Here is a 139,448-nt window from a genome sequence, read left to right as displayed (position 1 = left end):
GTGTCTCTGCCTCTCTCTTTCTCTCTCTATGTCTATCATGAATAAATAAATAAATAAATAAATCTTTAAAAAAAAGAAAAAAGAAGACTGATTTCTGAATTATTTAAGGGAGAGGTTTATGATTTCATTTAAAAATAAAATCCAGGAGGCTCACTTTGAGAACTCAGACTCTGAACCTCTGCTAAGTGTGTGGTGTCCATGTGACACACTCCCAGATGCATCCATATCCATGTCTGTTCTGCAGCTCTTACGTCAGATGAAGAGGACAATGAACTTCAGGAACCTTTGAAATCAGTCATTTACAAAAATGCAAAGTACACATTTTGTATAAAAAACTGTATAATACCTAATTCAGAATTTGTGTTTTATTATAATTGTCATGTTTTAATGAATTTTACCCCTTTTCCTATAAAAGCAGAATGTTCACGATACTTCAAACAGGCATCAAGCTTAAAACTTAGCCCTTAGGATAAAAACAATTTCCCCATCTGTCTCCAACATTATTTATTTCACACACCAGCTTGTTTGCACAATGCAATATAATTGTTCATTTATTTATTTAAGAGAGAGTGAGAGCAGGGGCAGAAGGGAGGAGGGACAAGCAGACTCCATGCTGAGCATGGAGCCAAACGTGGGGCTTGATCTCCAGATCCTGAACTCATGCCCTGAGCCGATATCATGAGTCAGACCTTGACCAACTGACCTGCCCAGGCAGCTCTACAATACAATATAATTTTATATTTAAGTCTGTTCACCTCATTTTGCTTTCAGTGATTTTATCCTACTCTTCTCTTTTGGCTTTACCTGTCCTTAATCCAACTCCAAATTACAAAATTAGAAGGGAGAATTTACTCTGGCCTTGTCCTGGTACACAGCTAATGTCAAAAATAACAAATATGAACAGATACTGTCCACCCCCCATCAGGTCCGGGTTTGTACCACGACTCTTGGACATTCAGGGATGTCCTTGCTTGCCCACCGGCCACTCATGGGGGTGAGGAGCCAGCTGTTTCTTGAGGGTGTGACTGTGAGGAGCAGACAATGGTTAAGAATGCATTGCTAATGATGTCACATGATGCGGTCGCTGAATGCACAGGCTGTGCCAGACCAAATCTACACCACAGAAGACCTGGGCTTGCTTTCTCCCTGCCACTAAGCAAACAGTGTCAGCTTAAAAAACTTGAAGAAATGGGTAGGAAATATCAGAAAGGGAGACAGAAAGTGGAAGACTCCTAACTCTGGGAAACGAACTAGGGGTGGTGGAAGGGAAGGAGGGCGGGGGGGGGGGGTGAATGGGTGACGGGCACTGAGGGGGGCACTTGACGGGATGAGCACTGGGTGTTATTCTGTATGTTGGCAAGTTGAACACCAATAAAAAATTTATTATTAAAAAAAAACAAAACTCGAGAGCCTTGTTCCGTAGTGTTGTGAGAGAGGAATTTGTCCTGGATGTTAATTCTGCACACTCGGAAGATGCCGCAGGGTTCCAGGGGATGCGCGGCTGGGAGGATCGCACCTGCTTGCTCTTGTCAGACACTCCCTTCTGTCTGCTCTTTGGGCACTCAGGGCACCCACACTCCATTGCTTTGTCCCACCCTCACAACTCCACCCTACAAGTGAGTCCAAAAAGGCTGAGTGTGCTGGGCTGCCAACTGTCACAGAGCCATCCTGCTGTCAAGGGAAATGTGGGAAGAGTGGTGGACAGAGCACACACAGTGCTCAGCTGGGGGGAAGGCCATGGCCTCTGTGCTAATGGGGACCCTTGCATATTCCCCAACATACTCTATCCCCTCTGATGACAGAAGCCCCAGGGGCAGGGAGGGGGTGAGGGCCCACCTGTTCCTCAGGCATAAGGAGCAATACCCACCCTGTGGAAACACAGTATGTTGACATGACCCCTGGGGCCCACATCCTCCTCTAGGATTGCTTTTGCTGGCTAGACCCCTCAGCTCCCTGGCAGGTGGACTCTACCCCAGGCCTTGCTCTGAGTATCCACGGGGCGTAGACCAGGGCCACACACACTGGCCTAGGCCTCACTGCAGGCAAATGTGCATCATTCCAGTGCTGAAAGTCACTCCCAGCTGAGCCCCTGACAGGAGTCCTGGATGTATATGAACCAAAATTAAGGGGAAATGCAAGTACATAATGTCTAGAAACCACGCATCAGGAAAATCTCACCTCACCAACAAAAGAGAAAATCTGGGTCCTCAAGAAAAACTACCAAAAATCTATGAAAAGCCAAATGTTCCCGTTTTTTCTAAGAGATCTATTCCAAATATAAATTGGAACATTTCAAAAGTAATAGTTTGTGTCAGGACCAGGGTCTCAGGGTCATGAGATCAGACCCGCTTCAGGCTTCACACTCAGTGCAGAGTCCACGTAAGACTCTGTCCCTTGCCTCTCCCCACACTTACTCGCTCTATCTTTTTTTAAAAAATATTTTATTTATTTATTTCAGAGAGAGAGAGAGAGAACAAGCATAAGCAAGGGGAGGGGCAGAGGAAAAGAAAGTTCCCCGCTGAGCAGGGAACCCGACATGGGGCTCGACCCCAGGACCCTGGGATCAACCTGAGCTGAAGGCATGCACCTGTTGATTTGTCTCTTTGAAGGTACCGAGTATACACACTGATTTTCACGTTTTATTGGAAAAGTTCATCTTCACAAAGAGCTATTTACTCACGCAGGGACTAGGCAGATGCCTTAAGGGCAGATTCCCGCCTGTCGGGCGGGGTCACGGGGATGGCATCTGTGACTCCAGCAGGTGGGCAGGCTGCCGGTCCCACAGACGCCCACCCGCATGCCACCCAGCCCCTCGGCGTGGAGGAGCACAGCAAGCAGGAAAGGTGCTGTCACACATTTTACTTATTTATTTATTTATTTATTTATTTATTTATTTATTTATTTATTTAAAGATTTTATTTATTTATTAATGAAACACACAGATGGAGAGAGGCAGAGACGCAGGCATAGGGAGAAGCAGGCTCCATGCAGGGAGCCCAACTTGGGACTCGATCATCTGGGGTCTCCAGGATCAGGCCCTGAGCTGAGGCGCTAAACCGCTGAGCCACCGGGGCCGCCCACTTTTTTATTTAAAATCAGCTAATAGGGCACCTGGGTGGCTCAGCGGTTGAGCCTCTGCCTTTGGCTCAGAGCGTGCCCCTGGGTCCTGGGATCAAGTCTGGATGCGGCTCCCTGCATGGAGCCTACTTCTCCCTCTGCCTGTGTCTATGCCTCTCTCTGTGTGTTTCATGAATAAATAAATAAAATCTTTTAAAAAATAAAATCAATTAATAACATACAATGTCTCATTGGTTTCAGAGATAGGGATCAGTGATTCCTCAGTCTTAAATCACACCCAGTGCTCATCCCATCCTGTCTCCTTCATACCGGTCACCCCGTGACCCATCCCCCACCCTTTCCCCTCCAACGACCCTGTTTGTTTCCTATAGGGCCAGCCCCACAGGCTCCAGGGAGCTTCCGACCTGGACCAGGGCAGGGGGTCAGGAAACCCCCACAAACATAGTGACCACTTGGAGGCGGGGGAAGTGCCAGGTTGGTGCGGAGGAGGCCTCGACCCTGTGACCTCCGCCTGGCCTGTCCGGGCTAGTGAGCGTGCAAACTGATAGCATGGTGGATTCTCTTGAATGGCATGTTGTGATGGGGGAAAACATTGTAAATATTTGACTTTTAGTTAAATGAATACAGATTTAATTTAAAAACGACTCCCAAGGGGATCCCTGGGTCGCTCAGCGGTTTAGCGCCTGCCTTTGGCCCAGGGCGTGACCCTGGGCTCCCCGCCTGGAGCCTGCTTCTCCCTCTGCCTGTGTGTCTGTCTCTCTCTCTCTCTCTCTCTCTCTCATGTCTCTCATGAATAAATACATAAAATCTTAAACAAACACAAAAACAAAAACCTCCCAAGACAAGCACCACCGCTCCGCTGATTTCTAACCCCTCCCATGGGGTTATCTTTTACGTGATAAAGACGTACTTCTTTAAAGAATCCAGATCATCCCCAGCGCCGCCTCGCCTCGGGAGCCTCAGAGCCTGGGGCCTCCTGGGGCCCCCCTCGCCCCGCCCTGCGGGACCTGCTCGCCCTCCGGAGCCGGTCCGCGCACCCACCCCCGCTCTCCTCGCGGGCCGACACCCCCACCTCGTGAGCCAGCCGACTTCAGAGCCGACTTCAAGTAATCTCCAAGAGAAGTAAAGAGAAACTACCTTCGTCATTGGGGGTGACGCTAACTGCTGACTTTCAGAGCCGGCTCCCGAGCAAAATCCAGGCGGACCAACAGACGGAGCTTGAAGGCGCCAGGTGTGCGCAAGGCGGGGGGCTGCTCCCGGTCCGGGGTGGGCCTGGCCGCGTCCCCCACCAGCCCTGCGTTCGGGACCCCGCGGGCTGCAGACCCCCCCCCCCCGACCCCCTGCTCCCGCCCCGCACCCTCCGCACACCCTGCAGGGCTCGACCTCGGCCTCGGCCTCGGCCGGGAAGCCTGGTCACCCCCTCCGTGTTCGCGGGGCGCCCGCCGCCTGGGCCGCTCCACCCACCCACACTCCTGCCAGGCGGACCGCGTGGAGGGCAGGACCCGGGTGGGTGCGAAGCCCGTCCTTCCCGTCCAGCCCACTGCCCCGCCCGGGGTCCATGCTTCTACACTTTCTTGTTTCGGAAATAACGGAGGGTCATCGTAGAAAACAGAAAAATGAGAGAAAAACATCGGCCAACGCTTCCTCCCATCCCCGCGGGACTGGGCTCGCCAGCGGCCCGTGCACTCGAACCCGAGGCTTCCCTCCGAGTAGACCCGCGCCTGAGCCCAGGACTGCGGCCACCTGCACCTGCCCGCCTGGCCCCAGGGCCGCGCTCAAAGCCTCCCTCAGCCCCGCGCGTCCCTAAGTCGAGCTCACACGCTTGTCACGGGTCCCTGTCGTGCATCAGGACCTCCGATTCTTAATTCTCGAAGCTGCGAACCTTCGTGGATTCACTAAGAAGCTGACCCTGTGTGGCTGCCCCCAGCTCTCCCGGCAAACGGTGCCACAACCCTCCTGTGTTGGGTCTCATGGGCCCTCACCATTTCTGCTGCATTTTATTTTACTTTTTTATTTTTAAAAAAGATTTTATTTATTCATGAGAGACACAGAGGCACATGAGAAAATGCTCTGCATCACTTGCCATCAGGGAAATACAAATCAAAACCACAATGAGATACCACCTCACACCAGTGAGAATGGGGAAAATTAATAAGGCAGGAAACAACAAATGTTGGAGAGGATGCGGAGAAAAGGGAACCCTCTTACACTGTTGGTGGGAATGTGAACTGGTGCAGCCACTCTGGAAAACTGTGTGGAGGTTCCTCAAAGAATTAAAAATAGACCTGCCCTACGACCCAGCAATTGCACTGTTAGGGATTTACCCCGAAGATTCAGATGCAATGAAACGCCGGGACACCTGCACCCCGATGTTTCTAGCAGCCATGTCCACAATAGCCAAACTGTGGAAGGAGCCTCGGTGCCCATCGAAAGATGAATGGATAAAGAAGATGTGGTTTATGTATACAATGGAATATTACTCAGCCATTAGAAACAACAAATACCCACCATTTGCTTCAACGTGGATGGAACTGGAGGGTATTATGCTGAGTGAAGTAAGTCAATCGGAGAAGGACAAACAGTGTATGTTCTCACTCATTTGGGGAATATGAATAATAGTGAAGGGGAATATAAGGGAAGGGAGAAGAAATGTGTGGGAGATATCAGAAAGGGAGACAGAACATAAAGACTTCTAACTCTGGGAAATGAACTAGGGGTGGTGGAAGGGGAGGAGGGCGGGGGGTGGGGGTGAATGGGTGACGGGCACGGAGGGGGACACTTGACGGGATGAGCACTGGGTGTTATTCTGTATGTTGGTAAATTGAACACCAATAAAAATTAATTTATAAAAAAAAAAAAAAAAAAGAGAGAGACACAGAGGCAGAGACACAGGCAGAAGGAGAAGCAGGCTCCCTACGGGGGGCCTGATGCGGGACTCCATCCCAGGAAGCCCTGAGCCCAAGGCAGACCTCAACCACTGGGCCCCCCAGGTGCCCTTTGCTGCATTTCAAAATCCAAATCTATAATCAGAGTGATCCAGATGCGCGCACCCTACAGAAGTCGCCAACCCGGCAGCCACCACCGCAGAGGGGCCGCCAACAGCCCTACGCTCCTCAGAGTGGAAGGAGGCCTTGGGTGAGGCCAAGCTGAGCAAGGGGAGCTGAGCAGACTGTTCTCAGGCCGGCAGCCACTCACAGTCTGGGAACACGAACAACTGCCAACAACTGTGGCCTTCTCTGAGTCACGGGGGCCAGACGGAGAGGGGGTGACCCGCAGACAGGCCTCCAAAGTCTCCAGTTACAAGAACGATGCTCATTCAGGATCATCAGGTGCATGGTCACTTGGGGTGGGACAGGGAAGGGGATGGAAGCGGGTGGGCTGGAGTAACCCAGGAGCGCCGCCACACACAATCCCCTGGAAACACAGTCCCCGGGGGGCCAGAGTCAGTCAGCCATCCAACTCTGGATTTCAGCTCAGGTCACGACCTCAGGGTCGTGAGATCAATCTCTACCCTGGGCCGGGGTAGGTAGCTTTCCGTCCGCCGGCTTGGCCAGGACAGCCAAGGAGGCTGTGCCCACAGAAGCTGAGGGTCTTGACAACACCGAGGCTGAGGCTTCAGGGCAGCCTGTCCCTCACCAGCCACCACCTCCCCCCCACCGGGCCCATGAATCAGGCATCAGGCACCAAGAAGAGAACCCAGGGCACCCAACCCGGGTCCTCAGGAGCAACACAGACACCCCCACACAGGGCAGCCCTCAGCGTAGCCCCGCCCACATCCCACCTCTAAACACCCCACTGAAGATGTGGATAATTTTAGAAGCATCTCTTCCTAGAAGCATCATCCTGCATAAAGGCCAAATGCAGAACCTCTCTCCCTCAGCCACAGCAATGACCCCAAACCCCAGGGTCCCCCTGAGAGGACTCCTGATGACTGCAGCTCACGTCGGAAGCTCACCTTCCACTCTGGTGCTCGGGATTAGGTCCATCGGAATCATGGCTGCCCTGCTGCCCGGGCCTCGGGTGGACATGGGCTCACAGGTCCAAGGCTGCCCTGATGGCTGAATGTATGCAAACTGGGGCAGAAGTGGACTCCTGCCCACCTCAGGCAGCCCTGACTCAGCCTGGGGCCATCAGGACCCCCTGTGAGCACTCAGTCCCCTCTGCACCCTCAGGGATCCTGCCAGCCCCACCTGCAGATATACCCGGGATCCAGGTACCTCTCACCACCTGCACATCCCGGCCACGCTCCCTGTTGGTCTCCTGGTTTGGCGCCTCCTAACCTGTTCTCCACTGAGCAGCCCCACTGAGCCCTGCCATGCGGGTCAAGGTCCTGACCCAGCCACAAGACCCCTCCCTGGTACGTCACCTCACTCCACTGCATGGTGACCCTACCTCTGGGCCTTGGTGGTCACTCCTCCCTCTGCCTGGAATGTCCCCCACAGGCCTTCACCCCATTAGTCACAGAGCCCACCCCTACCCTCCCGGGCATTCCATGACCATCCTGACCCCACCTGCACGTCACCATGGATACACACAGTGCCCACCCTGCTAGGTTGTTCTGGCTTCTTCCGTGCAGCGAGCACCCCTCAGGCAGGTCCCCCACAGCAGGTGGCAGGGGCAGCTGGTCCAGTCATGGCCCGAGCTCACTATGAGGGGGTGGCGAGTCACAGGGTCTCACAAACCCCTTCAGGCGGGGACCCCTGCCCTGCAGCCTCCTGGGCAGAGCTGCTCTGCATGCGGGCCGGCCCCACAACACAGGAAGCACAGCCCCACTTAGTCAGGCAGCTGGGCGGCCACGGGAGGGTGGCAGGAGCCCAAGGGGCGCAGGCCAGAAGCAGAGTCCAGGGTCGGCGTGGTGTGGGCTGGCCAGATGTAGGGACACGCAGCTTCAAGAAGACAATTCCCTCGCAGCCCCCAGCCCTACTCCTGCCGGGCTTGTGTCCCTGCAGCCCCCGCATGGCCCACTGGGCTTGAGCCCAGGCTGGGTCCGGCCCCATGGGAGCAAGCCCCCAAAGCCTGGGTGTTTACAGGTATTTTTGGAGAAGAGACCCAGACTCACACGGTCCCCAGGGCCTTGACCCAAGATACACTCAGAGCTCTGTGCTCGACTCAGCCTGGCTCTGGCAGATGCCATGGTCAGGGCCCAGGTCCGGAGGGGCTCCGTTTCTTCAACCTCCATACAGTGGACCCCGCCTGGCCCAGTGCAGAGCCTGGGCGTCTGGACGGCGCAGGTCACCAGAGCAGCCAGGAGAAGCCCGGAGTCCCCGTCCTCCCCACAGGGGAGGGGCTGGAGATGGAGGCAATGACCCATCTGCTCAGAATCCCAAAAGTACGGGGCTCGGGGAGCTTCCAGGTTGATCACATCCACCTACGACTGGCAGGGCAGCCCACCCCCACTCCACGGGGACAGCAGCTTCTGCGCTCGGAAGCCCATGGACCTCACCCTGGGCGGCTTTTCATCTACTTGGTGTCCTGTTCTTTATGACTTAATAAGCCACCAGATGCGAGTGAGTCCTGACGTTGGGGAGCTGCCCTAGCAAGTGATGGAGCCCCCTCGGGGTTGTGGGAACCCTGATCCCAGCTGACTGATAGGAGGGGTGATACCCTGTGACCGGGGGCCACTGTGTGGGGTCTGTGCTGCTCAACAGGCAGTGTCAGAGCTGGAGCCATGGTGGCTCAGCACCGCAGGATTGGTGCTTGGGGTAAATCTCAGACGTCCGCAGCCAGACGAGCACGGAGAGGAGGCAACAGGGGCTTTTTCTTTAAGTGCTGGACCCTGCACTCCACCCCGCACACTGCCATCTGTGCCGCACAGACCCCCAGCTACACGCCCCCATGGGGCCCTGAAGGCCAGGCGCCTGCCTCCCTCCAGTGACCCTAGCGACTGCATCACGTACGGCCAACGGTGGCCAGTCTGCAGGGGGCTCCAGGGACCCCCCACCCCAGGATCAGAACTCGGAGCCTTGGCCCCCAGGGCCTTTCCACCCTCTGGGCAGTGGACACCTGCTCTGTCATCCTTCCCTCATGCCCACGCCCACTCAGACCTGCTGCAGAATCAGGAGTAAGCCCAGAACTCTGCGGCCTGGTGAGGCAGCCTGCTCATCTGTGCTGCCCAAGTCGAATTACAGGATAAAAGTTAAAATTCAGTTCCCCAGGCGCAGGAGCCATATTCCAAGTGCTTGGGGACAACATGTGCCTGGCTGACGGCAAAGACACAGAACACTCCTACCAGCAAGAGCCACCTCTCCAGCTGTGGCAAGATAAATTTCAATTTAAAAAATAGGGAACCTAGAAATTTAGAGACTTAAGAAGCATCAGCCAACTGCAACCCCTGTACCGTTTTTGGATCCCAAACCCCTTGAAAACCTCATGGGAGGTTAGCATGTGTGGAGAGTTTGCATTAATTAGCTTCACGGTGGTAATCGTTTCACTATGTCTGGGTAACAAAACTGTCACATTGTACAGCCTAAATATATACGATTTTTCCTTAAAACATATATAAAAATGTTTAAAATTTGTGGGATGCTCAGAAATGTCAACAGTGGTATTTGTCAAGACAGGCACTTGCACAGTCCAGATTTCAGCAGTGACAGTGTTTTTCTAGAACTTACTTTTAGAGGTACACACTGGAAGAGTCACAGGTGAGATGTTATGATGTCTGGGGTTCACCTCGAAGCAGGTCTGGTGAGGGACACAGGGTAGGGGGGGTGGATGCAGTGACCAAGAGTCGGCCACAGTTAAAGCTGGCTGCTGGGAAGGCGTCCATGCCTCTCTTTACTTATGCAAACGTTACTCGACAAAGAGCAAGAAAAGGTAAAGCACACCCAAAGGTGAGTAAACAGTGCGTCCCTGCGCTCTGCGGCTCTGTGCGGAGGCTCCCCATCACCCATGCGCTGCAGCCTGGCCCTCTCCCAAGCCCCGGCCCAACCACAGGACCCCTCCTGCTCTGTGCAGTGACAGGCTGAAAGGACCTCAGGGGTATACGGGGAGGGAAAGGCTAGTTCCTCTCAGGGTCACCAACCAGATATGCAGCATAGGAAAAGAGGAATTTCTGGTCTGGTCTGATGACACGACAGCTGCTGGAGGCGACCCAGGAAACCTCAGGGTGGGTGTGCAGAGGTGCAACCCTCCAACAGAAAAGCTGCCCTTGGGGAAACTGAGGAAAACACTCCAGAGCCCGACAATCCTTCCATAGCTGGAAAGGGCCCTGGAGGGGAGAGCGTGGGCCCTTGGGGGTCCCCTCCTGGGGCTGGTTCAGATCCGGCGGGAGCAGGGTGCGGGGCCGAGCAGGGTGTTGCAGTCGGGCACCCACACGGTGCAGTGTTAGGTGGGGTGGCAGCAGGCTGAGGAAGGTAGAGCAGGTCCTTGGAGGGTGGCAGCAGGGCCACGAGGAACCCTGGGGGGTGAAAGGGTACATGGGGCAGAAATGGCTCAACTGAGAACTGTGTCTCTTCCCACGTTTTCACTGAACTAGGGAACAGTTTCAGGAGGGCCAGCAGGAAACTCGATGCACTTCGCAGAGCAGCCGTGGCTATGAGGGGAGTCAGCCCCGGGGCCCAGGGGCCAGGCCGCTCCTGCACCTTTGCCCCAGGCTGTTGATCACATGCACGGACCTGGCTGTGGACCTGGCTGCGTATCAGCAGCCGCCAAGCAGCACGGTGTCCCCTCAGGGCAAACAGCCTCTGACCTTCCTTCTCTTGTTCCTGAGAGGAGGCTCGCAAGTCCTATCCCCTCACCCCTTAGAAAAATGCACAAAATGTACACAGACAGCAATCCTGTGATTTTCCCAATCAAGAAAATAAGCATTGAGTTTGGAAGCTTTGGGGTCATCTCTTGTCACGGTGCCAGGTCAGGTGGCACAGGTGCACATAACCCAGATGATACCACCTGCACTGACCAGCAAGGAACAGAAGGGCTGCATCATGCCAGGCACTGCCTACAGAGAGCGGCCAGCTTCCTGCTGCTGCATCGAAGTCCTGTGAGCACCAAGGGACACCCACGACCCAGCCTGCTCCCACGCGGGGTTCCCTCCATCTGGCTCCCCATCCGTCAAGAAAGTCAGAACTGTGCAAAGGTAATGCCAACAGCACGCTAACAGGCACACCTTAAAGACAGGGGCCCTTCCCTTTGGCCAGCGGGCTCTAGGAACTGCGGGTTCTGGTCTGATTCACTGGAACCCCAGGGCCTGGAGGCCCCTGAACAGCAATCAGCATGGGTGACTGGGATCCAGAGCGGCTACACATCAGCGTGAGAAGTTCTGGAACACGGCTGACATCTGTGATCTTGCTAGAGTCAGAAATAGCAAAGTCAGCAGAGGCTCACGTTCAGGACCCACTCGTCTAAAGCAAGTCTGGAAACTAGAAATAAGGGCATTTCAGCAAACACCTGAAGCTCCTCTATTTAAGGGAATGCGTCCCCACGCTTGGGGTCCCTAATCCACAATTCCAACAGCAAAAAGCTCTGGAAGCCCAAAGTTCTTAACTGATAGGACCATGTGTCCTGGTGAGAAACCCCATGTCATTGTCTACATGTTCAAGAACTTTCTCATGCTCTGCTGCAGAAATCCTATCACATTTGGTCAGGGGTCTGCTTGGAGCCTGTCACTATGTCTAGTCCACATGCATGTCACTTTTCTACAGCCTAAAACATGCTAAAGTCTAAAACACACCTGCGTCTGGGGCTCCAGGTGAGAGAGGCTGGGTCTCCACATATGCAGGGGGTGAGAATCCTGTAAACCGCGGATGCATCCTGAGGCCCTGAAAATAACTGGTAAAGTCTCTATGACTCCTCTTTCCCTGATGCCAACAACCACTCACACAGGAACATGGCCTCGGGTAGGAGTCACCTCTAAGACACCCTTGAGGCACTTGTGAGGGGTGAGGATCATGGGGCTGGCCCAGCCTTGAGGGCTCATATAAAATAAGCTGCTCTCATGGCACCTGGGTGGCTCTGTCGATTAAATGTCTGACTCTGGTTTCAGCTCAGGTCAGGAGAGATCGAGCCCACCTTGGGCTCTAGGCTCAGCACAGAGTCTGCTTAGAATTCTCTCACCCTGCTCTCTCTCAAATAAGTAAATAAAATCTTCAAAAAAAAAAAAAAAAAAGCTGTTCTTGCTCTTAAGGAAAATGCTGTTTACTGCAAAAATGGAGCTGTCACTTATTCCAGGGAAGAACTGAGAGATAATCTGGGACATGCTGTTGTTGAGGTCCCTCCTCATACCTTGCAGAGGGTTCCGCCTGGAGCATTAGAGAAGCACGTTTCAACCATCAGCTAAAATTTTAATAAAAGCTATAGGATATCATTTTTTTATAGGATATCATTGTATAATTATAAAAGGCTTTCTTGAATTAGTGATACCACTTATTGTCCTTGGTAGCATTAGCACTTCTGAAGACACAATGTAGAAAGAAATGCCAGGCCATCACTTTTTTTTTTTTTTAAGATTTTAATTTACTTCAGAGATAGGATGAGAGCACACAAGCAGCAGGTGAAGTAGAGAGAGACACAGACTCCCTGTGGGGAGCCTGACGTGGGACACGACCCCAGGACCCGGGATCATGACCCAAGCCGAAGGCAGACCCTCCAAGTCGGAACCACCCAGGCGCCCCTGGCCATCACCTCTTTTTTTTTTTTTTTTTTCCCATCACCTCTTAAGTAAGAGAGCACATGCATCCTGACGCAGGTACTTCTGCCCACACCCCTGGAAGGGAGACACAGGGCCTACTCACACTTACGGTAACTGTATATTGATCCTGCTCCATGCTCAAGAAGCTCAACAAAGATGCAAGAGAAGGCAAATTATTTAACTGTGAAATAAACACATCTTGCACTGACCACCCTTCTCCACCCCCTACGACCAGGGCCTCTGGGTGGCCTAGAGCCACAGAAGCCCCTACGCCCTTCTTTCTGCACATGCTTCATTCAGACCAGAAAGACACAAGAGCTCATCTGGTTGCTGTTTGTCAGGTGGCAGGCATTAAAAACATTCTTTTCTGTGCCCTGACAGGTGACTAAGAACCATGCAAATAGCCTGGGAACAGTTAGCTGAAAGAGAAACAGCATGTGGGAGTGCAGGTTAATGTCTCCCCCTCCCTCCCTCCCCGCGTTAGGTCCTAGAAGACCTGCAAGAGTGCATGGCCCGGCTCTCAGGCACCACAAGCCTCTGGACACACATGCATCTGCGGAGCCGTGAGGAAGCCTGTGCCCACCTTGCCATCTGTTTCCACATGTGGACAGACCCTGAGGCACACAGCTGAGCCTCGGGGACAGGGAGGTGGAGCACATTCCAGAGACACAGGCGACACAGGACAGCAGGCTGCCATCTGGCCAGATACCCAGGACACTAAGACCTGGTTCAGGGCAAGTTCCTAATGGACACCTGGCTTGGTCCTGTAGTATTTTAGGTGCCATCAAGGTTGTGTGGTTTGGGGTAAATGCTATGGAAAAGATGAAGACATTTTCTATAAAAAGTATCTTCTATATAATTTAGAAGATCATTTCTGGAAGTTTCTGTCTCAGTTCCAAACTGTGGATCCTGGGTGTCTATTTTAATCCCCATAAGGGTTGGGGGAGGGGGATGGTACAAGGTGTAGCAGATGAAGGTGGAAAAAGCCTTAATTTTAGGTTCCCTCCCTGGCAGGCCTTACCAGGCGTCCAGGGCTGGGGTTGGAGAGCTGGAAGGTTAGATCCTGCTGGACTGTCATAGGCCTTCTGCAGAATGACCCAGCCGGGCTCTAGGCGCTGGGCCAGGGATTGGGCCATAGACATGCTGACAGAAGTCAGCCATCCAGGCACAGAGGCACAGACAGAGAGACACCTGCCTGATCAGCAACGATGCAGTGCTTCCATGCCCAGCTCCGAGGATCGCCGGTTGATTGCGGAGGTGCACAGGGGGCAACCCAGGTTGCCCTGGCAGGGGGCTGCTGCTGCTGGGGGACCAGACACACCTGTGACCCGACCAGGATCTGGGCTTCCTGACTTGGCAAACCTCCATTTCTGGCCGGTGTTGCAGAGACAACTCCAGGCCAGACTGGGCCACACAGCTGAGGCTGCTGGGTCTCAGAAGCCCCGCACCTGCCTCCCCGCTCATGCTCCTGGGCCCCAGGGAGCCCCGCACCTGGGTCCCTGCCCCTGGCACAGGAGCCGGGGAAGAGCTCACCCCGTGCCCTGGTCTGGCCCCGGGGCCCCTGGCACCCTGCCCGCTGTGCTCACGTGCGGGTCACCTGCAGGCCCGCACCTCCCGCCCTGACGGACACCGTCGATGCCGCGGATCCATACCGAGGCCCTTCCTGCCCAGTCTGCAACCCGGGGCAGGGTCATGCTGGTTCTGGAACCCCAGAGCCACACCTGCCCCGCGGTCAGTGGGAAGGGCCCCTGGGGAGCTCCCAGTGGGGAGCTTCCCGAGCCCGTTGCCGCCGCCCCTCCTCTCGGCAGCTCTGCTACGAACACCCCGAACACCCCAGCCTGTCCCGGGGCACAGGGGACGCACCTTCCACCTGTTTTGAGCCTGGGCAGCCTGGGGTCCCAGAGTCCCCTCAGGCCCCAGAGCGATGGGGGCGGTGGGGGCTCAGTTCGGAATTTCCTGCCCTCGCCACCTGTCTGGCCTCCGAGGCACTAGGAAGGAAGCAGAGGAAGCAGCACGAAATGATCTTCCACAGGTTTGTAAAGCAGAAGACGGAGGTAAGGTACATAGAAAAACATGAATTTCTTGTTCAGAAGAAAAAAAGCTAGAAGTTGTTTTCTCCAGCCTTTGGTAAAAGGCAGCAAAGGGGATGGGGACTGGAACCCGCTTCCAGAAAACCTGTTGGTGTGAAGCCCCTGGAGGGGGTCTCTACCTAGATTCCTGGGCCTCTTGGAAGGGGCTGGAACCACAGGTGAACCTGAACCCAAATCGTCGGTGGGGGTCAACCGCCCTCCCTTTGGCTCTGCTCCTGAATCCTCTGAGATGGGGAGTCCCGGCACCCAGGTACAGACACCACGTGGACCTGAGCTCCCGGCAGAGGCACGTGACCCTGACCTGCTGTCCTCACCGGTTGTGTGGAATCACCCTGGAGACTCCCCGAAGCCAGGGGCACATCCACTGCGTGGGGCTGGGGCTGGGAGGGGTCCATGTGAAGCAGGGAGGTGGGGAAGCTGGTGGAGGCTCCCCACCCCACGAGAAGCAGGGGACGCGATGGCGATGGCCATGAAGATAGTGTTCTCCTACGTGTTGCCAGGCAGATGGAAACCAAACCAGATTCCATGACTCCCAGGACTTGATGATTTCCCCTAATTCCTTGTTTTCCCATAATACTTAGTAGTAAAACCCTTCAGGGAAAGACCCAGGGAGGAGGACGGGAACTTCCTTGGGTTGTCAGTACGTGACCCGGAGGTCCTAGGACCAGGGCTGAGAAACAGGCTCATGGCATTGAGTTCAGTGACAAGCTGGCGTCTGTGGTCCCACAGGGTGGATGCCATTTTACCAGGCTGTGAACAGGGCAAAGGGAGTCAGCTGATGCAAAGTGAACCATCTTTTTAAAAATTTTAAAGAGGGATCCCTGGGTGGTGCAGCGGTTTGGCGCCTGCCTTTGGCCCAGGGTGTGATCCTGGAGACCCCGGATCGAATCCCACGTCGGGCTCCCGGTGCATGGAGCCTGCTTCTCCCTCTGCCTATGTCTCTGCCTCTCTCTCTCTCTCTCTCTGTGACTATCATAAATAAATAAAAAATTAAAAAAAATTTTAAAGAAACACAAGTTTTATGGAGCCTGCTTGAGGACAGTTGGCAGGGACACACGTCTTCATGGAGGAGAGCTCGGGGAAGGAATGTTCTGTGCAGGGTCGTGTGCTCTCTGTAAATGTTCCAGATCATGAGGAAGGACTTCCCAGAAAGTTAGACTTGTTTTTGGTATGTGCAGGGCTGGGGGACTTTAATCTTATGGGAATCAGGGAGGTTTTTTTCCTTTTATCTTTACGTCTGGAATGGATCTTTTGGGTCATTTTTTTAATGAGGCACGTGTACAACGTGTGTGGGGGCAGAGACACAGCTGGCACCTTGAGGTTCTGACCTTGGTACATGTTCAAGTGCCACTTCCCTGGGAACCTGGGAGCAGGGTGCTCACAGAGTGGCATGGGCTGGGGTGGCAGGCTGGTGATGAGGTCACCACGGCCAAGGAGCCGGAGCACCTGTGGGCCTTGTGCACCCCCTTGGCCCCTCCCCTTGCTGGGAGCTCTTTGCATCCCTGTGGCCTGGCCCACTCCCCCCTGGCTGTACGAGGCAGGTACGTGATTCACAGCCCCTCCCGGGAGGGGGCAAACACAGGGGCATGCAGCTGTGGGCTGACTCTGCCTCAGTGTACTCAATGATGAATCCTATAATGGCACCTGCCCCCCAGGATTAAGTAAATTAGTACAAAGTGCCCTGAGTAATGCATGGGCACCAGGGAATGTTACTTTATTGTTACTGTTCCCCTGGCACATGGTTGTCTGACAAACTCGGGGCCCCCAAGGTTGGAAGGCAGACAATGCCTTAGCCTACACCCCTTCCTGCCACCTGCGGATTTCAGTTGGTGATTCTCAGCGATTGTCAGGATGCTTTGGGATGCAATTAGCAGGACTTTGTGAATTAACACAAATACTCCTCATCTCACGACAGAAGGAAAGGGGTGGGAGGGTGAAGTTCCTCTTGGCTCCGACGCAACCAGGGCTTCCCACACTGCCTCACAGCTACCAGCCCGCTCCAAGCCACAGTGTCCAGAGGCAGACACGGGGCTCTCTCCTCCAGCACCATCACTTCTCATGGCCAAGCGCCCATTTCTAACCCTAGTACTGGCAAGGACGGAGCTTCTCTGATGCGTTGGCTTTGAGGAGGGGTCTGGTTGGTAAGGAGGAAGGTGTGGACCCCATCACCCACCCCCACTGTAATGCTCCACCCCAACCACCCCAAGGAACGCATCAGGAACTGTGGGGGACCAGTCAAACTGGTGGAAAACCCACACCAGCCCATGGCCAGCAGAGCCCAGAACCCCAGCAGCCTCATCTGTAACCTGGGGTTGCAGGTCCCCCAAGGCTGCTGCGAGCAATACTGAGGCGGCCCTTGGAAAGCACAACCTGTGTCACCAAGCCTCAGTCTGTGGTGAGTCTTAACTATTGTGACTCTTACCTCTCTTTTCCCCAAAGGCCTTCCTCTAGTTAAGCTAGTTAGTATAAATATTCAGATGCTTAATAAATATTAACACTTTTGTTACCGTGTGCTGCCTTGGACCCTAAGGACTTTCCAACAAGGGATTGCAGACCTATGGATATTTTTCAGAAGTGCTATAAATGTAAATAAGATGAAACTTTATCATCCTTTAATCTTTGTGTGGTGTGAGAGCTATTTGTACATTTTTTTTCCCATTTCTTTTTCTTCAGATTTTTCTATTGTGGTAAAATACACATAACAGAAACTTTACCATCGTAACCATTTTAGCATACGGTTCAGTGGTATTAAGACACATTGCCCTGCAGCTGTCACCACCATCCATCCCCATGATTACTTCCATCGTGGGAAACTACACCTCTATGCCCCATGAACATGAGCTCTGCAATCCCCACTCCCCAGCTCCTGGCACAACCACGTACTGTCTACGTGAAGGGGACTCCTCTAAGCACCTCATGGACATGGATCATACAGGATTTATTTTTGTGACTGGCTTATTTCACTTCACATATCTATATCTTCACCGAATACTTAGATTTTTTTGTAGTTTTTCAAAAATTCTTTAAAATAACTCTACCATGAATATTTAGCAGAAAATATGGTTCCAAATGACCCAACATCACTTCTGAGTTTCATTCTGTGCATGTCTGTGTGTTTAACCTCTACCCTCAACATGGTGCTTCAACTCATAGCGCTAAAGTCAAGAGTCACACGTAAAAAAAAAAAAAAAAAAAAAGTCACACGCTTTCCCAACTGAGCCACCAGGCGCCCCTCTTTGCTTTTTTCGACATAGTAGCCACCTAATGGGTGTGAGGTGGTGTCTCCTTATAGTTTTTGATTTCTATTTCCCTGATGATGAGTGATATTAAGCATCCTTTCATGTGATTACTGTCCCTGTGTATGGACTTTGGAGAGATTTCTGTTCAAGAATGTCCTTTGCCCTTTTTGTAATTGGGTTGTTCATTTGTTGTTGCTGTTGTTGTTGCCACAGAACGCTGTGGGCATTCTTTGTGTGTTTTCAATATTGATTAGTTATCACATATAGGATTTGCAGATATTTTCTCCCATTCTGTGCATTGCTTTTTTACATATAGTGTATTTGTGTGACATTTGAAATTTTTCATGAAGTCTTTTTCTTTTGTTGCCTGTGCCTTTTGTCATATCTGAGAAATTGTCTAATCCGGTTTTAAGAATTTTATAGTGGTTGTCTTACATTTAGGGTTTTGATCCATTTTTAGTTACTTTTTATTATATGGTGTGAGGTAAGGTTCCCATTTCCCCGGCACCGTTTGTTGAGAGGATTCCTTCCCTGTTGAATGATCTTGGCACTTTTGTCAAGCGTCATTCAACCACATGTGCAAGGGTTTACTTCTGGACTCCTGATTCCATTCTGTCTGTCAGACTCCTTTGAAGCCAGAACCACAGTGTTTGATTACTGTAGTTTCCAGGTGAGTTTTGAAATCAGGAAGTGTAACTCTTCCAGTGTTTTCCTTCTTTTTCAAGATTGTTTTTGGCTATTCAAGGTCCCATAAGATTCCATGAGTTTTAGGAAGAACTTTTCTATTTCTGCAAAAAAGATCATTGTGATTTTGATACAGATTACATTGACTCTGTACAACACTGACATTTTAACAACATTAGGTCTTCCAGTCCATGAATGCAGTGTGTGTTTTCATTTATTTATGTTTTAATTTCTTTCAGCAGTGTTTTGTAGGTTTCATTGTACAAGTCTTTACCTTCTTGGTTAATTCCTAAGTATCTTATTTTTTTTAATGCTACTGTAAATGGAGTTATTGTTGTAATGTCCTCCTCAGATTATTCATTGTGTTGACTTTGAATCCTGCTACTTTGCAGAATTCATTAATTAGATCTTACAGTTTTTTGTGGGGTCCTTAGGACTTTCTACATATAAAATCAGATAATCTGCAAACAGATATAATTTTACTTCTTCATTTCCAATTTGAAGGCCTTTTATTTCTTTTTCCAGTCTAATTGCTCTGGTTAGAACTTCCAGGAATGAAAGTGGTAAAAGCAGACATCCTAATTTTGCTCCTGATTTTCCAGGAAAAGCTTTCTTTCAGTGTTAAGTATTGTTGGCTGTGTTTTTTCACATATGGCTTATGTTAAGGTAGCTTCCTTCTATTCCTATTTTGTTGAGGTTTTTTTTTTCTTTTTTTTTTTAATGAAAGGGTGTTGAATTTTGTCAAACACTTGAATTTTGTCAAACACTTTTTCTGCATCAAGGTTATTGTGTTTTTCCCATTTTGTTGATGTATCACATTTATGTTTTTGTGTGTTGAATCATCCTTGCATTCCAGGAAAAAAATGCCATTTGGTCATGGTATATAATCGTTTGTTTTTTGTTTTTTTTTTCTTTTTTTAATTTTTATTTATTTATGATAGTCACAGAGAGAGAGAGAGAGGCAGAGACATAGGCAGAGGGAGAAGCAGGCTCCATGCACCGGGAGCCCGACGTGGGATTCGATCCAGGGTCTCCAAGATCGCGCCCTGGGCCAAAGACAGGCGCTAAACCACTGCGCCACCCAGGGATCCCTAATCGTTTGAATACGCTGAATTGTTGGCTAATATTTTGTTGAAGACTTCTGGATCAATGATCACAAGGGATGTTGGTCGATAATTTTCTTTCCCTGTAGTGTCTTTGTCTGGCTTTGATTTGTGAGGGTTATGCTGATCTCCTAAAATAAGTCAAGAAGTGGTCTCCCTTCCATTTTTTTTTTTTTTTAAGTTTGAGGATTGGTAGGACTTTCCTTAAATGTATAGAAATCACCAGTGAAACCACTGGGCCCAGGGACTTTTCTCTATAGACGTTTTTGGTTACTGATTTGATATTATTAGTTTTCAGTCTGTTCAGATTTTCTGACTTAGAAAATTTCAGATGTAGACTTGGCAGGTTTTGTGTCTCTAGGCATTTGTCCATTTCATCTATGTTATCCAATTTGTTGGAATACAAAGGCTCATAGTACTCTTAGAATCCTTTTTATTTCTGTAGAATTGGTAATTTCTCCATTTTCATTTCTGATTTTAGTAATTTCAATCTTCTTTTGTTCTTCATCTAAAGTCTGTCAATTTTGTTGATCTTTTTAAAGAACATTTACTTTATTGATATTCTCTGATTTTCTGTTCCTGACTTCGTCACTGCTCTAAACTTTATTTCCTTTGTTCTGGTAGTTTTAGGTTAGGGTTAGTTTTTCTGTATTTCCTTAAACTGTAAAGTTAGGTTGTTGATTTGAGATCTTCTTGGTTTTTTAATGTAACCATTTATAACTATAAATGTCCCTTTAGCACTGCTTTTGCTGGATCTCATAAGTTTTGATATGTTGTTTTCATTTTCATTCATCTCTAAGTATTTTCTAATCTCCCTGATTTCTTCTTTGATCTTTGGGTTAAGTGTGTGCTGATTTAATTTCCACAGATTTGTGAATTTTCCAATTTTGTTATTGATTTCTAACTTCATACCATTGTGGTCACAGAAGATTGTAGAACAACTACTTTTAAATTCATTGAGACTTAATTTGTGGCCTGACATATGATCTATCCTGGAAAACGTCCCATGTGCGCTTGAGAGCAATGTGTGTGCTCTTGCTTGGTAGTGTCCTGAATGTGTTAGATCTAGTTAGCTTATTAAGTCCTCTATTTCCCTACTTCTATCTGGGTTTTGTATCTATTATTTCAAGAAGTATATTCTTCAAGTGTTATTTTAAATCCATTTCCCCCTTTGGTTGTGTCAAGTTTTGCTTCATATATTTCAATGGCCTGTCATTAGACATGTAAAAGTTTATAATTATGTATCTTGTTTTATGGAAATATTTATTAATGTACAGTGGCCTCTCTTATCTCTTGTAACTTTTTAAAATTTAAACTCACTTTTTGTCGGATACCAGTGTAGCCACTCCTGCTATCATTGGTTATTATTTGCATGGAACATGTTTATATTCTCTCATTTTTCAATCTATTTATGTCTTTGGATCTAGAGTCTCTTAAAGACAATGTAGCTGGATGATGATTTTTATCTGTTCTGCCAATCTCTGTCTTTCCATTGTAGAGTTTAATCCATTTATATTAAGGTAATTACAGATGAGGAAGGACTTCTGTCATTTTGCTATTCGTTATGTGCCTTGCAGCTTCTTTTTGTCACTCATTTCCTGCATTACTGTCTTCTTTTGTGTTTTGTGGGTTTTTTTTGGTAGTGAAACATTTACATTCCTTATTCATTTCCTTTTGTATATATATTCTATAGCTATTTTCTTTGTAGTTACTGTGGAGATTACATTTAACATCCTGAAACTCTAGCACTATAGTGTGAATGTATACCAATTTCAACAACACACAAAAACTCTGCTCCTCTAATATCTCCATCCCCAGCCCTTTTACTTGCTGTCACAAAAGATAAACTTGCGATTCTTTTAAATGCACTAGTCTCTTAAATTGTGTAGAAAACAAAATGTAGAGTTACAAATTGTTAGAGTACTAGTTTTTATAACTGGCCATGCATTTTTCTTTACTGAGATCTTTATTTCTCCACACAGCTTCAAGTTACTGTCTACTGTCCTTCATTTCACCCTGCAGGGCTCCTTCAAGCATTTCTTGGAAGGGCATGTCTAGCGGTAAAGCCCTCCCTCAGCTCTTATTTAAGAATGTCTTAATTTCTCCCTCACTTTTTTTTTAATTTTTTTTTATTTATGATAGTCACACAGAGAGAGAGAGAGAGAGAGGCAGAGACACAGGCAGAGGGAGAAGCAGGCTCCATGCACCAGGAGCCTGACGTGGGATTCGATCCCGGCTCTCCAGGATCGCGCCCTGGGCCAAAGGCAGGCGCCAAACCGCTGCGCCACCCAGGGATCCCCTCTCCCTCACTTTTGAAGGACATTTTGCAGAATACAGAATTCTTGGTTGAACGTTTTCCTTTTAGCACTTTGCAGATATCAACCCACTGCCTCCTGACCTCCAGTTTCTGATGGAAATCTGTTACCCTTACTTGGGATCCCTGACATGTATTGATTTACTTCTCTCCTGCTGCTTCAAGATTGTGTTTGGCCTTTGTGTTTCTTAGTGTGGGTCTCTGAGTTCATCTTAACTTGGAGTTCATTCAGTTTCCTGGTGCCTCCTCAAACTTGGGAAATGTTCAGTCATTATTTCTTCAAACACTTGCTCTACCTCTTTCTCCTCCTTCTAGGACACCTACAATGCACAGGTTGGCCTGCTTAGTGGAATCCCACAGGCCCCTTAGGTCCCATTAACATTTTTTTCCCTTAGATTTTATTTATTTGAGAGGGAGCACAAGCAGGGATAGGGGCAGAGGGAGAGGGAGTAGCAGACTCCCCACTGAGCAGGGAGCCCAATATGGGCCTTGATCCCAGGACCCTGGGTTCATGACCTGAGCTGAAGGCAGATGCTTAACTGACTGAGGCACCCAGGTGTCCCAGGTCCCATTAACTTTTTTTTTTCTTTCTGTTCCTCAAATTCAACTTTGTCTTAGGTTACAATCTACTGTTTCTTTCCTTGTGCTTAGAACTTGCCTCTGAATTCCTATAAGGAGTATTTCATTTCAATTACTGTACTTTTGAGCTCCAGAATCTCTTCAGTTTCTTTTTGCTTTCTCTTTGTGATAGTTCCATTTTGTTCAAAGGTTGTTTTGTTGATTTGCTCCACTTCTTTCATTAGTTGAGGAGCAAGACAGTTGCTTTAAAGTCTTTGTCTAGTAGAACTGCCATCAGGTCTTTCTCAGGGATGGTATCTTTTTTTTCCTTTAAATGGGCCACACCTTCCTGTTTTTGTGTGCCTTATGACTTTTTTGTTGCAAACTGGACTTTTGAATCTAACCATATGGTAACTCTGGAAATCAGATTCTCCTCTTTCCCAGAGGTAATTGTTTTTTTCTCCTTTTTGCAGGCAGTCTCTATGCCAAGGGTCAGAAAAATTTCTCCCCCAAGCCCTCTCTCGATTCTGACACCCTCATGCCCTCCATTTTATCACATAGGCACAAAGACCAGGGCCCCTGTAAGAGGAGGGGCAAGGGTAGACTCCAGACCCAACTGTTACCACAGATTCCGGGGTGGGGGTGGTGTCTAGACATTGCTGTGCATCAGAACATTTTCAACATTATTTCATTACAGAAAAGGGTCAGAAGTCTCCATTGTGTTTCTACCCAAAAAAGCACAGCTTTGAAACTATATTGGGCCTGATCTTCAAATCCTGCCTCCTCCCTAACCCTGATGGTTGAGACTTCTCAAAATGGAACCAAAACAACAAAAGGGTCAGTGGCAATGCCCAGATGGCCTGGTTATGAATGTTGTGCCTTAAGACATCATAGCCTGGGGAACCCCGAGTGGCTCGGTTAGTTAGGTGTCTTTCTTTGGCTCACGACATGATCCCAGGGTTCTGGGATACAGCCCCATATCAGGCTCCCTGCTCAGCAGAGAGCTTGCTTCTCCCTCTCCCTCTACCCCTCCCCACTGCTCGTGGGTGCTCTAAAATTTTTTTTTATTTTATTTATTCATGAGAGACACAGATAGAGAGGCAGAGACACAGGCAGAAAGATAAGCAGGCTCCCTGTGGGAAGTCTGATGCGGGCCTAGATCCCAGGACCCCGGATCACACCCTGGGCTAAAGGCAGGTGCTCAACCGCTAAACCACCCAGACATCCCTCTAATATTTTTTAAAAAGACCCAATAGTTGAACAGCCCGGGTGGCTCAGTTTAGTGCCACCTTCAGCCCAGGGCATGATCTTGGGAGACCCGGGATCGAGTCCCACATCTGGCTCCCTTCCATGGAGCCTGCTTCTCCCTCTGCCTGTCTCTGCCTCTCTCTCCGTGTCTCTCGTGAATAAATAAAATCTTTAAAAAAAAAAAAAAAGACCTTATAGCCTAATAGCTTGTGAACAGGCACACACACACATGCACTCTCTCTCTCTCTCTCTCTCACACACACACACACACACACACACTTCACATGTGCACTTAGACTTGCACATGTACAAACACAATCGCACACACGGGCATTCACACACATACTTTAATATAGTGCTCTGAGGCTGTATGTAGCACACTTTCAGGCTCTGTTGGTTTGCATCCATAGAATTCAGACAAGAATCTGCCACAGACCTTGTCATTTCTCAATGACATTTCTGGATGGTTCTTCCCTGCTTTTCTCCTGGTAACTAAAATACATGCAATTATTCTTGGCTTTGTGACCAAGATTAATATACTCTAGTAAAACCTGCTTTGAAGACACAGTAGATGAGCATGGGAGTGGGATGGCAGCCACTGACTCCTCACAAACCTTCCTGATTCTAATGATGTGTGGTGCAGTAATGTAGCCATGTGCCAATTTACAAGCCATGGGTCTGAGCAGGGACCAACATCAGGAATTCAAAACAGAATCCCAGCAGAAGGTCCAGCCCACACAATGTGGATGCCACCATCCTGTTGGCCACTCTGACGTGCTGGCTCATGTCTACAGCCTGCACCCAGCACGTCCAGAACCAGTGTACAAGCTGTCTGCCATGCCAGCACATAAGGGAAGTTTATGTTTGGGGCTGAGTCAAGAGGATTTACAGGACATCTGAGAGTTTCTTGTACACATATTCTTCCCAGAATAGCTTACTAAACAAGGCTGTGCCTAACCTCGTGGTTCCTATTGAGCGGTGCTATCCTAAGTGAATTTGAAAATACACAGAAAATGGTGCTACAGGGACATGCATTCTAGAATGCTTGGAAGCTTAATCCAGATCTAGCAACAATGTTTTGTGCCTTCAGTCACTGCAAACTTTGGGTTCTGATCTAGTGGCATCTCTATGACGACTGTGTCACCTCAGCTCTGAGCGGACAGAGGAAGTCGGTTCTCTAACACTGTCTGGCACCCTGTGCACCGCAGAGAGAAGGAAAGGCAAACACTGCAGGCTGTGCACTACACTCTGCCTGTGTGGTCATCCTGGCCAGGTGCTAGGGAAGAAGCTGCTGCTTTTACACTTCCAGTTCCGGGGAGCCTGGCGCACCCATGCCCAAGGGGATGTAGTGGGATCTCCATTTGACCTCTGTGCCCTGCAGACAGAATAGAACTCCTGACATCCTGCTTTGCCAGAATCTTGGACACAGGCCAATCTGCATGGTTCCTGTTCTAGGAGGGAAAAGCAAGACTCCAGCGCTTGTCTTACCCAGATTCAAAGTCTCAGAAACCAAGGCTCAGTGGCAGGGAGGCATGAACCACACAGAACTGGCAGGGTTGGGGAGACTAAAAGGGAAACTACCTGGAGACATAGGAAAGCAGGACTCATTGCAAGTTGGCTGGTCCTGGCTAGTCTGGAGCTGACCCCGACTGCAGCGGAGCAGAGCTCCTCCCAATGCAGGTGGCAAAGGCCCAGCTCCCCTTCAACACGACCACTCTTTGGAGGGCATGTGAGTGTTGGTTTCAGCCCAGCAAGAAGCACACTAGCCAACACCCAGTGAACACCCAGCAAGACAAGGCGTCAATCAGACATGTGCAGGCCTGAGGAATACAGCAAGAACCTGGGAACCTGAGAAGTCAACGGAAAGGTTGTCAGGCCTGACCGCTGCTGTAACAGTTCATGGGCGTGTGGCTCTCCTCCACGGTGCCTCTGCGGGAGGCCTATGCCACCTCCTCCTGGGGGCTTCGGAGCCCTGGAAGCCCGCTGGAGGCTTGCCTACTGTGCTTGCGGCCACTGCTGGGCCATCTGCAGGCACGTTTGCAAGGTCTGCGCCTCACTGTCGTTCTGAGCTTCCCATCTCAGCACAAAATCTGCTCATCCTCGGCTTCCCATCCAGGTGTCCAAATCTAAACCTGTGATCAAATCAACACTGAAAAGCCACACAGGTGTGTGCTCACCTTCTGCGAGGTAAACCTGAGGCTAGGACGCTCAGTGACTGCTCAGGATTCCAGAGGGGTTTTAACTGCAGGCACGCTGGATTCTGACAGGCATGGCTTTCAGGAGGACATGAAACCCCAGCCACGTCAGGGGCTGCGCTGCAGAGGGTCGTCCAGCTCGCACATCCTCAGGAGGTAAGAAATGCAGTCTCCAGTAGACACCGATTCAACTGTTCCCCTTGTCCCCTCACATGTTAGAAGACACAGAACACCTGCCAGGCTCCCTAGGTGTCCACACAGCAGAGCCACACTAGGACCCCCTGAGGTGGACACGCTTCTCTGACAGCTGGATGGCACTGAGCGGAGGACAGATCAGCCTACAGAACCCAGAGCAGGGCAGCCCCGGTGGCGCAGTGGTTCAGCGCCGCCTGCAGCCCAGGGTGTGATCCTGGAGACCCTGGATTGAGTCCCATGTCAGGCTCTCTGCATGGAGCCTGTTTCTTCCTCTGCCGGTCTCTCTCTCTCTCTGCATCTCTATGAATAAATAAATAAAAAATCTTTAAAAAAAAAAAAAGAACCTAGAGCAGTCACAGGGCTGGAAAGCGCTTCCGCGCAGCACAAGGTTGCCGCGTCTGCCCCACTGGGTCAGCACATAGACCATCCTGGGTTCTCTTCAAATACAAGAAACCTGCATCTTGCCTTCTCCCTGTGTCTTTGGTCTTGAAACCCTGATTTTCTGCCACAAGCCCAGGGACAAGCGGCTCTCAGTCTCCTCTCTGGCTCTGTGTCCTGCTTTGCCTCAGATTTCTCAGGCCACAGGGAACACCAACGGGCCCTCACGGTGGTTGGGCCTCACAACCCAGAAGCCACGCCCACTGTGCTGCATTTGGGGTCTGGGCACCTTCTGCAGCGTAAACCCAGACCTGGCAGCCACTGAGCAGGCTGCTTGGTGCAGAGGGTTCCGGATGTTCTGTGTTAACGATGTTTTTACCATCTTGGGGGCCTTGCTGGCCTGCCCCCCTGCCCAGGCTAACTCTTCAACATGGCAAACCATGGCCCTGCATTAATACGCAAGCCCACCGACCAGAGCCCACACCCCACTCGTCAGCATCTCCCCTGCCTGTGTCTCCAGGGCCCATGCTCCTACAGTCCAGAGCCCACAGAAGTCTCAGCATCAGCCTTGCCCACCCACCCCTCTCCTGTTCCTCTGCCTCCTGACCAAGCCTGGTGCTTCCCCAAGCGGCCCTGCCTCCCAGGGACACTGAACACAGGACTGTCCTCTCCAGGTCTGCCATCCTGCCTCACTAGATTCCTGATTAGAACCAACCCAGAGGTATTTTCAGATACGTGCAGCCTTGGTCTGGATGTTCCTCCTCTGGTCAGCACGTGTGCTCCTCGAGAAACACTCCGGTTACCCGCACCTTCCAGGTCTCCGGGTCAGCAAGGACCACACACGTGCCCCCAGACAACAACATGCTTGGAGCTCCTACGGCAGTCTCCCGCATCCTGGAGGTGCCCCTTCCACAGGGGCTACGCTGGCAGGTGCACGGGGGGCATACCAGCACCGCAGAGCTGACTGTTCACACATGTGGAAGCTGTGCTCCCCCAAAGGCCATGTCACAAGCTTCCTTGCTGTGTCTCACTGGTGCACGTGTGATCACGTATACTCCGCTGATGCTGTTTTCAGCATCTTGACACTGATGATATTTGGGAAAGGGAGGAGCCCCATGCCCAGAACGACATTTCTCGAGGTCAGACTTAAAGATTTATTATACTTCCTTCCAACGGTACTCGTCCGACAAGGCACACCACGGCCATCCTGCCCTGGGGAAAAGCAGACTCAGGGCCGTTCTTATGGAGACCCTGAGGACGGCTTTTCGGGCATGAGCTGAAACGTGCAAACATGGCGACACTCTGCCTTCCTAACTGGGAACAATGCAGCAGGCAGCTGTGCATGTTCTAGATGGTGTGCAAGTGCCCCATGAGCCTCTAAGTGGGCCGACTGGTGCCATCCACCTAAAGAATTTCCACAGGCGTCTAACCCAAGCTAGAGCTATGAGTCCACCCGCTGCCAGGCTGTGCAGTACATGTGGAGCCCGTGGTTCTGCTGGCAGAGCCGGAACCTCACCCCCTCCCCGCCACTTGGTCACCTCCACCCTTCCTGCCTTGGTCCCTCACCGCCCCCTGCTCTGTTCCTCGGAGCTGCTGTCCACACCCCAAGCCCCACTGAGGTCAGGGTGGGGCTTAGTGCTCCCCGCCCCCGACAGGTGGTTCCTGGGGGAGAGGTCACCGTCTGCGCAGGGCACAGCCACCACCTTTCCTGCTCTTGTCTGTGATGCCAGACCAGCTGTCAGCTGCGACACCTCAGGGCTCACAGTCCTACAGCCTTGCCCTCTCTGCTTCTTGTACTCCATGATTTGTTTGTTGAGCGCCTCATGATCAATGCCGCACAGACTTGAGCACGTAGTGGAGGCCAGAGTGACTTGCTGTGTAGGAGCGTCCAGGGCCCTGGGACTCCTGGAGGGAGAAAAAGCGTCAGGTGAAGCTCAAGCGAAGCCGCAGGACAGCACTCCCCAGCCCCACCTCCATGTGCCTGTGCGCTGCTCCAAGTCTAGGGGAAGCTGGGAAGACAACACTGGGAAGGGGCTTTGGTACTAGCACCCCCACCCCACCCCAGCCCACAACTGCTACGTGGGGCAGCACAGCCCGACATAGCCCTTCTCATGTTTCCATCTATTTTCCCAAACATGGCCATGTGCTAGGCCAGCCAGTGAAACAGAATTTCGGGGGCCTTTCAGATCTAGCCCTCGGGTTACCTGGGAAACCAAAGGGAAGAGCAAACCTGGTACAACACTTCCAAAACCCAAGTCTGGCCTCTAACCCTTTCCTGCTCAGCTCTGAGGCTCTCACACCCCTGGGCTGGGCTCCCCACTGCCTGGGGCTCCAGCTCCACAGCCCTCGGGCTGGTGACCATGGCCCCACAACTGTACCCACGACATTAATGCACCGGTCTGAGCACCTGCTGGAGCTCCTCCCCACTGGAATGCAGCCCCTCCACAAGTACCCTCGAGGCCCCAATCTCTTTCTCACACAGAGCCTGTCCAACTGGAAACCACAACACCACCCCCACCCATCCGCCTCCCAAACCGCCAACCAGAAAGGGTGTCTATAGTCACCTGTGGCACCCTTTGCTCCCCACTGGCCTCTCCCAGCAAAATGCGAGCTCCAAAGGCTCATCTGTTCTGTTCATGGAAGTACCCTCATGCCAGAACAGGGTATAGTACGCATTCAAGAAAACTGCAGTGCGGATGAAGAGGGTGGGGAGAGACATTTGCCCCCCTTGAGGAGCCATGGGCCCCAGCACTTCTGCGGGGGCCATGGAGGCCCTCCTAACTGCCTTGTGGAGGTGCTAGGAACCGCTGCAGGGCTGGCCGTGGGACCCGCCACAGGCTGCTGCAGGTCTGGGCCCCAGGGCAGGACCCACACAGCCGCAGAGGGTGCAAGACGATGCCACCGCCACAGCAACCAGCAACTCCACATCTGTACATCTGCCCAAAGAATCAAAATCAGGTGGCTCAGGGGTTTAGCGCCGCCTCTAGCCCAAGGCATGATCCTGGAGTCCTGGGATCGAGTCCCACGTCGGGATCCCTGCATGGAGCCTGCTTCTCCCTCTGCCTGTGTCCCTGCCTCTTTCTCTCTCTGTGTCTCTCAAGAATAAATAAATAAAATATTTTTAAAAAAAGAGAATAAAAATCAGGTCCTCATATACCTGACATCGTCTTGCACAGAGTCTTCTTTCTTGTCCGGGGCTCCAAAATCAGCACTGGCCAGTAACCGGTCAACCTGAAGAGCATGGACAGGGTAATTCAGCAAGCCACACCTATCTACCACGGGCATCAGAGCCTGGCTCACGGTGAACCTCACCGTACCAGCTTAAATAGTCCCTCTGCTGACACCATCCAGGAGTGACACTGTCTGCCAGTCTGTGCTTTCAAACCTGCTACTTACAATCACATTTTCTCTGATAACAGATGATTTTTTAAAACTATGCCTGAAACTTGTAAACGTCAGGCAAACTTACGAAAAAACCCAGTAAATGTTAGTTTACATAAGTAAGTCCTAATGATGTGTGTAAAATACTTCAATTTTGCCACAGAATTTTTATTTGGGAAAAGAAAGCCTCCTGGCATAGCGATAAAGTCACGTCGGGTCCAGCACACAAATCCAGCTCCATGTTGGCTGAGGAGCCTAATAACCTAGGCACGAGGGTTCTCCTCTGTGAGGGTCCCACCAGAGCCTCTCTGTGGACACCGAGCACGGCTCACACCTTTACCCACCCACTGGCGGGCCCAGGACATGCTCCTGAGACCCTACCCTGCTGCAGGGCAAGCCCAAGACAGCCCAGGCTGGTGGCCTGCCATCGCACAGCAACACAAAGCATCACCACAAACCAACGGCACGCCAGTAAAAACCACCAGTGTAAAAACAGAAGAACCAGGAGAAAAGTCAGTCCCCAGAAAACAGGACTGATGATGCCACAAAACAAGCACTGAGTGGACATCTCCCGAGTGAGCTCAGAGAACACATCCGCTTGTACCTGCCAAGGGGGCCTGTGCTGGACACATGACCATTCACACACCCCACTCTCAGCAAACCTTGTAAGAATCGGCATAAGACTTGAACAGACTTCACAAGAACGGCCAACACGTGCTTGGGAAGATGCTCAGCAGAATTAGTCACCACAGTGCACCACCAGAACGGCCTCAGCACATGCAGCAGGGCCTCCAGCATCAGGTGGGAGCAGATGGTCACACAGCCTGGTAACTCTGACCAGCAGTTTCCCAAGAACTAGAACACCTACTGGCCACTCCTACATGTTGACCTGCAAGAAATAAAAGGAACACACTCACGCAAAGATGTGTGCACTGCCATTGAGAGCAGCTTTACTCAGAGTAGCCAAAAATCAGAAACAGAAACTAACATCCATGGGAGGATAATCGGGTCATTCAGCAAGAAGGAACCACCTACACATGAAACAAGGTGAACCTCAAAATCTGTGCCAGGCATAAGCAGCCAGGTGTCTGCTTGTATTCATGTGAAACTCCTGAATTCTAACCTGGGGAAACTACTTTGGAGCTGGTGGGAGGAGGGTGAGGACAGAGGGCACTGCCCGCAGCCCAGGCCTCAGAGGCTCATCTGTGAAGCCCTAACCAAGAACGCGATGTAAATGCAACCAAACCCTGACACACATAGAAGGCTGCAAGGTAACTCCCGGCCAACTCTGAGCCCAGAGAACCCACACAGGGATGGCAGCGGCTCTAAGCTGACCTCTGAGTGAGAGGCGGGGCTGCTCGGACCCCACTGTCTGGGAGGACTCAGGCCTGACTATGGAGAGCAAGCAGCCCATGTGCTTAGGTGAACTCGCCTGATGGTCAGCCAGGGGACAGACAAATGTGTAATAAATCACAACACTGGTACCATAGTTGATGTATTTTCTTTGAAAGTTTACATTTTCTCCTTTACAATCATGAAAAAAATCAGTATTTTAAAAACTCTTTGATTGAAATGTAACACACGGGAGATGTGCACAAATCAAGTGTGCAGCTCGGGGACATGTCACAGATGCACTGCACCAACAGCCATCCCGACGTCGAGGTAATGAACCCCAGAAGCCCTTTCACGTCCCTCCCACCCTCTGCCTTCCTCAGAGACAGCTGCCACTGTGACTTCCATCAGCAAAGGTCTGTCACACTGTCTGACTTATAAACAGAGTCACAGGAACATGGCCTTTCCTCAGCTCCATGTCAGCTGAGCGGTGAGGGGCGCATGTCCACTGTTCTCAGCTGACACAGGAAGCCGTGCCGCCAGCACTCCATGCACGTCCCTACTGCACACTCTCGTTTCCACAGCCCCTGCCACGGGAACTTTGGGTGGCAGGACACAGGGTGAAGAGTACGCAGGGGGTGCTGCTCAGCCCCCCGCACAGGAGGTTCCCACAGTGGGATTCTGGCACACTGGCTGTGGCCAGGACTCTAATGGAAACCTCTCAGGGGAGTGTGCACACTGGCATCTCTCTGGTTTCCACGGTTGTTTCCCTGAGCTCCGCTGCGTGTTTACAGGCATGGACACCAACATGGCTAAAAGCTACTGGGGGGGGATCCCTGGGTGGCGCAGCGGTTTAGCGCCTGCCTTTGGCCCAGGGCGCGATCCTGGAGACCCGGGATCGAGTCCCACGTCGGGCTCCCGGTGCATGGAGCCTGCTTCTCCCTCTGTCTGTGTCTCTGCCTCTCTCTCTCTCTCTCATTCTGTGTGACTATCATAAATAAATAAAAATTAAAAAAAAAAAAATTAAAAAAAAAAAAAGCTACTGGGGGTTCAGTTTGGGCAGAGCTCATTACTGCTCTTCTTTCAAATGCTCAGAGTCATGGAGATGATTCTAGGAATGCAAAGCAAGGTGTTGAAAGCACTGCCGGCCGCTATCACTGCTTTTATCAACAATTTTTCAACGTGACACAACCAACACAAGATACAGAAATACAAAAATAAGCTGACAGGCAGAGACTCAGTTTCATCCGTAATCCTCAATTTCACATGCGTGTGTCTGTCCAAACTGCTGTACTACTGGCTGGCTTTAGCCCCTACTTCAAAAAACACTGCCGGGACTTAGGAAGAGCAACAGGTCACAGCCGTGCCCTCCGCGAATCACCTGCCCCAGATCCCCCTCTGGTTCAGCCTCTGCTTGCTCCCAGCTACAGGGACACAGAAACCTAAGAACAAGGAGGCAAGCAGAAGCCCAGGAAGGACGTGGGAGGACACAGGCTGGACAGGCCCAAGTGGCCTCCACAGCAAACACCCAGCAGCAGGATCTCTGCAGACACACCTGCCTGCGATGCTCTGAGCACTGCCTGCACTTCCCTCCTCCAATGACTTCTTCTAAAAAGGGGGCCACAGGCCAGATAGGACCTCCTGCCCCCTAGAGGGACAAGTCATGGTGTAATGTGAGTAGAGGGCTCTCCCACAGTGCAGTGATACATCCTCCTACCAGCTCGACCCACTGTGTGTGGGTGAGTTCCTCCATGCATCTTCCCAGCACACTCCATAGCCTAAATTATACTTGATGCTCTAAATTAAGTGGTGCTGCTCACTCTACCCCTTTGTTTCCCTTTCTAGCCACAAAAATCACGTATCCATCAAGGTTATTATTCATATGTTTTCAGTATTGCTTGAATAACCACCAACAAAAACTGAAAATGTCTATTTAGATTTGTTTTCCTCTGTGGATTACGTACTATCTAGTCCTGGGGTGCCTGAGCATCTGACTCCTGGTATAGCTTGGTCATGACCTCCGGATCATGGGATTGAGCCCTGGGGCAGGGGGTCTGCTGGAGATTCTCTCTCCCTCTGCCCCTCTGCCCCCACCCCCCCACCCCCGCTCACATGCACCTGCACTTTCTCTCAAACAAATAAATAAACATTTAAAATAAATAAAAATGGGGCATCTAGGTGGCTCAGCAGTTGAGCGTTGGCCTTTGGTTCGGGTTGTGATCCTGGGGTCCCAGGATTGAGTCCCACATCGGGCTCCCTGCATGGAGCCTGCTTCTCCCTCTGCCTGTGTCTCTGCCTCTCTCTGTGCCTCTCTCACGAATAAATTAACAAAATCTTAAAAATAAAAGAAAAGAAATAAAGAAGCAAAAGTAAAGAAAAAAATACTATCTAGTCCTGTGGTGACCAACAGCTCCCTAACTATAATAATACCATAAATGCTACCGACTAGGTGTTTTTCTAAACTTTTTAAAGTGTAATATACATGACGAGATGAGCACTGTTATACTATATGTTGACAAACTAAATTTACATAAAATATTAAAAAATAAATAAATAAAACAAAATGTGCAAGTTATACATTGGCATTATCCCTGACCTATGAGGAAGTCAGTTTTTTATCTACCCTTGGTTTTTGAGAACTGAACTGAAACTGACTTAATTAAAAAAGCATAGAGTGAAGAGCCTTCTGTGCACTGAAAACTGAAGCTATAAGCTCACTAAATAAAATTCATTAAACTCACTAATCAAAAGATCCTCTGACCTGAACTTGGACTGCTTACTAGTGCATGAGCAGTGTCTTTGTTCAATAACCTGAAAGAGCACTCTGTATTTTATTTCAAACAATGTTGTTACTAATAATTAAGTCTGCTTTAATAAGCTTTTTCCTTTTTTTTTTTTATTCTATTTATTTACTCATGAGAGACAATGGCAGAGGGCAAAGCAGGCTCCCCGTGGGGACCCAATCCCCAATCTAGGGATTACACCCTGAGCCAAAGGCAGACACCCAATTGCTGAGCCACCCAGCGGTTTATTAGGTGTCGCTAATAAGCTTTTTCCATGGCAGAAAAGCATGCAATGTTTTCAAACAAGATTTAAAATGGCCTTATTTACTTTGTGTCATAGCAAAAGCTAGTTTCCTAATTAATTATTGCATAAATGTTGCATATTTTTCTATCTAGCCAATGAAAGCAAAACCTGTTTCCTAAAAAAAAGAAAAGCATAACACACCTTAATAACCATCAAGTAACTACGACACAGAAAAATATATATAAACTTACAATTTGTAACCTTTATAATTAACTTACAATTAACAGGACGTAACCTTTAGTGTAATGTAACTTAGGTTGAATCCGAAGAGGAAGACAGTTTGTAAGCTGAGAAACCAAGATTTGGTTTCCTAGCTAGAGATTTAATGGTAAACATTTTTTTAAAGAGCCAGAAAAAGTGGTTACCTCTAGGGAATCTGGCTAGGACGGGTGCCTGGGAGCCTCACTTCCCACATGAACTGATCAAAGGATTATTTCTTTTAACTACACACATCAGCATTCGAATATGTGAAGATTACATGTAAGATCTTACCCCTGTAGTAAGCTCCTGTCAGAGAAGTGAGTTATTTAAAGCCGTACCTCCGCCAGAGCCAAACTGCCTCTGTCCTGAATGAACACTATTGGCGGCACGTTCCTTAGGATCTGTTGGGCCATCAGAAGGTGCCTGGAGAGAGACATTGTACGTGACAGTTGCAGAAACAAGAATATACAATCATCTCAAGGAGAGATAAAACATGAGATTTGCTCATCACCTTACACAAACACAAGGATGTCAGTGCAGGAAACTCATCCTTAGCCAACTGCCCATTATCACGACTATTTCTAATTGCCTAAATAAAACTCTTGAGATCCTTATGAATAACCTGGTCTTAGCTCAGAGCCTCCTGGGCATGGTGGTGGCCATGGGCTGCGAGGTCTGGGCACGAAGAGCCTGCCCCGACCCCATTCCTCCACTCAGCAGACATTCACTGGCAGCAAGGCCACAGACGTGCATGGAGGTCCTCAAGCACCCAGAGCCACACATACGTCATCATCTGCAGTGGCTCCAGCATGCACATTGAGGTGAAATCAGCTGCATTAGCCTCCAGGGAAGACACTGCTGGGACAGCCTCTCTGCACAGTGACACACAGGTACAAGAAAGCCTCCACACTAAACCTCAGGTGAGCAGGATGAGCGCAGGAGCTAGGAAAGGGATAGTCTGTTTAGCTGGATTTCCTGATTACCTAAAAATTAATCAGAAAACAATACTGCGGGCAGCCCGGGTGGCTCAGCAGTTTAGCGCCGCCTTCAGCCCAGGGCCTGATCCTGGAGACCAGGGATGGAGTCCCGTGTTGGGCTCCCTACATGGAGCCTGCTTCTTCCTCTGCCTGTGTCTCTGCCTCTCTCTCTGTGTGTGTCTCTCATGAATAAATAAATAAAATCTTTAAAGAAAAACAAAAGGAAAACAATACTGCTATTGCCAACATTTATTGGAAATCTTTTTCTCGTTTCTGTTAACAAGAAAAAAATAGAATAAACTGAACACTCTTTGATACACAATTTAAGAGACTCCTAGGGCCTCCGGGGACGGATGTCAGGAGAACTGAAGCAGACGGTATGGGACATGCAAACATTAGCTCCTCACAGGACTCATCCCCATCTCCAAAACGTGGTGGAGATGGATGAGGGATTGGTGAGAGGGAAGAGGGATTGGTGAGAGTGACAGAGCAGGGAAGGGAGAGAGAGAGGAGAGAACCCCATTCTGAGAGTGCTGGTGGGTTAGGTTTCTGCATTTCCTCGGACTGGGGAGGAAACGGACTAACTTCTCTCTTTTTTTAAGATTTTATTTATTTATTTGAAAGAGAAAGAGAGCATGAGCAGAGGGAGGGGAAGAGGGAGAAGCAGACTCCCCACTGAGCAGGGAGCCCAGGACCGCGGGATGGTGACCTGAGCTGAAGGCAGAGGCTTCACCCACTGAGTTACCCAGGCGCCCCTGGAGTAACTCCTTCACTATCACCCAGCTCCACAGTTCTCAAAATGTTCGGTCCTTATACTGTTAAAAATCACTGAGGATGCAAGGAGCTTTTGTTAACGTGGGTTGTGTCTTGTCCATATCTACCATGCTATAAATTAAAAACAAGAATTTGAAAAATATGTTAATTCATTTCAAATAACAAACCCTCTAAATGCTCACATGGATATTTTTAATGAAATATAACTACTTTCAAAAAAATTAAGAAGGGTGGTGTTGTTTACACAGTTACAAATTTCTTCAGTGCCTAGCTTCCCTGGATTCTCATCTCTCCATCTATACTCAAGTTGTTCTGTTATTTTGGCTGAAATACAAGAAAATCCGGTCTCACAGTGACCCCTAACTGGAAGAGGAGTACTCCACAGGTCAACCAACAATGGCTTAGTTAGCTGCGCCGTGGAACCTGAAAACGGGCACTGTTCTTTCCCTATTCGTGATTCTGTGGCCTCAAGGACAACTCGTTTAGAAAACACGGATTCCCCAGCCTACCCAGATTTTCAGAGGGTGGCACATACTACACAACACTGCACTTATTAGCGTTACCAGAGTCTAAGTGTCGGAACACTATCCAACTCACGGTGGTAGACATAAGTTTTCTAAAGTCAATTTTCATTTGAAAGTTTGAATTTTGGGGCATCTGTGTGGCTCAGTTGGTTAAGGTCCGACTCCTGATTTTGGCTCAGGTCATGATCTCAAGGTTGAGGTCAAGCCACCTTGGGCTCCCTGCTCAGCAGAGTCTGCTTCTTCCTCTGCCCCCCCCCCCCAATAAACAAATAAATCTTTAAAAAAAGAAAGCTTGAATTTTACACTGGCAACAAGTAGAGTTCACTGTTCTCCCTCAGAGTGGCAGGTTCACTTTGCTCATTTTAGAGAAAAATGTCAAACTCCTGAATCTGGAAAACCACACTAGTTGACTGGTTCTCTCCAGTGAGCGACTGCCTCTGCTCACGCTCAACTGCACACCTTCCCGAGACCACCATCCCACACCAGCACAGGTTAGTTTACGCTCACTCCCCACCCCACAGAAGCACTGGATTTAATAAAATTAGCAACTTCCACTTATTCAAGGATAATCCCAAATAAAAGGTTTATTCAAGGATAATCCTAAATAAATCCTAAATAAAATAGCACTGAGTTCTCCTGTAAGCCTGTGGCATGACACTCAAAGAGCACGGGGGCATCTGGGCGTCAGGAGTCCCCAGAAGTCTAGGACCGCACTCTGAGAACCACTGCTCTAGATCAGGTCTTGCAGGAAACCATAAATCACATTTTGAAATTTAAGAATGTGCTTCCAAGATTTTCCTTAAAAGCAAAAATACTTGATGCAGCAAGTGGGAGATTCATGGTACACGCAAAAGCAAGTAGGCAGAGAGCACGGCACTGTCACCTCATGTGGGCAGCACTCCCCCGCAGGACAGCCTCTGTGTGTGCGCTCTGCTTGGCGGAGACTGTGGTCTTCCAGTACACACGGCAGGCTGAGAAGTCTGCAGTCAGAGAGACCTGGGGCCCAGCCCCAGACTCCGGTCAGCATCAGCCTCCGGGGCTTTCTCGCACGCAGACAACACCAGGAGACCAACAAGAGCTCAGGAGCTCTAGCTGGTCAGCAGCCCCCCACCCCCGCCACAGGCCACCATCTCCTGCCACCCTCTCATAGGAGATGGAGCTGGGTTCCAAATCCGAACCCTCAACATCCCTGACCCCAATCCCATGGTGCGTGCCAAAATGCCCAACCTGCCACCTCTAGCCCTCCTCACATCCCCCTGGCTCAACTCACTCTAGGGCAACAGAGATGTAGGTGCATCCATCCCACAAGCCCACTGGGCACCTGCACACCGCATGCCACACACATACCCCATCTTTACTACTTAAATGGTCACGCTTCACGTGGCTTCTGAACCCAGAGGCTTTGTGACAGACGTGGGCCCTTCCCTCACACTGGGCTGCGGTGTCAAAGGACACTGCCTGCCGGCCTCACCCTGTTCTTCCCACTCTGGCCCCGACCCTACCTTGGAGAGCTGCACGTCCAGGTCGCAGATCTCTTGGCTCACTTCAGGGGTGCACAGCAGGTCCATCAGTGCTTTGTAGAGGAGGCCGTTCAGTGCCCGCAGGCGCACATGGTCGTCCCTCCTGGGTTTCTTTGCAGTAGTCTTCGTTAGGAAGTCCAACCGGGACGGCTTGTACGTCTCCATGCAGAAGTACCAAGAAAAAAGCCAATGTGACTGAGCCACTTCAGCTTTCACTAAGACACAACTCACAGACCAAGATCCTTGAGGTTTCACCTATCCTCCCCCCACAACAAGTGTGTTGGTAGATGCTTTTCCATCCAGAAATCTCGTTGAAACAATCCCACGTACCATAAAGTTCTCCCTCTTAAACAATTCAGTGGTTGTTAACAATGTACTTTCTCTAACAAGAACCACTCATGACGTAAAATTTCAGTTTATTCACGTGTATACATGTCTCTCTCTCTCTCTCTCTCTCTCACACACACACACACACGCGCGCGCGCTAAAGACCAGATGGACATTCTGACACTAGTGTTTGATAACACAGACATTCCAGAAACCTTCACAATAATTTATTTTTAAGTCAAGGGGCGCCTGGGGGCTTGGGTGGTGGAGTGTCCAACTCTTGGTTTCAGCTCAGGTCATGGTCTCGGGGTCGTGGGATGGAGCCCCAGTCAGGCTTGTGCTCAGCGGGGAGTCTGCATGGGATTCTCTCTCCCTCTGCCCCTCCCCCTGCTCGCTCACTCACTCTCCCTCTAAAATAAAATCTTTAAGTAGTGACAACTACTTTAACTAGTGACAACTCACACCCCAGTGTGTCCAGTCCTGCCCCTGCAGACCTTGTGTTGCTCGAACGTGGAAATGGAAGGACTGCCATGACTCCTGCCCAGAGGGTAAAGCAGCTCTCGATGCTGCTCTACACTTACCAAGTGAGAACCCAACGAAGGGCCTTCATACCAAAACTTCTTTCTGTGGAGAGAAAATAGATCTATGATGCTGACAGCAAATGAAAGAAAATGAAATCACACAGCAACTCAATAGAGCAATAGCACAATCCTTCCTAGGGAGCCAAACCTGGGCACAGGGATGGTGTTACCAGGGAGTGAAGAAATTTAGAATTCTGATCAACAACACAGGTTGCAGGGGAGATAAAAGACAGTTTTAATTCAACCTCCTAATGTTTCCTTAAGGTCTACTTCCAATCCCGAAGGTGCAGAAAGAGAATCTTAAAAGAATGCCTACCAAACTGCACGCAAGCACCATACCCGGGTCCATGCACGTGCTGGACGGGACCGGGAAACTGGGTGGTGGTGGGGGAGGCAGGCCTCACCGCTTCAGCAGCAGATTACAGATAAGCAAGGAATGCTAGCTGGACGAGCCGTGTGGAGATGGACTGGAGCTGGACATCAGTATGGACTCAAGGATCCCTGCAGTGCTCAAGTACAGAATATGTGCATGCAGGGGTTAACGGAAACCTATTTTCTGCTTTGTCAGCTGAAAGGCCTAAGGGACAGACACCCCGGGTCTCAGGGCATCATCTCTGATGGTGTCCTGCAATAACAGAGCTTCCAGGAGAAGTGGCTGACTCCAGCCTGAGGAAGAAGTGCTAAAACAAAAACAAAAACATGTTTTTTAGGGGCACCTGGGTGGCTCAGTCGGTTAAGTGGCTGCCTTTGGCTCAGGTCATGACCTCAGGGTCCTGGGATGGGAACCTGCTTCTCCCTCTGCCCCTCCTTCTGCTCCTGTTTTCTCTCTCAAATAAATAAAGCTTGAAAAAAGTTCTTAAACTTAAAAGCCACCACAAAATCCCATAACAACAAGTACATCAAAGAGAGATAGGAGCTAAATAAAGAGCTCATGGGAGGGCAGCCCCGGTGGCTCAGCAGTTTGGCATTGCCTTCAGCCCAGGTCGTGATCCTGGAGACCCAGGATTGAGTCCCGCATCGGGATCCTTGCGTGGGGCCTGCTTCTCCCTCTGCCTGTGTCTCTGCCTTTCTCTGTATCTCTCATGAATAAATAAATAAATAAGATCTTTAACAAAAAAAAAAAAAACAAAAACAAAAAAAAAAAAAAGAGCTCACAAGGGTCAAAGCTAAAACAATCTGAGCGAGATAAAGTTATATTAGGTTAACACCTGTAAGACCACACTGATCTTTAGTCAGTGTAGGACGAGGTTATTTGCCTCTCACACAGAACTGCAAACATTCAAGAGCAAGGGAAGTCCCTAAAGAGGATGGGATGGAGTGGGTGTGGGTAACTTGCCAGCGGTAAACCCGACACATGTGACTTCATTCAGTCATCAGGCCAAAGGTGACAAACCACACTGGCAGTGTGCACCGTGTACACAGATGGACATGGCCCTTCCCCAAGCACCCATAATGCCAGCATAACCACGGGAAGAACAAGAGTCCCACACATCCCAGCAGAGGAGCATTAGAAAACATCTAGCCATCAAGACCATCAGAAAGTCTGTGAAACCGCTGGGCAAGAGGAGCCTGAAGAGATGATGAATGTAACGTGGTCCCTGCATGGGATCCAGGGGCAGAAAAAGGATTTTAAATCGAAACGAAGGAAAAAATAGAAAGAAAAACAAACCATGACTCCAGGAAACACACTGTGCTGTGCGTTCCTGGAGGAGAGGGGGAGGGGGGAGGGGGGAGGGAGGATGAGGTACCTGGGGGTGGGGGGATGGGGTGACTGGGGACAGGGTGGTGGAGGAACCAGGGGATGGGGTGATGGGACAGGGGGACCAGGGGACCAGGGGACAGGGGGGCTGGGGGACAGGGTGGTGGGGTGTGGGTGATCAGGGCAAGGGGGCACGGGGTGATGGGGAACCGCGGAATGGGGTGATGGGGGGACTGGGATACCTGGGGGGCAGGGTGGCTGGGGGAGGGCCATGAAGAGGGCACGTGATGGGATGCGCACGAGGTGTGACACCCTATGTGGGCAAACTGAATTCAAATAAAAAAGGAACAACAAAGCTGTGGACGCAGGAACCAGGCACCGAGGCGTGGATACGGATCCCCGCAGGACCTCTGCTCCGCCCCGGCTGCGCGGAGGTCTGGAGCGAGTCCACCCCAGAGCTGGGCCCGTCACAGGAGGACCTTCAGTCAGAGAAGCACCGCATCTCGCTGTCCCCTCTGGGACCAGCGCTGAGGCCGCGAGGACGGCACCGGGACAGGGAGGCTCCCGGATCTGCCCTCGGACGCGCCCACTGCACCCTGGTGAGGGGCCACGATCCTGTGTCCCGGCGCGGGCTGCGGCCACGGACTCCACGCGGTGTCACCGGGGCGCCGAGGAGATGATGCAGGGAAATACACCGAGGAGGGGGAGGGGGAATGGGGGAGGGGATGGGGAGAGGATGGGGGAGGGGAGGGGATGGGGAGGGGGATGGGGATGGGGGAGGGGATGGGGGAGGGGAGAGGATGGGGGAGGGGAGGGGATGGGGAGGGGGAGGGGAGACCCCCCGCAGCGTTCAGCGGGGGGGGGGGGGGGCGAGCCCCGGAAGCGGCGAGCGAGGGCGGCACCGCTCACCAGGCCCCGGCGGGCGGCGGGTCACCGGGAGCGGGTGCCCGAGAGCGGCTGGCCGGGCCCGCAGAGCCCCCGCGCCCCCGCGGACTCACGCCCGACGCGCGGGCCCGCCCCTGGACCCCCTTCCCGGCGCCCCGCGCGGACCGGCTGCGCATCACCTAGTTTTCGAGGCGAATTTCTTGAGCAGGTTCTTGCCGCAGGGGACCGGCGAGCCCCGCAGGCCTCGGGCGCCACCCGGAAGGAGAGCCGCGCGCGGGCCCCAGGGCGGCGCCAGGAGCCCCCGGGGAAGGCCCCACGGACGCGCCGTTGCGGCCCACATGGCGGCGGGGGAGCGGCGGCGGCGCGGGCGGACGGCGCGGGGGGGCGGGGCCTGGCCCGGGCGGAAGCGCGCGAGCAGAGGCGCAGGCGGCGGCGAGCGGCAACCTGGGGCGGGGCGGGGCGGGGCGGGGCGGGGCGGGGCGCGCCCTCGGGCTGCGGACGGCGACAGCCTCGGGCCCCTGCGGTCAGCGCGGCCCTGCGCCCCCGAGGGAGGCCGCCCGGCGCCTGAGGGCCTCCGGCTGGTGGCCTCGCGCCCCTCGCGCCCCTCGCGCCCCTCGCACCCGCACGCCCGGGGCCCCCGCGGGCACTCGGCGCACGGACGCACGGACGCCGTGACGGGCTTGGGCCGCCGTGGACACCGCGACCCTCGAGGCTGGGGCCCTCGGGAGGGGGGAGGGGGGCGGGGGGCGGGGGGCGGGGCCCAGCCCTAGGCAGGCGCCTGCGGGGTTTGCACAGGGCACCAGGGTGTCCAGGCGGCGTCAGCTCCCCCAGGCCGCCCGGAGGGGGTGACGGGGAGGCAGGCATCCAGCGGGCTCGCCGTGGGGGTATCACTACTGCTCTTAAGATTTTTTTCGGGGATCCCTGGGGGGCGCAGCGGTTTGGCGCCTGCCTTTGGCCCAGGGCGCGATCCTGGAGACCCGGGATCGGATCCCACGTCGGGCTCCCGGTGCGTGGAGCCTGCTTCTCCCTCTGCCTCTCTCTCTCTCTCTCTCTCTCTCTCTCTGTGACTATCATAAACAAATAAAAAAAATCTAAAAAAAAAAAGATTTTTTTCAGCCAAAAGAATAGTAAACGGTTTTCAGAGTCTGTTCACGTGATCCCCACCACAACACGGGCTTCACGCAGGACCCCCACATCTGACCCAGCCAACAGGGCGCCCTCCGGCCGAAAGAACATCAAACCAACGTATGGAATGGGCTCTAGTAAGTACACAAAATAAGGATTCTTTCCCCGCTAAATGTGCCCTAGGTCTTGGCACTCAATCGGCCCTCACACGGTCGCTGAAGTAGCGCTCCGGTCGGGGCGGGGAGGCCGGGGAGGCCGTGGGCAGAAGCCCGGACGCGATCCACCGGACCGTCCACCGTCTGCCACCTGGCTCGGTGCATCGCGCTTCCAGCATGAGGTGTGGAACGCGGCGCCCCGGGAGGCAGCTCGGTGCTTGAGAACTATGCAGCTCGGTTCGGTGTCTCTGATTTCACGTCCCGGTCGGACATCCTCACGCTGAGAAGGGGGAGGGTCGCTGGCCTTACGCAGTATCCCCCGATCACGGCTAGGTCTGACCCCCACTCATCTTGACCCCAGGGCGGGGTGGGCGGCAGCATCTTCGGGGGTCACACAAGACTCCTAACCAAACCCAGGCCATTAGCACACGATGGCACGTGGGGATCTGGGTGCTAGTCTAGGCATCGTGGGACAGGCTGAATGTGCCTTTAATGGGTGTGGCATTTAGAAGGGAAAGATTTATTAACTGGAATTAGATTAGGGGGTGTTCTCTTCCCGGAAGAAGGCAGAGGATGGCCGCCAGCCCAGGAAAAGAGGGACGTGGGGCAGGCTCAGTGATAGTAACACTGGGAACCAGCACAGGGAAAGGGCGGTGACCTGACCCAGCAGGGCCCCTGGATTGTTTGAAGACAGAGGCCAAAGTACACTCACAGTGATCGCCCGCCACCCTTTGGGAATCTTAGGGACCCCAAACCTGTGGAAGTCCTCTGGGGCACCTGACCTGGGAGGGATCACAGTGAAGACAGGGATCTACCCGGCAGGGAGCCAGGGTAACGTCGGCTCTGCTACAGCACAGCACACACTGGAAACCATCCTCCCATGAGGCTCTGAGCTGAGACGGGGTGACCTACTTTGTCCCCAATTCAGAACCCAGTAAAAACTGAGTCATGCCCATACTCTCTGGTGAACAGGCAAGGGCAGCTGTGCTGAGAAGGTGGTGCTAGCACCTCTAACATTGGTGTAGTTGATATCTAGTTCCCCTGGGATGCTTGGGTGGATTAGACACCTCCAAGGTTGAGCATCTGCCTTCAGCTCAGGGCATGACCCCGGGGTTCTGGTATCAAGTCTCACATTGGGCTCCCCACAGGGAGCCTGCATCTCCCTCTGCCTGTGTCTTTGCTTCTCTGTCTCTCTCTGTCTCTCATGAATAAATAAATAAAATCTTAAAAAAAAAAAAAAAGAACCTAAAGTGCTGGCAGCAATACTAACAACAAAGTGTCTGGAAATGTACTGTAGGCTGTGAATGAGGGGCATGAAGATGCTTAACCTTGGGGGGATGTACGATGAGATGCGGTGGTTGACAATACACCAGGTTTGTGGAAAAGGAGAATCATAGGCGCTCTGATGCTCCAGGGGGCAAACCAGGGTCACTGTCCAAGACGAGGACTATCCTATGCAGTCTCCACCCGTGGGGGCTGCAGCCCGAGAGCCCGGAGCTCCCTGTCCAGCTGCAGAACTGGACAAACTGGACGCCTGCTCACAAGTCTCTGTGACCAAGACCCTGCAGGTCTGCCAAAGCCAGAGGCGGGGATTGCTGCAGGAGCACCCCCCATGTATCAGGAGAGATGCAGATTCTGTCCCGCTTCCCTACCTGGGCAGGGGCTCCGGGTGCATCACATGCAGTGCTGCCCTTTTGATGACACCATTCTGAAGAGCTTCCATCAGGGCATCCTGATAGACTAATGGACGTGATCAGAGAGAAAAGGCCCCTGCATGAGTACAGTTGGGCGGTCTCCAGGAAGGGCGCTCTACTCTTTTAGCAGCTGCTGTTGCAAACACATCCTGATCTTGCCAAACATCTGACAGAGGCCGCAAGCTTCTTCGTGTCTCTTCGTTGTTGGATGTGAGGCTGACACGTGCCAGGCAGTGCACTAGGCCTGCACACACGCTCTCCCACTAGATCCTCCAAACACTGGGCAGCCAGTCCTCATTTTACTCACGAGGAACTGAGGCCTGACGGCAGGTCACATAGCTCCTAGCAAATCAGCCCAGACCTGTGGCCTGGGCCCATGTTGCGTCACTACCTCCTGGCATGAGCATTTGTTCTTTGGGGTAGGGATGCCACCCTGACAGCTGCGTATGCACGGTGGACACTAAGCCAGAAGCAGAATTCTCAACTGTCCTTTCAGATTCAGAAGAGCCCAGCACATTTGAGCAGAAGCTGAGAAGAAAACCCTTTCCTTCGGCATGGAGCTCTTTTCCTCTGGGCAGCGGGAGCAGCAGGGGAGGCTGCTGGAAAAGCCTAGTCCACGCCCTTTCCCGGCTGTTTTCCCAGAATCTCAAGCACGTCCACCAGCCTCTGATGTTACTGAAACTACTTGCTCCTTCCTGCTCACCTAGAGGGTCTGAATTTTCAGAGAACTCTGGAGCAAGTTAGCCCAGCCCTGTGCATGCCAACATGGGGCAGTGGGCCCTCCTGCAAGACCGAGCAATTCTGGGACACCAGCACCTGTGTCTGAGAATTCAGCCCAATTCTGATGCTGTCTACCTTGGAATTAGCATCCAGTCCCACAGGTGAAGGGCTCAGGCCTCTCACGCTGCCCCCACCCCTGACCTCAGACACTGGTCAGATGTCCCAGGCTGTTACTTGTATTTCTGGCCAAGTAGCCACCAGTTGGAGATTCCAGTGACTTCCTCCTTAGGCTCCGTTAATTTGTGGCAGCGGCTCACAGAACTCAGGGAGACACTCACATTTACCTCTTTGTTAAGGGATCTGAGAGAGGGTGAGAACCCACAGCCCAGTGAAGAGGCGCACAGGGAGAGATCTGGGGACAGGGCATGGAGCCTGCATGCCTTCTGCTGACAGCTGCCACTCTCCCTATTCCCTGGGTCTTCACTGATTCAGAAGCTTCTGAACCCAGGCATTTTGGGTTACTATGGAGGCTTCTTTGCTTGGCCACAATTCATGAAATCATCGGCCACTGGCTGATTGAAACGCCAGGCCCTTTCATCTCCCCAGAGGTCAGGTGTGGACCCCATGGTTGGGCCTCCTGGCAGCAGCCCCTGCCCTTGATCGAGTGGGTTCCAGAAGTCACCTTTTTTAAACAAACGGCACCTTTATCACTCAACGCTTCAGAGATTTTGAGGGTTTGGACAGCAGGAGCCAGAAACTGTGCATGAAGACCACAGCAGAATAACTTACTATGTTTCTTACAAATCACCATCTCAGGTGGCAAGCATGGTCTTCCTTGTTCTACAGAAGAGACAGGAGTGGCTCTTGGGAGCCCTAGGTGTCCCGTGTCCTCTGGCCCCCAGCCCATAGAGGTCACTGGCCTGAATGTCCGACATCAGTGCCGATGCTCTATTCTCTATAAATGCCACACCAACCCACAATATTTGGGACCACCACAGGGTCCACTGCCTCTTGTATGTAAACACAAGGCATGAAATGTCAAATAACCAAACTAACACTAAGCTATTTATTTTTTTAAAGTGAAGGCTCATAAGAATTCATCCCCATAAATTTTACTAAATTGTACCCAGAAAATCAAAGTGTAACGGCTCTACTCCAACATGCCCAGATAGGGGTGTGAAGACTCCATATGGTACTATTCTCATCCTTTTTGTTGTTGATTTGAGTTTCAGAATGATGTGAAAACAAAAATCAGAAATATTTCTACATGGAAAGTAAAGTCCTGGGAACTCAGTACCCCAGCCTTCTACGTGGACTCTCAGAACACCGCGGCTGTGCCGGAGAAAGGTGAGTGAGGGGGGTCAGGACCGCCAGGGGGTTTTCTCCCTCATGACTCCCCAGCCAGGCGGCCCGACACGCACCACGGCCCAGGTACCACTGCCGATGTTGATGAGGATGGCAGTGAGCTTCATCCCACACAGCTCCCTCCACCCAATCAGCCCCTGGGTCTGGGGTGTCAGGTTCATGGCCAACAGCACGAAGTCCAATCGCTGTAGCAGGTTATCTAGACTCTCACAGTAAGTGGCCCCGACAACTTCCTCCTCTATTTTCCTACAGAGGGAATGAGGAAGAAAAACCATGTTCTCTAGTTAGAAATCCGTACCGCAGGCCCGGGAAGGAGTTTCTGAGGACCCCTATCAATGTGAGTCTGGGACCCTGCCGTGCAGCCCCATGGCACCCCTGGGTTCTCAGGGGAGGCCTGGGTCTGAGGGGTCTCCCTTGAGGCTCCTCGAGCAGCAGCTTCTTCCTGGACCTCGGGGGCCTGGACCAAGCCTAGCCATACACCCACATATGCTCAAGGATGACAGAACATTCCTGAAAGGATGTGGGTCCCACTGCAAGCAGGAATACGTGCAGGTCCTTTTGTGACCACAGACAAATGCGGGCAGACACCCTGCAGCCCCCTGGGGATGCTGCTTATCAAACAAAGCAAGGGCCCTGGTCCTGCTCCGGGCACCTCACACAGCTGGTTACTCCTGGAGGTCACAGCCTCCCGGGCAGTGGCCACTGCCATACGGATACTGAATGTGAAATATCACAGGTTGGGGTCTGGCGATGGCCCGGAGAAGAGACTTTGTCCTAGAAGAACCCTGGTCCCCATGTGCACAGTCATCACCAGGAGAGTCATCATTGCACTCCAGTCTCTTCACCGCCCATGGTGCAGACTGAGTTGGGCACGGCCCTCAGGAGGACCTCCGCCAGGTTCTGGCCAGCCGGAAGGTGTTCCATGGCAGTGGGAGGCCGCTGCAAGCTTGTCAAGCATGGCCATCGTTGGCTGGATGCGCACGGGCAGTTGCAAGCACCTCTTAGGTGGATATGAGCCCGTGGCATCCATGAAGTGACTTGGAATCCCAAAGCCGGGTGCTGGGCTGAGGGCAGAATATGCACATTCAGGGAAGCGCCCCCCACTCTCCCCAGGGCCCATATGCACTTCAGTATTAAAGGGACCAGACACATGTCTGATCCCTCTGACACAAGGGCCAGAGTGTGGACAGCTTCTCCCTTGAAACAAATCACTTTAAAAATTAAAAAAATACAATTGTGAGTTAAAATCTCTTCTCCGGTGAATTTTTTCAATAATACAAAGTCGCTGCCACATTCTTAGGTAATCACAATCTCTTTCCTGACCATCAGTCTTGTTTTTTGGAGAGGAAGAGCAGGGGAGGTCTATGGAGAATGGAGGCTACTACATCCAAGCTAAGCTGAAGGCAGTGATGGCCTAAGTCTGCTTGGCTCATGGCAGGCCCGTTTTCTGACGTTTACCTGCAACTCTAGTTGTGATACAGAATCTTCATTTCAAAAGCCTCGGCCCTCTGAGCGATCTTATAGTCAATGCTGCCCATGCCAATGATTCCCAGAGTGGCCCCCGTTACTTCTCGGTCCATCCAGTTTGTAGAGACGCTCTCTGTACCTGGTGCAGTGGTCAGCGCATGACCTGAAACCCACAAGGTGCAGGTGAGCAGTGGGGACTCCACACAGAAACCCCACACACTGCTGCGTCCCCGGACCCAGTGCTGACCTCTGACCTCTGACCGCAAACAAAGGTTTCTGCGAGGACCAAGTGGCAGTTTCCTTGTAACAAAACTAGAGCATCCTGGCAGAAAGCTTCAAGATACCAACTTCTTTTACATTAAGGAAGGACTTTTGGCTAAAATGTGTTGGTGTCAGCATGTGTGTGCGCGTGCGTGCGATGAACCTGCAACCAAAACCACAAAGCCTGGCTCCTGCCTCCTTCCTGGAGCGCCTCCACACCACAGCTCCAGCAGGAGGATGGGGCGTGCAGAACTGCAGCAGCTCTGCCTCTGCTGGGGGCATGCCCATATGTCCAGGGGGTGCGGGGGTCGGATCCCGCCCTTCACTCCAGGGATGCGTGCTCACTGACCTGTGAATGACCCCAAGGGCATGTCTATAGAGATGCTATGGCCTGGGTGGGGACCAGGGGGACTGGGTGGCGGCCGACACGTGCCAGGAGCTGGGCCCCGGCCTCAAACTGTGCACAGTGGCTCCAATCCCCAAGTGCAGCAGAGTCCTGGAGACAGTGTGAAGAAATCAAGCCCAGAAAAGACTTGTAGCTTGAAGATAAAATTATGTTACTGCCTCTGTCATGAGTGCCTGTCATCTGCTCTCTTTGGAAAACCAGCAAGTCCAAGGGCTGCTTAACTTCCACCACCCTGCGAGCCGCCACCAGGAGCAAGGCCATGCCCATGTCTGCCATGGGGCTGGACACAACCTGTGGTGAATTGGCAACCTTCACACTAAAGTTGGCAACGAGCTTCAGGTCCAGGTGATCTAGACCTGCTCCTGGTGAGGCAATTATCTTCAATGATGGCAGGCTCCACAGGAGCTCCTGGTCAATAGCCAGCTTTCCTCCCCAGAGATAAGAACTGAATTGTGTCTTATTTTCCAAAAATCCTTGCATGATAATGAGATTAAAATGTTTCTGCAGATCTCCAACATGATCTTCACATATACCGTAAGGCCCTTCCAATCCAGACACCAAAACACCAGGTAAGTCCCGTTCCCCCATGGCCTGCAGTAAGACAAGCACAGTTCCTGCTGTCAAAAATAGGCTTTAAAAGAACCACCAATATGCTCCTCCGTTGCTCTTTTAGGGTTCTGAGCACCTGGCTTCCAACAAGGGAGGATCCCCCACCCACAACTTGAAGCAATTCCCAGGATTCCAGTAGGGTGTCTGAGAATTCAGCTCAATTCTGATTCTATGTACCCAACAACAGCATCAGATCCCAGAGGGTAGGGGCTCCATCCTACAAGACCACCCCCCCCTTAATTAAGATTAAGCCCCTCTGCTCTTCCCCCAGCTCATGCTCTCTCACTCTATCTAAAATAAATAAATAAAATATTTAGAATACTGAATCCTTTCCAGAAGGTTTTCAATTTCCTTTGCCCACATCCATCAGAAGAATCACTATCTATGGCAGATACAGCCTCACAAAGCATATTTTATTTTATTTTAGTTTTATTTTATTTATTTATTATTTTTTTTTTACAAAGCATATTTTATACTGAAAGTTGAAACTACTCCTTGATCCATGGCCTACAGAATCTGTTAGCATCATGAAAATAACTCCGATCTCATCGCACACATCCATCCAAGCTCTTGGGTGACCGGCATTGTCAATGATCAGCAATATTTTAAAGGGAGTGTTTTGTTTTGTTTTGTTTTGTTTTTGTTTTGTTTGGTTTGGTTTGGTGAGTGGTAGGTTTAAACAGTGGGTTTAAAATACTCAACAAACAATTATGTAAACAGATGTGCTGTCAAACAGGCTTTGTTGTTGCATTTCTAGGGCAGAGGCCCAGTAGATTTAGCCTAATAGTTAAGGGCCCTAGGATTTTCAGAATAGTCAGTGAGCACTGGCTTCAACTTAAAGTCAGCAGGTACTTAATCCCCTCACAAGAGGGTCAGCAGTCAGCCTGTTCTTTGAAGCTTTGACCCAGGCAATAACTTCTCTTCTCTACAAAAGTCCTAGATGGCATCTGCTTCCAAGGGAAGACTGCTTCATGTATATTGAAAATCTGTTGGTCCATAGTCACCTTTGTTAATTATCTTAGCTAGATCTTCTGGATAACTCTCTGTGGCTTCTACACCAGCACTTGCTGCTTCATCTTACCCTTGTATGCTATGGAGAGGACTTCTTTCCTTAAAACTCAGAAACCCACCTCTGCTAGCTTCACAATTTTCTCCTGTGGCTCCCTCACCTCCCGCAGCCTTCAAAGAACTGAAGAGTCAGGGCCTTGGTCTGGATTAGGCTTTGGCCTAAGGGAACATCATTTTCTATCCAGACCAAACTTTCTCCACATCAGCAACAAGGCTGTTTTGCTTTCTTATTATTTGTGTGTTCACTGGAATAGATCTTTTTAATTTCCTTCAAGAACTTTCCTTTGCTTTCACTACTAGGCTGTTTGACACAAGAGGCCTAGCTTTCAGCGTAGCTCAGCTTCCAACATGCCTTCCCTACTAAGCTCAATCATGTCTGTTATTTAAATTAATTTTTTAAAAAGATTTTAGGTATTTATTTGACAGAGAGAGAAAGAGCACAAGTAGCAGCAGAGGGAGGAGAAGCAGACTCCCCACTGAGCAGGGAGCCTGACGTGGGACTCGATCCCAGGACCTGATCCCAGGACCCCAGGATCATGACCTGAGCTGAAGGCAGATGCTGCACTGACAGAGCCCCCCCCCCGGCGCCCCCCTGTCTAACTTTTGATTTAAAGTGAGAGTTGTGACTCTTCCTTTCAGCTGAATGCTTAGAGGCCATTGTGGGTTATTAACTGGCCTAATCTCAATATGGTGGTTCTCAGGGACCAGGGAGGCCCAAGGGGGTGGGGGAGAATGGCCAGTAGGCAAAGCAATCAGAAAACAACACATTTATCAGTTAAGTCCACCATCTTCTATCAGAACTAAACCCAAGGTGATCAGCCTGATGCTCAGCAAACACAGTCACTGAGACATCAAGTACGCAGCAAGGGAAGACTTTGAGAGGCAGCCACACTAGGGGCAGGAGGGAAACCCTCACATCCACCTCCCCAAAGAGGAGAGCCACAGGAAATGAAAAGTCTGGGGAAAGGGTGCAGCTGTGCTCAGTAGCCCACAGTGGACATCGGTCTGGTTAACCCCAGGTTACTGCTTATAGGAGGAGCACAAATCGCAGTGCCCCAAACAACGACACGAGTAACATCAAAGATCACTAGTCACATATCATCACAACAAATAAGTTTTTATAATAATTATATAATTATAATTATAATAATAATGAAAAAAGTTTGGAATATTGCGAGAATTACCAAAATATGAGAGATAAGAAGTGAGTAAATGCTGTTGGAAAAATGGTGCTGGTAGAGTTGCCACAAACCTTCAACTTCTAAAATATGCAGGATCTGTAAAGTGCAATAAAATGAAGTATACCAAGAGATAAAAGAGGCAAAATTAGCCTAAACAATATGTGGTTTGGTTTGGCATATTTCTGCACTTATGTTCATGGAATCAACCCTTATGTACCCTTCATGACCTGCTTTGTTCTAAGCTTATTAGCACATGAGACTCCTCTCTGTTCACCTGTGGATCAAGAGTTGGTCACTTAATTGATTGAGACACCCAGGGCCCCACATGTAAGCATTTCAAATCATTTATTTTCAATATGGGGCCTCTGCTGGAATTTGAAAGCAAAGTCTCACTTTAACATTGTCTTACATCTGACTCAAATAATTTTTTTCTTTTAAAAATGCAAATTCCAGGGCAGCCCGGGTGGCTCGGTGGTTTAGCGCCACTTGTGGGCCACGGCCTGATCCTGGAGATCGGGGATCAAGTCCCACATCAGGCTCCCTGCATGGAGCCTGCTTCTCCCTCTGCCTGTGTCTCTGCCTCTCTCTCTCTGTCTCTCTCTCATGAATAAATAAACGAAATCTTTAAAAATATAAAAAATAAATAAAAATGCAAATTCCGGAGGTAACTGGAGGATTCTTAAGGGTCGGATTCTTGATTTTGGCTCTTGTCATGACCTCTGGCTATGGGATCGAGCCCCACATCAGGTTCTGCACTAGATGAGGAGCCTGCTTAAGGTTCTCTCTCTCCCTCTGCCCCTCCCCCGCTAAAAAATAATTTTAAAAATGCAAATTCCTCTGGAGGCGCTATATGGCTCTCCAGTCATTTTTCTTTCTTACCTTTCTTTTTTTAAAAGTCTCCATTGATTTTTCATTAGTTCAGTCAAATTGCTCTCTTCCTCAACCTAACTCAAGCCAGTGCTCTGAAGGAAGGAACACTGGATACCTGTATCCTTTCATAAGGACACACAGGGACACCTGCTCCCTGACAAATACCCCCCATTTGCTTCAACATGGATGGAACTGGAGGGTATTATGCTGAGTGAAGTAAGTCAATCGGAGAAGGACAAACATTATATGGTCTCATTCATTTGGGGAATATGAATAATAGTGAAAGGGAATATAAGGGAAGGGAGAAGAAATGGGTAGGAAATATCAGAAAGGGCAACAGAACATGAAGACACCTAACTCTGGGAAACGAACTAGGGGTGGTGGAAGGGGAGGAGGGCGGGGGTTGGGGGTGAATGGGTGACGGGCATTGAGGGGGGCACTTGACGGGATGAGCACTGGGTGTTATTCTGTATGTTGGCAAATTGAACACCAATAAAAAATTAATTTATTATTAAAATAAATAAATAAATAAATAAAATCTGAATGCTTTCCCTCTAAGATGAGGAACAAGTCTCTCTTGCCACTTCTATTCAACAGGGCAGGTAGGCAAAAACACAATGAAAAGCATCCAGACTATAAAAGTAGTAAAACTGTCCCTATTTGCAGATGACATGATCTTGTATATAGAAAATCCTAAGTATCCAACTAAAAAACTATTCCAAATAATGAATGATTCAGCAAGATTGCAGAATGCAAGATCAGTATCCAAAGATCAACCGTATTTCTATACACTAGTTATTAATAATCTAAAAATATTTAAAACAACAATTCCATTTATTTATGTTTAAGATTTATTTATTTATTTTAGAGAGACAGAAGAGGAACAGAGGAGGAGGAGAGAATCCTCAAGCACATTCCCTGCTGAGCACAAAGCCCAAGGTGGGGCTCCATCCGAGGATCCTGAGATCATGACCTGAGCCAAAACCAAGAGTCAGAGGCTTAATCTACTGAGCCATCCAGGCACCTCAACAATTCCATTTAAATATCATCAAAAAAGAATAAAATACTGAGGAGTTAATTTAACTTCCCTCCCTAAAAAAAGCACAAGACGTGAACACTGGAAAATATAAAAGTTATAGAAATAAAGACCTAAGCAAATGGAAAGACATCCTTCACCCACTGACGACTCAACATTAAGATGGCAGCACAGTACTCCCTAAATTGGTGAAGAGTCAACACAGTCCCTGTCAAAATCCCAGCTGCCTTTTTTGCAGAAATTGACAAGCTAATCCTAAAGTTCATATGCAAATACAAGGGACCCAGAATAGCCAAACCAATCATGAAAAGGAATAAAGGTGGAGGGCTCATACTTCCTAATTTCAAGACCTACACAAAGCTGCATCAAGAAAGCGTGGTACTGACATTAGGCTAGACATACATGTCAGTGGGATAGAACTGAGAATCCAGAAATAAATCCTTACATTCAAAATCAACTGATTTAGGGGATCCCTGGGTGGCGCAGCGGTTTGGTGCCTGCCTTTGGCCCAGGGCGCGATCCTGGAGACCCGGGATCGAATCCCATGTCGGGCTCCCGGTGCATGGAGCCTGCTTCTCCCTCTGCCTGTGTCTCTGCCTCTCTCTCTCTCTGTGACTATCATAAATAAATAAAAATTAAAAAAAATTAAAAAAAAAACAAAATCAACTGATTTAAAACAAACAAACAAACAAACAACGGAAACAAACCAAACCAACCAACCAAACAAAAAACAAAATCAACTTATTTCCATCAAGGGTGCCAGGACACTCTGATAGGGAAAGAATAATATTCCCAATAAACGGTGTCAGAACAAGTGGATGTCTAAATATACAAAGAATGAAGGTGGACACCTAGCACCCACATACACAGAAGTTCACTCACAGTGATCAAAGACCCAAATGTGAAAGTTAATGGAGGTGCCTGGCTGGCTCAGTCTGTAGAGCATGCAACTCATGAGTTCAAGTCCCACACTGGGCCTAAAGCTTACTTAGGAAAAAAAAAAAAAAAAGTTGTTTAAAAAAAAAGTTAAAAATTCTTAGAAGAAAGCAGGAGTAAATATTCACAACATTGAATGAGGTAATGGTTTCTTAGATATGACACCGAAACATACAACAACACAGCAACAAAAGGAAATGATGAACTGGACATATTGAATATTTAAAACTTTTGGGCTGCAAATGATGCCAATAAGAAGTGTGGTCAACAGAATGGGAAGAAATATTTTAAAATCATATATCTAATGAAACTCTTAAAACTCAATAATAATTTTTTTAAAATGGGCAAAGGATATGTACAGATATTTCTCCAAGTGGAGGATAAGTATATGAGAGGATGCTCTGTATATTGTTAACCATCACGGAAATGCAAGTCAAAATCACAGTATCAGTGCACATCTACCACAAGGCTGTAATAAAAAATACACAAATAACAAGTGTAGGCAAAGATGTGGAGGGATCAAACCTCTCACACTTTGCTGTTGGGAATGTTAGAAGGTGCAGCCACGAGGCATCTGGGTGGCTCAGTAGGTTAACGTCTGCCTTCCGCCTTTCGGCTAAGGCTCAGGTCGTGGTCTCTGGGTCCTGGGGATGGAGTCCCCGCAGTACCTGCTCAGTGGGAAGCCTGCTTCCCCTGCCCCGCCTCCCCCGCCCCCATCCCTCTGCCGCTCCCCATACGACTTGGGGGCATACATGTGCTCTCTTAAATAAAATAAAATAAAGCTGCAGCCATTTTTTAAAATTTTTTTTTATTATTTATTTATGATAGTCATACAGAGAGAGAGAGAGAGAAGAGAGAGAGAGAGAGAGAGAGGCAGAGACACAGGCAGAGGGAGAAGCAGGCTCCACGCACCGGGAGCCCGATGTGGGATTCGATCCCGGGTCTCCAGGATCGCGCCCTGGGCCAAAGGCAGGCGCCAAACCGCTGCACCACCCAGGGATCCCAAGCTGCAGCCATTTTTGAAAACAGTTTGTATTCCATAAAATGTTAAACACAGTTAACGTATGACCCCGGCTTTCCACTCATATACCCTTAGGGAAGCGAAAACTTAAGTCCATACAAAAACAAATTCAGATGTTCACAGCAGCATTATGCATAACGGCCAGAAAGTGGAAACAGCCAAATGTCAGATGATGGATAAATAAAATGCACGTACTGGGTGACGGGCACTGAGGGGGGCACTTGACGGGATGAGCATGGGGTGTTATTCTATATGTTGACAAATTGAACACCAATAAAAAATAAATTTAAAAAAAATAAAAATAAAAATAAATAAAATGCACATATGCGTATGATGAAATAGTAACCAGCAACGAGGACTAAATCCTGACGCCTGCTACAGCGTGGCCCTTGAGAAGGCAGTCACAGGAGACATCATGGTTTGCTTCCACTTATACAAACTGCCTGGAATAGGCAAGTGCAGGGAGGCAGGCAGGAGGTCAGTGGTTGCCAGGGGTCAGGGACGACAGGGAAGTGGGAATGACAGAAGCCGACTGCGTACAGGACTTCTTCCAGCAGGATGGAAACTACCCAAATGGAGACCATAGTGGCGCTTCTACAACCCACCTTCACTGCAGTGAGAGGATCTCACAGGACGTAGGTGATCCTCCACTCAGCTTCTTAAAAAAAAGGATCCGTCTGGAGGTGGATGGGGTGATGGGTGAACAAGGACTATACGTGTTTGGTTTTTTTTAATTTTTTTTAATTTTTTATTTATTTATGATAGTCACACAGAGAGAGAGGCAGAGACACAGGCAGAGGGAGAAGCAGGCTCCATGCACCGGGAGCCCGACGTGGGATTCGATCCCGGGTCTGCAGGATCGCGCCCTGGGCCAAAGGCAGGGGCCAAACCGCTGCGCCACCCAGGGATCCCCCTTCACCTGTTTTATACAGTAACTTACACCTTAGCTTGTCTACTGTTGACAGAGTGATTTGACAAGCCAGCTGAACCTAGTCTGGAAAGCACGACTGCCCTGATTACCTTGGGGCTGGGTGTGGGGTGAACAGGACAGGCCTTCTCCAGCACGGTCATGGTCCCTGGTCCTGTGTCCCGTCCCCCTCCCCCAGGTCCCAGGGGTCTTCTCTGTCCCGCCCCCTCCCCCAGGTCCCAGGGGTGCTCTCCGTCCCGCCCCCTCCCCCAGGTCCCAGGGGTGCTCTCCGTCCCGCCCCCTCCCCCAGGTCCCAGGGGTCTTCTCCGTCCCGCCCCCTCCCCCAGGTCCCAGGGGTGCTCTCCGTCCCGCCCCCTCCCCCAGGTCCCAGGGGTGCTCTCCGTCCCGCCCCCTCCCCCAGGTCCCAGGGGTGCTCTCCGTCCCGCCCCTCCCCCAGGTCCCAGGGGTGCTCTCCGTCCCGCCCCCTCCCCCAGGTCCCAGGGGTGCTCTCCGTCCCGCCCCCTCCCCCAGGTCCCAGGGGTCTTCTCCGTCCCGCCCCCTCCCCCAGGTCCCAGGGGTCTTCTCCGTCCCGCCCCCTCCCCCAGGTCCCAGGGGTGCTCTCCGTCCCGCCCCCTCCCCCAGGTCCCAGGGGTCTTCTCCGTCCCGCCCCCTCCCCCAGGTCCCACGGGTCTTCTCCGTCCCGCCCCCTCCCCCAGGTCCCAGGGGTGCTCTCCGTCCCGCCCCCCTCCCCCAGGTCCCAGGGGTGCTCTCCGTCCCGCCCCCTCCCCCAGGTCCCAGGGGTGCTCTCCGTCCCGCCCCCTCCCCCAGGTCCCAGGGGTGCTCTCCGTCCCGCCCCCTCCCCCAGGTCCCAGGGGTGCTCTCCGTCCCGCCCCCTCCCCCAGGTCCCAGGGGTCTTCTCCGTCCCGCCCCCTCCCCCAGGTCCCAGGGGTCTTCTCTGTCCCGCCCCCTCCCCCAGGTCCCAGGGGTGCTCTCCGTCCCGCCCCCTCCCCCAGGTCCCAGGGGTGCTCTCCGTCCCGCCCCCTCCCCCAGGTCCCAGGGGTCTTCTCCGTCCCGCCCCCTCCCCCAGGTCCCACGGGTCTTCTCCGTCCCGCCCCCTCCCCCAGGTCCCAGGGGTGCTCTCCGTCCCGCCCCCCTCCCCCAGGTCCCAGGGGTCTTCTCCGTCCCGCCCCCTCCCCCAGGTCCCAGGGGTGCTCTCCGTCCCGCCCCCTCCCCCAGGTCCCAGGGGTGCTCTCCGTCCCGCCCCCTCCCCCAGGTCCCAGGGGTCTTCTCCGTCCCGCCCCCTCCCCCAGGTCCCAGGGGTCTTCTCCGTCCCGCCCCCTCCCCCAGGTCCCAGGGGTCTTCTCCGTCCCGCCCCCTCCCCCAGGTCCCAGGGGTCTTCTCCGTCCCGCCCCCTCCCCCAGGTCCCAGGGGTGCTCTCCGTCCCGCCCCCTCCCCCAGGTCCCAGGGGTCTTCTCCGTCCCGCCCCCTCCCCCAGGTCCCAGGGGTCTTCTCCGTCCCGCCCCCTCCCCCAGGTCCCAGGGGTGCTCTCCGTCCCGCCCCCTCCCCCAGGTCCCAGGGGTGCTCTCCGTCCCGCCCCCTCCCCCAGGTCCCAGGGGTGCTCTCTGTCGGGACCCGAACCCCACATCGTAGCTCCGCTCGGCCAGCTGCCCTCTTTACACCCCCAGGTCACGGTGGCGCCGCGGTGAAGCTGGGTCGCTCCGAGGGGCCTGACTGGGGCTGAGAATCAGGCGGCAAAGCCGGGCCCCCCGTGACCGCGGCGACACCTCAGGAAACCGACCCCGCGGGGTCCGGGGGCCACCAGCCGCTCCGCCTGGGCGCACGCGGGAGCCCCGGCTCGGTGTCCCGCCCTCCCGGCGCCGGGCGCGCGGCCCCTCGTCGGCGGACACGCGCACGTCGGCGGACAGACACGCGCACGTCGGCGGACAGACACGCGCACGTCGGCGGACAGACACGCGCACGTCGGCGGACACGCGCACGTCGGCGGACACGCGCACGTCGGCGGACAGACACGCGCACGTCGGCGGACAGACACGCGCACGTCGGCGGACAGACACGCGCACGTCGGCGGACACGCGCACGCCCACGTGGGCGCGCACGCACCGGCCGGCTCGCGTCGCCGCCGGGAAGGGCTGCCGCGCGGGAGGCTCCGGTCGGCTGAGGTGCGGGCGGACGCAGCGGGGAGCAGGGGCGAGGGCGGGAGGGAGGGCTGGCGTCTGCGGGGCGTCCTCGTAGCCCCGCTCTCCTTCCAGGGGTAGAGCTTGACAGTGGCCTGGGCGTCCGGGGGCGGGGGCGGGGGCGGGGGCAAGGTCGGCAGTGGTCCCAGGCCCTCCCCGCAGTGGGAGCCAGGGGCACGGATGGGGGCGACCGCCGGGTCTCGGCACCGGGGACTGGGTCTGCAGGGCGTCCCCTCGGCCCCGTCCCTCTGCCAGGGGTAGGGCTTACTGGGATTGTGGGGTCGGGGGGGCGCGGGCGGGTGTGACGTGCAGCCTCGCCCCGCAGTCGGCCAGAGGTAGCCGGCGCGCACAGCTGTCGCAGGTGTACCCGGAGCCGCCCCGAGATGTCGTACATGCTCCCACACCTGCACAACGGCTGGCAGGTGGATCAGGCCATCCTTTCGGAGGAGGACCGCGTGGTAGTCATCCGCTTCGGACACGACTGGGACCCCACGTGTATGAAGATGGACGAGGTGCTGTACAGCATCGCGGAGAAGGTAACACAGCCCCTGCCCGGCGTCAGCCCAGAAAGCGTGGTCTTTAGTTTGCCCCGTTTGCTAGGTGGCTGCAGGGTTGCAGCGAGGTGACCGCGTGCAGGTCCTCCTCTTCCTCCAGGCTGCAGAGGCGCAGCAGGGTCCAAGGGCCTGACCCCATGCGTGGAGGCTCCAGGCCTCAGGGGGTAGCTGCAGCAGGGTCCGGGGGCCTGACCCTGTGCCTCGAGGCTACGGGCCTTTCTGGGAGCAGTGTGCCTAGTCTCCGGGTTTTGAAGGGTTCATGGTGCCACCTCCATGGTTCCCTCCATGCTGGGAACAGCACACCTAGGGACTTCGCAGATCGCCATTTTAGCCGGGTAGCTGCACAGGATTGCCGGTTTTTGGTGCTTTGCTCCCTGTGTGTGGGAGGCCGTCGTGCCTGTCCCGAGAAGGAAGGCCTGTTCTCCGTCCGGGTCTTTGTGCCCTAACTGCACTCCTAGCTCAGACGTGCCCTGGGAGACTTGCCTGGCCGGACCCAGTCTGGGTCACCATGCTGGCACCCTGGCTTGTTGGAGACTTTGTTGGCAGTTCCAGAACCAGCAGCACCTGGTGCTCTCCTGTGGGCTCCGTGGGCTCATTTCAGGAGAACTTTCATTTGGGTGTGTAATTGTAGCAAAGGACACGCGCAAACCCATGAGGGTGTTCATAGATTACTTACTGATATTCCGTAAATAAGGAGAGGTCATTTTATGGGAGAGGAAAAGTAATGGAAACATTAAAGCCATGATTTCTTTCAGAGGAAGAAAGGCTTAAGATAGCTCAGTAGATGGCAACAGGTGTAGGGACAGATGTGTTTGGGAAAGGTGAAGTCTCGGGGGTCAGAGCAGGACCCCACATTGAGGTTAGTTCACTAACAACTATCTGACCTTACACTGCTACTTTTTCTGATCTCCTGTGTGGTGGGAGAAGCAAAGTGGGGCCGGGTGGTAGCACTGGGAACCGTGGAACTGTGGAGGCCGTCTTTCCGGTCAGTCACGTGAGGATCGCTTGGAAGACTTGCTCAGGTGCATCTCCGAGGTTCTCCTTCTGCAGGTCTGGGGTGAGGTCCACACGCAGCTCTGCCCAAAAGCTGCCCTGGGAATTCTGAAGTGGCTTCCAAAAGCCACTTGGCAGAGTTTGGGATCAGAGCAAGGGTGCTGGGAGACTGGCCATTCCCTTCCTCTTCTTGGGAGCCTGAGGAGGTGCCTGGGGAGCTCGGGAGAGCTGTGGCATCCTGACACAGGGGATCCTCCTGGTTGGGGCCACAAGTCATCAGTGGAGCGGTGCCAGTTTGTCACGTCAAGAGCAGACACTGCTGTGGTCAGTGAAGAACCACCTCCAAGCACTTTCCTGAGAAACACCATTGCTGCTCTGTTGACATTGAAATAACATAGGGTGTGTGTTCTGAATTGTGCAGGGCATGTGGGGGCATTAACACCAGGTGGTGACCAGCTTCTGCTGCCCTCGGTGCAGGGTCAGGATGGTTAGAGACGGGAGGCTCATTTGGCTCTTCATACCTGGGCAAAACCCAGCAAGACGCTCTTCTTTAGGAGACAGATTTTGTGTTAACCTGAGCTCTTAGGGACTTTCAGCAAGTTGTTTGTTCTTTTCCCATCCCTCTGTGTCAGCTGTAGGCTGGACTGCGGGATCACTGAGGAACGCACTCTGGGATCGAATCTACTGATAAGAACAGTTTAGTTGGGCTCACTTTGAGTATTTGTCTTTGTTTTATCTTTAAGGTACTTTTTCTTTTGTCCAAAAATTTGGATTTCTGTTTTAATAAACTTTTAATATTATATAGTACAGTTATTAGAAATGCAAACTTGAAACTCATCACAAGATAATTGTTTTATTTTCTTCTTAGTGTAAAGGCAAAACATGAGTTTATAATTCTGGAAGTCCTTCTTGAGCTCAACAGGAATTTTTGAAATTTAAAGTTTTAGTATAAAGAACAACTTAACTATCTAAAAATCTCCCTCTGCAGAAATGGCAGATAGTGGGGGATCTTCCTCATCTTGTCTCGAGCCCTGTTTGGATACCCCAGCTGTTTTAAAGTGAGTAAAAGTTCCACCGTTTAGGCTGGACTTGATTAGATTGTTTCTCCTGGAATGTGGTGTGTTGACTTAATGCTTTGATGGTGCCAACCTCTCGGCCACCACCTCATGCTGTATTAGTTTTGAGCTGCCCTGAAAACATGGGAGGTAAGCTTAATGATTTTACAGATGTCTGGAGCTTGGTAGAGTGGTAATAACAAAGTTTCCTGTTTAAAACCTGATTTTATGCACATTCTCAGGGAGAGGCTGTGTACCTCTGAGCTGTCTTACCATTTTGCAGGAACAGTTTGTCACAGCTCGCTGTTAACTTAAACCCCACGATGGGGAAGAATAAATGGGACATTTAATTTTTGCATGTTAAAAAAACCCCATGCAAATAGAGTTTAAGATATGCAAAACCTCGGTGACATCATTGATTCAGGATCATACATTCAAGAAAATTGTATATGAGACAAATAGACATGGAACTTTTCGGAAATGATTTTAAGGGGTCATTCTTAAGTGTTGCATAAAGTAAATTGAATCTTCCTGGAGGTGACGTGCAGTCAAATGAGGTATCTCATAAGCGCCAGGAACTTGCCTATGTTTGCTATGGCTTTTTTTTTTTTTAATTTTTTTTTTTTATGATAGTCACAGAGAGAGAAAGAGAGAGAGGCAGAGACACAGGCAGAGGGAGAAGCAGGCTCCATGCACCGGGAGCCCGATGTGGGATTCGATCCCCGGTCTCCAGGATCGCGCCCTGGGCCAAAGGCAGGCGCCAAACCGCTGCGCCGCCCAGGAATCCCTGTTTGCTATGGCTTTGTGTTTCTGGGTGCAGTGACCTTGGAGCTAGCAGCAGGCTATGAGGGGCAGCATAGAGTGCTGGTGTCTGCTACGAGCTCCCCGTGTGATCCTACGTAACTTGTCTCTGCGCCTCACTTTACTGTCTGCAAGAAAGGGGTAGTAGTGCCTAACCCATTGATAGTCATGAGGATAGAATTAGCATAACAGGCTTCTGGACCACTTCCTGTCACGTGGCAGGTAACACAGGCAGGAGTCATTAGCCACTGTTATCAGTGACCTCGTCATTCACATAACAGGAGTTGCTAATCAGGCAGACAGCTTGGGAAAATAAAGTCATCGCGCAGTATTTTTGAGGCTTCGACGTGAATTACCTAAAAATGGACTCTTCAGAACTAAAGCACATTGTGCCAATTGACAATCCAGAACATGCTCCCCAGCTTCCTGGGTGGGTTCTTAGCTGGAGGAGCTCTGTGGGAAAGGTTGGACCGGTGGCCTTGTGCTGCCCTTCTTGCCTTAGTGATTTGTGTGAGTCCTGTCGACTTGGAAACAGATTTAGTGGCATATGATGAAGGACGGCTGCACAGCTTGGTCAGTGACTTGTTGAAGGAAAAGGAGGTGTGCTTATAAAATGTGTAGGCGGGCAGCCCGGGTGGCTCAGTGGTTTAGCGCCACCTTCGGCCCAGGGCATGATCTTGGAGACCCGGGATTGAGTCCCACGTTGGGCTCCCTGCATGGAGCCTGCTTCTCCCTCTGCCTGTGTCTCTGCCTCTCTCTCTCTCTCTGTCTCTCATGAATAAATAAATAAAATCTTAAAAAAAAAAAAAAAGATGACTCCCATGGGTAGAGAGGCAAAGAACCTAAAAAAAGAGATCCTAGTGGTTAAGTAAGCTTCAGAGATGCACACGTTGAAGTAGCATGCTGCCGTTTCTCATACGTCAGAGGGAAGGAATTTACTGCAGTGGCGCCAAGAGGGTTAATACTGACACAAGTATAGACTGACACACTTCTGGAAGCAATTGGGCATCGCATGAAAGGCCTTAGAACTCAGTAGCCCAGCTCTCCAGTCCTAAAGAGTACTCTTCTGCTCCACGGGACATTTGCTGTGATTTCTCAGCAGAGCTGGAAGCAGTGAAAGGGTCGGTGATAGGACAGCAGCGTGACGACCGTAATCTCTAGATCATGAGCAGGTAACCCCCATGTGGCCTTCACATCCCTGAGGCAGGTACACCAGGTCACTTGTTCAGGCTGCGAAATGGACAGTTGGGATTTGAATTGGGAATGTCTGCTTCACCCGATAGTGTATTATTTGGCTGCTAAAAAATTATTTTAGAAATCATGTAGAAAAATGATTCTCTAAATACTGTGGGCATTTGCTAATGATGTCAGCTGGAGAAAGGAGGGCAAACATGACTTCCTCACACGTGAGTGTGTGGGTCTGGGGAAAGGGAAGGACTTTTCACTACAAGACACTCCTATTGATTTTATTTGATTGTTATATATTTTTAAGTTCTGTAACTGGGCTGGAGCACCTGGCCGGCTCAGTCAGTGGAGCGGGCGCTCTTGATCTTGGGGCCTTGATCAAGATCACGCATTGGGGTTAGAGTTTACTTAAAAATATGGGGCTGAAAAAAAAAAATATGGGGCTGGACACATGGCAGTGGTTTTTCCATTCTGTTTCTCTATTTTCAAAGTGAATCTTTTTTAAATAGAGAAAATAGAGTAGACCCCTAGTTTCATTTCAGTTTTATAAAAAATACACAGGATTGTAGTGGAGCACAGATTCCCTACCAGGTGTGACACGGGTGAAATAGATGAGACTGTTGTGGAAGGGCTTGAGATGAGAAGCCATGGAGCCCATGTTAGGAGAAGCTTTGGCATACGGAGGCTGTTCAGAGGAAGGACACTGTCGGGCAGCCCAGAGTTGGAGGAAGGCCCCAGAGCTGCGGGACGGCCATCACCTGGCCACGCTCCTCATGGCCACCCCTCTCTTTGCGAGGACTTGAACTGCAGGAGCTTGAGAGCCTCCCAGGAAGGCACCAGACCATGCCTGAAGGCTGGTCTGCTTGAACTCCAAACTCAGGATGACATCACTAAGCTCACACTGTCCAGAAACACATTTTTAGTGACATTATGTTTCTTGCCTTTCGAAATACAAGTTTGTTGTTAAGATTCATTCAGTAAACATATTTACCGGTGCTGTGTGTGAGTCCGGTACAGCGAACTCACGGTGCCCAGCCTCAAATTTGCCTGCAGAACCATGATGTGATTCATATGGATGAGAAGGAGACAAGTAGTGGGTGTCACTTGGTGGTTTATTGTACTTTTTTTTTTTTTTTTTTTGAGAGAAAGAGAGAGCATGTCAGTGAGTGGTGGGAGGAGCAGGAGGGGGGCAGAGGGAGACCCCAGCAGAGACTTGATCCCACAACCCTGGGACGACCTGAGATCACAACCTGCGCTGAAACCAAGAGTTGGACACTCCACCTGACTGCGCCACCCAGGCGCCCCTGGTTTACTTTACTCTGAATAAACTAGTTTTCTTACTCATCATTGGAGGCTAAAGGAAAGAGATCCCGCTCTTAAAGTTTCACTAAAAAACCAACATTTAGGGGCTCCTGGGTGCCTCAGTCAGTGGTGCGTCAGGGCATGATCCTGGAGTCCTGGGATGGAGTCCCGCATTGGGCTTCCTGCTGGGACCCTGCTTCTCCCTCTGCCTGTGTCTCTGCCTCTCTCGGTCTCTTTTGTGAATGAATAAATAAATAAAATCTTTTTAAAAATCTTTTATTTTAAACCATAGTATCTTTGTTTTATACGTAGAAAGCAATAAAAGAAAGTGTCTCTGCTTAGTGAAATTCCACTGTAGGCAGGATGAGAACTGGCAGGGTCACTTTGCCAGGACCGCTCCGCAGAGGAGAGTGCTGCTATCTGGGGGCGGCTGTGGAGTGAAATAACACTTTGCACGGAGGCTCTTTGGGCCTGTATGCTGCTCAGCTGCCTTCTCCTGTTTCACCAGGAAAAGAGGGAATTGGGGATGGCCAGGGGAGGCCCTGCCTCTGCACCGTCCCTCAGTGACGTCCTCTCTTCATGGCCCCCTCCTAGTGGGGCCAGTCCCTCTTTAGTGCCTGTGCTGGTCGCACCTCAGCCCTGCGCTGTCTGGCACAGTCACTGGTGGATGACCTTCCAGTAGCCAGAGTCATGGATGCACGTGGATTTCACCTGCCTTGACCACCTCCCTCCCTGGAAGGTCCCCGGTCTCGGTTTGTGAGTGCAGCTCCTTGGCCACCCCTAACCTACCCTTGGCTCTGCAGTGGCTACGGCTCAGCCCCTGTTGGATGTAGGCAGTGGCGCCCAGAGTACAGCCACACCAGCACACTAGCATGCCTTGTAAGACCGTCTCTACAGGTGCTCCTTCGTTTCCTCAAGTTTCCAAGCCCTCCTTACTTGTAAACAGCTTCGTCGCCTAAACTGTGGCCTAGAAGGTCCCCAGGCTCACGTTCCACCTCTAACCCCCTTCCCGGGCACTGCCTCTGCCCCTGCCTTGTCCTCTCGTGCACACACGGCTCTCCTGGCTGGCACACTCCCCACCCGCCCAGGCCTCCTGTCCCCTTTGGGCATGCCAGTTTGTTCAAGGCTCAGGTAGGGGGTCCATCCAGAGTTTGGCCTTCGGAGCCAGACACGGTGAGTCTCAGCTTTGACACTTGCTTCCCTTGCAGCTTAGAGGCGCTTTGTCTTTCTGAGCCTTGATATCATTATGCACAAAACTGGAGTAATGTCCCAATTTGGAAGAACTATAAGTCATGGGTGAGAAGGGCCTTGCACAGAGTAGCGCTCAGTCTACAGTGAGGTAGGAGCATGTTCATATTTGGGGGAAGTGAACCTAACATGATGGTTTGTTTCTGCTGCCGGACCATCTGTGTATCTGAACAGTGACTGTCACACAGGCTTAACCTCTGTGGTACAGTTTGTCTTATTTTAAATAAAACCAGAGTACAATTTACTAGCTAACCATGAAAATAAAGGAGGTGCTCACTGTTGGCACAGGAATCCAGGGTTTTGGGAATGTGTTCACAGAGATTGGATCAGCCATATAAAGTCTTTCTGGACAGTGGGGCACGTGGGGGCATTAGCATCCACACAGGAGCCAACGCGTGAGGTTCTGAGGCTTCTGACGGGAGCTGGGGGGCAAACACAGCACTCATCAAATGTGAACTTTCCTTGGTGATGGTGGCTTAGGTTTCTATGTTAAATACTTTTTAATGTTCCTGAAAGCAGAGAGGAGGGTAAGCCCACCCCTCAACCCACCACGCAGGTCCAGCAGTGACTGATACTTGTCAGTCTTGTGTCACCTGAGCCCTGACGTCGTTATACTGCAGTCTTTAAAGCAGGTCCCAGATACCATGTTACTTCATCTGCAAATTATATTCAGAATTTTAGAATCACTGTTGTACACGTTTCTTGGGGCTGCAGTAACAAAGCCCCACAACTGGGCAGAGAAAACAACAGAAGTCTATTATCTCACGTTCTGGGGGCCAGGGGCCCCACACCAAGGTGTCCACAGGGCCACGCTGCCTCTGAAATCCTGTAGGGACAATGCCTTGGCTCATCCTCCGTGCTCGGGTCGTCCGTGTCTTTCCTGCTCCCCATAGGTCATCCATGGCCGGTTCTCTAAAGGACACCATCCGAATGGCCAGTCTTCTCACTGGTGGTGGCTGCAAGGAGCCTCTTCCCAGTAGGGCCACATTCTGAGTTTTGGGCTTAGGGCTCCGCTATGTCTCTTCCCGTGGGTGGCGCAGCTCGATCAGTAACCTATGGGTGGTGTGAGCTTCCTGGAAGGCCTTAAAATGGAGTTTATAGAGGCCCTTAAATGCCACCTTCTTGTGGTACAGGTTCTGTTATAGGAATTTATCTTTGGAAATAATGAAATACGTACACAAATTTAAGGGTAAGAATGTTCACAGGTGAATAATTGGTATTAATGAAAAATCTGAATTATTTTCATGAAAAATCAGAAAATAATGGAAGAATGACAAAATAATGACATAACCATTTGATGAAGCATTATATAGCCATAAAAATTCTGTTTGGGGGGCAGCCCTCTCGGATCCCCTCCCTTTTTGAGAGCTTTGTACTATTGATCAATAAGCTTTGCTTTGGTGCCCACAAGAAAAAAAAAGTTTGGGGAAAGTATGTAATTTATACAAGAGCATGTTTGTAATTAAAGCAGGATATAAAGTATGTGGTATGATCACATTTTATTAAAACAGTATAAACATTTACATATGTGAGCATATATATACACCAGGAAAAGTGGGAAAGAACTTAGTAAACGTATATTTATAACAATTAATTAGTGAAAAAAGTTAAAGGACGTGTTCTGTGCAGTATTAATTGGGGGTACTAGTGTATTAGTATCTGCAAGTGCTTGAACCTAAATGAGGGAATCGTAGGGCTGAATTCTAAGGGCAGTTATTGATTGTGTGCAGTGAAGTATTTGGAAAAGTTCATACAGATTATTACCAGGTCAACATGAATAATGTAGCTGTGGACATTTTCTGCAGGATTCCCATAACCTGCTATCCTGGAAATGTTAGACCAGGTATAGACAGCCCAGTGTCAGGACCATGAACCAGCTGGGTTGTCTTCCTGCATGTTACATGCTCTACTGGGAAAAAAGGCTGGGGAGTTGATTTGAAAATTATCCTCTTATACACAGAGTCTTGTTTGTTTTTAAATGTGCTTTTACAAAATAAAAAATTGACATTTTATAGGGTTTTTTTCAATCTCTTACTTTTAGGTTAAAAATTTTGCAGTTATTTATCTTGTGGATATTACAGAAGTGCCTGACTTCAACAAAATGTATGAGTTGTACGATCCGTGTACTGTCATGTTTTTCTTCAGGTATGTTCTCTTAAAATCATCGTTTCACTTAAATATTGTTGGTCTGGGGGGATCCCTGGGTGGCTCAGCGGTTTAGCGCCTGCCTTTGGCCCAGGGCGCGATCCTGGAGTCCCGGGATCGAGTCCCGCGTCGGGCTCCCGGCATGGAGCCTGCTTCTCCCTCTGCCTGTGTCTCTGCCTCTCTCTCTCTCTCTCTCTCTCTCTCTCTCTCTCTCTCTGTCCATCATAAATAAATAAATAAATAAATCTATAAATAAATAAATAAATATTGTTGGTCTGAAGCTTGATGTAATCACGATATCTTTACATTTGATGTAAAGATACATTATGTACATATGTACATTATCTTACATAATAAAGTTGAGCAACATCATGAGTCAAAAAAGTTGTGGAGATTTTAATCGGAAAGAAATCACCATTTGACATTGTTTTTATTTGTCAAAGTTTCTGGGTTTTTGTTGTTGTTGTTGTTGTTTTAGATTTTATTTATTTATTCATGGGAGACAGAGAGGCAGAGACACAGGCAGAGGAAGAAGCAGGCTCCATGAGGGGAGCCCTATGCGGAACTTGATCCCAGGACTTCAGGATCATGCCCTGAGCTAAAGGCAGGCGCTCAACCACTGAGCCACCCAGGCGTCCCAGTTTCTATTTATTGTTACTACATAAGTTGACAAATAGTGACATTAAGCATTAGATGTAAAGGGAAAGTAGAGCTCCCCAACTGGTAAGGACGGTATAGGGTGTGTCTCAGCCTGTACTCATGTGACAAGTTAGCACAACTGTAGCAGCTGAAAACAGCACAGGTAGTAGGAGCCCTCCCAGGGTCTCAGGAGGCCAGTCATGCGCTGGGCCCTTAGCCGGCCATCAATCGGGGAAGAAGCCACTGCTCGTGGGGTTGTGGCCGTGTCCACTTCCTGTGGCTGTGGGTGTGAAGCCGCTGTGTCCTCGCTGGCTGCGTGCTGGGGCCCCCTGCTCCTGAGCCCCTTCCATCTCGGGGCTTGCACTGTCTCTGCGCTTCCCTGTTCTGCTTCTGCTATGCCGCCGATTATCTCAACCAGATAATCCAGGATCATCCCCTTATTTTAAAGTCAGTGGATCTGTAACCTTCGGGGTCGCCTGCCCGACCCTATGTGTCTGTAATGTTGCTGAGCATTGGCATCTCATCACATCACCAGGAACTTCTCAGGGTTGAGTGTAGGGTTTTGTCTGCCATAGTGTGCGCTCCGGGTCCACAGATGCACATCCTTCCCCTAAGCAAAATCAGTAAGGCTGAGGCCTCTTGGGCCCCTGGACACCCATCCTGCGTGGCCTCGGCTCCCCAGCACCCAGTAGGGCAGCACCCAGTAGGGCAGCAGAGGAAGCAGCTCTGATTTCTCAGGGGCCCTGGGACAGTTCAGCCGGGGCTTCCCAGCCTCTTCTAGGAAAGGCATGTGCCATGGGGCAGCTTCCCACCCTGCTTCAGCCGTAGCCCCTGGGGTTTGTCGCCTGCACTGTCCGTCCCTGCAGCCCAAGTCCCTGCCCCGGGCATCTGCAAAGACCGGTGGGGCACACCATTCTTCATTGGGACTGAGCATTCTGGCCACAGAGCTTCCCGGGGCTTCTGCAGAAGGTCATTCCTGGATCCAGTATCTGCTGAGGGGCATTCGTGGGTCTTACAACCGTGTTCCTCGCTTTGCTGTCCGCAGTGGGGAGAAACCAGGCAGCCCCTGCAGGACTTGGCTTGATAGTTCCTTCGCTGACCATCCAAGTGCATCCTTGTGACTTCTGCTTCTCCAGAACCACAGGACAGGGTCACTGATGTCCAGCCACCAAGTATCGAGGCCCTTACTCTATCCCAGCCTCGTGTTCCTTGCTGCCCTCGGCGCCCGCACTCTTCAGATCGTGTTTCTACCGACAGCTCTTCACGGCAGCCTAGGCCTTTTCTCGTGCTGCTCAAAACTCTCCCCAGGCCATCAGGTGCGACTCATGAGGCTGTCTTGGGTCCAGCCTCCTGCTGCCTGTGGCAGCCGAACCAGAGCACTGCCTCAGAAGAGAATACGGACCCTCCTTCTGCTCTTCCTGTGACCCAGATTTCTAAGATGAGGCACATCAGTACTGCTATTGATTTTTTTCACCAAATGCATATATTGAGTCCTGCCAGGTTTTGTGGTCTCCACCAGGACATCAAGTCAGATACAGCAGGGTTCCTACCATCCCTGAGCTTCATGGGTTGGCCACAGCTGAGTAGACTAGCAAAAGGACACAGAAGGGCCAGAGGATAGGTATTTATAGAGACACAAGTACTAAGTAAGTTTAGAAAGAGCACATGCATTCCTAGGGGCTAGTGTGGGCATGAACAGTCAGGTGTTTGGTGTCCCGTAGGGATGCAGAATGGCTGGCACACTGGTGGGAAGAAGGAGCCGGGTCCCCGCCCCCAGATCCCTGGGCCCGAGTGCGGGTGCGCAGTGTTACCCTGCAAGTGAGTGTTCGCAGTAGAGAAGCATCAAATTTGCCTTTTTGGATGCTCGCTCTGGTTGAAAGGCATCCAAAGCAGAGACTGCAGGACAGAGCGCTTCATTCTTGTTCAAGTGAAAAGTTAAATTAATGAAAACAAATTAATGTTCAGCAGACCTGGGGAAAACAGTGCACCAAGGACAGAAAAGATTACTCTCTTTGTCAAGTGCACATACAAGATCATTTTTTAAAGTATCCTTTTAAAAAACAAATTCGTAAAATATCGTCTACTTCCCTGATCGTAGTAATGCAAAATATACTAATTTCACAATTAGGGCTTTTTAAAAATTCTGAGGCCACTGGGGCCTTTAGTGGGCCTTGGCCCAGAGCTCCCAAGAGTGCCATGAAAATCTCATGTGTTGTGTTTCCGAAGTAAATCCTCACTCCCCCACCCCTCTGCCCCAGAAAATGCTGTTACTGTCCAAGTGACTAGAACTGTGCCCTCTGACCTTTCAGCTCCCCAGAGGACATGGGTCCTGAGGGAGTCGCAGAGTATACAGAAGGAGCTCGCACCAAGCATGGCTGTGTTAAGATAGTGTTTACATTATTTCCATCTTCTAAATCATGGTGGATCCTCTTGACTGTGTTCTTGTCTTCACTGATGTTTAACAAGAGCCTGAGATGGTAGGAAATGGCATTTTTTTTACGGAACTGTTTTTAGAAGGATTTTTGTGAGCACTGATCCCCCCCCCCCCCCATGTCCTCTTTGCAGGAACAAGCACATCATGATTGACCTGGGTACTGGTAACAACAACAAGATCAACTGGGCCATGGAAGACAAACAGGAAATGATAGACATCATCGAGACTGTGTACCGGGGCGCCCGGAAAGGCCGCGGCCTGGTTGTGTCTCCAAAGGACTACTCCACGAAATACAGATACTGAGCTCAGCCCAGTCTCCGTGCACAGAAGTGGTGCAGAATTGTTTTCACGTGGAAATATTTGAAACTAAAGCCTTAGAGAAAGCGTTTGGAAGTGAATTCAAAGCTCAAGGACTTGGAGGGTCTTTGTAGTAAGGGTTGCATGGCATCAACTCTTTGCCTGTCTGGCCGTTGTATTTTTATATTAGCAAATATTTGTAAATACCTAGCTGACACGAATAAAGTACACAGTGATGGAAAGTCATAATTGCTTATTTCTTATGAACCTTGCCGTACAGATGACTGGTTTGGGCAGTTGGAGACTAATCGTCATCTTTAGCACTGGAGTAGAATTCACCATGTTTTACCCATGTGGCAGTAGGAATCCATGTGAGTTCTCCAGGGCTGCCAGAACAAAGTGGCACAGACTGGATGACAATGGAAATGAGTTGCCTTGCCAATCTGAAGGCCAGAGCCTCGGGTCTAGGTGTGGTCAGGTCAGGGCTGGTTCCTTGGGGCTGTGATGGATCTGTTCCCTGCCCCTCTCCTAGATTCTGCTAATTTCTGCTGATCTTTGGCATCCTGTGGCTTGAATCTTTGCCCCTTCACAACCTTCACATGGCCTTCTCGTTGCATGTGTGTCTGTGTCCAAATTTCCTCTTCTAAGGACACTGGTCACTGGAGAAGACCACCCCACAGGAGCATGACCTTATCTTAACTGATTACATCTGTGATGACCCATCTCCAAATAAGGGCATGTTGTAAAAAGTGGGGGGGTGCATGTTGTCCTGGGGATCTGAACTCCTGACATGGGAACTTACTGGGGGTGCAATGCAACACACAACACAATCCAAAGGTTGAGTTCAGAAAGAATATACACTTGGGAGGAAAAATGTCTTTTATTCTTCTTGCTATAAAAACAGTGCAATAAAATAATGATTCTTGGAGGGTTTTTTCTTTTAAGATTATTTATTTGACAGAATGAGCACAAGCAGGGGGAAGGGCAGAGGGAGACAGAGAAGCAGAGTCCCCACTGAGCAGGGGGCCTGATGCGGGACTGGATCCCAGGACCCCAGGATCATGACCTGGGCCAAAGGCAGATGCTGAACCAACTGAGCCAGCCAGGTGCCCCAGAGTTTTCCTCTTAAATATAGAGTAAGAGTTGTTTCTATTCCCCCTGAGCTCGTATCTACTGTCCTCAAGCAATCTGTATTTTCTGTAGCAACCACAGCTCCTGGTACATGCAGTTTTTTGTTTCTCCTACCCCAGCAGCATGTGGGTAGGTGGTTGGTTGGGATCTTCCCAGGCACATCTTGTGCACACAGACTGAAAGTGTGGAGCGTGGGGCCCGTCTGCTTTCAAGGCTGGGCTCTGCCAATTACTGTAGCAAGTGGCCTCCTGGAACTCCATTCTCTCCGAGGGGGGGGTGGGGTTGGTAGTCTCTGTTTGTCCCATGTGTGTCAGAATAGTGCCTGGTGGGCCCTTCTTGGTGTGAAAACACTCACTGCCATGGCCAGATTGACTGTGGTTTGACTGTGGTTGAGACACAAGTACAAACCAGCAAATACAAATGAGGTGTGCTTGAAGTGGATTTCAAACTCAAATGCAAATCCTCAGCTTTATTGGTCCAGCCTTAATTTTCCCATTTACAAAATAGGGAGTGTAATGCCACATCAAATGAGAGGCTAATGGAAAAATCATCATGACCCCAAATGCCCGGCATATAATAGACATTCAATATTCTACTCCTGACATTTCTCCAAGGTAGGACAAACAGCCAAGGATCACATGAAAGGAAATGCGGATCAAAACCTGCAGATGCCATTTCACACTCACTGAGACAGGTATGAATAGATTCCAAGATCAGATGAGTACAAGTGTTGTCAAGGATGTGGAGAAATTGGAACCCTCACACTGCTGGTGGAGTGGTGGAATGGGCAACCCTTTGGAAGATGGTTTGACAGTTCCTCAAAAAATAAAATAGGGGGACTCCTGGGTGGCTCATCAGTTGAGCGTCTCTCTTTGGCTCGGGGCATGGTCCCAGAGTACCGGGATCGAGTCCCACAACGGGCTTCCTGCATGGGGCCTGCTTCTCCCTCTGTCTATGTCTCTGCCTCTTTCTGTGTGTCTCTTGTGAATAAATAAATAAAATCTTAAATAAAATAGGGAATTACCCTTTGACCCAGAAATATCAGTACTAAGTATATACCTAAGATAACTAAACATGTATGTCCACACAAACTTGGATGGAACTTTAGTGGCAGCATTATTCATAATAGCCAAAATGAGGAAACCACCCGTACGTCCATCAACTGCAGAATGGATAAACAAAATGTGGTCCATCTATACAATGGGATATTATTTGTTCATAAGGCATGAAGTACTGATGTACGCTACAGCCTGGTGAACCTTGAAAACATGGTAAGTGAATGAGGTGAGGCACTACATATCGTATGAGTCCGTTTTTATGAAACGTCTGGAATAACCAAATTCATAGAGACAATAGAGTAGTGATTGCTTAAGATTAGGGGGAGGGGGACAAAGGGAGTGATAGCTAATGGGTATGGGATTTCTTCTTGAGATAATGAAAATGTTTATGTGGTGATGGTTGTACACATCTGTGGATATACCAAAACCCATTGAATTGTGTTGAGTGAATTGTATAGTATGTGAATTATATCTCTTCTTGATAAAGCTTTATTAGCTGTTAACAGAAAAATAAGCAAAAATATTACACCCCACATTTGTAAACTTACTCTGTAGTTACTGTAAATTTGTTGGGTGTATAAATTGTAATAAGTTATTCATTTGACTTTAATAACTATCTTTTCACTGGTGCTTTGTAACTCCAATATGGTTTACTTTATAATGGTTTGGTCTCTTCCAGGTTCATATCTTATTATTATGTATCTACTGTCTACTTCATCCAGAACTAAGTTATTGACAAGCCATTTTCGCAAATTCTTCCAACCACCTGCTAGGTAGATAGTTTGCAGAGAAGAAAACGAAAGCTTAGTTTACCCAGAGTTATACCTCACAGCAGAGGACATAAATTCAAACCTAGATCTGCAGGGCTACCAACCTTGCCCCATTGCTGCACTGTGTTGCTTTATTGCTTTATTCAAGTTGAAATTAACTAGTACAGAAAGTATACCACTGAAGGATTTCTGTTTCCTGTCCTCCCCAAGGTGGTCTTTGTGCAAAGTCCAGAATTAGTCATGGCAGCTGACATAGAAGCAACAACTAGCCGAAGGTACGGAATATATTCAGGGATGCAGTAAGTAATCAAGTACCCTAAGGAAACAGACAGAGATACACAAGAGTGCTTATTGCAGCATTATTTGGAAACAATATTAATCAAACGGGAAACAATTCAAAGGATTATTACACAGCTGTTAGTGACTGACATACAGCTACATACATCAACATAGATGAATTTCAAACTACTGAATGGAGAAGCTAGGTGCGGAAGGATACTATGGCATGATGTCATTTATTTACAGTTTTCAGACATTCAAAACAAAGATCTGAAGCATTAAAAAGAACCGGCAACCTTGTGTGTTTGCAGTAGATTGTTGTTCTGTGTGGGCCCCTAGGGTAGACTGCCTTTTCCTGACTGTTCTGAGCCCATGCAGAGAAGAGATGGGGAGCTCAGGGCACTAACAGAATCAAAACTATGACTATCCTAAATACCACTCACTAATGTTAACAAAAACTGCACCTAGCGTTTGGTTCCTCAGGTTGCTCAGTTAAAATATAGGATATGTTCATGGCCTCATTAGGTTTCTTATCTGAAAGCTGAGGTGCTAGTTGGTAAAGCCTGATGTCTTGAAAAATCAGAATGGGGAACTTTGGGAGGACCCCCTTTATATAGGTGCCATTTTGAGTAGCTTTTTCTGCATCATTTTTATTAATGACTTTTAAAATACATCTGGTTTTAGTACCCTTTGTAGCATTTTTACAGTTATCATCAAAAGCTATACAAAGAACACCAACAGCGTCTTAATGAGATTTATATTGCTTTGCACACTGTAGTGGGGCAACATCCCACTAGTCTTCCCCAGCCTCTGCTAAAGCCCACATCCTCCATCTGGCCTCTGATTTTCTTGTTCAGTAGAGTGGTTAAGCTCTCACATATCTACATGTACAAAAAATTGTTAAAAAGTCTTTGAGTAGCTCCTGGGGCCCAGGGCTGAGCCAAATCAATCTGGTTGCTTGCTGCCTCGTGAAGATAGCCAAATGATCATGTAAAAGTGAAATTACAACTATGACAGTCAATAGGTAGAGTGCTAGATGATCATATAAAAAGTAGATCTGACCCAGATGGAGACTCAGGGAAAGAATCCCTTAGGAAATCATTTTCAAGTTGAGATCAGATATTTAAAAAGTGGACTAGGTGGGTGTAGGGGTAATTGCATTCCAGATGGTGAACAGCAGGAGGCCCATGGTGGTGGAGAGAGGGGGGCCTGTTTGAGAACTGGAGCATGTGGTGTGGTTAGGTATGGGGTGGGGGTGGGGTAACAATGAGAGGCTTTGCCTTGAGAACCAGGTATAAAATTTTAGTTCTGAGAAGATCTGTCTGTCCCCTTGGAGGAGCTAAAAGGGGATTTGGGAAGAGAGTTAAAAGTCTTTGGTGAGAGATCAGGCAAGAGACCATGGTTGTAAAGAAAGGAAATTAAATGTGAGAATTTAAAACTTCACACAATTGCATCCAGAACTGCTAATTTGAAAACTTAGCCCTGTATTATTAAACTTGATGTTTTCATAAGTTCCCAAATTTTGTGTTAAATGAGCTTTAAATTACAATATATAAATATAGCATTTGACATTGAATTTCCAACATTTTACTTAAGTACTCTATGAGTAAACTGCTTGCTACTAAAGTTTCATATTAATCTAGTTTATATTAATAAGTGTGTTTAAGCACACGTAAATCCATCTATTAATTTTCCCCTATGGGAGCATTTTTATTTATTTTTATTAATTATTTTTTATGGGTTTTTTCTTTCTTATTTATGTATTTATTTATAAAGATTTATTTATTACTTTAGAGAGAGAGAACATGAGTGGGAGGGGGGGAGAATCTCAAGCAGATTTAGCACAGAGCCTGACATGGGGCTCCATCTCACACCCCTGAGATCATGACTTGAGCTGAAACCAAGAGTCGAACACTCAACCAACTGTGCCACCCAGGTGACCCTGATTTCTTCTGATATATATGTAACAGGGTACTGGAAAATAGCAATCTTTTGTAAAAATGTTAAGAAGATGTTAAAACAGTTGATATTATAAAATGCCAAATAATCTGTAAAGGTAGGTGTCTGTGGTTTGAGATAGTAAATGTCAGACTATGAAAGGGGATCAGCTTGGAACTTACTTTAGAAAGAAGTATTTTTTCTGACAGTATAAATGTTTTTATTTCATGTTTTATGTTGGCTTCATGTTCAATGTGAGGCTTGAACTCATGCCCCTGAGATCCAAAGTCACATACTCTACCAACTGAGCCAGCCGGGCACCCCAATGTTTTTATTTTAGTTAATACCTAATAGAAGCAAAAAAAAAACCAAAAAACAAAAAAACTAATAGAAGCTTTCTTTTTCCCCCTTTTATTTATTTATTTTTAAAGATTTTATTTATTTATTCATGAGAGACACAGAGAGAGAGGCAGAGACACAGGTAGAGGGAGAAGCAGGCTCCATGCAGGAAGCCCAATGTAGGACTCAATCCCAGGACTCCAGGATCACTCCCCGAGCCGAAGGCCAATGCCCAACCACTGAGCCACCCAGGCATCCCATTTTTCCTCCTTTTAAAAAAGATTTTATTTATTTATTTTGAGAAAGAGTTTGGGGGGTGGGGGGAGAGAGAAAGATAATCTCAAATAGATTCCATGCTGAGTGCAGTGTCCAATGTGGGGTAGCATCCTATGACCCTGAGATCTAGACTGGAGTCGAAGTCAAGTGTCGGATGCTTAACTGACTGCACCACTCAGGGGCCTAGAAGCTTTCTTTTCTACTTAATTTCTTAAAAATTCTAGATTTTGAATTGTGATCTATGTTGTTAATGAGGACTCAAGCCTGTTCAGTTTCCTTCAAATATCCACTTAAGTTTCTGCTAAAAGTATAATGGCAGGGGCGCCTGGGTGGCTCAGACAGTTAAGTGCTCAGACCATGATCTCAGGGTCCTGGGACAGAATCCCGTATTGGGCTCCCTGCTCAGTGGGGAGCCCGCTTCTCCCTCTGCCTGTGTCTCTGCCTCTCTCTGTGTCTCTCATGAATAAATACATAAAATAAAATTTAAAAAAAGAAAAAGATAGATGTGTGCCACCAAGGGAGTATAAAACAACACTTCCTTTCCTTAGATGCCTTTGACTAAATGCACTTGGCCTTCACTTGCACTTCTGGCCCTAAGGAAAAATATGCAGAGAATTCATGGTAACAGTGCTCCTTGCAGCAGCATTTAGAGTAGCAAGAAAGTGGGAAGTTGCCTCAATGTCCAAGGGGTAGTTATGGGAAAGTTTAAATTATTACAGCCATATGATAGAATGGTAGCCATAAAAACAAGTGTGAGAAGTGAATGAAATTTTCACGTGGAAAAAATGTTTATGGTATGAAAAGAGAACAGGATCTGAGATTATAAACAACATGATCAACCATATATACAATTGTATGCACAGAAAAATGTGTATAGCAGCTTATTCTAAACTGGAAAATTCTGCGATTTTGACTTTTGTACAAAGAACAGGATTTCTCTGATATGCAGGAATAGTGTTATTTTTTACATTGAGAGCCTATTATCCCTTTTAGGTGATCATAGCTCTATTTTACTCTGGCTCAGAGGGGAAAATTGGACAATTATTTGGTTGTGTTTATATAACCTGCAAACAAGCCGAAATCTTGTCCTTGTTCTCTCGTTGGTGACCACCTCCACAGAAGCCGAAGTGTGCCTGGAGAAGCTGTTTTCTTGGGTTTGGAGAACATCATTCTCAGAATGTGTTTGAACTAGACAGATGAAAACGAGTCTTCCCAAACACTCTGTGACTGGAAAAGCTGACTTGGAAAGCAGTTATTTGGGGATCCCTGGGTGGCTCAGTGGTTTGACGCCTGCCTTTGGCCCAGGGTGTGATCTTGGAGTCCTGGGATCAAGTCCCGCATCAGGCTCCCTGCATGGAGTCTGCTTCTCCCTCTGCCTGTGTCTCTGCCTCTCTCTCTCTGTCTCTCATGAATAAATAAATATTTTTTAAAAAAGGAATGCAGTTATTTAAAAAGCAATCTCAGAAGACAATTTATGATGTTTTAAAAAAAATCGATATAGAACTTAATTCAGGAAAAAAAGAAAGTGACCTAATATAGCTTAGGCTTTGTCCCATGGCTTATAAATACCAGGTGTTCACTGGAAAATTTTACAACTATCTTTGTCAATCACCTTCTGAATTATTTTCTTATTGCATTGTTTGTTCTTATAATCTTTCATTTTATTAAAATGAATTTTTAAATTAATAAAAATCAGAACTCATGCAAACTATTATTTTAAAAGTACAGGTTTGATTTTATCACATTTTCAAGTGCTGGTCTACTGTCTTAAGGTCTGTAAGAAAAAATTTTGAAAAAGGTAATGGTTTCTTCATATACCAATTAATGTATGGTTAAATAAACTGGAATCCAAAGCTTTTGCTAAAAATACAAAATTTCCCCTGTCCATTTATGGACAGGAAAAATTCCATATGTGGAAGAACATAAATACTAAATGCTTTTCTTCTTACACACATGGAGTCATTGTGCACCCGCAGCTGACGGGGGTAAACAGCATGCACTCTTGAGACAACAGAACATTACTTCTGCATCTGCATCAATACTGCATCGCTGTGACTCACCCCCCAAGTATCCAGGAGACAACACTGGCCGGCCGCAATATGCTGCCTCTCTACTTTGATTAACTGCAGGAAAGGGGCCACCGTGTTGGTTAGTGGGGAGGTGACAAAGTGCCAGGTCTACCGACGGAGAACAGTAGTTTCCAACGTTTTGACATAGCTGACTCTCCCTTCTCACAGCAGGAACTCGGGGCTCGGGGGTGTGCAGCGTCCCTGTGTGAACCCTGATGAGTGCAACCAACAAACACAGATTTACCCAAACATCTCAATTTATTGAGGTCCTTCTTTTCATTTAAAAGGCAGTACCACTGATTTAAACAAACATGGGGGGATCCCTGGGTGGCGCAGCGGTTTGGCGCCTGCCTTTGGCCCAGGGTGCAATCCTGGAGACCCGGGATCGAATCCCACGTCGGGCTCCCGGTGCATGGAACCTGCTTCTCTGTCTGCCTGTGTCTCTGCCTCTCTCTCTCTCTCTCCGTGACTATCATAAATTAAAAAAAAAAACAACAACATGGATGTCTGGTCTTCTCTCGGGCTCCACGCACATCAAATGGTGGGGTTTCCATGTCTATTTGATCATTTAACTTGTTGACTAAACTTAGAACAGCAGCTTGATCTGGGTGATGAAGGATCTTGGGCTGCCATGTTCTGCCCTCAGGCTCTTGTCCCATCCCAGAATCAGCCCTGCAGGGTTGGGGGTGGGGAGGAGGGACAGCCGATTCCTCAGGGCCCGCCAGGAATGTGGCCAGAACAGGTTAAGCTGTCCACCCTTTGCAATGTTCACAGCTCCTAAGCAGCAGCTCCTACCCAATACCAGACGTAGGGGTTTATAAACTGAAGGCGAACTGGCTCTGATTCAGCAGGACAAGTGTGGATAATTTACCGGCTGACTTAGGGCAACAATCCTAAGACAAAATGGGAAAACAAAGGCACCTCATTGTCCAATCACAATATGCTTACGTAATCAGAATATTCTGGAAATAAAATATGCAGATGTATCCTAATAAAATAAAGTTGTGCATCTCCATATGTCACGTAGACACAAATCCAGTCTGAGAGCTAAAGCCAAGCATGTATCTGCATCTTCAAGATGAAGTGGGACATGTCACTGGGAAAGAAATGTCTGCATTGCGGGGTCAGAGCAGACCCTCGGGAGCCACGGTGAAATAGGCTGAGCACTTAAGGCACATGCGTCTTCTTTATGGGATTATAGAAATATATGGTTTCAGATGGAAACTACTAGTTGCCCTCCCCAATCTCTAGTTCATCCTGACTCATGTTTTGATTGAAGACTAACCTGAGGGGTGGTGGTGAAAAGTCCTTTAATAAAAGCCAATTTTTAAATAATAGAGCTTGTCATTTAAAGTGTGCGCTTCCTGAGGAATTATGATAATTGTCCCAGTTAGTGTGTTCAGAAGAGATCATTTGTAAGAGTCCTTTATTGTCCCTGCAGGCTTCCCTCTAGCACAGAGGCAGGGGTCCCCACGGTGAACAAATACAGGATTGCCCTTTTCAAGATTAAAGCAATCAAAACACAGGCGGAAGGCAAACCTTTAGTTTCCTAATGACGCCCTTGCCCCTTGTTCCGAAACAGGATCCTCAACCCCAGCTTGCACCATGAGGTCATTTACATTCTTCTGTAGATCCTCGAGGCGACTTCCCATTTCTTCCAGTGCAACGTTAAGGGGAATTGTACACAAGGTCAGAACACCGGCCTGAAAGTCCCAGGAGACCGACTTCAGGTCACACCTGCTGAGAAAGATGCCTCAGCAATGCAACCTTTAAAATGAGAGAGTCAGGCGGCCTGTATGTACCTTATGGTGCAAAGTAACCATTCCCTATGGTTTTATTTTAAATATTTTATTTATTTATTCATGAGGGACACAGGGAGAGAGAGGCAGAGACACAGAGGGAGACGCAGGCTCCATGCAGGGAGCCTGACGTGGGAATTGATCATGGGATTCCAGGATCATGCCCTGAGCCAAAGGAAGGCACTCAGCCATCCAGGCGTCCCTCCCTACAGTTTTTTTTTTTTTTCCTACGGTTTTTGTAGCCTGTTAAACCTTGGAACTGAGAGCTCAGTTCTAAATGCTTGGCTCCCCGTGTAGGATTCATCTGTTGTAACCAGATTCTAATGAATATATGTACATATAATGGAAGTTAATTTTGTTTAAAACCAACTTTCCAGGCAGCCCTGGTGGCTCAGCGGTTTAGCGCCGCTTTCAGCCTAGAGCATGATCCTGGAGACCCTGGATCGAGTCCCACATCGGGCTCCCTGCATGGAGCCTGCTTCTCCCTCTGCCTGTGTCTCTGCCTGCCCCCTCTCTCTGTCTCTCATGAATAAATAAATATATTTTTTAAAAAAGCCAACTTTCCTACAGTTTAATTTTTATCATGTTTTAATATTTTTTCCCTATGAAAACCCATCTACAGAATCAAAAGTTGAAGTAAACGGTCCCGTAAGCAAATACTTTGCCTATAATTTCTAAGGAGTGAGTTTAACTGTGTAGAGTGAGCTCTAGTGCACCAAGTCTTAGGGCAGATGTTACCATTATCTGGATTTGCTCAAAATAGAACAAACGTTCTACCCTAATTCTTGAATTCACATCTTTTTTTTTTTTTAAGATTTTATTTATTTATTCATGAGAGACACAGAGAAGGAGAGAGAGAGAGAGGCAGAGACACAGGCAGAGGGAGAAGCAGGCTCCATGCAGGGAGCCCGATGTGGGACTCGATCCAGGGTCTCCAGGATCACGCTCTGGGCTGAAGGCGGCGCTAAACGCGGAGCCACCCGGGCTGCCCTGAATTCACATCTTAAAAAAAACAGTGAGCTGCTACAGTTGCAAAACAAAACAAAGGTTGGGAGAGCCAGATGCAGTGTCCTATGTTGAAGACATTCCATGTCTTGTTTGCAAGTTTCTGGTTGCTTCTAGGGTATAAGTGTTCCTCAGCACACTACCCAGATTTATCTAGGGCTGATAAATAGGGCTCCTATGTATTTGTTTAGGGTGATTATTCGTGGAAACGTCCCAGGGGCAGCCTTGTGCCTGTGCCCTTACGTCTATCCCTGTCACACACGGTGCCCTGTCCTGCTGGTCCCACAGGACATAGTTCCCTGTGAGCAGTACTTAGTACATCGGGGTACCAAACGTAGAACCAGGAAATCCTAGGTCACTAGCAGACAAGAAGATATTGCACGATAATTTTAGAGTTCAAAAGCATCATGGCACGTGTTATAAGCTAGAAAAGGATATTTCTGAGGTTTAACGTTGCAATCAGAGCTTGAAAATGTTCTTGAAGTTCCTGAAATAGATTTTCTGCCTGAAAAAAATGAACCATTAGACAACTGAATGTAATACTTACTTTTTTTTAGTCTTTTGATGAGATTTAATTTAATTAGATCTATTGCCGTCCTTTTGTTTGTTTTTTTCTTTTTAAAATATTTATTCTTGATGTAGGGCACTTGGCAATCATGGAAAAGAACCGTCCTTAATTATTTGTTTATATAGTTAGATTTTTGACAAGATGCCAAAGCTTTTCAATTCAGAGGGTAAGGAAACTCTTTTCAGGAGCATGGGGCATGAGGGAGCTGAACATCACCACCCAGCAGGCCTGACCCTGCCTCACAGCTGCACAAAAACAACTCTGGATGATGTGAGCAGAAAATGTACCAAAGGTCCCGGAGGACATAGGTGATCGTCTCGGTAACTTGGGTCCTGGGTGGGCTGAGCCTGCACCTAGAACACCACCACGTAACAGACCCCACAATGGGGGGACCCCGTAGATGGTGTACTGACCCCACACCTGGGGGGACACTGCAGATCCCATTCTGACCTCACACTGGGGGGACCGTGCACACCCTGAACTAACATACAGAAATACCAGGGTCGGTAGTGAGATCAGCCACCTGTGCCTTTTGGTTTATGGCTTGGAACAGAGGCCTGGGGCCCTGGATTCGGTGCTCACAGGGGTCACTGCATCCATCGCAGACCGGAGGGCAGAGGCGGGTGTCCTAGAATCTGCACTGATCTATGGAGATGCCTGGAATCCAGAGCAGTTCCTCAGGGGGTTTGGGGTTTTTAACCGTTCTCAGGAGAATGCAGACCCACGAACGTACCACAGGTAACACTCTTCATGGAGACAAGGGAAACAGACTTTGAATGTAGCTTCCTGCTAGAGAAGGGGTGGGTGGGAAGGGCTTACCGTGGGGGCGTGCCGCGTGTCCCCAGCCGCGCCCACCCCGTCCCGCCCCCAGACCTTCAGGGTGCGGCACCCGAGGGGCGGATGAGGACCGAGGGGACCGCACTCACCGTGTCCCGCCGCGCATCCCCGCCTGGGGCTTTGGGTCCCCGCGTGTCCATGTCCAGTGGCTCCCCTAGTCCAGGTGGGTCCCCTGGTCCGGGTGGGCGGGGGATCCGGGCGGCAGGGCTGCCTCGCGTCTGTCTGTCCGTGGGGAGACGCTCCGGCTGCGGCGGGGACACTGGGGAGCCTGGACGCGGGCAGCAGCTCACCAGCCTGGTCCCGGGAGGGAATTCCTGGGCAGGGCGCGGTGCGCGTGGGGGCGGGCGGCCCGGGGAGGGAGGAGACCCGGGAGGGCTGTGAGGAAGCTCCTCCAGGACCGGGGAGGGAGGGGCGGCTGCGGGCTGCGCAGGGGAGGGTTCGAGGCCTCAGAGACCAGACCTGGGAGTGAGCCCTTACTGCCCTGGAGACACACGGTGTGACCTCTCCTGTGCCCCCGCCTGTGTGCATAGCAGTGGCTGTGAGCCGGGGGTCAGGCAGCCCAGCGACTGTGGCGCCCCACCCCCCTTGCCCAGAGCCCCTCCTCTCCCATAGACCTCTGCACCCAGGAGAACTGGACCCCATGCCCACCCCCCCAGAGCCCCTCCTCTTCCGGAGACCTCTGCACCCAGGAGACCTGGACCCCATGCACCACCACACCCAGCAGGGCACCCGCCCTCCCGCCTTCCCTTGGCTTTTGGGTGTGGGGTTGCCTCTCTAGGGGGCCGAGGAGGCCACACTCCGCCCCAGCAGCACCCCGACAGCCGGAGTCCCTCATCTCTCTCAGTCTCTGCCATTTCCATGGTCAGCCTGACACTCAGTCCTCACCCACCGCCGCTGGCTCTCACGTCCCTCTTGGTTTTACCAAAAATCTGGAAGGAGCATCTCATGACTCACGTCCCTCTGGGAGCCTTCAGCACTGCCAGCTTTGTGGCACCCCAGGGCCCTGGTTACCTGACTAGACCCTCCACACCAGGGTTCATGTGGCAAGGCTGCATGTGTCTGGGTCACCCCCATGTCCCAGGGGCCTTGCTGAGTGGCAGGCAGCACCTGGATGCCTGGGCTGTGGGATGTGTGTGTTGAGATGCCCAACATGCCTCACCACCAGGAGAATGCACATCAAACTGCAGGGAGACCCCACCTCACGACCCCAAGGTCAGAATCCCAGACAATGACAGGTGACGGCAAGGCTGTGGCAGATGGATGCGCTCCTCCATGGCCCTGCCACCCACATGCAGACTCACAGTCCACACATGTCAAACGTAGAGTTACTGTGTAACTTCAGTTCCACCTCTAGCTACGTATGCGGGAAATGACCACATGCCTGTGACTCAGATGTTCACTCAGCGTCATTGACAACAGTTAGACGTGGAGCTATATGCCTGGCAGGCTCTGTCCGCACGTGGGACTGCATCTCCTGGTGTGAGCCCAGCCCCACATTCGGCACACAGATGACTTAAAAATAAAACATTAAAAAATAAAAGGTGGAAAGAGCACAGAAGTCTGCCACAGACAACGAATGGACCAACAGATGTGGTCGGTCCGCACGGTGGATGGTGTTCAGCCCAAGGAGGAGTCCTTGGGGTCATGCTGTGTGATCGCGGCTGCACGGCAGGACTCCATGTGTCTCAAGTGTCCACGGTGGGTAGATCGGTGGAGGCAGGTTGCTGGGCACTGGACGGGCTGAGGGAGGGGCAGCTAGTCTCGAAGGGGCTTCCTCCCCGGGGGCAGAGAGCATGGAACATCAGATGAGGGCTGTGCTCAGCCCCCCGAATCAATGGCAACGCAGCGGCTGCATACGTGAGGGTGGCCATGTAGGGCATGAACTGTCTCAACAAGCCGAAGTCATGGCTTCCTTGGAGTGAGGCCACATGACTGCTCCTGAGCTCTGGCAGCTTCCCTGGGAGGGCCGAGGAGGACAGGCACAGGTACCCATGGGTGTGCAGGGCAAGTGCAGTGCAAGCCTTTGGGCTGTGCTCGGGTCCCAGGACGTGCCTGTGGAATCCTGTCCATCAGGTTCTGGTCTCTCAGAAGAGGAGGCTGGCGGGTAGGCCACGAGGCCCCAGGGAGAACCTGCTAGAAAACCTGCAAGGCCGGGTGGGTCGGGCCCGGTGGTTCTGAAGGCAGGACCGGCCTGCTCTGCAGGGCAGTGGCCTCATGCCTGAGGGGCTGGACTCGGGAAGGCAACAGTGGGTCCCAGCCACAGGTGCGGGGTCGCATGATTGCTGGACTCCTGCCCCACACTGCCTGGGCTCCTGTCCATGGGGCCCCTTCCTGTGGGCTCCTGTCCGTGGGGCCGCTGGCTTGCCCCCCCCAGCTCCTCCTCCCAGGGAGCCTCAGGGAGCCTGTCCAGCCCACGCCTAGGAGTCTTTGGGGTTGAGCTTCCCCACAGGCAATGGAGGAACAAGAGTCATCCCTGAAAATAGATGGTCCCCTCTCCAGAGTGTGGCTGTAGGTCGGGGGGTCCCATGTGCGGCTCCTGGTGGATCTGATGGCTGTGACCCAGGCCCACCCTCAGGAGGCCAAGCCTCAGAAACTCCCCTCACGGTCCGAGGCCTGGGCAGCTCCCTACAAAGGACAGGGGTCAGAACCCGTATCTTCACTGTGCTGGGACTGGTGAGAAACGGGTGAGGGTTCACACAATCAGCACGCGAGAGAGGCCACTGGGTAGAGAGGAAGATTCTAGAAGTGGAGCTGGGGGTGGGGGGCAGGGGTGGGGTCTCTGCAGTTGTGCAGGGTCTGGGCCATGATACAGCAACTCCAGCGGGTTCTCCAGCCACAGCAACCTGGAGGCGTCCCAAGCCCAGGAACCTGCATTTCGAGGATGCACTGCATCACATCTGCAGCCAGGCTGCGAGATAGGCCTGGGCCAGGAGGGGTGAGCCCAGGACGGGGTGGCCTCTGGCAGAGGGGTGGCGGTGCATCCTGTGGGGCTTGTGGACCCTCCGAATCCCCTGCAGGACGCAGCTGGGGGATGAAGGCAAGGCCACCAACCAAGGCCAAGGGGAAGAGCACCAGAGCGGGGACACCCACTTGCCATCTGTGGAAGAGGAGCCAACACTGGTGACTTCCACTGTCTCCTCCATCTCCACAATAACCTACGAAGGCAAAGACTGTTGCCACGTCGCACACAGAGTTGTCTGAGGTGGCTGCGCAGGGGGTGGGGCACTGAGGAATGGCAGACAACCCGATAAAAATGGGCATCGGGCTCAAGCAGATGCCTCTCCTAGATGTGTGAGTGGCCACCTTACTGGTCAGCGGGGCACAGATGCATCCTGGGGCTATCTGTGGTCATCAGGAAGCAGAAGCCATGAGGAGCCTGGGCCACCGCAGCCTGAGGAGGAGGGGACGTGGTTCCCCGGGACACGGGAAACAGAACAGCAGCTGGCAGCAGCTCCACTTCTGGGCCAACAGGGGCTGGAAGGTGTGTTTGCAGGGTGACATGGGGACGATTCCTTCCCGAGAACGTGATGGGAGGCGCCTCGACGGGGACAACCTGAAGGCCAGGTGCTGAGGGGAAGGGGCCACCACGCGGGCGTGACTCCAGAAAGGCCAGCGGCAGAGTCCAGTTGGCGACACTGGCCACGGCATGATGCTCAGGAACCCAGTACTTAAAAATGATTAAAATAGTAACATTTGACATTATGTCTATTTTACCACAATTTTAAAAAATCCATTTTGCCAGCTTGAGGGGCACTAGGGTGGCCTTGTCAGGTCAACTCAGGTCCTGACCTTGGGTTGGTGGCTGGAGCCCTGGGTTAGGGCCGGCCTGGGATTCTCTCCCCCTCTGCCCCTCTGCCATGCAAATAAGAAAGGAAAATCCTATTAAAAATTTCTAAGAAAAGAAAGGTTCTTTTGGCGTATGGATTGTGGTACACAGATTTGAGTGCGGAACATTTTGCTTCTTTTTACTCTAAAATAGTTGCAACATTTTCATAATTTTTAAATAATTTTAGTTTTCATTATTTTTTTCATGTTTTAATGTGACATTACCCACTATTTTTTGACCCACCTATTATTTATCGTGGACCTCTGGCTCCCACAACAGTACATACCCGCCCTGGGGAGCAAAGACCCAAGCCTCGTGGACTGCACATGGGGGCCTTCCAGTGGGGGCCTTCTCAGAGGCGGCAGTGCCTGTGGGTCAGTGCCCCGGGAGTCTCAGTGCGACCCCGAGGGCAGAGGCTGCGCAGTGAGGTGGCCTGGAAACAGGGCAAGAGGAGCAGAGGTGAGGCCTCCCTTCGAGCAGAAACCTTCATTTTCTGTAATTTGGATGTGGACTAATGTGCCCTGTGAGTTATCTAGACTTTGAATCAAGACAGATTTTAGAAACATTCTTCCGCGTCTCTGGTTCATCCCATGGATTTTCCATCTCCGTCACTGTACTTCCAGCTCCAGAACTCCTGCTTGGTTTCCTCTTCTTCCTTCTCCACTGCTTCTTCTTCTTCCTTTCTCCTTTTTCTTCTTTTCTTCTTTCTTTCTTTTCTTTCTTTCTTTCTTTCTTTTTCTTTCTTTCTTTCTTTCTTTCTTTCTTTCTTTCTTTCTTCTTCCTTCTTCTCCTTCTTCCTTTCTCCTCCTCCTCCTTCCTTCTCCTCCTCCTCCCCCTCCCTCCTCTTCTTCCTTCTTCTTCTTCTTCTTCTTCTTCTTCCTTTCTCCTCCTCCTCCTTCCTTCTCCTCCTCCTCCCCTCCCTCCTCTTCTCCTCTCTTCTTCTTCTTCTTCTTCTTCTTCTTCTTCCTTTCTCTCCTCCTCCTCCTTCTTCCTTTCCTCCTCCTCCTCCCCCTCCTGTTCTTCTCTTCTTCTCTCCTTCTCCTTCTCCTCCTCCTCCTCCTTCTTCTTCTCCTCTCTCTTCCCCTCCTGTTCTTCTTCTTTCTTCTTCTTCTTCTTCTTCTTCTTCTTCTTCTTCTTCTTCTTCTTCTTCTTCTTCTTCTTCCTCCTCCTCCTCCTCCTCCTTCTTCTTCCTTTCTCCTCCTCCTCCTTCTCCTCCTCCTCCTCCCCCTCCTGTTCTTCTTCTTCTTCTTCCTTTCTCCTCCTCCTTCTTCCTTCTCCTCCTCCCCCTCCCTCCTCTTCTCCTCCTCCTCCTCCCCCTCCCTCCTCCTCCTCCTCCTCTTCTTCTTCTTCTTCTTCTTCTTCTTCTTCTTCTTCTTCTTCTATTTACTTATTCATGAGAGACACAGAGAAAGGCAGAGACACAGGCAGAGGGAAAAGCAGGCTTCCTGCCGGGAGTCCGGTGTGGGACTTGATCCCAGGACCCTGGGATCATGCCCTGAGCCGATGGGAGATGCTCAACTGCTGCGCCACCCAGGCGCCCCTTTGGTTTCTTATTAGGTTTTCCTCATTATCGGTATTTCCATTTTGTTCATATTTTTTTCATGATTTTACCCACATCTTCTTCCAGTTCTTTAAGAATTTTTTTTTTTTTTTTTTTTTTTATTTTTTTTTTTTAAAGACTCTTTTTTTTAATTTTTATTTATTTACGATAGTCCTACAGAGAGAGAGAGAGAGAGAGAGGCAGAGACACAGGCAGAGGGAGAAGCAGGCTCCATGCACCGGGAGCCCGACGTGGGATTCGATCCCGGGTCTCCAGGATCGCGCCCTGGGCCAAAGGCAGGCGCCAAACCGCTGCGCCACCCAGGGATCCCCCAAGAATTTTTTTTAAGGATTGTTTTTATTTATTTATTTGAAAGAGAAAGAGAGACAGAACCCAAGCCAGGAGCAGAGGGAGAAGCAGACCCCCTGCTGCAGGGAGCCCGATGCAGGTGCCCTTCTTAGAGCATCTGTAAGACTATGGCTTTAGCATCTGACCAGTAGATCTGACATCAGGTCTTTTTAAGGGACAGATTCTGTAGAATTCCCTTTTTCCTTTCAATGGGCCAAACTGTCCTCTGCCTTGTGATTTTTTGGCTGAACACGGCACGTTCGAATCTCCTGATGCCGTGACTCTGGAAATCAGACTCCCTCCTTTCCCTTTCCCAGGCTTTGCTGTTTTGTTGTCATCATTCTTTGGATAGTGGCAGACTGTCTCTGTGCCAAGGATCAGCCCAAGGTGCAAACCCAGTGTCTTCTGGGGTCTTCTCTGAGCCTTCCCTTGGGCAGGCACCATCCGTCCTAATTTCCCACATGTGCAGCTGTTTCTGAATGTCCTAATGTATGGCTCCCAAAGGGGAAAAGTGAGAAACCACAGGGGCATCAGGGGGCACCCGCCCTCTCAGTGCCATTGCAGTCACGCAAGCTGGAGCCAGAGGGGCAACAGCAGTGGCCGCAGCCTCTGTATCTGCACCTGTGTGGTCAGAGCAGAGACTCTGCTCTTGGAAGGACAGGGTCCTTTCTGCCGACCTGGCGTCAGCAGGCGGCTCCTGAAACACATGCACAGCTGCCTGCCGCAGGGCTAGGTAGCTGCCCCTGTGCTCCAAGCTAGAATAGACCAGAACTGGCTCCTTCTGCTGGACAGTTGCAAGCCTTCAGCAGACTCCACTATCCCAAAATAGTCCTGTCAGCCAGATTCTGCCCCTGCAGTGGTCGCTAGTGTCAGGGAGAGTCCTGGTGCTCCCTGATCTGCCCTTGTCCCAGAGTCCTCTCCGGGGCAACCAGCACCTTGAGAGCAGGTGTCCCCACTGTTGGCTGGCACGCCGCTCCCTGGGATGACCCTGAGTCCACCTTGTGTCCTGCCCTGGGCTCTGCCGATGTGGCTGTGGTATGAAGGTCGCCCTTCCTGCAGAAAACGAGACCCATCTGTTGTCCCAGCTCATGTGAGACAGATGCTCATGAGGTCGGTGTCCTCCCACTGCGTCGGCAGCTGGGGCCATGGGGCCGTCTTCCCTCACACGTTCTGTCAGAGCCTGGCGGTGGCTCCCCCTGTGTCCCACCACGGCCTCAGGTACAAAACTGAAAACCCAAGGGAAACATGACAATTCTTCTCTTACAGGTGAACAATTTACAGTCATGATCCTGATGAGGAAAAGCAGAGGAAAGAATCCAGTGGACCGGGGTTGGGGGTGGGGGCCCCATGTTGGGCAGGGTGCTGGCCCCAGTGTGGGGGAAGGCCCGGGGAATCCAGGGCCGCGGGCGGGCGGTCAGTTCACAGACACTTTGTCCTGAAGACCTCGAGGCAGCTGGCTTAGGGGAGGAGCAGGGCTCTGGCTCTTGGGCTGGTGAGCTCAAGCCCCATGGAGTAGAGATGACTAAAATATAAACCTAAAAGATTCTCTTTAGTATAATTTTACTCCTTTTACCATGTTTTTCCAAATGTAAAAATCGTGCCACTTTGTGTGGCTGCTTAGGTAAAGATCATCAGATTTTTTTTTTAAAGATTTTACTTATTTATTCACGAGAAACAGAGGAGAGAGAGAGACAGAGAGACAGAGAGAGAGAGACAGAGACAGAGACACAGGCAGAGGGAGAAGCAGGCTCCATGCAGGGAGCCCAAAGTGGGACTCCATCCTGGGTCTCCAGGATCACACCCCGGGCTGAAGGCGGAGCTAAACCGCTGAGCAAGATCATCAGATTTAAAGAAACTGAAGGAATGTGAATAAAAACAGAAACTAAAGTTGCCTGAGGCATTTCTAGAAAATGTTAATTGTCATTTAAAACGTAGCCCAAGGGGCGCCTGGGTAGCTCAGTTGTTGAGCGTCTGCCTTCAGCCCAGGGTGTGATCCTGGGGTCCTGGAATCGAGTCTGGCATCGGGCTCCCTGCATGGAGTCTGCTTCTCCCTCTGCCTGTGTTTCTGCCTCTCTCCCTGTGTCTCTCATGAATAAATAAAAAGAGAAACAAAAACAAAAATACATACCCCAAGGTGGAAGGCCTTCAGGAAGCAGGGCCTCATGGGAAGCTGGGCTTCCGCCCCGCAGGGACTGCAGATCCTGCCCTCCACTTTTTTTTTTTTTTTCAAAGATTTCATTTATTTATTCATGAGAGACACAGAGAGAGAGGCAAAGACCTAGGCAGAGGGAGGAGAAGCAGGCTCCATGCAGGGAGCCCAACAAGGGACTCGATCCCAGACTCTGGGATCACACCCTGAGCTGAAGGCAGACGCTCAACCGCTGAGCCACCCAGGGGTCCCCCGCCTTCCACTTTCTACCACATTCATATTAATAGGGCCTGGTGGTTGTGGTAGGACTCCACGTACGTGAGACACCCAGAGCAGCTGGATCCCCAAATAGAGCAGACTCGCGGTTCCAGGGCTGGGAGGGAGGGTGCAGGGTGTGTGGTTGGACTTCGAGGTGAATAAATGTTTGGGAGCAGATGGGGAAGGAGCAGGCCCAGCACTGGGAACTGGCAAAATGTCATCCAACTGTTCACCTTAATGGAGCTGAATGTGTGTTGCACGAATTTTGCCCCAATTTAAAAAATATGAGACAAAAAAAAAAATATGAGACAAGGAGGAGGTTCATAAGCAGGAGGGTGTATTTCTGGAGATGGAGGGCCCTGTGTGCACATGCAAGTGTTTGCACGCATATGTTCGAGTGTTTGCACAGAGGCATCTGGGACTGCATGTGTTTGCACTCAGGTGTGTGCGAGTGTTTGCACACAGGCATGTGTGTCCGCACGCGTGTGTGCATGTGTTTGCACGCAGGCATGTGCGAGTGTCTGCACGTGTTTGCATGCTGGTGTGTATGCACTACTAGCTTAGCGCCCAGCGTTGCCTTTGCCTGCTGTCCTTGTGTGAATTTACACATCTTCTCTCCACAAAAGTTCTTGGGGCTGCGCCAGCAGCGGTGAGGCCAGCTGTGCTGGGCCTTGTGGTGGTGGCCATGCCAAGTCCACACAGATTGCCTGCGCCTGCTCACCCTCCTCCACGTGCTGAGTCCGCCTGGAAGCACGTGTTCCTCTGCCGCTCATGCCTTCAGTTGACTCCGTGATCCTTCCTCCTCTTCTTGAGACAGTTCCCTTTGCAGATGCCTATTTCTGCTTCATACAGCTCATTATACATCTCTGCTTTTTTTTTCAACTCCAAGATCTTATATTCTTTTTTCAGTGGATTTTTAGCCAAGAATCTTAAAAAGAGTCATGTTCCAATTTCTTTTTTTTTTTCCCCATCTCGTGTGTGGCTGGTGTCTTATTACTCAGTTTGTATCTGAAACATTCTCTATTCCAATTATTAAGGAAGCGTGTTGAGCATGAGACAGACAGCCTCTTATGCCTCCTCTGGTCTCTTTCCTGCTCATGACATGCCAGCTGTGCAGCAGGACCAACTCAAGGCAGACCCTCCATTTCAGTTTTTGAAAAATAAGTAGAATCCTTTCTGGTCTTTGAGCCCGTAGGTTGCACAGGCCTGGACTCTGCTTCTGTAGTAACTGAGCGCGCTCGTTCTGGTATTTTCTCTTTAGATTTGGTCAAATCCAGACTTTATCTTTCTCTTTACTCAGTTTAGCTTCACTATGGGTTACCTTTCTCTCAGAATGTTTTATAAAATAATTCTTTGAACAAACCTGTGACTCTGGCTGTTCTTGCATCCTTCACTTACAAGCGTTTCTGGCATTGGCTTGTATGCTGTCCTTCTGCCCAGCCTGTTACTCCAGTCCCTGGTGCGTGTGCAACGCCCAGGTGCCTCCTGGGTAACAATACCCTCTGCAGCCGCAGACCGCTGTCCATGCCAGTGTCACCACAGGGCTGCGAGCTGCAGGCCGGCTTCCTTGGTCTCACCAGTTTTCCTGGGCTGTCCGTCTCCCTGATTGTCTTTCTTTCCTCCCTCCCTCCTCCTTCCTTTCACGTCATACGATCATTAATACATCGTTAAGAACTGCATGTGTTTTTCTGAAGATATTTTAAAACTCAAAACACACTCTGTTGCTCAGTCACTAGTACCTTTCACACTTTCTGGTTAAGTTTCCAAAGGAAAAGCTGCAAAGTAGTTCCAACAAGGCAGCAACAGTGCTGAGCTCTCAGGTGCAGCGTGAAGACCAGGCCCTGCCCGGTCCTGTGGGCTGCATCACCAGGCATCTCTTTGCTCTCTCCCCAGTAAGGCATGGAAATGGGCCTGAAGCAGGGTTCGTGAAGATCTCCTACACGGAAACCTTATTTCAGGCAGTTGTTTTCTATTTTCTCTTGGCCGATTAATGAAGCTTTTTAACAATTTTTTAAACAATTTTTATAATTTTAGGAAGAGAGTGAGCACATACTTGAGGGAGTCGGCCCCACACAGCATAGGGACTGAGGTCGGGCTCCATCTCACCGTGACATCATGACCTGAGCTGAAATCAACAGTCCAACACTTAACTGACTGAGCCTCCGGGTGCCCCATGACTGACAGAGCTTGAAATAGTTCTGGAATGTTCCTGGCATTACCTGTCAACCCTGTGGCCCTGCTGCGGGTGGCGGGGGGGGGGGGGTCCTTCCTCTCCTCTGGGCCGGCTCCCGCTATCCTGTTGGTCTCTCACTGGGGCCTCTGCATTTGCTTCTGGTGGCTGCTGTAACCAATCACCACAGACTGGCTGGCTTATTCCCTCATAGCGTTAGGCCAGAAGTCCAAAATCCATTTTATAAGACCAGAATCAGGGTATGGGCAGGGCTGTGCTCCTTCTGGAGGCTCCTGGGAAAACCCTCCTCTTCCAGCTTCGGGGGCTGCCGGCATCCCCTGGTGTAGGGTGGCCCCCAACCAGTCTTCATGCCTCTCTGCTCCCTCTTTACGCAGTCTTCTCCGTGGTGGGTCACACTTCCTTCTGCTTCCGCTAATAGGGACACATGACATGACACTCAGGGCCCACCTGGACAATACAGGATGATCTCCCTATAGCAAGATCCTTAACTTAATCACACCTGCATTTTTAAGGAGATTTTAATTTTATTTTTAAAAAGTTTTATTTTTATTTATTTATTTTTAAGATTTTATTTATTCATGAGAGAGAGAGAGAGAGAGAGAGAGAGAGAGAGAGAAGCAGCTCCACGGGTGGAGCCCAACATGGGACTCGAACCTGCAACTCCAGGATCACACCCCGGGCCGAAGGTGGTGCCAAATCGCCGAGCTACCCAGGCTGCTCTAAAAAGTTTTATTTTTAAGTCATCTCAAGTCACCCCAGATCCAATCACATGTTCCACCATCTGAATTAGCCAGGTGCCCTGCATTTTTTTTTTTTTTTTAATAAGGTAGCATTCATAGGTCCTGGGAATTAGGATGATGCATTTGGGGGCCATTTTCTGGCCTAGCATAGCTTGATTGTCTTCTTTTGTTTGGGAACGCAGGAAGCCTTGGGTCACATGCAGCATCTCAGATCAACTGTCATCCTTTCTGCTTGATGGATGGTTCTAACCAGGCAGTGCCACTCTGATTCCAAACAGTTGATGTTTATTTATTTATTCATGAGAGACACAGAGAGAGGCGGAGACATAGGCAGAGGGAGAAGCAGGCTCCCTATGGGGAGCCCAATGTGGGACTCAATACCAGGACCATGGGATCACACCCTGAGCCAAGGGCAGATGCTCAACCCCTGAGCCACCCATGTGTCCCGACAGTTGGTGTTTAAAAGGACACTAATTAACTCTCTAGTCATCGGCTCACTTTACTGGAGACCTTTTTGGGTTGAAGTCCTAGACCAAGAATGCTGGACCTGGGATCCCTGGATCGAGTCCTGCGTCGGGCTCCGGCATGGAGCCTGCTTCTCCCTCTGCCTGTTTCTCTGCCTCTCTCTCTCTCTCTCTCTCTCTGTGTGTGTGTGTCTATCATAAATAAAAATACATCTTAAAAAAAAAAAAAGAATGCTGGGCCCTGGCAATGCTGTCTGGTGTCGGTGCTCCACACACTTTGATGGAGCTGGAACAACAGCTGGCTATGGGCTGGTGATCAATTTGCTTGCATCTGCCAGGACTAACAGGATCAGCAGCTGTGACCCAGATACTCCTATGGCCTTACTACAACCTCCAGAACAGAGTGAAACATTCCAGGGTCTTCAGAGCTCAGGGGAGGTGGTGGCTACAGAGGAACACCCATTTTCCCCCCTCTTAGTCCTGCCATGGCTTCCTTGTCTGTGTCTGTGGTGTTTTTCCCCCATACATTCCTGACGCTTGCTTCCTGGGGATATTTTGAGTAGCAATGACTCAGAAATCCCTAAGGTCAGCCTCAGAGATTGGAGGGGACTGAGTGGGCCTGTGCTCTACTGAGGTCCTCCTGGTTACCCCAGGCTAACTTGGCAGTTAGTCTCGCGTTGGAGCTGTTCCCATGATTTCTCATAAAACCTAGGGTAGGAAGCAGGAGGACAGGCTGCACCTGGGGCGGGAAGGCTGCAGCCAGTGTGGGGTCCCAGGGTCACTGTTTGTCATCACCAGGCCTTCCCTTTTGGGAGGTTTCAGGGCTGTGGTTGTTAAGTCCTGGGGCCCTGTGGTTGGTCTTCTCTCCCCCCAATCCCACCTGCAAGGGTCTTGGGTCCATGGGCGTATGGCTTCTCACCAGGGCCCCCGCTGCTCCTCCATCCAACCCGGGCCTGGGCTTCACGCACGTGCAGTGCACCTGCAGCAGGGCTCTGGGGCGCCCCTTGGTCAGGGAACTCCGGAGATCCTGTTTTATCTGTCAGTGGGGGCTCTGTGCCCTGAGAGGTAGTCCTGGCGCTGCCCTGGGCCGCGGCACATGTGTGGAAGTGACAGGGGCCCAGGGCCCCAGAAGGGCCGCACTTCACCTCACCAGAGACCAGGTTAACCTCCTGTCACCACAATGTCTGACTCCTGCTGCCCCGGGGCTCACCGCGCATCAAGATGGGGAACCCCCCCTCACCCCGCGAGCCTTTCCCGCCAACCGGGGGAGTCCCCTATTCCCCCACCCAAGAGCCCCTCCCCCGGGAACCGCCCCCCAGGAGCCCCTCCCATACTATGGGAGCCTCCCACCCCCACCCTTGGAGCCCCACCCCGGAAGCCCCTCCCACCCACCCACCCCCGCTACCCCAGGGGCCCCGCCTACACTCCGGAGCCCCTCCCTCCACCCCAGGAGCCCCTCCCGCACTCCGGAGCCCCCCCACTACCCTGGGAGCCCCCTCATCCCCACCGCGACTCGTTAGAAAATGCAGCGGTGGAAGGACCGCTGGGATTACCTGGGGGCGCTCAGGCCCTGCCCGGGTCCCCAAGAGGGGGGGTCCCGGCCTCGCGCAGACCTGGGCCAGAGACAGGACCGGGTCCTCTGCTCTCCGTGGCGCGCCGCGTGCACACCGCCCCTCGCCCGGGCGCAGGTGCGGACGCGTTCACGCGTCCCTGGCTGTGTAGGAGCGGCCTCCCCAGGCAGGCGCTTCCTAACCGGGGTGGGGAGGGCCGGCGGAGCGGCGTGGCCACCGTGACCCCAAGCCCCGACCCCTCCCTGCCCGCCCGGTGCTCTCTAGGACCTAACACCGCCCGGCCCGGTGGGCGGGACTCCTGCATTGTGACGTCACGCGGAGGCGGGGCTGCGGCGCCCGGACGGACAGACGGACGGAGGAAGCAGGACGGACCGGGCGGGGCCGGCGGGCGCGGGCGCGGTGGTAAGGGTTGGGCTCGGGATCCGCAGCCGCGTGTGGACGCGGGCGCAGCGTGGGTGTGTGTGTGCGGGCGTGCGCTCCTGGCTCGGGGTGCAGGGGTGCAGGGTGTGGGGCGGGGCGGGGCGGGGCGGGCGGGTCCCAGCCCCGAGCCCCTCGGCCTCCGTGCGCCACCCCCCGCCCGGCCGTGCGTCCTGGCCCAGGAGCAGCCACCTCCCTCCCCCGCGGGCGCGCTCCCCGGACTGAGCGTGCTCGCCCCGGGTGGAGCGTGCTCCGCCCCCTCGGCCGTGTGTGGGCCCCCCCTCGGGAACGGAGCCTCCCCCCGACTGAGTGAGCCCGCAAGCCCCGGTCCCGCGTCCCCCGCCGTGCGCCCCGCACCTCCGTCCCCTGGGTGCCGGGTTGCGCGCGGGAGCTCCCTGGGGCGCCGGTGCCGGAGGAGGGGTCGTGGCGCAGCTCTGGGAGCAACCCACTGACCTCGAGGCTCCCCTCCCCCCGGCGTCCTCACCTCCTGTCCTGTCCTGCCAGGCTCCGCACCCGGCGGCTGCAGCGATGCGGGGGCGCCGGGAGGCCTGAGAGCAGAGACCCGCCCGCCCGGGGAACACCGGAATGGAGGCGGAAGGCTTGGATTGGCTTCTGGTCCCCTTGCACCAGCTGGTTTCCTGGGGGGCAGCCGGGGCCATGGTCTTCGGAGGGGTGGTGCCCTATATCCCCCAGTACAGGGACATCCGGAGGACTCAGAATGCCGAGGGCTTCTCTACCTACGTGTGCCTGGTGCTCCTGGTGGCTAATATTTTACGGATACTCTTCTGGTGAGTCGGGGGCTTCCAGAGAGATGGCTTTCTCTCTGTGGGGATTCCGGGTGGGGTGGTGGCCGCAGTGTGTGTACTTCTAAAAGGAGCTGGTGACGTGCATGACACTATTTCCCAGGGATGATGGTGGGATGGGAGTGGACAGTCTGACCTGTAACCTTCATATCTGCAGCTGTCACTCATATATCATCGTATATGTTCCCACAGGCTCCTGGATGTTGGGCAAGGTCCTGGGACTGGGTCCCTGCCCTCAGGGTTTCCACGGGAGTGGGAGGGAGAAACAGAATGAAGAAGCGATGAAGACTAACAAAAGATGAAGAGCTGTAGGAAGGGAGCTTCATCCTGGCCACTGAGCCCTTGGGAGGGGACCTCGGGGCCTGACAGGAAAGAGTGCTCAGGAGCCATGTGCAGGGAAGGCTGTTCCCTCCGCCTTCTCTGGTGTGTGTGGTTTTGTTTTGTTTTAATAGGAAAGTCAACTTTCTGGGTAATTCTTGCCACTCCCTGCTCAGCTTCCTCTTATTATCATTTGCATTGTGGTGAGGAACTCGCTGCTAAAGCCAGACTTGTCTGGGAGGGGGAAGTTTCAGAGGAAATGAAATGATGTCTTATAGCTTTTTTTTTTTTTTAAGATTTTATTTATTCATGAGAGAGAGAGAGAGAGAGAGAGAGAGAGGCAGAGACACAGGCAGAGGGAGAAGCAGGCTCCATGCAGGCAGCCCGATGCAGGACTCAATCCCGGGATCCCAGGATCACGCCCTGGGCCGAAGGCAGAGGTTAAATCGCTGAGCCACCCAGGGATCCCGTAGCCTCATTTTCTTTAAGAGAGGGAGGGAGGTGGTGGAGGAGCAGGGGAATATCCTGGAGGGACTGGGCGTCCAGTACAGAGCTGGGGGGGAGGGGGAGCTAGATCTCATGACCTGGAGATCATGATCTCCACTGGACACATGACAGACTGAGCCACCCAGGTGCCCCTCCTCTTGGCATTTTGGTCACTGAGTAATCCTGTTTTTTGCTAATTCATTTTTAACTCAGTCTGGCTGAGGTATGATTTAACTAGAATTGACCACTGTGAGTGTACAGTTTGGTGGGTTTGACAACGTCCCCTTCCTGTCACCAGAGCTTTGCTCCTTTCCATCCCATCCAGCTGTGGCTCCAGGCCACCTTGCACCCATTTTCACTGTGTTAGTTTTGCCCTCGTCTGGGGCTTTTAAAGGTGAGGTGATGAGGCAGCTCCTGCCGGGAGGACTTATCGTGTCACCAGGTTTGTCTCTGGGCGAGGCTGCCTTGGAACAAGGAGTCAGCGCTGCTTATATGTTTGTTTCCTTGGCACAAGTTGAAAACTCACATTTTGAAGGTTCCTTGTTTTCCTGTGGCTGAGGGCAGAGACCGCTCTTCAAAGTGGCACGTGGCTTCTTCCTTGTGAAACAGCCTTGATCCTGTCAAGGTTGACCGGAGGCAGGTCCTGAAGTCCAATGGTAGCTGAACGGTGAGCTGAGTACCCCGAGGGCTGCTCGGAGTCCCAGACTCAGGTGGAGGAGCAGATTTTCTCTCACAGTGGGGGGGCCTGAGGTCAGCTTCCCCTGGGGAAAACCCCAGGTGTGTCCTTCACGATCACAGCGAGAGGATAGAATATGTGACACACACCCAGGTACCTTGGGTGGAGAGGTCAGAAGGGGACCCCGAGTCCTCGCATGTGGACCGGGAGTTCTCTCCCCCCGCGGACCTCAGACCAGCCTTGTGTTCCCTCCTAACCCGGTGTGGGCGGCCGGTTGTGTGATTCTGAGCTCTGTCTGTTGGCGAGTCTGTCTGTCCTTCCCCAAGTCCGTGGCCTGGGCCGCCCTGGGTCACCTCGGTTGGCTGCCTCTACCAGGTTCTAGGAGATGTGGCAGCTGGCGGTGCACTAGTCCCTCCTCGCGTCTCCCCGGCCCAGGGATGCACTTTTCCTGCATTTCATGTAGTCTGGTACTTGGGGTTCCCGTGTGAACCCGGGATAGGCCGGGCTCCAGTGAAGGCTGTAGGTGACATGTACCTCCGTGCCCCAGCCTGGATCCTGCCCCTCTGACGGTGATTCGCAGCCTCCCTTTTCTGTCTCGCTCCTGGGTCCTCCATGCTTCACGGATGGCCCCCGTAGGACTCAGTAGGGTTGGAGACTGGTCTGGAGGCTGTGGGGCTTCACTTCAGTGGAAGCATCGTGTGGAGGGGACCACGCACACATGTATGGGTGATGGAGGCTCCAGGTGACATGGAGCAGGGTCTACACCAGTGGTCCTGCTTAGAACTGAGGAGTGCGTTTCCTGGAGTTGGCTGACACCTCAGCTCTAGTCCAGGATCTGCCCACAGATGTGGGGTGCAAGACTTGGGAGCAGCTTCACAGTCCTGCAGCGAGGCCAGCTGGGCCATGTAAAGCCTGGGTTTCTGAAACTTGTGCACCTCTACTTCCTTTTGTACGATTCTCATCGTCCTTTTGCAAAACAAGCATTCGGCAGATAATAGTCTGTGAAGTGCTGATGTGTAGGATTTTGCCTCAGAAGAGCAGCGTCAGGAGAAGGGATTCATGGAGCCTTGGAACTGATACTTGCAGGCTTGTGATTCTGTAGAGGATGGGAGGGCGGAGGCCAGGGTGAGTGGACAGCATTGCAAGGCCTTCCTGGCCAGAGCCTTGGGCAACCAGGGAGATAGTCTTGAAGCTCACTTGCATTGGGTGGAAACATTGTCTCAGAGATGTAGTCACCTGTAGTAACACTGTGTCAGATGCAGTGACTTTGTGTCCAAAATAAGTGGCAGGGCCTATTGGAGATGTAGTAACACTGTATCACAGGTGCCCTGACATTGTGTCACAGGTGCAGTGACATCCTGTCAGAGGGGCTGCACCGCTGAGCACGTAGTGACACTCGCTAAGATGGAGCAGTGTGACACAGGAAAGTAGATACACAACTTCTTTCCACTTGAGCTTTCCCATAACTCTGAAGACCTGAGGGGTGTTTCCTGTGGGAAGCAGCTCAGACGCGGTGGCTTGCCCTCCGCAGCCTGTACCGTCCTGGGGGAGACAGGTGCACAGTGTTCCTGGGCGCCCTTGCTCTGGCTTGTCCCAGTGGGCCCATCACCTCTCCTGAGACATGCGCACCTGCACTCTCCGGCCAGAGAGGAGAGTAGACGTTGCCGTCGGTTTAGGTCATTGGCTGTGAAGGAAGAAAAGCCTTCAGCAATTTAACATGTGAAAAATGGTATCTTTCTATTTTAATTAACCGTTAAAAATGACTGATGACCTGAACCTTGTTTCATATTTACTTTGTCTCGTATATTTGTGGAAAGTTGTGCTTTTTGCAATTTTGTATCTCATTTAGCTTGTATTTCTAAAATCGGTTAATTATCACCTCTGCTCCCTCCCTCCTGCTTTAAATGGTCTTGTTTTTATTGTAAGCACTGAGTTCACCTGGATTCAGTTTTGGTGTATGGTTTATGGGAACATGCAAACCTTGATTTCTTGGCCCATGGTTTTTCTAATCACCATTTCTGTTGAGTGTTAAAAAAACAAGTGGCCTTTCTCACAAAATGGCCCAAGTTGCACATCCTCAACCTTAAAACTGGAAATAAGCTTGTGGTGAGGAACCCCAGAGTAACTTATTCTTCCCACCTGTGCAGGATGGAGGCATCCCCGTCTCATTTGGCAGACATTGAACTTGGGCTGCGCCCTTGTCTGACCTTTTCCTAACAATGAGTTGACCTCGGGTCAGCTAGGTAACCAGTGGGATCCAGTTCCTAGAAATGACTAGAAAGGTCCTTAAGTAGAGGTTCTAGCCGCACTTTAGAGAAGAGACAAGGCTCAGGCCCTGGAGCCCCTGTGGTGGAGTCTGTGAGCCCTCCAGCCCATGCCACTGGCTTAGGAAGCCCCAGGGCACCCGCAGGTGCTCCTGGCTGCACCTCCTCATTACTCCAATCTGGCTTATCAGCCTGTTCTGGCTCTGGCCTAGCATTTTAGCTTCTTTCCTGTGTTTCCTGAAGCAGCTCAGATGGAGCAGCAGGATCCTAGGTGACACTTCCTGGGGAGACCGGAGGACTCTGGTGGTCGTGGAGCTGTCCACTGTCTGCATCCTGGCTCCTCTGCCCTTCCTGGGCCCAAGTGGCATGAGCCCGAACCTCTGTGACCTCCGGCCTGTTCTGTCTTTTGCTCAGGGGATGTGCACCAGGCACTCACCTCTGGGACCAGTGCAGAATGCTCGTCCCGGCTCAGGTGTCTTGGCCCCTCACTCCCCACGGAAATGCTGGCTTTTCCTGGTTGCCTGACCTCCCCGGGGGTCCTTACTGGGGGATGGCTCCCCTCCAGGTGGCACCTTCTCACCCCTGGGCCAGCTTGCCCCAGGTGGGGCGCATCCTGTCAGGCGTGCAGGGCCCTGAGAGGCCCTCAGGTGGGTTAAACTCCTGCAGCGAAGTGCGTTCACAAACTTGGGCTTGAAGAAGCTGCCCGAGGCACCAGGGCACACACGAGGGTCAGTTCCTCTACGTTAAGGAACATTGTGTTTTCCTTACCGTGTAGGTAGATCTTCTTACCGTGTAGACAAACTTTTGCAAGACGTGCTCTTGGGCTGAAGGAGCGGCCGTGTCGAACCTCATCCCACAGAAGCCTGGCCGCTAAGGTCCTGTCGTGATTGCTCACTGCTTCAGTGTAATTCTTGTGGCCGCTGGCCGGCAGGTGGTGTCTCTGGGAACACCTATGCCCAGGCCCAGGCCCGCGGGGAGCTCTTCCCCACTCTGTGTTGTGGGTACGCTCCTCCCGAGCCTTGGCGGCCAGCTCCTGGTAGCCATCTCTCTGTGGGGGGAGCAGGGTGTAGACTTGGGCCAGAGTGAGGGACAGGAGGTGGGGCTGAGGGTGTTTCTTTGCATCTTCTGCTTTTCAGCAGCAGCTGGGAGAGTGGACTGCATGCAGGGCCTCCTGGCTTCGGTGTGTTGACCACCGGCTCGAGTTTCAGGGATGTCCCTTCAGGCAACGTTGTAGCCAGACCTGGTGGGTTTCCTGCCCCAGAATATTCAGGCTAGAACTGGGGTTGGGGCCTCAAAGGATGTCCGGTCAATCCAGGCCTAGCCCTGGAGAGGGGCCTGGGTCAACGTGTCATGGCGCCAGTGGTTCTGGTGGCCATAGCGGAGACCCAGCTGGTGTGTGGAGGGCAGTCCTATTCTCAGCCCCCGGGGCTTGGGGTCTGGTGATGGGTCAGCTTGTGCTGGTCACTAGGCTGTGGTTCTCACCATCAGGAGCTTGAGTGGACAACACACTTCACCACTAGAAAAGCATCAACAGGAAGGCATGAGAGCTGGGCAGGAGGCCTGGGCAGGAGGTGGACAGTGGGTAGGAGGCCTGGGCAGGGGTGGGGGGTAGATAGTGGGCAGGAGGCCTGGGCGGGGGCAGGAGGAGGACAGTGGGCAGGAGGCCTGGACAGGATGTCAGGGCCTCAGGGGGAGAGGGAGGCTGTGCCCTCAGCTGCCTTCTCCTCTGGTTGGGGATACCCTGGGTCCCCAAAGTCTGCTCATACCATGGGCTGCTCTGGCCTCTGACCCTGCTGCCCCTGCTCATCTCAGGAGGAGGCAGGCTTCCTGTTGCCCCTGGACTCTCCCAGGGAATCAGGTGGTCTTGGAGCCATGAGCTTCCCAGTGGGGGCTGGGGTCTCTGTGGTGGGCACCTGGCTGTGTGGTGAGAGAGCTCGGAGGCCCACTCACACCATCATCCGTGGCTCCCGGGGGCGGGGGAAGTGTGGCTCTCGAGAGGTGTCCATGCAGAGGGCTGTCATGGAGTTTGGCCCGACTGTCCAGGAGTGCTCACACCCCGCCTGCCCTGCCGTCTTCTGTGGAGTGTGGAGGGCTCGGCACTCAGGGCTGCTGGCTGTGACAGATGAGAGTACTGGGGGCCGCTCAGGAGGTGGCCGTGGGGCCTGGGTTGGGACCTGGGCAGGGAAGGGCCATGAGCCCCAGGTGTCCAAGGGCCCTCCTGACACCATGGTCTCTTTACCTCCCCAGGTTTGGAAGGCATTTTGAGTCGCCGCTCCTCTGGCAGAGCATAGTCATGATCTTGACCATGTTACTGATGTTGAAGCTGTGCACTGAAGTCCGCGTGACAAATGAGCTGAACGTAAAACGCCGTTTCTTTGCAGGTTGGTGATGTGCAACTTTGGGAATAAAGCACTAAGTCCACAAGCCACGCTTGCCCCGGGTGTGGGGTTGGCTGCTACCCCAGCGGCTCTGGCTGCCGCAGACGGATGTTTGTGATTTCCTTGTGCTCCGTGTTTATTTAAAATGTTACCACTGCTTCCCTGGAATTTGGGCAAATTATTAACAGTCTGTGTTCCTGTCCCCGTGATGGTCATGTGGGGCTGCTGAATTGGGGTCGGGTGCTGGTGTCTCCTTGGCCCGACCAGGTCAGAGGACATCACCCAAGAGGACGATTTTCTCTCCGTGTGTGGCTTTGCCTCGCGGGTACTGGGGGCCTGTGGCTGAGGGAACTGGGCTCTCTCCTGTCCCCTGTTACACGTTCACCCACAGTCGTGTTCGTGGTCTGGCGGGGTCGTGGCCTGATTGGGCCCTTGGGGGGCGATCCAGCCGGACGAGGACATGCTGCTCCGTGACCCTGAGCCTTGGGGAATAGAATGTCCTCTCTGCTTTTGCCTTTTCCTTTAAAGAAGCTCCTGCTGGGCTGCTGTGTGTCTGAGGGTGGAGGGCAGAGGCCTTCCTCCAGTTCTCCAGCAGGAGGGGGAACACAGCCCTCACTTTGATCCATGTGTGTTTACTGTCCACGCTTCCTCCCACGACCGTTCCCACCGGTTGGTTGGGCGTGAGGCTCCTGGGGACGTGAGCTCCTGCGTTTCTATCCCTGAGCCTGTTCTTGCCATGCAAGCGGATCCTTTCCTCTGTGTGGCTTCTGTTTTTAGAGTGAGGTAAAGGGAGGCCGATGTCAGTTTTCATAGAAAATAGGTCAGCCTGTGGCTCTGACAGGCAGCCCTGGCCCAGGAGCATCCCTGTACCACGGAGACCACCTGTCTGCTTTGTGACCGTCTCCTCTTCGGGTCTGATCTCATTTCCCTGCTGTGAGGGGATGCAGGGCTGAGAGCAGGGCTGACCCCAGCCTGGGGGCGGGTGGCATTACCTTCTCTGCCCCCATCCCCCGTGACCCAAGGGCCCTCCCTCACTGCAGTGCCAAGGTGCCGTGGGCTCGGTCGTTCTCACCCACGGATGAGGGATGGGCAGAGGAGGATGCATGCTGTCCCCTGTGCCTCAGGCTCTGAAATGTGAGACTGGGCGTCTGATCCTGTTGGAAATTGCGCGAAGGCTCTGGTGAGTGGGGGTCACATACGGTGGCTGCATGTGTCCAGGCCATGGCGTGGGGTCTGGGTCCAACATCTTGGTGACCTCATTGAAATGCAGGTCTTCTGGTTGATTCGCAGGTGAGGGTGAGCAGGGCGCTGGGTTCTCGCTCCGTCTTACTGTCTTCTGTTGTGTATAAATCCCTCCAGGAGGAGTATTTCTGATTCACTAGAATGGATTCAGTTAAAATAGCAAATCCCAGGTTCTAGGGACAGGGCTGCCACCTGCATCGTAACAAATGACTTCTCTGTGATGAGCAGATGCAAGGAGCCCAGGTCCGTTCATGGCCGGGAGCCAGGGCTGCAGAGATGATGAGGCAAGGCTGCTGGGGGGGTGGTTGTCCTGGACTGTCTGGGGGCCCTGTGTCAGTGCAGGCCTCAGAAGGGAAGGGGATACAGGAGGTGGTCAGGGATGGACCTGCGGCGCACGGGGCAGGGGCGGGGGCCCAGTGTACAGCAGGCTTGAGGGGCTGGAATGGTCCTCATCCCCCCCGGGGCCCTCATCTCCCTGTCCAGCCGGCGAGCATGAGGGGCCCTGAGCTTCAGCAGCTGATTCTGCCAACAGGTCAAGAGAGCAGGATGCGGGCTCTTGCCTGGACCCTCGGAAGGACCGCACCCTGGTTTTGGCCTGGTGAGGCCATGGGGCCCCCCGTTCCCAGGTGCTGAGGTGATGAGTCTGTCCTAGGCCATCAGGTTCATGTTGACTCATGGCGGTGGTGATGCACCCCTGCGCGGGGTCCGTGAGGAGACACTGACGTGAGGCTAGAGTTCTGTGGACAGACACGCGGGCAGGGTTGTGGTGGGCTCGGCCTTGCCCCTCGGCACAGCAGCCCCCGGGACGGTGGGCCTGCCCCTGCCTGGCTGGATGCCTCTCTATGGACTGTGTCTCATGACCCCTGGGCCCCAAAACCTTGGATCGAAGACCTGCCCCTAAACCCCACATGCTGGGACTCAGCCAGATATGTGAGAATTCCTGAGACTCACCTTTAGTTCTCGAATTTAGTTTGATTTACATACTTTTGTGTGAGATACACAGCATGTCCCTAAGGGAAGCTTTTCAGTGAAATGTGGTTTCCTTTCCTTTCCTCAGCCAGAAGTGGGAGGGTGGGTTGTGTGGGTTGTAGAGACCCTGACTGCTTCAGGCTGAGAGCTGCAGGCTCATGGGACCCAGTGCTGGGCCTCCCTGGGGAAGGTCGTGGCCCCCACCGCCCAGCGCTTTCTGAGGGGCGTTGGAGAAGTTGCCCTGTCAAGTACTCGATGCGGGGATACTGGAGTAGCCGTGTGCCAGTGTTCTCATGGAGTAGGCGGGCAGCCTGAAACAGTAATGGAAGCTTCAATGTTTTATGAGCGTCTTCTGTAGAGGTTTTTAATTTTGAAGGTCAGCAGTTTAGCTTGGAAGTTGAGATTAAAGAAATAAATGGAATCAAAGGAGAGCTCTTTTACTATACCCGCCAACATGGGCTGCGTGTGCACCAAAACCGTGAAGAAGGTGGCCTGAGTCATCATCAAGAAGCACTACACAACACCTGGGCAATGACTTCTACACCAATAAGCACGTGTGTGAGGAGATGGCCATCATCCCCAGCGAGAAGCTCCACAAGAAGATCGCAGGCTATGTCACATAGCTGATGAAGCAGATTCAGCGGGGCCTGGTGAGAGGCATCTCCATCAAGTTGCAGGAGGAGGAGAGAGAAAGGAGGGATAATTACGTGCCTGAGGTTTCAGCCCTGGATCAGGAGATCATCGAAGTAGATCCTGACACTAAGGAGATATTGAAACTCTTGGACTTTGGAAGCCTGTCCAACCTGCAGGTCACTCAGCCTACAGTTGGGATGAATTTCAAAAACACCACGGGGATGGTGCAGCCCGGGTGGCTCAGCGGTTTAAAATAAAATCTTTAAAAAAACAAAAACCACCACGGGGTGTTGTTTGAATCTTTTTGCTATGCTATAATATCTTCAATAAACCTTGGACAACAAAACAACAAAAAAAGGATTCAGAGGAGAAAAAGCAGGGTGTTTATTTATTTATTTAAAAGATTTTATAAACCCTCGTATGTTTGCATCGGTGAAAAAAAAAAGATTTTATGTATTTATCCATGATGGACACACAGAGAGAGGCAGAAACACAGGCAGAGGGAGAAGCAGGGTCCATGCGGGGAGCCCGACCTGGGCCTCGATCCCCGGTCTGCAGGATCAGACCCTGGGCTGAAGGCAGACACCAGCTGAGCCACCTAGGTGCCCCAAAAAAAGCAGGTTATTTAAAAAAATAGATATATGAATTCTCATCTGATTATAAAGAGCAGTACATGCTTGTTGACATTTTGGGGAAGAGAGAGGAACGTAAGGTAAAAGCAGATAGTATCTGTGCAGGCGTCCAAAGTTGATAACTGGGAATGCAGGGACATGGTCGCAGACTATCTCCACCCACAAAGTTGGGATCTTTCCAAACTGAGGGTCAAATTCTTTTTTTTTTTTTTTTAAGATTCCATCTATTTATTCATGAGAGACACACACAGAGAGAGGCAGAGACACAGGCTGAGGGAGAAGCAGGCTCCATGCAGGGAGCCCGACGTGGGACTCGATCCCGGGTCACCCAGAGCATGCCATGGGCCAAAGGCAGATGATAAACCGCTGAGCCACCCGGGCTGCCCCAAGGGTCAAATTCTTAAAACCTGCCTCAGTCCCCTGAGGGTTCTTTCTGGGCCCTTGATCATCCACCTTGGGCTCCCAGCCATGCCTGCGCCTCTGAGGATGGCCGGGCTCCCATGTTTTAGGAAGAAATGTCCTGGAGGAGCTGCCGTGCAGGCATCCGTAGCTGGAGTGAGGTCTGGTGTGACCTCCGTGGGCTCATCTCTCACGTTTCCTTGTGGAGAACCTGAGACGTGCCAAGCCTCGGTGCGCCCCCTGTGTTGTTACGTCTCTGCAGCCACGCCCAGGCCCTGCTCACATTGTCCACCTGCAGGTTTTGGAGCAACTTCCAGAACCGCTATGTCTGCGGGTGGTTCGTGCTGCATCTCTGCAAGACGAGGACTTTGGGAGCGCCGTAACACCACCATCAGCTGTGGAAAGTGGATTTGATCATGATCCAAGGTGTGGTGTAGACATCCATGTCTGGTGGTGACCTCTTTCCTGCTTGCCAGTGGCTCTGTCCTTGGGTCAGGTGGCAGGCAGGACATGGCACCAGCTCTCTCTCACCCACAGCCCCCCCCTCCCATCCCTTGGTTCCCTGGAGCTGCTCTGTTGTCACACGGAGCCTTGACTCTGGGGGGGGGGGGCTGACCGCATACCCCTGGGGGCATGTGGGGAGCACAGGGAGGCCGAGCCCCCTCTGCACGTGGGCCGTGTCCTGCGTCTGCAGGCGACGCTCAAGAGGCCCTGCACGGAGGGGCCCACTTGGCTTCTGCTGGCAGCTCGGGCGTCACGGCTTCCCATCCCCGGTATGCCACCTGAAGGAACATGTACAACACAAAGCCAGGTCCCGGGGTTGGGTCATGTCTGGGTTTGGCTCATGTGTTCTGCCCGGGGTGGTGTCCTCTCTCAGATATGTAGTCAGCTGGGATGCTGTGGTGATGGGCACCCAGCACGTAGACCCATCTGTCGTGAGCCTGCAGTGCACCCGCTGGCTGGAGGGCTCCTCTGGGCACATGCGTCCCCTTGCACGTGCTATTTGCTTATCCAGTGGTGATCTCTGTTGATGAAAGGGAAGTGATCACTTCCTTCTCTTTATTTGCAAGTTCTCAAAATCGTTTCCTTAGCATCTTGTGACAGTGATCACATTGTTTTTCTGTCCCGAGCATCCAGATGTAAGATCCCATATTGGATGGTGAGGCCTCATTTACGCCTGTGTGCCTCCAGGACCCTCTTCAAGTCGGCTCCTGACCTCTGGCCCAGACGAGTGGTCCCTTGGACCCCTGACCTCAGGGCGACATGGAGCTCTGGGTGCACCTGGAGCTCTGGGCGCACCCGGACTAGGCCTCGGCCATTTCCCCAAGGAGCCCTGGAGGCCATGCTCTGGTCACGGGGACACAGCTATGGGGCTGAGGGTGTCCTTGGCTATCTCAGAGGTGGGAGACGCCATGCGGACTTTGGTTATCTCAGAGGTTGGGCATGCTGACCCCTCTTGCTGAGTCTACACCCTCATTGTGTGGCTGATTTCCATGTGCTCCCCCAAGGCCCCAAGGGTGGGGAGTGGCAGGACTCAATTCCCTGTCTCCTCACCGGGGTCTTGGTCAGGGGGCTCCAGGAGCACCGTCTTACCGGGGATCCCAGGACGACGCTCTCACCATTGGATTGCCTTGCTTGTGGTCGCAGGGATTGGCACCTCCGTATGGGCGTGCCACCATCGAGCTGGGCTGGTTCTGGTTTGTTCCATCTGCGGCTCAGTCAGGTGGTCACTAGGGAACGGAAGTGTCTGGGGAGGTGGGTGGGGGTGGAGGATGGAGGTGAGGAGCGTGCTGACCACAGTCAAGGTGGTGCAGCTCTGAACACCCTGAAAACCACTGCCCTTTATGCTTTAAACGGATACATTTTTATTGTGTGTAGTTATGTCTGGAGAAAACCGTAAGAAACACGGGGGTGGGGGGGTCACATCTCATTCTGAGGATGGACACCGAGGACCCCCCCCCCCCGCCCCAGAAGGTGTTCATCTGTGAGCCATTTTGCATTTTAAGGGTTGGTTGGTGTCCCAGAACGCCAGGCCCCACATCCCGTGGGTCTTGCCTGGACCTCCTCCTGGGGCCCTGGTCTCCGAGTCATCCTGTGGCCACCGCCCCCCCGGAGCCCTTGCTCACCACTCCGGGGGGTCCCTCCATGCATTGGATCCAGGGAAGCCCCTGGATGCGGCTCACAGCTCTCCGGCCTGCCCTCTGCTGTCCTAAGCCGTGCTTGGCCCCCGGGCGGTGGCCCTCCCAACAGAACTCATGCCAGGACTTCTCTCTGGTTGTGTCTGTCCCGGTTTCCGTGGCTGCTGGATGAGTAGCCCAGCATGGGGTGACTTGGGAAGATGGTGAGATGCTCACGCATTGCTGTCAGCAGGGACCACCCTGCAGCCATCTGCCGGGTCCCTTTACTCTGTCCCTCCCTCCGTCCCTTCTCTCCCCACTCGTGTGTGGGATGACCTTAAGTGGCCTCAGCTTTGTACCATGTGGTGGCCCAGCTCTGCGTGCACACTGCGACCTGGGTGGGTGCTCTGTCTTTAATGATGTGGTCATGGCAGTCATGCAGCATCGCACCTGTGGCCTGGGCCTATCCCCCTGGAACCAGCAGGCAGGGACTGGGATGCCTTGGGCAGCGGGCAGTGACCAGGCTCCGGCATTGTTTTGGATCCTCAGTGCCTGGTCTGCAGGACACGTTCAGCTCTGGAGGTGGTGGTTGTGGATGGTGCCCCTGTGGCTCTCCACCCATCCGCCCTGCCCAGTCCTGGGCCTCTGCCACACCTGGCCGTTCTGGCGGGTTCCCAGGCTCTGCCCGTGTCTGGGCATGGTGATGCCCGAGGAGGGTACAGGGTGTGGGTGCCGTCCAGGCCCGCATCCCCTGCATCCCCTCCCCCTTCCTCTGTGGAGGAAGTGTCTGCAGAGGTGAAGTTGGTCTCAAGCAAGAAATAGAAGGAAGGGCTGTGTCAGGCCAGGCCTGGGTGTTCAGAGCCCAGCACTTCCAGGCTGTAGTGCCAGGGACACGGGAGTGTGGGCGGCGGGGACAGCAGGGCGCTGTCCAAGGAGCCCTCGTGGGCCGGGCAGCCAGTTCCCTTGGGCAGGGCTGGGGCACCTGCTGGCCCCAAGCCGTGGAGCCAATCCAGTGTTCAGCTGCTGACATGCACACTGTCCGTTTTAGAGGTGGAGCCTCGCCACCTGGCAGATAAACCCGTGCCCCGAGTGTAGGGCACCTCCCATCATCTTCCAGACAGCGTCCCGGCTGCAGCCTGGAGGCTCGGAGTCTGGGAGGCCTCCTGGGCAGCACGGCACAGGGGTGTAGGGTCTGCGGTGTAGCCGGGCCACGGGGGAGCGGGATCCCCCAGGATGGGGTCCTCTGGGGCTTGCTGGTGCCGTTCTGGCACCGTGGACCGCAGCCTTATGTGTGAGCTACGTGCCTTTCGGGTCCCAGGCTGAGCTGGCTTCCCTTCCACATGGGTGTTTCTGTGCGTCCCCAAGGACGCTTGCTGGAGCAGCCCCCAGAGAGCCTCCTGGGGCGCTGCGTACTCGCGTCTTGGGCTGAGTAGAGGTGGCCTGGGCTGCCTGTCAGCGCAGCTGGACTCCATGGGCCCTGACCTCAGAGGAGGGGAAGACGAGGTAACCTTTCACGTTCGCCTGGATCTCCTCCTCCTTCTCCAGGCACTTCTGTTGGAAGGAGGCTAGGTTTGGAGAAAAAACAGTTTAAAAAGTGAATTTCCTAATAACCGGGAAACCAAGACCTTGCCCTTCTGTTGCAATGTTTTTAGCTCTTTTGTTCTTTAAAAAAGAAACGCAAAGAGGGCGGGAGCCACAGCCGCTAATGAGTGTTAAAACCAGTCTGTTTCTGTCTCTTCCTTCTTTCTGTTTCTTTAAATGTAGCTGCAGATAATAAGGACGAAGAAGTCAAGGTGCCCCCCAGGCGGTTGTATCTGGGTACGTACTACCGCGCGGGGCTGCCCCAGGACCCCTCACCTCCCCAGCCTGCTCAGCCCTTACCAGCATGCTCCCGGCCTGTGACTCGGTTTACTAAGTGTGGCCACGTCTCCAGCAAGCTAACCGACCCAGAGCCTGCTGTTCTGAAGCATGAGCTAGTTCCTAGAGCCTGCCCAGCGTGTGTGGGAAAGCGTGCGCGCGCGTGCGAGAGGGGGGGGGTGGTGGAGAGAAACCGGGGATGGGGGAGTGAAACAGGTGAGGGGACAAGTTTGTGTTAGATTCATCCCCAAATGTTCTACTCCTTTTGATGCTATGGAAAATGGAACTGTGTTTGTGGCTTCGTGTCAGGTGGTTTAGTGAAATCTTGTAGAAATAAAGTTGATTTTCACATATGGATCTTGTGTTCTGCAGCTTTGCTGGCCTCATTCATTAGTTCAAATAGCTTTTTGGTGTGTCCCTTGGGATTTCTCTGTGTACAATCATATCCTTGGGATGCCTGGGGGAATCAGCAGTTGGCTGCCTGCCTTCGGCTCAGGTCATGATCCCGGGGTTCTGGGATCAAGTCTCACGTCAGGTTCTGTGCAGGGAGCCTGCTTCTCCCTCTGCCTGTATCTCTGCCTCTCTCTGTGTCTCTCATGAATAAATAAATCTTTTTTTTTTTTTTTTTCTGAAAAGAGATCATGTCCTCTGTGCAGAGAGGTAGTGTTGCTTTCTCCTCTGCAATCTGGATGCTTCTTCTGATTCTTGCCTCGTCCCCCTGGAGTCAGAGGTGGCTGCACTGTGAGCCTGGACCTGCTTGTCGTGCTCCCGGGCTTCACAGGAAGGCGTCTGTCACCACCAGGCACAGTGTTGGTGCGGATCCCACGTAGCTGCCTCCTGTTACATGAGGCAGGAACCTTCCTACTTTTGAGTTTGTGGAGTGTTTTTTTTTTATCATGAAACGGTGTTTAAGTTTTTTTTTTTTAAGATTTTATTCATTTATGCATGACAGACACACACACACACACACACAGAGAGAGAGAGAGAGAGAGAGAGAGAGAGAAAGGCAGAGCCAGAGGGAGAAGCAGGCTCCATGCAAGGAGCCCGACGTGGGACTTGATCCCGGAACCCTAGGGTCATGTCCTGGGCTGAAGGCAGGCACCAAACCGCTGAGTCACCAAGGGATCCCTGGTGTTGAAGTTTGATGCTTCCCTATGTGTGTTGAGATGATCGTGTAGTTTTGTCTTTCATTCTGCATTGATTGACGTTGTATGTTGGACCAACATGGCATTCTTGGGATCAACCCCATCTCGCCGTGAGCTAAGATCCTTTTTATAAGTTGCTGGATTCCACTGCTAGGACTATGTCAAGGATTTTTGTGTCCAGATTCATAAGGGATATTGGTCTGCCTTTGTTTTTTTTTTTTTTTTTCTTTTTAATTCTCGTGAGGACTTTGGTTTCAGTATCAGGATAGTACTGGTCTTAAGTACTTGGTTTTAAGATCCAAATCTTAAAAGACGGGTTAGGAATGGAAATGTTCCCTCCTCTCCTATTTTGTTTTAAGTTTGTAAAGGATTGCTATCAATTCTTTATTAAGACATTTTTTTAAAATTGAGGACACTTGGGGGGCTCAGTGGTTGAGCACCTGCCTTTGGCTTGGGGGTGACCTGGGGGTCCTAGGATCGAGTCCCACATTGGGCTCCCCAGAGGGAGCCTGCTTCTCTCTCTGCCTCTGTGTGTCTCTCATGAATAAATAAATAATATCTTAAACAATTTTTTAAATTGAGATATAACTAACATATAACATTAGCTTCAAGTATATAGTAAGTTTAGTATCAGTCATCAAAAAAATTTTGTTTATGATGACTTTTAAGATCTCTCGCTGAGCTGCTTTCAAATACGCGGCATAGTATCATGGCACAGTATTGTCAGCCACAGTCAGCGACCTGTGCCTTCCATCCCCGTGACCTGTTTATTCTGTAACTAAACCTCGTACCTTGTGACCCCTCACCCGTTCTGTGTAGCCGGAATCCCCCACCGGTCTGTCCTCTGTATCTGTGGGCTGTCTCACTTCTTTAGATTCCACTTATAAATGCAACCATCTGGAATTTGTTCTCCTGACTGACCTGGCTCCCTTAGAGTGAGACAGGGTCCCTCCCTCTGTCCCCAGATGGCAGGACATCTTCCTTTCTGATGCTGAGTACGATCCTGTTGTTCATGCACACCACGTGTTCTTGGGGTGCTTCCCAATCTTGGCTGCTGCAGATGTAGGGGTGCGTGTGTCTGTTTGAATCTATGTTTTTGTTTGCTTCGGATAACCCCCTCCTTGTGGAATTGCTGTTGTAGGGTATTTCTATTTTTAGTTTCTTGCAGAACAGTGTCCGTGCTGTGTCCTGTGGACACAGCAGCTTGCACTCCCAGTAGCAGCACACAGGGCTCCCTTTCTACCACATCCTCGCCAGCACCTGCAGTTTCTTGTGTTTTTGAGAAGAGTCCCTCTGGCAGGTGGAGGTGGTGTCCCCTTATGTGCTTTGATGGTTTTCTCTGTTGTGTGGCAGCTTTCAGTTTGATGCAATCCCAGTTCTTTACTTTTGCTTTTGTTTCCTTTGCTTTTCGCATTAGATCCAAACACTCAACATGAGACCAGTGTCAAGGAGCTTATTGCTCCCTACATTTCCTTCTAGGAGGGTTTGTTTTTTAATTGAAATATATTTGATATATAACATTGTGGAAATTTAAGGTGTACAGCATGCCGATACGTTCATATATTGTAATGTCACTATTGTAGTGATGATTGGCACGTCTGTCTTACCATGTAGTTATAATTTCCTCATAGTGGTTGGAATAATGACGTTCTAGTCTCTGCGAGCATGGTGGTCGCCGTACCGTGTTTTCCCTATTCACTGATTGTGGCTGGATCTCGAGGGCCTGTGTACGTCTTTTGCACGTTTATTGATTCTTTGTTTGGTAGAATGAGCCAGTGAAGCTCTCTAGGCCTGGACTTTCCTTTGTGGAAAGTATTAAAATTTCCAGGTCAGTCTCTTCTTATAAGTCTATTCAGATTTTCTATTTCTTCCTGAGTTATTCTTCACAGTTTCTTGGAATTTGTCCATTTACCCTCATTTGCTGATGAATACTTTTCGTCTTATTTTTGTTTCCTGTGTAGTGGTTCCTTGTTCATCCCTGACTGGAGTAGCGTCAGTCCTTTCCTCTTTCTTTTTTCTCCTGGTTGTTCTAGCTAAAGGTTTGTCAATTTTATTGGTTTTCTTTCCCCCAAAAGAACCAATTTTTGGTTTTGTTGATTTTCTTTGTTGTTTTTCTATTCTCTACTGTGTTTATTTTAATTCTAGTATTTGTTTACTTTTCCATTTCTGAATTTTCATTTGGTACCTTCTCTTTCTATTGATTTTCTATCTGACGAGACATTGTCGTTATGCCCTCCTTTACTTTATGATTTCCTTTAGTTCTTTGAACATGTTTATAACTGTTTTGCAGTCATTTCTGCTAAGTCCAGTGGCTGTGTCCCTTCAAAAGTCATTTTGTTTCCTTTTATTTTCCTTCTGTGTATGGGCTACTTTCCCATTTCTTTGCAATTCTCAAATATTTTGTTGAAACTGTGTGTTGTAAAATATTGTGGGAACTCTAGATCCTGGGCCCCCACCCCTTTGTGGAGGGACGCTTGCTTATTGTTTAGTGAGTTGCCTAGACCTGTGCCAACTCCAAACCTCTCCTCTCCCAGCCCGGCCGTGGTACCAGCTAGGTCTTTGACTCTCCTGGGTCCCATCAGGCTCCTGGGTGGCCTCCTTCCGTTGGAATCACTGACCTGTTAGCCTCCACAAAGGGCTGGTAGTTTGCTCCATTGGTTTTGGTAACGCCCTGTGGTGTGCACTTTCAGGTCTGATCAGTTGAAGCCAGGCAAGGGGATCTTGAGGATGGTCTTTGACCACTGCTGTGTCCCCAGGAGGCCTCTCCTTGGTTGCTTTCACCTGATAAACAGCAGGTGTGCTGTCTCACTTGCTCTCACGGAGCCCCTGGCTTCCTCTTACCTGCTCCACTACCGAGTCCCCCACTGTTCTTGTCGGTGCCTTAAGCTTGAACTTGCTTGTGCTCTGTTCTAACCAAAGTTAGTCCCTGTCGGGAGAGCTAGTTCTATGTGCCCCACTCCTGAGGCAGAGCCTCTGAGCCCCTCCTTGGAATGCATGCACTGAGGGGATTGTAACCCCAGGTCTCCTTGGTTTGCTCTTCCCAGTGTGGACAAACTAGGGTAGGACAGTATTCTCTGCTCGCTGCAGGGGTTGAGCCTGTGTCCTATGAATGGCGCTGGAAGGGGCCGGGGAGCCCTGACTTCTGTGCCCTTCTTGCCTCGAATAGACTAGGAGCTGAGCTGAGGGATGAGAAGTGCTGGGCACCTGCTGCTCCTGGGGAGAGACCACAGCCCTACCAGGCCACAGCTCAGTCTTTTCTAGAGTAGAGTTTCTCCATTGCTGTGTGGCCCGAGGACACTTTACAGTGATTTTACATGGTTGGTTTTTTTTTAAAGATTTTATTTATTTGGGTAGGAAATATCAGAAAGGGAGACAGAACATAAAGACTCCTAACTCTGGGAAACGAACTAGGGGTGGTGGAAGGGGAGGAGGGCGGGGGGTGGGGGTGAATGGGTGACGGGCACTGAGGGGGGCACTTGATGGGATGAGCACTGGGAGTTATTCTGTATGTTGGCAACTTGAACACCAATAAAAAATAAATTTATTATTAAAAAAACAAAAAATAAAAAATAAAATAAAACTTGAAGTAAATACAGAAAAAAAAAGATTTTATTTATTTATTCATGAGAGACATACAGAGAGAGAGGCAGAGAGAGAAGCAGGCTCCATGCAGGGAGCCTGATGTGGGACTCGATCCAGGGTCTCCAGGATCACGCCCTGAGCTAAAGGCGGCGCTAAACCCCTGAGCCACCAGGGCTGCCCTACATGGTTGATTTTTAGAAGACACAACAGTTTTGTTGTTTCGCTGGGAGACATCACCCCGGGATTGCCGTCCACTCCTGCTTGCAGTTTCACTGACAGGATCCCTGGTGGCCAGAGTAGCAGGAAGTTCCAGGCTGGGAGGGCAAGTAGCATTTGTCTTTATTTATAGCTGCACCAAAGGATGGACTTGGGGCCTTGCCTGTCCTCAGTAGGTTTTGTGTTCAGGGGCGGATATGGTGCTGTGTTTGCCTCAGTGAAGGTCACGTTCTCCACTAAGTGTTTAGAAGTAGCCTTAAAACTTTAACTGTGAAGTGAAGTTGCTGTTTTGACTTAGGGAAGAGCTGTGTATCCCAGCCCATCTGGGTCAGGCCCTTCTGGTACTTTCTGCTCAGTGCAGCCGGGGTGCTTGTGTTGTGAGGCAGCACGGAAGCTGCTCAGGGACTTGGGTGAGGTTTTGTGGGCCAGAGCAAGCAGCCTGTTTGTGTGTCAGTGGCACGGGAACTCGGGGCCTCAACTGGGGACCTCTTGTCCAGTGTCGGGTGGCCCACCCAGCGGAAATTGTTAGTAAAAAACTGCCCAGAAATCCTGTAGGATGAAAGGAAAAGGCTCCTGCAGTTTAGGAATGTCACCTCTGCTGGGGGTCGGCCCGGGTCACAGTGGGATCCCTCTAGGGCAGCATTTTTGAACCCGGCCTGGTGTTCCTGCTTGCTGGTTAGCTGTGCTCAGTTCCCCGGGTGGAGTGGGGCTTTCAGGTCCCCGGACCTCTCCTTTGCAGCTGCGGCCTGCTGGCCTGCTGTCAGGGGTGGTGGTGCAGGTGAACACTTGGGCAGGGTGTCAGTCCTAGAGCCAGGTTGCCTTGCTGTCTGCTGACCTGCTGTGTCCCTGTTGGGGGGAGTTCAAGCTGGAGTGGCCATACCCCACCCCAGAGGGCCGGCTGCCCTGGGCTTTCTCAGGTGGCCCTGAGGCTCCCCGTGCTCACCTGGGGGGCCTGGCTTCCCCCCTTCCATGTTGGGGTGTGCACCCAAGGATGCGGGGTCAGAGATCAGGGCTGTGTCCCCAGACTGCGCCACTTGGGGAGTCACAGACAAGAGCAGACATGCCTGGGGGGTGGGAGCTGCCAGACAAGCACTGTGATGAGAGCCACAGTTTAGTTTGATCCAGGGTTTTGAAGGAAGGAGTAAGAGTGGTTTTGTTTTCACGGAGAATTGATTTTTAAACACGTAAATAAAAAAAATAAAAAATAAAAAAAATAAACACGTAAATAATTTTTGGAAGACTGCAAGGTTGCGGTGGGAGTGCAGGCATGTTTTCTTGAGCTGGGAGAATAAGTTGCTGACTTGGTGCTTGGTGACACTCAAGTCTCTGGTGTTGCCTCTGGAAAGCAGGATCTGAGCCTCCATTGCTCGTTGGTGTCCCGATCAGAGGCACCTGCCCCCACCTCACCTGTTTGCTCAGCAGCACAGGAAGGGGTCTGTCAGAGGCCCCCCAAGCCATTAGCTGGGAGCCGTTCTGGTTCTGTGTTCCCAGGGGTCAGTTCCAGACCTTTGTCCTGGGGCCCCAGGGGCTGGTCTGGGATCCGCAGCTTCTGCGTGACAGAAGCCCCCACTGTGGGCTCCCAGGAGCATGTGGGGCCTTTGAATGGGGCTGTTCACATGCTTTCTCCAGCAGCTCCTGGCTGTCACTGTAGCCACTGGGGAGGGAGCACGGCCCGCCCTCCGTCCCCCACCTCTCAGGGCCTAGGCCTAGACCACCGGGGAGCGGGGGGGTGGGGGAGGCTTTGTGTGACCTGTGGGAGCAGAAACCTGCTGGGGTTGTGCTCGGGTTACATGTGTTCCATCTCTAGCGGGGTCTGCAGCAGGGTCTGCAGGGGCGTCTGCAGCGGGGCCTGCAGCGGGGCCTGCAGTGGCGTCTGCAGCGTCGCCCGACAAGGACGAGCCAGTCAGGATATCACCCCCACCCGCTGGGGTGGAGCACAGAGCAAGAGGCACGGGGCCTTTTCAGGGGCGACCACCACTTGCCCCTCCAGGGGTCGGGCTGCAGGGCCGGGGTGCTGCTGTCCCCCCACAATGGTGGGGGCTGCACTCAGCCTCACTCCCTGCCCGGCCAGGCCCTCTGTGACCCCACGAGGCCCGAGGGTATAAGGACAGGTACCCAGGCCCCCTCGTAGACGCTGGGCTTCCCCAGCTCTCCAGATGGGAAGTGAGACCAAGTCAGCAGGACCGTGTGATGGTACCCAGGCGTCCAGGTCCACTCTCAATGCCTGGGCCGCGGGGAGGCTGGCAGGGACCCCTGCCCAGGGGTGGGGTGCCCCTGCAGTCTCCCTCTGCCCAGGGTGGTCCCAGGAGGGTCCTGCATCTCCTCCTGCCCAGACAATCCCCTGGACTGTGGCCAGAGTGCCACCTGCTTGCCGAGGGCCTGTCGTCTCCTCTGAGACAGGTGGTGGGCAGGAAGCCGGAGTTTCAGGGGAGGCTGCGCAGGGGTGGGGTGAGCAAAGCCAAGCCCGTCTCAGGGTCATGCAGCCGGGGTGGTGGTGCCACCTCTTGTCCCTGGGCCCCTGGAGGCAGCATCACAAGAGGGTCTGGGCTCCATCCCATGCATCGCCGCAGCAGGGGGCTCTGCCTTGGTTTCCCCCAGTATTGGGGTTGGGTGCTGACTGTGGAGAGGGGCCGGGTGTGTGCTCATCTGCTTCCTGGCCCCGGGGGACATTGGCTCCAGATGCCAAGCCCAGGTCACCAATAGGGCTGAGCCCTTTCGATGGGGCCGTCCTGGGCACCCCGAGGGCATCAGGATGCCCTGCTGTGTGGCCTCTTCATCCTCCAGAATGAAGGCAGTCAGCAGCGATCCCCAGGGACACCTGGTGTGTGCAGGGCCCCCTCTCCCTGGGAGGAGCGGTGACCCCAGTGGATGGGGCGAGGGACGGCTTGGGGAGCCCGGCTGTGTGACCCTGGGACAGCTGGAGAGTGCGCAGGTGGAACAGGGCTGCCCTGTGAGGAAGGCTGAGGAAGGTGGCAGAAAACACCAGGATTTCCCCCCAAACACCAGGAAAACTGGGTGGGTTTGGGGGTCAGTGGGGGGGGGGGGCACAGAGCCTGGAGTTTCCTTCCTCCTCCTGGTTGGCCTCTGGAGGTGTGGCTACCTTACAGGGCAGGTTCCTGTGGTGACCTCGGGCCAGTGTGGTCACCATGCTTCCATGTTAGGTGACCCTAGAGCTCGGCGGGGCCCCCAGAAGACAGACATAACAGGTCTCATTCCAGAGTCTTCAGCTGCAAAAAATAGCTTCTGTGCCTTCTCACATCACATTTGATGGATGGTAGTTAAGAGTCAGTCCCTGGGGAGCCGTCTCCACCCAACCTCCTGCCTCAGAGAGGGGGGTTGAGGGAGAGACAATGGGGGGCAGATGGGGGAGCTGGGGGAGAGACGGGATAGATGGGCTGGGGGAAAGATGGGGGGCAGATGGAGGCGCTGGCAGAGAGATGGAGGGGGTCCTGTGGAGAGATGGGGTAGGGCTGGGGGATAGACGAGCTGGGGGAGAGGGGGCAGGCTGAGGGAGAGAGGGAGGGGGGCCTGGGGGAGAGATGGGGGGCAGATGGAGGGCTGGGGGAAGATGGGGGACAGATGAACAGATGGGGGTATGGGGGAGAGACAGGACGGATGGGCTGGGGGAGGGGGGTGGGGCCTGGAGGAAAGATGAGGGGGGGGCAGGGAGGGAGTTGGGGGCAGGGGGTCTGGAGCACAGAGAGGGTTGGGGCAGGGGGAGTGCAGAGGAGTGGGGACATGTGCTGTAGGGGCTCAGGCCTGAGTGGGCCTGTGGGAGGGGCTCCTGGGTGGGGAGGGGGAGGTGGCCTGTGCTGGAGCACCTATTTGCCCGGTGGGGGCGCGGCTGCACTGCCTACTGGTCTGACACTGGGCATGCAGGTGTGTCTTGTTGGGGGGGTCCGCGGGGTCTGCGAGGCTCTGGGTGTCCATGAAGCCCAAGGGCCCCGCTGCTCCTGGCTCCTGAGCGGGGCCTCTGGGGGTGCACAGGTCGGTGTGATGTCACCCTCACCAGCCTCCTGGAGCCCCTGCGGCCCCGTGGCCCCTCCCCACACAGGGACCAGGGAATGGCCAGGGAGGCAGATCAGTTCTGAGAGGCAGTCACGAGGGGAAGAGCTGATGGTGGCCGAGAGGGACCGGTTGGCCCCCAGTCCTGGGAGCATTGTTCAGGGCTCAATGCCTTATCTCCGGGTCTTGTCTGGACAGCATGTTGCGTCTGGGTTTGGTGTGTGGGTCGTGAAACTGTTGAGGGGATGCAGTTCGGTCCACATGGTGGGTAACCTGGGGCACCGCCCCTTTCTATCCCAGTTCTGGAGACCCCCTCCTGACACATCACCTGTACCTGCACCTGCTGGGGACTTGCCCTAGGGGTGGGGCAGGTGCTGCCTGGGGGCTGCCCTCCCCTGGGCCTCTCCTCTCTTAGCTTCTTTCAAAAATTATTAATGAGACGACCTCTGATGTAGAAACCTCTCAAGTATAGAGGTTTGGTTCTGTGTGAACAGATCAGGAACCTATACTTTTCATTAAGCATCTAAACTCTGCAAATCTCATTTCTGTATTTATCCGGTATTACCCTCACGGACATTCCGCTTTATAGGAGTCCCGCTTCTCTCTCCCTGCCACTCAAGTGACCGTGGTGCATCCCACAAGGTGGTGGTTGGATGTGTTGCTGGGTTTACTTTAAATTGCTCAGGATGCAAATGACAGCACCTCACACTTGAAGTTTAAGAGAAGTATTTTTAACTTTAGGATTGGAAAATGTACTTACTAGACTGGGTATTTCTCTACCTCTTTACATAACACATCACATACATAGAGACTATTTTACTGTATTATGTCTTAAAATTAGCTTTTTGGAAAAAATAAATAAAATTAGCTTTTTGGGATGTAATTCACGTACCGTAAAATTTACCCTTGAAAACTTTTTTGAGATAAAATTCGCATCAGATTCACCATTTTAATCACCTTAAAGTATACAATTCAGTGGTTTTAGTACATTCGCAATGCTGTGTGATCATCACCACTAATTATAGAGTGTTTCTTGGGCACCTGGCTGGCTTAGAAGAGCCTGTGACTCTTGGGTTTGTGAGTTCAAGGCCCACATTGAGTGTAGAGGTTATTTATGTCAAAAAAATGTCTACTTAAAGCACATTTCCATCACCCCAAGAGAAACCCTATATAAGCCCCCATGGCTCCCTTACCCCTACCCTGGGAAACCACTTAGGCATTTCTGTGTGATTTGCCTGTTCTGGATGTTTCCTGTATGGGATGAATCCAGGATGTGGTCTCTGCTCACTGGCTTCTTCCACTAGCAAAATGTTTTCCAGATCAGTCCACGCCACCATGGGTGCCATCGCTTGATCCTCCCCAAGGCCAGGTGGTATTTCCGGATGTGAATCTACCACATTTTGCTTATCCACTCGTCCATCATGGACATCTGGGTGGTCTCTGCCTTTCTTTCTTTTTTTTTTTTTTTTAAGATTTTATTTATTTATTCATGAGAGACAGAGAGAGAGAGACATAGGCAGAGGGAGAAGTAGGTTCCATGCAGGGAGCCCGATATGGGACTTGAGGTGGGACTCAATCCCAGGACCATGGAATCACACCCTGAGCTGAAGGCCCCCGAGGCCTCTTACTGTCTTTACTGCCGTCATCACAGCTGTGAAGGCATCTCCGTGTGGCTGTGACCTGCGTTTCCCCGACGATGGGTGATGGGAGCATTTCTTCCTGTGCTTCTTGGACATCCGAACATCTTCTCTAGAAAAGTGGCTATTCAGGCCCCTTGCCCGTTTCTTAATTGAGTTGTCCTTTTATTGTGCATCACATACGTGTTCAGGAGGAAAGTGGCTTCTTCAGCTATCCCAGGAATTCTAGATGATGTGTATTCTGTAGATTATTAAAATTTAGTGTCATTTCAGTTTTTCTTGGCACTAGTGACTTAGGAGGTGGACCTGGAATGTGTGTCTTCCCTGCGTGGAGCTTGGCGGGGTGTGGGGGGCGGTCAGGTGCTGGGGATCCCCCAGGTCCTGGGACTGCTCATGGCTGCTCTCTGCCCCACCCCCCCAGTGATGGCCATCACCTGGTCACACTAAGGAGATGTTGGGGGCATGCCCCGGGGGGGGGGGGTCTCACTTGACTTCCGGAGGCGGCGGTAGGGGGGGCCTGGAGGAGGCTCTCTGACCTCGGGTCCCTCCTCCGGGAGCTGGGCCTGATGAGCTATGGAGCCAGGCACGCAGGAGGGGCTGAGACACTGCAGCCTGGCCATTGGGTGGGCGGACAGTTGGAGTGTGACCGAGCAGTCCCTTCGTGGCTGAGCTCCGTGGTGTTGCATTGTGTGTGTCTCTCCACTGGCCGGCAGGCCTGTGGGTCGTTCCCAGGCTGGGCAGTTACCGCTGACGCTGCTCTGATCCATACGTGACCGTCTGCTTGTTTCTCCGGGTGCACACCCAGGGGTGGGCTGGCTGGACCCATGGTATGTGTGCACAACTCCCCACGGAACCGCCCCCGTTCTGAGCGTCCTGCGCATGTGGGTTCCTGCCGCTTCGCGTCCTCATTCACAGTCTGTAAGCCGTTCTTTGTGCTCGCATCTCACCTAGGTTTCTCTCAGCGCCGCTTCCTTGGCTTCCGCTGGGCTTGCACGTCGTCAGGTTTGTTCCTAAGCCTTCCTACCCTTTGGTGGGCTGTGTGCTGATGGTTTTAGAATTCAATTTCTGATTGCTTGTTGCTAGCATGTGGAACGCTGTTCTGTGTGTTTCTTGTGCTTGGGATCTGTTGTACTTCTTAGATGTAGGACTTAGAGTTTCCATAACATTTGGGAAGATTTTGGTCCTTTTTCTTTCCACAGTTTTTTTGCCTTCCTCTCACCCCAAAACCCAGGGACTTCAGCCCTACACGCACATATATGAGGCCCTTTGACTTGCAAATACTTTTTCCCATTCACATTGCCTTTCACCTTGTTGATTGTGTCCTTGGAAACACAAAGGTTTTTTTAAAGATTTCTCAGCTTTATAGAGATATTATTGACGTATAACCTTTTTAAGTTTAAGATGTACAATGTGATGATTTAATACACTTAAATATTGTGGAATAAGTACCACAGTAAGATCAATGAACAGTTTCACCCCCTCACATAATGACTCTTTTTTGGTGGAGATAACCTTTAAGATCTATCCTCTTAACACCTTTCTTTTTTCCTCCCTTTTTAAATTTAAATTTAAAATTTTTTTAATTATTTTTTTTTATTTAAAAAAAATTTTTTTTTAAATTTATTTATTTATGATAGTCACAGAGAGAGAGAGAGAGGAAGAGACACAGGCAGAGGGAGAAGCAGGCTCCATGCACCGGGAGCCCGATATGGGATTCGATCCCGGGTCTCCAGGATCGCGCCCTGGGCCAAAGGCAGGCGCCAAACCGCTGCGCCACCCAGGGATCCCCTAAATTTAATTTTTTTAAGATTGATTTATTCATGAGAGACACAGAGAGAGAGGGAGAGTCACAAGCAGAGGGAGAAGTAGGCTCCCTGCAGGAAGCCCGATGTGGGACTCGATCCCAGGACCCCGGGGATCACGCCCTGGGCCAAAGGCTCAACCGCTGAGACATCCAGGCGTCCCTTTTCCCCTCTTTTTAAAAGTAAACTGTAGGGCAGCCCCCGTGGCGCAGCGGTTTAGCGCCGCCTGCAGCCCAGGGTGTGATCCTGGAGATCCTGGATCAAATCCCACGTCAGGCTCTTTGTATGATGCCTGCTTCTCCCTCTGCCTGTGTCTCTGCCTCTCTCTCTGTGTGTCTATCATAAATAAATAAAATCTTAAAAAAATAAAAGTAAACTGTATACCTGATGTGTAGGGCTAGATCAAGAGTCGCAGGCTCCACCAGCTGAGCCAGCCAGGCACCCCAGCCACTTTCCTGTGTACGCTATGACATCGTTAACTACGGTCACCATTCTGTGCATTAGATCCCAGAACTTGTCCTCACAGGCTCGGAATTTGTGCCCTCTGACTGCATCCCCCCTTTTCCCCCCTCCGCATGCTGGCAGTCACCATTCTACTCTCTGTTTCTGTCAGCTTGGCTTTCTGGGTTCCACACAACAGTGAGAACATGCAGTGCTTGTCTTTCTCTGACTGGTTTTACTTCGCATAATGTCCTCAAGATCCATCTGTGTTGTCACAAAAGGCAAGATATCCCTTTTCCCCCTTTTTCTAATGGCTGAAGGATAATCTGTTGTGTGTGTGTGTGTGTGTGTGTGTGTGTGTGTGTGTCTAGCACACCTTCGTATCCGTTCATCTCCTGATGGTTGCTTAGGCTGTTCCCAGGTCTGTTGTGAGTAGTGCTGCAGGGAGTGGGGGGCGCTGGTGGCTCTTCAGAATAATGATCGCATTTCCTTTAGCTGTATTCCAGAAGTGGAATGGCTGGATCATAGGGCAGCTCCATTTTTAACTCTTTGAGGACCCCCCATGCTGTTTTCCAGGGTGGCAGCAGCAGCTTGCACTCCCACCACAGGGCATGAGGACACCCCTTTCTCCATGGCCTCGTCAGCAGTTGCTGTTTCTTGTCTTTTTTATTTTAGCCATTCTGACGGGTGTGACATGGGACCTTGTTGTGGTTTTGACCTGTATCTCCTTGATGATGAGTGAGCTAGAGCATCTTATGTGTCTGTTGGCCATCAGGATGTCATCTTTGGAGGAATGTCTAATCTAGTCCTATGACCATTTGTTAATTGGATTGGCTTTTTTTTTTCCTTTGAGTTGTATGAGTTTTGTATGTATTTGGATATAAACCCTTGGTAAGGGTGACAGTTTACAAATATTTTTCCCATTGTGTTGGTCTCCTTTAGTTTGGCCTGTTGTTTCTTTGGCTTTGCGGATGCCTTTCAATTTGATGTACTTCCACTCATTTATTTTTGCTTTTGTTGCTTGCACTTTTGGTGTTGTATCCAAAAAATTGTTGCTAAAACCAATAATGTCAAAGACCTTTTTCCCCTTAGAAACACAGAAGTTTACATTTTTGATATTGTCCAATTTATTTTTTCTTTTGTTGTCTGTGCTTTTGTTGTCACATCTAAGAAACCATCGATAAATGCAATGTCTCAAAGCTTTCCCTCTATATTTTCTTCTAAGAGTTTTCTCTCTCATGTTTAGGTCTTTGATCCATTTTGAATTAATTTTTATGTATGCTGAGTTAAGGGTCTAGCCTCAGTCTTAGAAACTTTTGATAAGGATTTTCTGTTAGTCATCTGTTAATTGACTTGCTCCTTGAGAACCTAAAGTAGAAAGGCTTCTGACACCTTGAACTCAGACCAGCTTCCTAAAGCCCCTGGGACCCTATCCATACTCGCATGTCCCCCAGTCATCCCAGTCCTGGCCCAGGTTCTCACCTCTGACTGTGTTCTCTCCACTCCACAGGCACAAAGGCAGGGATTTCAGCCGGGTCTGAGATTCGTCCCCTTGCTGCATCCTTCATGGTTTCCTATTCTCCATAGGGGACCCCTCGTTTGTCCCCAGCCTGTGTTCCAGGCTCCCCACACACTCAGGCCACCCCCGTGTTGCAGCACAGCTGGCTCATACCCAGCCCTGCTCTAGGAATGGACCCTCAGTCTGGTATGACATCCCTCCTGCCAGCCATGTTCGTCCTCCTCTGGCCATCTGTCTGCACCCCGTTTCCAGCTCAGACTTAGGATAGTGCTCTCCTGTGGAGTGAGGGGGTGGGGCTGGGAGGGAGGGTCTGGGTGGGAGGACAGGCATATGTGTGCAGGTTGGCTCTTCCCCTCGGGGTACTTCCCGGCCCCAGTTGGCCCGCCCTGCCGTCCAATGCCCTCGCTTATGCCTGCAGCCCCCACGGTGCCTCGGCTCCAGGCCCTCCCGGTGTCAGGACCAGGCTGGTCTTGGGGTGCACCATGCCCCCTCATGTTCTCTCTGTATTTACCCCATTTTCCTGACCTTTCCTGTAGCTGCTTCTGTCCCCAGGACTCCCATGTTTATCTGCCTGAGCCCAGGAACTTGATGTAGTTTGCTCATTTGCGAGCACTTATGATTTCGGTCTGCAGGACACGTGTGTCCAGCAAATGATAACATTCTATCAGTGAAGTGGGTAGCAATGATGAGTACGTACCTTCATCGGGCCCTTATTACAGGCTTGGCACTGGACTGGGGTCATGAGATTAACTCACGGAACTATTAGAACAGCCATAGGAGGCAGGTCATACTGCTACTCTCTTACATCAGAAGAAACCGGCAGCCCCGGTGGCGCAGCGGTTTGGCGCCGCCTGCAGCCCAGGGTGTGATCCTGGAGACCTAGGATCGAGTCCCACATCGGGCTTCCTGCGTGGAGCCTGCTTCTCCCTCTGCCTGTCTCTGCCTCTCTCTCTCTGTGTCTATGGATAAATAAATAAAATCTTAAAAAAAAAAAAAGAAGAAGAAGAAGAAACGGAGGTGCATGGTTGACTCATGCAGCTGTGGAGGGGAAGGGCGAGGGCTCTACCCAGGAGGGAGATTCAGCAGCTCTGGTACCACTGACTGCAGTAGCAGACTTATGGGTTTTACCATCTTTACATTGAATTAATATCTGTATCGAGGCTCCCTCACAAGCGCCTTGGTCAAGAGCCCCACAGCCCATATTGTCCTCACGGTGACCTTGACTCCCTCACTCAGTTCACCTCCTCCCCTCACGCTGACCTGACCCCCTCACTCAGCTGACACTGTACCCTTGATAACCTTGACCTCAGTTCATATCCTCTCTCCTCATGATGACCTTGATCTGTGTGCCTAGTTCACATATCTCTCTTCCTCTTGCCCTAGACTTTGACCCTCACCACTTCTGGCACTGGAGCAGCTTCGGGGACTATGTGCAATGTGTCCTGGCCTTCACGGGCGTGGCAGGCTACGTCACATACCTGTCCATCGATTCAGCCCTTTTTGTGGAGACCCTGGGCTTCCTGGCTGTGCTGACCGAAGCCATGCTAGGTGTCCCTCAGCTCTACCGCAACTACCGCCACCAGTCCACTGAGGGAATGAGGTAGGCTCGTAAGTGTCGATCTCACTGCACCTCTTGGTACCGATGTGCCCACATGATTGGTCAGAGTCAAATGTGTACAAACCTGGCTGCTATATCTTAAGTCCTGTTTGTACAGCTGCCAAGTAAAGAACAGCTTGGGTTGGAGCGCATGGGTCCTTTGGCGTCTTGCTGCCTGGGCAGATATGTTAGCATGGGACAGGTGAGGGGAAGCTCACGGTACTGGGTCTGAGAGCCTCTCTTTTAGGTTGAACCTGAAGCATCATAGTGGGAAGGATGTGCCGAGCACAGGAGAGGGGATGTGAGGGGAGAGCTCTGCCCATAGTCAGGGGGTGTGCAGAGGTGCCCTGGCTTCCAGAGGCGGGGGATGTGTGTCATGAGGGGCACTCTTGGTGATAGCTATGTGTGCTGTTGCCATTCACGTCTTCACATGCGCTCCAAGTAATGGGAGGCCAGTGTGGAACAGACCTTGGGGGCACTGGGGGGAGCTTTCCACTGTCCTGTCCCGACCCCATGAGAGTCACCCATGCACTGGAACAGGGTGTCCACCAGAATTACAGGGACCTTTGGATTGGCCTGTTCAGAATCTTTGTCCTTCCTGCCAGGTGTTCTTCTAGCACTTGCTTGCTTCCTGTGATGGGGAGCTCCCTCCTCAGGTGTCAGTATACCTGTGCAGGGGGTATGTTAGAGATTTTACTTATTTATTCATGAGAGACACAGAGAGAGGCAGAGACATAGGCAGAGAGAGAAGTAGGCTCCTTATGGGGATCCCGGTACAGGACTCGATCCCAGGACCCCAGGACCCTAGGACCCTGAGCTGAAGGCAGACGCTCAACTGCTGAGCCCCCGGGCGTCCTGTACCTGAATGTTTCATGCCCCTTTCCCTGACATCCATGCAGACCCTCAGCCCCTCCCAGGTGGGCCCAGGTGTGGAGGAGCATTGTGATCCCACCTCCCTGGAGCGTCTTCTCTGTGCTTGTCCCCCTCAGGCCCATTGGCTGCCCCTCCTGTGATGTGGCTACAGTCCCTTCCCTACCCGGTTCTCGTTGGATGGGTATCTATTCAGGTGAAGTGTAAAGAAGATGACTAGTGTGCTCCTGCGGATCTGAATGTGCTGTGGGAGGCCTGTCCAGTAGCTGGGGCATGGTGTCCTCTCCCCAGGGACCCTTGGCGCCTGCAAACTCACTCAGGCTGACCACTGACTTGTGGCCACAGTGGCTTCAGTGGGCTCACGTTGCTCCTGTACTGCTGCTTCCAAGCCCATCCGTGTGTGTGGCTGCACCTGAGCTGTCTCCTATTGCTGGTTGGATCCTGTAGGCATCTCTTACTGTATCTGCCATTTAGGGGATACCCTGGTGATTGAATATAACATTGTCTCAGTTTTTCAAGGCCAAACTTTCGTGATGGAAAAGGACTATCCAAGGGTCAGAGGCAGGCCAGAGCAGAGGCTGACAGTGACTATGGCTGGAGGCTCTGATCCACAGACACGAAGCCGAGTCCACAGATGTCTCTAGAAGGCAGAGATTCAAGCTGCTGCTGCTGCTTTTTCTTTAAGATTTATTTACTTTAGAGAGAGAGCCAGTATGTGCAAGTGGTGTAGGGAAGGGCAGAGGGAGAGAAAATCTCAAGCAGACTCCCCACTGAGCACGGAGCCTTACACGGGTCTCGATCTCATAACCTAAGATCAGACCTGAGCTGAAATCAAAAGTTGGACGCTCAACTGACTGAGCCATCCACGTGCCTCAAGATTCAAGCTTCTTAATATAGGAAATGACACAACAGCTTAATCCCCCAGCGCCACCAAGGGCAGGTTGCAGGGCACTCAAGAAATTACAAAAACAATTCCATTTATGGTTACATGAGAAGTATAAATACTTGAAATTAACCAAGGAGGTTAAAAGACTTGCACGACGAAAACTACAAAACCCTGCTGAGAGGAATGGAAGACCTGAGTAAATGGGAAAACATCCTGTGTTCACATCAGGAAGACTTGGTATTGCTAAAATGTCAGTACTACCCAAAGCAATCCCAGATTTTTTTTTAAAAAAAATTTATTTATGACAGTCACACAGAGAGAGGGAAAGAGGCAGAGACACAGGCAGAGGGAGAAGCAGGCTCCATGCAGAGAGCCCGATGTGGGATTCAATCCCGGGTCTCCAGGATCGCGCCCTGGGCCAAAGGCAGGGGCTAAACCGCTGCACCACCCAGGGATCCCGCAATCCCAGCTTTAATGGAATCCTTTTCAAAATCCCAGTGAAGGACTCAGTGGTTGTCTCAGTGGTTGAGTGTCTATCTTCAGGTCTGGGTGTGATTCTGGGGTCCTGGGATCAAGTCCTACATCAGGTTTCTTGCAGGGATCCTGCTTCTCCCTCTACCTGTGTCTCTGCCTCTCTCTCTGTATCTCTCATGAATAAATAAATAAAATCTTAAAAAAAAAATCCCAGTGATTTCTTTTGCAGAAATAGAAAAACTAGTCCTAAAATTCATGTGGAATATTAAGGGACCCCAAATAGTTAAAACAATCTCAAAAAAGAGTAAAACTAGAGGACTCAGACTTTCAGATTTCAAGGATAACTGCAAAGGTATAGTAATCAAGACAGTGTGTCATTGGCATAAAGACATGGAATAGAGCAGAGAGCCCAGGAGTGACCCTTACACATAGGGTAAAATGATTTTCCACAAGGGCATTAAGACCATCCAGTGGAGAAAGGACAGTCTTCTCCACAAATGGAGCTGGGGCAATGGGACATTCACATGTGAAAGAGTGGAGTTAGACCCTTACCTGGCATCCTAGATAAAAATTAACTCAAAATGGATCAAAAACCTAAATGTAAGACCTAAAACAATAAAATTCCTAGAACAAAAAGTAAAAGCATCACAATGCTAGATTCGGCAGTGATTTCTTGGATGTGACACCAAAGGCATGGGAAGAAACAAACAAACAAAAGAGACATTGGATTTTATGAAATCAAAAGGTTTGATGCATCAAAAGACTATCCAAAGATTAAAAAGGCAACCTACAGAATGGGAGAAAATATATGCAAATCATCTATCCAATAAGGGATTAATATTGAGAATATAGAAAGAGCTGCTAAAAGTTGATAACAAAGAAACAACCCAATTAAAAATGAGCAAAAGACTGGAAAACTCTTTTTTTCCAAGGCAGACATGCATGTGGTCAATAAGCATAAGACGCTTGGTCCCACTAATCAGGGAAATGCAGAGGAGACTTGCCGAGGCCCCACCTGGCCCCGGTAGGACAGGTAGGAGGCTGCCCTCAGACAGAAGAGCAGCCGGTGTCGGCAAGGGTGGTGAGGGCGGGAGCCCGTGCACGGCGGCGGTAAGGCTGGGCCATGCAGCCACTGTGGAGGAGAGTACCAAGCCACCTTAGAAATAAAAAACGGAGTCACCATGTGACCTGGCAGGTCTAGTCCTGAGCGTCTGCCTGGGGTGTTGGAAGCAGGGCCTGAGATGACTGTGTACCCGTGCTCACGGCTGCGTATCTCACGGCAGCTGACAACAAAAGAACCCGAGTGTCCATTGAGAGAGGGACCAGTGGATCCGCAAACTGCGATGCAGGAGTTGCAGCGTCACAGTCTGTCCGAAACCTGTATTTGGTCCTTCAGGTGAGCTCGGCGGAGGCTTCAGGCGGGTGGCAGGGCAGCACCTGGAGCGGGTGCGAAGCTCCCCAGAGGCACCGTTACTGCTTCTGCGCACCACTGGATGGGTTTTCGACGATCCATGGAGCTGTGCGACCACCACACCGTCTAACGTTACAACATTTCCATGACCCGGAAAGGAAACCTCGAACCTGCTGGTGATCCCTCTTCCTTTGCTCCCGGCCTCCCGCCCTTGGCAGCCCCTTCCCTGCGATCTCCAAGGGTGCTTCGCATAACCAGAGTCATGTTGTAAGATGTCTCTCGTGTCTCCTTTCACCCAGCGGTGTTCCCGGGCTCCTCTGTGTAGGCGCCGCAGTGCCTGTTGCTGAGACCTGTATTGTGTGTTTTTCAGCCAATAGACGCCTGGGTGTTAGGGATGCCGCCGCTGTGGGCATTCACATGCAAGTGTCCGCGTGGACCTGTGCTTTCATTTCTCCTGGAACATGCGAGTGGGGTGCTTGCCGGGTCAGATGGCAGCTTGTGTCTCCCTACTCAAGCTGCCTTGCTGGGTCCACAGTGGGTGTGAGGGTTCTAACCCTTGCCCGTCCTCACTGTCCTCCATGGCCTGTTGATTGCAGCCGCCCTAGTGGGTGTCATGCGGATCTTGCTGAGTTTGGTGACATTTCCCTGATACTAATGATGTTGAGCATCTTCCCATGTGCTTGTTGGCCATCTGTGTACCTTCTCTGGGGAAATGTGTGCTCAGTCCTCTGCCCAGTTTTAAATTTGGTTGTTTATTTTTCTATTATTGATTTGTAGAGTTCTTTATATGCACTGGCGGCTAGAACCTTATCAGGTGTATGATTTCCAGTTTTTCTCTCCCATCCTGTGGGTTGTCTTTTCACTTTCCTGATATTACCCTTCTCAGCACAAAAAATTTTAAATTTGCCCAAGTCCAGTGTATTTGTGTGTGGGTGTATTGCTTATGCTCTGTCTTACCCAAGGAACCACTGACTAACCCAAGATCACAAAAACCTACTCCTTTGGGTTGTGTTTTGCGTAGATTTTGAATTTTGGAGTGCTTTTGATGGGTGGAAGGGGGAGGGAGGTCTGGGTTGAGGCTGGAGGGAGCAGAGAGGGGCACTGGGGAGGCCGTGGGAGTTGGCCAGCCTGAGCTGGTGGGCGCTGGAAGAGGCTGGGCAGGCTGGGAGCTTGGCCATTGTCTCTTGAGCACCAATTGGCTTTTGGACTTGACTCCAAACAGAGCAGGATGGGCTGAGAGGGATTTTTGGAATGGTTTGGGAGGAAGAATGAGCCAATAGTGAAGTAATGGGAGCCTGGGTTAAGATAGTGGAGGGGGCAGGGGATCCGGGTGCAGGGGCCCTGCTGGAGTCAGGAGGGGAGAGGAATCCAGCCAGAGCAGGAAGGACACAACCTGGGGCCTGGGAGGTGACAGTCCAGGCTTCTGGCATCTATGGAACTCTGGCAGGTTGAGCCTGCTGCGTCCAAGGAGGCGGGGGCTGGAGGACATCCCGGTGTGTACCAGTTGTAGCCCCACTTCTGGGGTTCATCCCTCGTGTGGTTTGGGTGATGGGAGTTCAGGGCTCAGGGCAGTCCCAGGAAGCACAGGGGTGGGCACCTTGGGGTCAGGGGGTGACCGAGAGCTTGTACCCCTGGGCCCGGGTTTCTGCACAAGGACGGTCCTTCTTGGGGTGTTTGTTTCCCGCAGGGGACCAGGCAGGGACTGCTTGAGCCCCTACCTAGGTGGGGCTGTCACGTTCCAGACCCTGAGCAGAAGCTAGCCCGACGGCCAAGGCTGGGTGAGGTGTCTACAGCCCAGAATGTTCCTCACATCAGGAGGAGCTCTCCCCACTGTGGGTGGCCTCCCATCCCCAGTGGGGGGGGGGGGCGGGTAAAGAGAGCAGCTGTGCATTTAGAGCCCAGAGGGGCTCCGGCAGGCCCGGGTGGGGGGTCCTGGGACTGGCCTGCCTGCCCCATGGGAAGTGTGCCACCTGCCTCTGGGACGTCCCGGCCGCGTGGAGCCACCGTAAACAGCCTGGCCAGCTTCCCGCAAGGTCAGGGGGCCGGGAGCTTTGCCCGGGACCAGCAGCCTGTCCCTGGGTCTGGTGTGAGGAGGGGGACATGGCTGGTGTCCCTCCCACTCAGGCTGCTCCCCCGCGGTTGCATCACCTGCCACCTGGGTCGCTGTGACTTGTTAGGTTTTATATGTTTTGAGGGAGTTGTTTCGCCTCCTGCCACCATTTATGCATCTCCGGGGGAGACTGTACCTTGAGCTCTTAATTCTGTAAAATGGAAGCAGACTCATGTCTGAGTCACTGCTTTCTTGTCTTTGTGGCCATTTGCAGACGCCTGACTGCTCTTGGAGCTTGTCCTGGGCGTGCTGGTTCTGCGGGGTCTGAGTGGGGCCTCCACGGTGCAGGCAAGGCGGGCATCTCAGCCCCTCGTGCCCGGTGCCTGTGGCCTCCTGGGGGCGCAGACCTAACCCTGACCCCTGCCTGACATGGCCGTCCTCACGGGGCCCCTGGTTCTGCTATGTCCGTTGCCTTCCCCCCACTCCCCCCAATAGCTCAATTGTGCAGTAGCCAGAGCCCCTGCCCTGCAGCTCCAAGGGCACCACCTGCTGCTCCCTGCGCTCCTCTCCTGCCATCCAGCCCTGAGGTCCTGATGGCGCAGAGTCACCTGCAGGCTCGGCCCTCCTGTGGCCCCTGAAGTCCTCACAAGGACAATAGGGGCAGAGGCACAGCCTTGGGAATGGGAGGGCTCTTTATTACCTCGGGTGACAGATCCTTGTCCAGGGTTGACCAGGTCAGATGTTGGTGGGGACCCATTGGGGAAAGGGGGCCACTGGGGAACACAGACCCCGACCACTGATCTCAGGTCTTTTCATGAGGCCAGCAGCAGAAGCCCATCTCTGCCCTCGAGTACAAGTGGAGGCCTGGGCACAAGCCTGGGGGGCAGGTCAGGGGCAGGTTGGGGGCAGGTTAGGGACAGGGCCAGGTGGGCAGGTCGGGGAGGTCGGGGGGCAGGTTGGGGGCAGGTCGGGGGAGGTCGGGGGCAGATTGGTGGCATGTTGGGGGAGGTTGGGGGGCAGGTCGTGGGAAGTCAGGGGCAGGTCAGTGCAGGTCGGTGGCATATCGGGGCCAGGTCAGGGGCGGTCAGGGGGCATGTTGGGGGCAGGGAACCAGAGCCCCCTATGTGTGTGGCTGATACAGGTTGTCATGCTCTCCCTTCCCTGCCAGCCTCAGGCCTGTGCCCGGTGGGAAGACGAGCACCCAAGGGAGCCCCCGCGGCTCTGAATGCGGGAGGGGGGGTGAGGTTGGTGTTGGGTGTTGACGTTGTGGCCGATCTTTTACATCAGGGCCCCGTCCTGGTGGTCCCAGGTGGCCGGCAGGCACCCTCTGCGAGGGCAGGTCCCCCTCCCCTGAGAGCCAAGGGAGCCCATGCCTTTAACCTCTCCGTGTGCCCACCCACCATGTGGACCTGAGGCCTGTTGACCATGGGGCACGCATGGTGGGGCTGCAACACGGGAGCTCTTGGTTCTCTAGCCACAGGCCATGGAGGAGAGTGTCCCCGAGGCAGCTCAGGGAGGTGGGGGTAGGACATACCTGGGAAGGGGCCCTGGAATATCATGGGTGGGGCCCTGACTGGCCCCTGGGTGTGGAGGACTGGCCGTGGGGGGGGGGGGGGAACCTGCCGTGCACTGCCCACATGGCACGGGCCCCGGAAGCAGAGCTGAGCTCAGGTGCAGCTTGAACAGGACTGCGTCCATTGTCATTAGGACGGAAGTTCTCGGCGGGGCCTTGTTCTATAACATGCACAGTGTCCAGGATACAAACCAAAATTACTCGAATGAGAACCAGGAAACCTGCACAGCTCTTGAGAAGGCAACCAGCAGACTCTGCGGCAGCCGCGAGGAACCCAGAGACGAGCAAGGGCTCTGGAAGTGAATGGAAGCTGGGCATCTCCTCAGAGATGGCGCTAAGAACACCACTTGAGCATTTTCAATAAAAAAAAATACAGTAAAGCCCAACAGAAATGTACTTGGGTGGGATGCAGGAGGCAGGGGAAGATGCGTTTATGAAAATCATACATTCTCAACAACAGAGAAAAGTAGAGAAAGTACCCAAAATCTCACATTGATGTCATCTGAGTCTGGAGGAGAGAAGGGGTGGAGAGTAGACAAAAATAGCCAAAGAAACATCGAAAACTTTCCAAATTTGATGTTCAATAAACTTACAGATTGGACAAGTTCAGCAAATCCCAAACACGTATCCCGTCATAACCTGCTGAGCACCAATGTCACACATTGAACACAGCCAGGAAAGCAGGATCTGTTTTGGATAATAAATCTGGATTTCTAAAATGTGCAATTACCCACTAACTCAAAACAAAGGTCTTGAGGGCGGCCCAGGTGGCCCAGCAGTTTGGCGCGGGATTGAGTCCCACATCGGGTTCCCTGCATGGAGCCTGCTTCTCCCTCTGCCTGTGTCTCTGCCCCTCTTTCTGTGTCTCTCATGAATAAATAAATAAAATCTTTAAAAAACAAAACAAAAACCAAAAGTTTTGAAATGCTGTGAGCCAGAATCACAGCCTGGATACGGTGCACCAGTGGGCTTTTCTGGACATGACGTCCTGCTCGCAGACTGGCGGCGCACAGCTGCCCAGGCCTTAGGTTTTAGCTCCCCGCCTCCTGTCTGGGTTCCGCACGGCCAGTTTGACTCCCAGTGGGTGGAGGGCACGCAGAACAGTGTTTGAGCCAGGGCCTTGGGCGGGGGTACAGGAGGCAGGCTCCTCACTCTGGTCCTCGGTCCTAGGAACAAGAACCCAGCCCGGGGCGGCCGCTGTGAGGATCCCCAGGGCTGTGGGTGTCGGCCCCGCCCTCACCCTGCTGCCTCCACCCAGGTGTTTGCAGTCAGTGTGCATCCTCTGTGTTGGGGGCTCCATCCCCTCCTTCCCGCTGAGTGCTGGTCAGTCACCTATGTGACCAGTGGACGTGGGTCTGCTGTGACTAGACAGTGGGGCTCAGGCCCCCTGGGTGGCAGCCGGGGTGCTGGGGCCTGCGTGCCCAGATGTGTGTGCATGGGTCACGGTGGTCCTCTCCTTACTCACAGAGGGTCCCTGTCCCCGTGGTGAATCTGGGATGTTGGGGGGGGGCGGTTGGCATTGTGACCAGAGATGTAATCACCCTCCTGTGATCTTGTGAGTGAGGGGGTCCAGCCAGCAGGGATTCCCAAGGGCAGTGGCTTCCCTGGTTTTCTCCACTCCCCGTGGGTGCAGCCTGGGGACCCCAGGGCGGGAAGGCTTGGGGGAGAAGGGTTGCACACGGCCTGCCCGTCCCTGTGGCCAAGTGCTGCTTGCCAGCATCTGCGGGCTGTGGCTGCTGCCCCTGCCTGCTGGGCCCCATGGAACACCTTGTCGGGGTGGTCATCCCCCGCCCATTGGGGGCCACGGGGAGTCTCCTGAGGGGTGGGTGCTTCCGAGGGCATATGGCCCCTGCCACCATGTCAGCTGAGGGGCCTTGGTCCCCGTGACTGTGCATGCGGTGGCCTCGGGGTGGATGGGAAGGGTGCGGGGTCCTGAGCCCCTGTTCTGTGTCCTGAGCACCCCTCACCCTTGGCTTGTGTCCCCACAGTATCAAGATGGTGCTCATGTGGACTAGCGGTGACACCTTCAAGACGGCCTACTTCTTGCTGAATGGCGCACCCCTCCAGTTCTCCGTGTGCGGCCTGCTGCAGGTGCTGGTGGACCTGGCCATCCTGGGGCAGGCCTATGCCTTCGCCCACCGCCCCCAGAAGCCGGCCCCCCATGTGGCACACCCAGCCAGTGCCAAGGCCCTCTGAGGCATCTGGGGAAGATGAGGATGTGTGTCTCTCGCAGGGGCGCCAGCCCGGCTGCTGGGATCCCGATTGGCCTCTGTGGGTCCGGGTGGGCTGCTGGGGGCCTGGTGCCGACGTCTGTGCTCGCTCACCCTAAGGACGAGTGGAGTGGGCTTCATACCCCATGGCAGGGCTGCAGCCGCTTCCCAGGTGATGGACAAGCAAGTGTGTCCTCCTTCCTCCCAAAACACGCCTGTCTGGAACTTGGGACATGCACATGGACCCAGGAAGAGGCCGACCTCGGGCCGCTGCTGGACAGAGGGCGCCGGGAATCCTCCACTGGGTCCCAGCCTGCCGGGGTCTGGGGATTGACGGGCGGGGTCCCTGGGGCCTGCAGCCTGGGCGACCCTCACCAGGGGTGGGGTTGGGGAGCAAGGAAGGCGGCACAGAGAACATGGTCCTGCCCTCTGAATGGCCCAGATGGTGGGTGCCCTGGTGCCAGCGTGTAACTGAAGGTGATGGTGGCCGGGGCCTGCAGAGGGTGGCTGGGGCTTTATATGCACCTGCTCCTTGTGGAAAGGATGTCGCAAGGACGCCCGTTACAGGTGCTCTTGCTCCTCTGGCCGGACTTGGCCTCATCAGAGCTGCCTTCAGTGCAGCTGCCTCATGGGACTCAGGATGTGGCCCCAGGTGGCAGTGGATCCAGGGCTGTGCAGGGCATCCTGAAGATGCTGGTGCAGACGCCACATGTAGCAGGGGCAACCTGTGTCCATGCTCAGGGGGTTGGCACCAGAGCCCGGAGTTGCCCACGAGTCCTGGGGGTGCAGGGGGAGGTGGTCCACGTGTGCTCCCAGGAAAGCCGGGGGCCTGGGGTCAGGCCTGGGCAGATGATGCACCCCTGCCCCAGGGAGGGCCACATGTGTGGGCTGTCCCCCCTACATCCTGGGAGTTGCTCGCACCTGCAGCATAGGGCCTTCCACACGCGTCTTCCAGGGCAGGCAGGGGCCTGCAGGTCAGGAGAGGGGACTGTGGGGCGGGTGTCCCCACGTGCCGAGCTCTCGGGCCTGGGTGACCGTCCAGGGTGGGGGCTGGGCGGGCATCTTCGGTCGCCCTGCATCCCCCTCCCCTCCAGTTCTACATGAGCATCTCAGCTGTGCCCAATGGCCCCAGGCAAGCTCCCAGGCCGCCCACATCTGTGTGTTCTAGATGCTTCCATGTGGCCTCCCTTCTGTCGGGCAGAGGGGCAACTCCGGCATGTTAGCACAGGCGGTGCCAAAGCTCAGTGGTGTCTGCCCTCAAAGCTGTGTGCTGCTCCTGAGTTTTCCTGTGGACTCTTGAGTGTCCGCGTGAGGTTCCTCGCTGTGACCTGGGCTATCAGAGGCTCTGAGCACGTTTGTCTCCTACACACGAAGGGGCCACAGCTGTGACCGTGCACACCTGGCTGGGGAGACTGTGTCAGCACTGTGGTTTGAACACAATAAAGCCCTCATGGATCCAATGTGGCCTTGTGAATGGGTAGGGACAGGGCCCTGGTCAGGGGGCCTTGTGTCCTGGCCTCCCTTCACTTGGGGCCCCCAGGGAACAGCAGGCGCCCCTCCTTGGGGTCAACGCTGCCCCAAAGAGGCCCGGGCTGCCGTCCTGGTCAGACCAGCCCCTGGGAGGTGGGGCCTCCTGCTGGTGACGCAGATCAAGCACCAAGTGCCCCTGGAGGCTGAGAAGTGTGTTGTTCAGAGAAAGGCCATGTGGCCCGTTGAGGAAGAGGGGAGCCAACGCATCTGTGTTGCAAGTAGCGACGGCATGGTCTGTACTGAGCAGCTTTTTTTTCATGGAGACAGTTTACATGTGGGGGTGACATATCAACAATATGAAAAAGACACGGTGAAGAAACACCAAAGTCATATTTTAAGTTTTTGGCTGCGTCTCCACCCTCCCCCAGCACTGGCCCCAGGGCCGGTCCAGCCAGTGATGCCGCATGGCCCTCAGGTGGTGCGCATCTCCCGCATGGGCCTTGTCCTGCCTTGTGTGGGTTTTTACTTTCTTTCTGATGTGTGAATTAA

General features: G+C 51.8%; 4 protein-coding genes, 2 long non-coding RNA genes and 1 pseudogene across 14 annotated transcripts; 5 read left to right on the top strand and 2 right to left on the bottom strand.

Moving 5' to 3' along the window:
* Window positions 1-27,847: 27,847 nt before the first annotated feature.
* Window positions 27,848-42,375, bottom strand: RBFA (ribosome binding factor A). Its single transcript, XM_055303097.1, has 7 exons — window positions 42,175-42,375; window positions 39,412-39,454; window positions 38,486-38,662; window positions 37,867-37,979; window positions 35,047-35,131; window positions 29,865-29,938; window positions 27,848-28,612 (listed from the first exon to the last, which is right to left on the bottom strand). Exons 1-7 carry the CDS (start codon window positions 42,333-42,335, stop codon window positions 28,270-28,272), a joined length of 996 nt encoding a protein of 331 aa, XP_055159072.1. The 5' UTR covers window positions 42,336-42,375; the 3' UTR covers window positions 27,848-28,269.
* Window positions 42,376-42,774: 399 nt separating this feature from the next.
* LOC129495513 (uncharacterized) lies at window positions 42,775-54,592 on the top strand. Of its 4 annotated transcripts, none has more exons than XR_008661538.1 (4): window positions 42,775-43,257; window positions 46,916-47,036; window positions 49,696-49,757; window positions 53,785-54,592. It is a non-coding gene; the product is annotated as an uncharacterized LOC129495513 (long non-coding RNA). The 4 variants fall into 4 exon arrangements; XR_008661539.1 differs by lacking the exon at window positions 53,785-54,592 and adding an exon at window positions 49,862-50,042; XR_008661536.1 differs by lacking the exons at window positions 49,696-49,757; window positions 53,785-54,592 and adding exons at window positions 47,307-47,391; window positions 47,791-48,239.
* A 4,276-nt stretch (window positions 54,593-58,868) lies between these two features.
* On the top strand, window positions 58,869-71,906 carry TXNL4A (thioredoxin like 4A). Of its 2 annotated transcripts, none has more exons than XM_055303220.1 (4): window positions 58,869-58,996; window positions 59,337-59,547; window positions 68,191-68,294; window positions 71,499-71,906. In XM_055303220.1, exons 2-4 carry the CDS (start codon window positions 59,395-59,397, stop codon window positions 71,668-71,670), a joined length of 429 nt encoding a protein of 142 aa, XP_055159195.1. In that variant the 5' UTR covers window positions 58,869-58,996; window positions 59,337-59,394; the 3' UTR covers window positions 71,671-71,906. The 2 variants fall into 2 exon arrangements, with proteins under 2 accessions (XP_055159195.1, XP_055159196.1); XM_055303221.1 differs by lacking the exon at window positions 58,869-58,996 and adding an exon at window positions 61,547-61,616 and having other exon boundaries at window positions 59,411-59,547.
* Window positions 71,907-74,020: 2,114 nt separating this feature from the next.
* On the top strand, window positions 74,021-79,169 carry LOC129495588 (uncharacterized). Its single transcript, XR_008661558.1, has 2 exons — window positions 74,021-74,066; window positions 74,834-79,169. It is a non-coding gene; the product is annotated as an uncharacterized LOC129495588 (long non-coding RNA).
* A 1,764-nt stretch (window positions 79,170-80,933) lies between these two features.
* Window positions 80,934-84,099, bottom strand: HSBP1L1 (heat shock factor binding protein 1 like 1). Its single transcript, XM_055303234.1, has 3 exons — window positions 83,823-84,099; window positions 82,767-82,833; window positions 80,934-81,184 (listed from the first exon to the last, which is right to left on the bottom strand). The coding sequence occupies exons 1-3, from the start codon at window positions 83,871-83,873 to the stop codon at window positions 81,066-81,068; spliced, it is 237 nt and encodes a 78-aa protein (XP_055159209.1). The 5' UTR covers window positions 83,874-84,099; the 3' UTR covers window positions 80,934-81,065.
* Window positions 84,100-97,166: 13,067 nt separating this feature from the next.
* On the top strand, window positions 97,167-138,889 carry SLC66A2 (solute carrier family 66 member 2). Of its 5 annotated transcripts, none has more exons than XM_055303229.1 (6): window positions 97,167-97,222; window positions 97,742-98,025; window positions 104,032-104,165; window positions 111,919-111,972; window positions 127,742-127,958; window positions 137,208-138,889. In XM_055303229.1, the coding sequence occupies exons 2-6, from the start codon at window positions 97,823-97,825 to the stop codon at window positions 137,413-137,415; spliced, it is 816 nt and encodes a 271-aa protein (XP_055159204.1). In that variant the 5' UTR covers window positions 97,167-97,222; window positions 97,742-97,822; the 3' UTR covers window positions 137,416-138,889. The 5 variants fall into 5 exon arrangements, with proteins under 5 accessions (XP_055159204.1, XP_055159205.1, XP_055159208.1 ...); XM_055303230.1 differs by lacking the exon at window positions 97,167-97,222 and adding an exon at window positions 97,257-97,275; XM_055303231.1 differs by lacking the exon at window positions 97,167-97,222 and adding an exon at window positions 97,364-97,546.
* On the top strand, window positions 104,033-107,272 carry LOC129495586 (40S ribosomal protein S17-like; annotated as a pseudogene).
* Window positions 138,890-139,448: the final 559 nt, after the last annotated feature.

Source organism: Nyctereutes procyonoides, unplaced genomic scaffold, assembly GCF_905146905.1.
Source record: "Nyctereutes procyonoides isolate TBG_1078 unplaced genomic scaffold, NYPRO_anot_genome, whole genome shotgun sequence".
Classification (NCBI taxonomy): Eukaryota; Metazoa; Chordata; class Mammalia; order Carnivora; family Canidae; genus Nyctereutes; species Nyctereutes procyonoides.
This window is presented reverse-complemented; position numbering and strand designations above follow the sequence as displayed.

What these genes read in the sequence shown, in the direction of transcription:
- RBFA (XM_055303097.1), bottom strand. Translation starts at nt 42,335, where the DNA reads ATGTGGGCCGCAACGGCGCGTCCGTGGGGCCTTCCCCGGGGGCTCCTG. An exon ending in TGGACGTGCAGCTCTCCAAG is followed by an intron (nt 37,980 to 38,485) that starts GTAGGGTCGGGG and finishes GCTGGGCCCCAG; the next exon opens with GTCTCTCTGACTGCAGACTT. An exon ending in GGGAGTGCTGCCCACATGAG is followed by an intron (nt 35,132 to 37,866) that starts GTGACAGTGCCG and finishes GTCTCTCTCCAG; the next exon opens with GCACCTTCTGATGGCCCAAC.
- TXNL4A (XM_055303220.1), top strand. Translation starts at nt 59,395, where the DNA reads ATGTCGTACATGCTCCCACACCTGCACAACGGCTGGCAGGTGGATCAG. An exon ending in TGTACAGCATCGCGGAGAAG is followed by an intron (nt 59,548 to 68,190) that starts GTAACACAGCCC and finishes TCTTACTTTTAG; the next exon opens with GTTAAAAATTTTGCAGTTAT. An exon ending in ACTGTCATGTTTTTCTTCAG is followed by an intron (nt 68,295 to 71,498) that starts GTATGTTCTCTT and finishes TCCTCTTTGCAG; the next exon opens with GAACAAGCACATCATGATTG.
- HSBP1L1 (XM_055303234.1), bottom strand. Translation starts at nt 83,873, where the DNA reads ATGGACACGCGGGGACCCAAAGCCCCAGGCGGGGATGCGCGGCGGGAC. An exon ending in GGGATGCGCGGCGGGACACG is followed by an intron (nt 82,834 to 83,822) that starts GTGAGTGCGGTC and finishes CATTTTTTTCAG; the next exon opens with GCAGAAAATCTATTTCAGGA. An exon ending in TGCAACGTTAAACCTCAGAA is followed by an intron (nt 81,185 to 82,766) that starts ATATCCTTTTCT and finishes TTAACGTTGCAC; the next exon opens with TGGAAGAAATGGGAAGTCGC.
- SLC66A2 (XM_055303229.1), top strand. Translation starts at nt 97,823, where the DNA reads ATGGAGGCGGAAGGCTTGGATTGGCTTCTGGTCCCCTTGCACCAGCTG. An exon ending in ATTTTACGGATACTCTTCTG is followed by an intron (nt 98,026 to 104,031) that starts GTGAGTCGGGGG and finishes TTACCTCCCCAG; the next exon opens with GTTTGGAAGGCATTTTGAGT. An exon ending in CAGTCCACTGAGGGAATGAG is followed by an intron (nt 127,959 to 137,207) that starts GTAGGCTCGTAA and finishes GTGTCCCCACAG; the next exon opens with TATCAAGATGGTGCTCATGT.